Here is a 108,027-nt window from a genome sequence, read left to right as displayed (position 1 = left end):
TCTGCTGCAATGGCAGGGCTGAAGTTCGGGAACACAGGCAACAGAACCCAAATCTTGCACAGGGTGCTACAGTAAATCCAGGGCTAGTGCTTGCTGGTCTGAATGCTGCATTATGGATGGGAAGTGCAAGCAGGCTCACTTAAAGTTAGTGAGGAAAGGACATGAGAAAGCAAGATAAATGCAGTATTCGTTGCCAAGGTAAATTGAGTTCTTATAAATTTACTCGAATATCTCACTCTTAAGTTCACAGAATTCTTGGTCTATACTCACAGCTAGGATTTGGCACAGTAATGGTTGAAGAGTTAAATTTATTCTTCAATTTCACAAGGCCTGCATAAGTAACTATAGAGTTCACATGCATTGGTATGGAAGACTTGATCTGCATTTTCATTTGGAAAAGAAAGCACATTAAACAATGCTGATTCTTCAAATTTATGTAAATCTTAATTTGAACCCCAATCCAAACTTGAATCCTAACCCTAGCTTTCATGATACACAATATTATGTCACCAGCGTTTAAGAGTTAGGAGTGTTCCCATGGGTCTTATTCACAAATCCTAACTCTAACCTCAGCTCTGGCTGCTTCCTAGACACAATCCTGAAAGTCAATACCGAGGCACTTAGACAAACGCCCAGAAGTCATCCATTTATTCACATAGTCCTAGGAAAATCTAACAACTGCTCACTGCAGCTTTTATTCTCTGTAACACAAATGCTTAAATGCAAACGAACCACCTACTGCTAAACAAATTCCAGCATTATCTCTATCTTTTGCCTCTGCTGTCTGAAAATTCAAAATAACACTCGAATCAGCTGACATCCACTGCCAACCTACCTCTGTAGGAGATGCAGAATTCAGCATGCAGCTTTGCAGTCCTTATGCTTATGCCAGAATTAGCTACAGGCTGGTAAGGCTGTCCAAACAGATTAAGGAGCTCAAATTCAGCCAGTAACAAACCTCAGGCTTGAGATTTACAGGTCTGGCAAAATGCAACAATAAAACTGGTACCTTAGGAGTGTGAACACAGCATGCTAGAGCAGATGTCTGCTGCATAAAAGAAACAGCTGTGTGGACTGTGCATTGATGTTTCTAATCTGTTGTTACTTGAAATGCTGCTTCCCCGGAGAAGTTGTAACGGGCACCTCGTTACTCACTGGTGCTTCTGTTACTGGGGAGGAATCTTGCACTAGCTGTCATGATGCCAGTAATGAATGGCCCTGTGGAACAACCTCGGTTTATAATCTTTGCACCAGACAACCACCAGTTCAGCAGTAAGAAATATAAAGAAGTTTTTATCCATCCCAGAAAAAAGCCCTTTCTACTATAAAGTGAGGTCACTGGTTAAGAGCATATTCTATAGCAAAGTCCAAAACAAAACAAAACAAAACAAAACAAACAAAAAAAAAACTTACAATCACAGACAATTAAAATTATGTCTTCATATTAGTCCAATTTAAAATGCAGACATATGTTTTCTGCCTACTGTGTTTCTCACAATTCAGCTTTTTGTCTTATTTCCCAAAGTTCCTACATGCACTCTAATACCTTGAGTGCTATTTCTTCAAGGAGACTATTTGTTGGCTGCAGTCATAAGCAGATGATCAAGCTGACACATACTAGCTAGTCATCTCTTGGTATTTTCTGATTGTAAGGTTGTATATATACACACACACACACATATATAAACTTCCTGAAGATCTTCTACTACACATTTTAAAACAGTATCAGCCTCTAAAGCAACAATGTAATGTGCATGCATTTTGTGTATTGCAGTGAAGTTAAACGTAGGAGTTAAATGTAACTGCACTTCCCTGTTTCAACAAACCTAACTGTAGCTTGTTAGGACATGGTTTTCAGGGGGAATTCCGCCATATCTGTCAAAGATGGCCCTAGCCTGGAGTTGTATACATTAGAAGTTTTGGAGAACTCATATGTGTATCTACATTTCATGCCCAACTTTCTGCTCTCTAACAAAGTGAACTAAAATACCAAGAAAGAAAACTCTGCATTTGTAACAACCAAAGACCCAGATCTAGATACACACCTCAGGTTTTGACCTTTAAGTCCTCTGATTTTGGTTGCCTATATCCTGTCTGCTTTCCAAGACAATTTAGGGTTATAAATTAATCACATGCTTTTACAATTACTCCGTTCGGCCAGTTCTCGCTATTATTTTAGCATGTGCACTGGGAACAGCACCACACGATTCACTTCTTCCCTCCAAAATTCCTACGTCATGTAACACATCTCAGGCATAATAAGCGTGCATTTTGTCTGATCTGGCAAATACTTGATTGCCTTATTCCTTTTCTTATGTATCTTGTATGAATGTATGTATGTACTGTCATACCTGCCGCACACATTCACCACCACGGATGCAGACCAGGCCACTTCACAAATGACTCTTGTGAACAAGTTTCCTCGCGTACTTACAGTCAACAAAAAGACGGAAAGGATGCAACTCACAGTGAGACATCACCAATTAAAAACTAACCAAACGCAGTGGAAAAATGCCAGTGTGTATCACACTTGACTCCAGGCTCTTCTCTTTTGTACCAGACCGGGGAAGGCCCAATCTACCTTTACTTGGTACTGCAGACCTCTGACATGTCCTTTGGTATCTCAACGCTTATGCGGTATCATTTCCTCGGTTGCCTGAAGCTCTAAAATGTAAAATTGTTGTAATAGTCTCGTCTACCAAACTGACAAGAGAAATCCTATTCTTTTACGCCCTTACTGACATACTGCCCATAAGCTCTTCACATGGGATTAAAGAAGAATGAAAGCAGGGGACAAAGAGAGGACAGAATGCAGCAGAGCCACAGAATCTGGTAATTTGTGTAAAGGTAGAACTACTGAATATTTTAAGCTCATTTTCACTTTCCTGTGTTTCTGGTGTTTTTACTTTAGGCAACAGCAATAACCTTAAATGAATGTAGATATTCCGTTTTCAAAGGTAATTAATGATGGCAAAGTATCAGGGTGAAACAACAAGTATAAAACGCAAAATACGTAACACAGCAAGCCGAAGGGATTGCTCAAACTGTTCAACTGTTGTATCGGCCTTACACGACAAGACTCAGCTCTAGTCACAAAATCAAGCCTGAAGAAGGCACACGGTGCCCAAACTAGAACTCAAACAACTGAATTGGCTGAGTTGGAAAAAAGCAAAGCTGCTGAAGTGCTAAACAACGACAGAGCACACGCAACACGGAAAGGAGGAAAGTACAAGGGGAAGGAGGCTACAAGCCTTCATCGGAAAGGCCCCAAAGTGCGACCCCCAGAGGGCACTGCGCAGGCGAAAGGAGGAGGGACACTACAATAGTTGGGTGTCAGAAACCAGTAACATAAATCCTGCCCTGTCTTGGAAAAACGCGTGAATATGTTTATCACCGTACCACAAATAAGTCCTCGTTGTCTTGCTTAGATGTACGCATTGGGTGGAATTATCCCTCGCTTACCCAGCGCTGTTAATAAAGAATACCTGCTTCCTAATTCTCCAAAACGAGTCCTGGAAAGTTGCATCGCTTTTTGCATTTCAAGGGTTTCTGCTGTACCTGAATTACGTGTTAGCGAATACCTCTGAGCTGCACGCGAAGCCGGCTACAAAAATTAACAAAGAAACTCGAAAAGGCCAAACTCATAATAAAAGCAGCGAACGGGACGCGGCCCAGCGCGGCGGCAGGGTGAGTAAGCCAGAGGCAGTGCCACCCACCTGCGCCCGGGAGCCGCAGGAGCCCCCGCAGCCGCAGGCAGAGCACGGCGCTGCGCACGGCGAGCGGGGCGCGGTGCCAGCCGCCAACTGCTGCCAACCGCCGCCGGGCCGCGCTGACGCATCGCCGGGGCGACGCCGTGGCGCTGGGCGGGACCTGCCACCTCCGGGGAGGGAAGGGGAGGGGAGGGCAGGGGACGGGAGGAAGACCGGGAGCGCGCGTGCGCGGCTGCGAGGGCGTACAGTCGCAGGGTCGATAGTGCTGGGAGAGTTCTCCAAGATCATCTGGTCCAAGCATTCCCCTACCGCCACCATCACCCACTAAAACATGTCCCTAAGTACCAGGCCCAGCCTTTCCTTGAACACCCCCAGGGAGAGTGATGCCACCTCCTCCCTGGGCAACCTGACTACTCTTTCTGAGAAGAAATGTCTCCTCATTTGCAACCTGAACCTCCCCTGGTGCAACTTGAGGCCATTCCCTCTAGTCCTATCACTAGTTACCTGTGAGAAGAGGCCGACCCCCAGCTCCACGCACCTTCCTTTCAGGTGGCTGTAGAGAGCAATAAGGTCTCACCTGAGCCTCCTCTTCTCCAGACTGAACAACCCCAGTTCCCTCAGCCGCTCCTCACAGTACTTGCATTCCAGGCCCTTCACCAGCTTCATAGCCCTTCTCTGGACACTCTCCAGGGCCTTGATGTCCTTCTTGTAGTGAGGGGCACAAAACTGAACACAGTGCTCGAGGTGTGGCCTCACCAGAGCAGAATACAAGGGGACGATCACCTCCCTGGTCCTGCTGGCTACACTATTCCTGATACAAGCCAGGACGTTGTGGATTTCACTCCGTTCACCACCACGCTCTGGGCCCGGCTGTCCAGCCAGCTTTTAAGCCAGCAGAGTGTACCTGTCCAAACCATGGGCCTCCAGCTTCTCCAGAATACTATGAGAGACTGTGACTGTATCAAAGGCTTTGTTGAAGTCTAAGTAGACTACATCAACAGCCTTTCCCTCATCCACCAGGCAGGTCACCCAGTCGTAGAAGATGAGGTTGGTCAGGCAGGACTTGCCTTTCATGAACCCATGCTGGCTGGGCCTGATCCCCCGGTGGTCCTGTATACATTGCGTGATTGCATTCAAGACGACCTGTTCCATCCCTTTTCTTGGCACCGAGGTCAGGCTGACAGGCCTGTAGTTGCCCGGTTCCTTCTTACGACCCTTCTTAGAGATGGGCATCGTATTAGCAAGTCTCCAGTCATCCAGGACCGTTCTGCTGATAGCTGATGGAAAGCGGCCCAGCAATCACATCTGCCAGCTCCCTCAGCACCCTCAGGTGCATCCCATCTGGGCCCATAGACCTGTGGGTGTCTAGCTTGCCTAAATAACCTCTAACCCAGTCCTCTTCAACCAGGGGAAAGTCTTCCTCTCTCCACATTTTCTCTCTTGTTTCCGGGCTCGGTAGTGCGTGAGGGCTAGCCTTAGCAGTGAAGAATGAAGCTAAGAAGGCATTCGGTAACTCTGTCTTCTCTGTATCTGCCGTAACCAAGGCACCCACCTCATTTAGCAGCACACCCACATTTTCCTAAGATTTCATTTTGCTGCTGATGTATTTGAAGAAGCCCTTCTTGTTGTCCTTGATGTCTCTTGCTAAATTTCATTCTAACCAGGCCTTGGCCTTCCTCATTGCACGATTGAGTGCACCCTCAGTAAGTTTGCAGACAACACCAAGTTAGGTGCATGTGTTGATCTGCTCAAGGGTAGGAAGGCTCTGCAGGAAGATCTGGATAGGCTGGAACGATGGGCTGAGGCCAACTGTATGAAGCTCAACAAGGCCAAGTGCCGGGTCCTGCACCTGGGGCGCAACAACCCCAAGCAGCACTACAGGCTGGGAGATGAGTGGTTGGAAAGCTGCCTGGCAGAGAAGGACCTGGGAGTACTGGTTGACAGTCAGCTGAATATGAGCCATCAGTGTGCTCAGGTGGCCAAGAAGGCCAACAGCATCCTGGCTTGTATAAGAAGCAGTGTGGCCAGCAGGTCTAGGGAAGTGATAGTCCCCCTGTACTCGGCTCTGGTGAGGCCACACCTCGAGTACTGTGTTCAGCTTTGGGCCCCTCGCTACAAGAAGGACATCGAGGTGCTCGAGCATGTCCAGTGAGGGGTCTGGAGAACAAGTCTTATGAGGAGCGGCTGAGGGAGCTGGGGTTGTTCAGCCTGGAGAAGAGGAGGCTCAGGGGCGACCTTATCGCTCTCTACAGGTACCTTAAAGGAGGCTGTAGTGAGGTGGGGGTTTGTCTATTCTCCCACGTGCCTGGTGACAGGACAAAGGGGAATGGGCTAAAGTTGTGCCAGGGGAGGTTTAGGTTGGATATTAGGAAGAACTTCTTTAGTGAAAGGGTTGTTAGGCATTGGAATGGGCTGTCCAGGGAAGCGGTTGAGTCACCATCCCTGGAGGTCTTTAAAAGACATTTAGATGTAGAGCTTAGTGATATGGTTTAGTTGGTTTAGTTGAGGACTTGTTAGTGTTAGGTCAGAGGTTGGACTAGGTGATCTTGGAGGTCTCTTCCAACCTAGATGATTCTGTGATTCTGTGATCCACAGCTTCTCTGAGCAACGTGTTTCAGTGCCTCACTAACCTTACAGTGAAGAATTTCCTCCTAATGTCTAATCTAAATCTATCCTCTTATAGTTTAAGACCATTTCACCTTGTCCTATCATTTACCCAAGTAAAGAGTCTTTCTCTATGCAGTTTCTTAGTAGTCCTTTGTAACCAAAATTTCCCCAGTGTGTACAGAAGACACGATTAAAAAAAATGTGTATTTAGTGTCTGAGCCAAAGGGTAGTTTTGAGAGTGAGGTCTCACCTGAAGCTTTAAAGCTCAAAGCTTCCTATTCTTTAAATGCTTTTTGAGGTCAAGAAGAAGAGACAACATGGTAACTACAGGGGATACTGTGGAGGGAGAGGCAGAGAAATAGTGTAGAAGTTCAGATTTGCTCAGCTTCACCAGGCTGTCAGCAGAAAAGGGAAGCTGTCCCAGTTACACCTTTTATCTCCTGTTTGTCACTGGCCAGGGTGGTGACAAGGTGCTGGGTCAAGCACCGCTGACAGATGAATTGCTTCTGCCTTTAGTCAGCTGTGCGGAACAGGAGGCTGTGGGAAGCAGCACTTTGGAGCCCAGAGGACTCAGCAACTCGAACAGTTTGTTGAAATGACAGCACAAGGATTAATATATATATATATATTTTTTTTTTTTTCCCTGAAACAGAATATGTCCATTTCCTTTACCGAAGTAAAAACATCAGAGGTGCCTCCTGGGTACAACGAAGCGCAAAGATGAGACCTGGACATGAGAAGCGTTAAAGCAGCATCACCCCATGGGCAGAACTTGGGCCATGGTTCAGTGACATCAGCTGTGTTTTGCAAAGCATTCTCACTTCTCTGCGGGGACATAAGCGCGTGGGCATAGCTAATTTTCTGAGTTTGATCTCATACCAGGGATTACCTGCTGTTTCACAAAGCTGCTCTTCTGCTTGCTTCTGCATTGTGGGGAAAAAAAAAAAAAAAAAGAAAGGAGAAAAAAAAAAGCTCTCAAAATAAGAAACATGAGTGTGTTTTTTTCTTCTACTTGAAATAAACTCCAAATAGTGGGACATAGAGGATGGGAGTGGTGAGGCAGTACTGGGAAGCAACCAAAAGGCAAGGCTGATATTTAAATAATTTCAATACTACTTCTGCAGAGGCGCAGCAATTGAGTAAATTCTGTTAGTGGTGCCCTGCACCTGCTGATTGCCAGTGCTTTCTGTAACGCTCCCTGATACACAGAGGCAGGAAGGCTGCACTGTAGTTATGACAAACTGCAACATGCTTCAGAGCTATATGGCAAGTACTGCAGCCCAGTCAGTTAACCCCTCATTTTGTCACAAAGGCATTAAGAGAGGTGCTGGGCTTTGCTCTTTCTGTGAAGCAGGAAAACGAACGAAAGCCATCAGGCTGGAATGGCAGGGGTGTTTGCGAGTCCTGCAGAAGAACCTCTGAGAAGATCCTGGTGCACCTGCTTGCCTGCTCATTTTACACAACAAGATTAGCAGACCCGCTACTAATTTTCTGTTGAAAGAACCCTCTTTGGCTGCGGCCCATAAAGGTATCAATGCTTTGCTGAAATGCCAGCATAAGCACCTGAAACCAGCTTCTCACAACTGGCAGTACAACAAGTGACAGCAGGTATGTAGAAGTTAGTAGGGATTGTGTGAACTTTATTTGGTTGCTATTGCTTTGAATGAGTTTGATCCAAACGAGCAACATTTCTTTGTGATGTTTATTCACACCTGTATCATCCCACTGATCTCTGTCTTGCATGTGGGCTCTTGCAAGCTCATGGAGCTGTCATGTTGAAATGTGCTCTCCATTTTGCACAATCCTAACCATAGCACTACATAAACAGCGACTGATCTGCCCTTCCTTTGTTCAAGAGCGATAGCCAGATACTTACTTTATGCGGCTAGAAGACCTCAGGCAGTTGTCCAGACACGGGACAACACCATACACTGCTTTTGTTAGTTCTCAGGCAGATGGGTTTTAACACACCTGGACTAACTTTTCACCCTGTGTCTTGGGAGGAACAACCCAATGCTGAAGGTCTCAGTTGTCCGCTTTTTCTGCATGACCGACACTGAGAACAATAGGAGTGGCACAAAACGTGTAATTCATCTCTTTGGAAGGCCTCCTGCACCTCCAGAAGTGCACTGTGTCTCCTGCTAAATGGTCTGTCTCAAGAGGTGTGATCCACCTTTGTGAATGGGAGTAGCTCAGGTGGATTAGATAACTCAAAAAGACTAAAAAACAAAGCAAAACAAGCAAACAACATGAAAAAAAATCCAGACACCTCCCTCCACTCCCCCCCCCCCCCAAAAAAAAAAAAGTAAAAAGTAGGCTTAGAAATCATATTCTGCTCTGCTGCATCATCACTGTCTCCAGAGAAGCCCTGGTTCCCACCTGTAGAGCTCAGAGGAACACTTGCATCTGTCCGCAGAGATCATGAAGACCTCCCCATTGGGTGTCCCAGAGGAGGAGAGACACCAGTGAGCTCAGCAGACCCAAGATGCTGGGCTGCCAGGCTCTGTCTCCCTGGCAGGACCTGCTGCTGAGGGCAGGGGCTAGCAGCAGAGGGGACCAGGTGGCAATGCCCACATACAGGTGCCCACATCAGGTCCATGACACATGGCCACGCCTGGCAGGTACACGTGTTGAGAAACATCATCGAGAAGCCTCTTGTCTCTGGAAGGGATCCATTCAACACACTTGTGCTTTTAAACCTTGCCATTAAAAGGCTGCTTTTTTGAGTAAAAAGGGCATCCTCAGCCTGGGGACAGCTGGTGCTCCGCCTCAGTAGGGCACTTGTTGTCCATACAAAGCCGGAGCCACAGGTGGCTGAGCTCTGAAAGCACATTTTTTCCACTCCTCAGCTTTGCTGTGACAACTGGAATTTGTTAGGTGAGGATGCCTGCCGTGGCACAGGATGCGGGTGGCCCATACACTCCTCTCTTGTGCTCGAGGAAGGGCCAGAAACCCCATCTGAATGGTACGATGAATGGAAAAGCAGCTACTCAAGGACCGAAGGGAGCACATCTTTCTTCAAGGATGCTGCTTTGCTTGGGAAGCAGACTTTTAAAGATAATTCTGCAGCTATATAAAACAGCAAAGAGGCGTTTGATTTCAGCTTTTTTTGTTTGTGTACGGAAGCTAACATTGCTTTCAAATTGCTATATTTTGGAGAGAAAACTATGTGCTGCACTAGATTGTATCCATCTGATCTTTTAACCACAAAGGGTATTGAACAGACAGGTTGTTGCAGATGCTTGTGCACAAAAGGCAGTGGTGTCGGTGTAGAGAAAGGCTGCAATAACCTTCAGGGATTTTTTATTTGCTCAAGTGGATGTGATGAGGTAATTGCTACCCTGTCTTTGTACCGTGTTAAACAGTTGTTGTGTTTACTAGACAGGAATCCACATCCAAAAAGTAGCATCCTAACACAGGTGGTACATCAGTTGAGAAAATGCAGCCAAGTGCTGCTTAAAAGGAAGCATTTCAAGAGCATAGCATAACAATTTAAGCATATAGGTACAGCAACAAACTTTATACCAGTATATTAACAGCACAAAATCCCCACAGCCTATCCTAGCATTTTAACACATTCAAAGCATAAGTTGCAGTGGTCTAATTTCTCCAAAATCAATACAAAATGGAGCAGCTTACATCTTTGTTTAAGATTTTCATGAAGTTTGGGATCTGCTGTGAATATTATCTCATCTTTTTTAGTCAATTTGCTTCACTTTATTTTTTTTCTCCTTCTAAGTTTAGAAGGCTTTATATCTTAATTTTTATTCTACAGCCCAAATGACTCAATATATTTTGGAGTACAGAAGAAAAATCTCAGTTCTGTGTACAGGGATAGCATTATATACTTATAAACTCAAACTTTGGCTCAGCCTTTCTGGGTGGTAACTTGTTATTTTCTTAGCTTAGTATGTGGGCTAATTACCAAACTGATGTTGCTCACATGAATCTGTTCTTTTTCTGTAATCTGAAGCACCTGGAAGAACTGCCATAAAATTTTAAAAGAGCCCAGTGAGGTAGACAGCAAATACATTAGAAATCAATGCAAATTTGACACAGATACATTAATTTAGTCTTTTGATAAATTCTAGTTGCAAGAGGCTTGAATTTTCAAAATGCTGAACAACCACCCACTACTGAAACAGGATGCTGTTCACTGAATTCCTGTGGGAATCAATTTCAAGTGTCAGACTGCATATATTGTTTTCATAAAAATACAAAGTTAAAGAAAGAAATACTTATTATGTGTGACTTTTTTAAAAACCCAAGAGTTTGTACACCATGCTTTACAAATAAGATTTGGTTACTGGTTTATGACAGCACTACAAGGTTCTGCATGTCGAAGCCAACTAGCCAGTTGCTTATGTTAGTTTATGTTATCTTGTTTTTAAATGCGTATTTATTAAAAGCACACAGTAGCAGGCTGTTACTTAAAACATAGCCAACGCATAATAAAAACATATTTTTCCAAAATATATGAGCATCCAAAAAGTTAAAATACTTGGTAACTAATATTAATAATAAATGCTGTCACCCTGACTAAACCCCAGTCTACATAGCTTTCTTGCTAGGCATACATTGTTTAGGTATGGTTTTCGTTACACAGTACTAGACAGCTTCCAAAATGCATAATATTTAAACAAGCAGTATTTATTTTGGGCCTATTGGAGAATGAATTCAATTATCTGAGAATCTGGGGATGCAACTTTTTTTGTTTAGCTCAGGGTCTCTGGAAATTGTTTTTTGGCCTCTCATTTTGTCAGTTGCTTCATTCCCAGTAGACCGCCACTGTCATGGGAGGTTGATTGCAGAGAGGAAAAAAAATGCTAGGAGAAATCCCTTGGAGGAAAGAAAGACCTAATGGTGAGGCAGAGAGAAGAAAGGTAACCAGGAAGGTGCATTCACATTAGCCTGCTGCTGTCAAACAAAAAAGCAGCTTCCATGAAGTTTTATCATTTCTTTTTTTCAGAAAAAGACAATTAGTCCTTCTATTCATCAGGAATGTGGCAGGTGAATGGATCATTCAGGTGGATTATCCTGCAAGTTGTCTTACCATCTCTTCTTTCCATTGACCGCAATCTACACCACCTCCATCATCATCTTTTCCTATCCCCTGGGGAGCGTTTTCTTTTTACAGCTGGAGCACCGCACCCCTCCAAGCCCGCAGCCTCAGGCAGGAGTGGTGGCTGTAAGCAAATCGCAGCCTCCAGCAGAGGCCATTTGCTTCCACAGGTGCCGTGCCTCCGCACAACCTTCACCTGTTTGGGGCTGGACATCTCATACCATTTTAATGGTAGACATATTGAAATTTTGTGGGCAGTATGCTTCACTCAGTGCCAGAAAGGCAATTCTGGGGGATAAGTTGTTGCAACACACTGCTTCCTCACTTCTCCTCAATTCCCAAGCCATGCATACGGTCAGTGCAGTCACGCATTTATTTCCCAGTTTGAGTTAATCATTCTGATGTCATTTAGGCAGTGTTTAGCCAATATTCAGCACTTTCCAACCTTAAGTCCTGTCCTTCATGCTCAGCATAGCTGTTCCCCAGTGGTAGCCCATACCGATAGGTCTCCACGCTCTCAGCTGGTTCAGCCTTTGCAGGGATTGCATCATGCTGGTAGAGCAACGCTGACTTGATCATCCCAAAATCTTCCTGATTCTTCATCCCTGAATAGATAGCACCCGAAACGTTTTCAGCCACGTGGGTATAGCTCTGAAGATTGTTCATATCGCAGAGGTTGTTGCTGCATTTCAGCGCAGATGGCTTGTAGGCCCGGTAGGACACTTTTGTGGTAGTCGTGATGACGGTTTGTAATGGTGGGGCTATGGGAGAGGGGCTGGTACCATACCTGCTGGGGTACTCACCACAATAATAAGGGTGGTTAGCCCTTGTTTGCATCTGACCATAGTCGCTCCTTTCTCTGTCGGCAGTTTTCCCCCGAACTGGTTTCAATCCATAAAGCCTACCAGTACTATCAAAGATCTTGTCATTGCTGGCCAAAGAACTATAGTGAGATCCATTCAAATTGATGGGGTCAGCATCAGTGGGAGGATTTGTTGGATCTTTGTAAAATGATGGGTAAGGACTGGAGCTTATAAAAGTAGGAACTCCAAACTCATAGCTGCACGGTCTGGACACATAGATCCTTGGATTGGGGCACTTCTGGTATGGCGATAGCTGGTCCTCTTGGAAGCTGGCTGAGTCATAAGGTGCTTTGTAGAGGTCAGCGTTTTGTGGCCAGGGGTAAGACTGAGTTGGAATTGAAAAACTGGTGTCTGTGATGATGCTGACTCTTTCTGGGCCATCCATGCAGGGCAGATTCTGCATGTTATTGACGTAACCACTGCTATCATGGTATCTTCCCACCTGGAAAGGACGAGATCTTTGAGATTTGGGAATGGATACTGCCCACATACACATCCTGACACTTGAACTATTACTCATTTCAGTCCCAAGCAAACAGCTGTAGCATGGTATAAAGCTTTGTTTTGCCTTGGGCTTCCCAGTATTCACCTCTGACACCTCTCTAATTGACTGAAAACCTTGACTTACCTCTGAGTTTAGAGGTCTCTTTTTCTGGGACTGGTGAGAAGAGGATATTTGCTTCTTAATTGCACTTCGCCTTGCCTCTGCCTCCAATTTACTCTCTGGCCTAGGGTGGTCATGGACTCCTTTAGCCTAAATAAGGATAATCAAAGAACTAGATGCAAACTGGAAGGAGGCAAGAGAAAAGAAAATGCAGTAGAAGAATGAGAGAGAGAGACACAGCATAACCTGTGGCCTGGCACAAGAGAGCACAGAGAAGAATCTAAAGAACAAGGGGGGATTAAATTTTAAAAATAAAGCCCAGTTGTGACCTGCAGGTAGACAGAAGTAAGAAGTGAGGGAGGAGAAGTCAGTGATGACTGCAGAGCTGCAAGGCTTGGTGATGAAAAAGCAAAGCTGCTACCCACATCTATGACATTCAGGAACAGCTGATCAGAACCAAGGGGGTGGGGGATGCACTACAAATTTAGTTTAGTTGGTTGACTGAACTCCATGATCCTAGTTCTGCATTATAACACCTGCCACTAAAATGGCAACAGGCTTTAAAGAGGTTTCACACTAACGGATGACAAATATTATTTACTTTGAAAATGATAACCACATTTTGGAAATCTATACCCAGGAAAGCCATCCAGAGATTGTCTGCTATTGAAGCTGCTGTGGATACACAAACTTATGTATGCAAAACTATATTCACATATGACAAAACAACATATGCTACATGTACTTACCCATTACACTTTCCAGTGTGGACTTTCAGGCAGTCCCTAATACAAACTGGAAAACTTAAAACTATTTTAAAATGATATACTCTATCAAATGCAAATTCCAAGTGAGAATTTATCAACAATTTTTAATCAAAATCTTTTCAGGTTTTGCATTTTTATGATGCAATGTCTGAATAATAACAATTATAAATAACACATGAGAATTAGGGAATGTGGCCAATTTGCTTCCATTTACTGATAGGAAAAACAGAGTTCACTGGAGTCTGGGTAGGAAAAAAAGTGCCAAATCCAGCAGAGAATGTAAGCTCAAAACAGAAGGGTTTGGTGAAATTTTTGTCCTAGAACTGCTAAAAAACAAACAAAAAAAAGAACATAGAAACATCATCACAAAGTTTCAAAACCACCTTCTAAATACCCTTTTTCTGGTGAGCTTTAAAACCTTTTAGAATTCAAAGGGTTTTTTTTCATATGTAGTGGAATTTTTGTTTGAAATTATGTAGTTTAAATGATGCTTTCATTTCCCCATTTATTTATCTTAGTAGGAAATAAATCTTACGTCCTTGGTGAGATTCAGTCAGCAGACATGTGCTAAGGTGCAGGACAAGCTTTGTTCATATCTGTTTACTATAAACAAGAGAACTTTAGACCTCTATAATGATGTTACAGCTAAGATGGAAAAAAGTTACCCCTCAAGTACTGCTTTTTTAAAAGACAGGCAAGCGTTACTGCTTTATGTGTTATGGCCAGGTTTGTAATACAGAGGAATCCAGGCACAGCGCCGAACTCCTCTGTACTCACCATGCTCAATGGTACACACACACACAAAGAGGAAAAAAAAAGAGAGAAAAAAGGAAATCTTTCTGGATATGGATATCATTTATGTGCTTGTCTGTGCACATGCATATGCGTGCTTTATACCTGGAAAAATATTGCTTTGCCATCCAGCCTCCAGAAGTTAGTGACCGGATAGCCACTGTGCCCTCGGCAAGGAATGAGCTCAAGGGCCGCGTTGCAGTTTGGACAGGCTTTCTCTGCAAAAACAGATCGAGAAACTTCTGAAAAACACTTGTTCAAGGCGAGGGTGCGATCAGAGAGTGAATGGAGCACAAGAGCAATAGGACAAGTCCTTCACTGAAATTCAGATTGAGATATGATATTCCAGTAAATGGGACGCAGACTACCGAGCAGAATTGAATAGTGCAGACTAGAGCTGCATGGGTGATATAAGCTAATGACTGAAAGGACGGTAGGTCCATTTGCCTGTAGCTATTTGCAGGCAGATGTTGACAGAATTTGGAACTAATTTGCTCACACTTCTTGCAACACCACCTTAGTCTGCATGCCAGAAAACAACCTGGCCTCTGTTTAGAAGTCAGCCAGCCCCAGCTGACAGAAGGGGGGTCCCCAGGCACCCTGTCCCACCCCGAGCCCCCCTCACTTTGCTGCTTCTGTCGAGCCTTGTCACATATGGCGGGGCGCAACTGCAGCCTGGCACCGCCGGGCAGGGCGCAGCTCCTGGCGCACACCACCACCCCCAGACAGGATTTCTTGAGGATCTGGCAGTTGTGGTTGTTGGTGTTGCGCATGGCCCAGCCACTGAGGTGCCTCTGTGCGTTCTTCTCCTCGCTGGAGTAGATGAGGCGCACGTAGCCATCCGGCCAATCCTGGAAGGCATCAAAGTGCTTGGGCTCCTGCAGCAGGGAGAGCAAAAGGACGGGGTATCGCAACACGAGGTTGTCATCCCATTGTAAAACGCACAGCAGGAGAGGGAAGGCTCTTTCTGTGACCTCTCATGCAGCAAAAGCCAGAAGCAGCAGAAAATGTTTTTGGAAGAACAGCGTATTCAGAAACAGTCTGTGAAAGGGGAAAGGCAGCCTGGGCTTCTGTGTCATGAAGGAAAGTCAGGCCTCCTTCCCCTTTGGAATCACCATTGGTAATAAGAAGGTCTGTTAACACCAATGCCTCTTTGCTGTAAGGTGGCCCAGATGTAGGACATCAGCCTCGCTACGAGCACCTGTGGGCTGCCCCACCACACCTGTGCCCACACAGAACAGGAGCTGCCCTGCTTCTGCTTGCTATTAAGTTCTCACCATGGGGCCATACACCCGCAGGCTGGAAACTAGAAGTTTTAGCTAAGCAACAGTTGCTTGCAGTGCATCTAATGCAAGATGAACAGGACTCTTGCAAAACAAACAAAAAAACCATTGCAAAAACATGCAACTCTGTACATTGCAGTAGATGCGTGGTGGTCCAGAGAAAGACCGTTTCCATTTGGGATGTCACTGGCTTTCCAGCATTCCTTACCAAAATGTGATTAACGAACAATGAAAGAATGACTGAGATTTTAAACTCCAAATATTTTACAGTGCAAATAGAATTCCCACAATGCCCATTTAACATATATATACACTACTTGCGAGCAATCCCAGTGAATTCAGGGATTTACAGAGCATTTACATCCAGTATTTACAGAGTTAATCATTTCTGTAATTGCATGAGATGTGCAAAATTAAATACATTGCGAGATGAAAATTGCTTGGGTTAAAAATACATTTGGAACTCACAAACCGAGGAAAAAAAGTGAATGTTCATTGACAAATCTATTTAATCAGACACATCAGCAGACAGATGCAATATTCAGATGGTTTAAATTATAGTGGAAAAAGATCGATCTGAGCTTCCTTTGGCATGCCTTTAAATGGGGAACGAGGGAGAAGGAAGCTAGTCTAACAGCAAGGACTGCTTTAGGAGTTCATACACAGCTGCCTGAGGTTTTGCATTAAATCCCTGCCTTTATTTCAGGCCATCAGCAGAACCCCTCAAGAACCCTATAACTGCCCTGGGAGAGATTTTGCAAGGCAAGAGCTGAGCTTGGTAGGAAGCAGTATTGAGGAGTTAAAGGGACTGTAAAACATAACTCACTGGGAGGGTAGAGCCATCCCGAGGGCTTCAGGCCCTGGGGGAAAACCCCAACAGCATCCTGACCCCATCACAGGGGGGTTCCCCAGTTTCCTGCTGACTTCCTGTGCCAGTGACCCCCCCGCATCCCCCTCTACCCGGTACCTGTGGCAGTTTGGGGTCGTTGATGTCCCAGGTAAGCTTCATGCTGGAGGAGGGGACAGCGGTAGGTGGCAGCTCCCGTTTTTATGCTCCCGGGGCGTCCCTGCCTGGCCCTGCTCGAGCGGCAGGGGGCTGGCCCTGGAGGGGACTCCTGTGGGGAGGGGGGGCTCCCAGCTTCTGCACCAGGTGAGGGCCGCTTGCTCTGCATCCCCCCGTATGTTCAGACTGGTTCGGGGTTGTGCTGCACCTGCTGAAGGTGTTTTTTTTTTTTTTTTTTTTTTTTGGGGGGGTGGGGAGCAGTAGTTGATATGCCTTCTGGTTTTGGGGATTTTCCCAAAAAGTTTGTTTTCAGCTCCCAGGATTAGAAAAGAGTTTGTGACATAATGCTATAGGGACTTGGAGTGCTCTGTGTACCCGCAATCCTTTAAACACTCCTACCTGGCCTCAAGGGTTTTCTCCTTCCCTTCCATCCCACTGATGCCAGGCAGCCTATGTGTGGGTAGGTGGGGGGCACCACGGAGCCCGTTGCACCAGGGCTGGGGGACACCACTGCTTCGGAAGCATGGGGTGTTCATGAAACTTTGTTTGGGGGATGAGGGAGGGTAGGTAGAACATCCTCAATTTTTGAGCAGAAAAAGTGTTAGTTTTTTTCTTATTACATTTTCTCCTTTCCTTTTAAAGGAAGAAGAAAGTGAAAAATGGGGTAAAGAAATGGATGACATGGCAGCTAGAGCAGAAGACTATGTAAATACCTTTTAAATACATCCCTGCTTCTGTTTTACAAATTCCAGAGAATATCCAAGTTGGAAGGGACCCAAATGTATATACCTATATATATATATATATTTATTTAAAGGTGCATTCTTGAATGTATGTAGCAGGATCTAGGATTTTTAGTCGTTTAACGTAACGTTGCAAGTGAAGCCAAGACCACTGCCTTTTCCTTAGCAAACATGTAAAAATTTTTGCGGGAGCAGTGGGATGGGGTAAGAGTGACTTACTGCTACCTGTGCCAAAGGAGTTGCTCGTTCCCTTCCTCAGAATCCTTTAAAATAACTCAGTAGTGAAGCTCCTGCAATCCCCTGTCTCTTTTGGAGATTAAGATAAATGTTTCACCTTCAGGTGTAACAGTGAAATGAAAGTAGGGAAACAAGCCAAGTAAGTATAGATGAAGCCATCAACCCCCCCTCAGCTTTTAGAGTAGCATGGTGAGTGTTTTCTTGTAATCAGCATTGCAATGATTCAAACGCCTGTCTGTTTTAGCCTCTGTGGTGTTTGCTTCCCCTCCCTCCACAGCTTGAATCGCTTCTCACTGATGCTTTCAAGGGGAAGGGATTTCAGAAAATAAGTGATCTGCTTCAAGAGAGAGGAATGGAGCCTTTCCAGAAATACAGCGAGTCTGTCTTTGTCCAGCTGGACAAAGCACTGCGAAAGGTGAGTACCTTAACTGACCTTAAATGTCCTGGTGCCTGCCTTTGTCACCCATGGCATCAGGCCAGCCAAGCGTGGCACTATGTCTTTCTTCAGGAGCTGGACAAGAATGAATTCCACAATGTCTCCCTGCTGCTGAAGTGTGTGCAGCTCTACTTGAAAAGCGATCTTCAACAGGGGATGAGTTTGTTCATCGAGCAAGGACTGGTAGACAAGATGAGTATAATGCCTATATAAATTACTAAGGTGACTTAGGGTTGCTTGCATCAGGAAAAGACCCTGAAGGAAGTGAGTACTAGAGTATGGCTTGTAAAGGTAAATTTTTCTCTTTTTAAATAAATATATTTCTTGAGCTGAGCAGGGGTGGGAGGGTGAGTTCACGTTCTTTGCGCTGCTTTCAGTGCAGAAGCTAACATCATTGTTGCACCTATGTTTTTAAGCTGATGAGGGAGGCAGAGGATGAGGAGTTTAGATGAGTGGTTTTTGTCAAATAATATAAATACAGTCTAAATTCATTTTAAGTAGCAAAATGTTTATAGTAATAGAATTGATGAGCAATTTCAGCTTTTAAAATTATAAAAGCTAACATACACTTTAAGTAGGTCCCCTTTCAGATATAGTGCAACAGGCTCATTTAACCTGCAATTGTATTTCATCTTCTAACCAGCACAACACTGAGTTCAGCTGGCATTAGTTGTAGTAATGCACTTGTGTCTAAGCTGAATAATGCCTGTATCTGATGTGGTTTGGAGACAAGAGTTTGCACTTGCTCTCTGTGTGTCAAGGAGTCCTCAGCCCAATGCGTCTTAATGATGCTTTTCAGGGATATAGGTGATCAAAATTCTTTTCTGGAGACATTATTAACAAAGTCTTGCCTGTCTAAGCTCTGCACCTCAGGTATAGATCTGTAGGTAGCCATAGGTGTGTGATGCTGTGTAGTATGTTGAATAGTGTGCATTCATATAATAACGCTGCAAAAGTTTGGGAAATGTTTTAAGCATTAATTCACCTTGGAAACTTCAGGAGGAGGTCAGTTCATAGTAGCTACAATGTATCATGACAAGGAGGTCCTGGGCACCAAGGATGGGTGCCTTGAGACCAGAAAGAGGGAAAAAAAATGGGACTGGGGAGGGAAGGGGGGAGGATTAGTGCTGCAAGGGCAGCAGCTGGTGTAGCCTGCTAGCAAAATTTAAGCTCCTTCGTGCAATGTGGCTTTTAACACAGTATGGGGCCTGTGAAGTGCAGAGATTGAAAACATTCCTGTGTGTGAGGTTTGCTGCGAATGTGTCTAGTTTAAGTATTATTACCTCTTCTTGCAAGATTTTAACTGATTTTTTTTTTTCCTTTTACCTGGTATCCTGGTTTGAAAGAACAAGAGGGTTTGTGATCCTCATTGATCCAAATGAAAATCATTTTTTGATGGCACTTCTTGAAGACTTCTTTGACTCTGCATTGGTATGTACATGTATGGGGGGAGTATCAGGACTGCTGTTGTTATATAAGGTAGCCATCATTCACAAAGAGCTTTCTATTTAAAAAATAATTACGTAGGTCTTGCATTCTAGGATTCAGCCAACTGCTTGTTTTTGCAGGAAAAGGGGGGAAGAAATTCAGATGCATTTCTCAAACAAAACTTGAGAATTGAAGCCCTTCTTTAAAAGCATGAGTTACTGGCACTGAGCTCCACCTCAGGTGCAAATGCTTTTACGAGATGGCCCTGGTTATTTGTGCCTGCAGTGTTTGAAAGACTGACTTTATTTTAAAGGCTAATCAGAGCTACTTGCTGTTATCACTTATCTATTTATTGTCAATGTTTTTAACTTGAAAGGTATCAGAGGCCTAGGGATGTGAATGCTGTGATTGGAAGAATGCTTTTAGCATCTTCCCACAAGCTGTTCCCCAGTTTTTGCTGTCTATAGTGCTATAAAGTTTTCTGGGGGTATGTGCAATCATATGTCCAACTGGATGTGTGTGCTTACTGGAACTGTGTGTACTTTGAGCGTAAGAACTTGAGTGCTTATGACACATTAACAGTTCATGATTGCAGTCCACTTTTTAGGACACTCTATAGAAGATTTTGAGCAAAATCAGGTTTTCTTGTTCCTCTACTAACTGCATTGAAATTACCAGAATGACAAATAATTTATGGAGTCTGAGTTTGATTCCTTTGTCCTACTAACAACTTCTTTAAGCTTTCACTGTGGATGATGAGGTGGTTGTTGTATTATTTTCCTCCAAGGGACTTTACTGCTCTCCAAATATCTCCTGTTACAACACTTTTACTGTAGCATGTAAACACAAATTGTTTGCACAGGCCCATGTATGCACCAAAAGCAGCAGGCGGGTGCCTGGGTGTGGGTTTTGCAGGAAATCTGAGGGTGCTGCTGAAATGCCTGGAGGAAGCGGGTGCCTCTCCTTTGTGCTCCCTGTGCAGTGCCAGCATGTACGATGCGGGGTGACAGTGTGTGACACCTGTCTCAGGTGCTGCTGCTTTTCTGGATGTGTGTGCTGTAATGTTTGGGGTTATTTTAGTTAGCCCCTGAATGCTGTGGCAGTAGGGGCATAAACACCTAAGCACTTTGCTGCTGTTCTTGGGTCGTTGTGTGTTAACAAAGACATCCTTTTTCCATTAGGTGATATGTAAATGCAGTAATGAAGGTCAGTATTATTATTTTGTTTTTTCCATTCCTAGACCTCCTGAATTTCAGTCTTGGGAGCACACTTCTTAATTCTGCCTGAACTCTATCCCCTCTCTTCTCTCCTCCCTGCAATATTTTCTTTAAAGCCTACTGATAAATTTTTCCTTCAGTTCATTTTCCTTAACAACATTTGCATTATGGAACAAAACATCTTACTATTTCTCTTTATTTTTGATAGGCTTTAAAAAAAAAAAAGCTAGCTGTGGTATCTTGTTTAAATATACTTGTTAGCATCAAGTATTACAATTGGTCAGAATAAGCAGTGCTACTGAAAGGATGTCAGCCTGGTCAAGCAGCTCCTGCACGTCTCCTCGTAGTGCCTTCAGGCACCATTCCGTTGCCAAAGGTGACCACCTCCACAGGCCAGCATGGTAGCTGGGCACCCTGAAGTCCACCCAAGAGCAGAGGACTTCAGCCCATTGCCTCCCTAGAGGTGTGCAGTACAGGGTCTGCAGGCATGTGCTGAAGCAAGCTGCTGCTGCCGTTGTTCGGGGTGCTGCTGCCTTGCAGCTGAGAAATGGGCTAAGTGCTGCTACAGTCCTATGTGCTCTTTGCTGCTGAGATGGTAGCTCCTTTGTTAGAGGGGACACCTCTCCTGCCTTCATTTTGGAGCCAAGATGTTATGGCCATAGCTGCTTTTCCCTTAGGCTAGGGAAGCAGTCACTGCCAGAGAGCAAGATCTGTGTGCCCAGTGACCTGGCTTCACAAGTCAGGTGAGAATGAAGCTTTGCACTGTGCACCAGGTAGCTCGAGCTTATTCATCCCTGCCCCATGTTTGAGTGGAAGTAGAACGGGCACCGGATTGTTCTGGCTAACACAATTGCAGTTTGCTCTGTTGGCTTCTCAAAAATCTGTGTATTGCTTGTTTTATTTGTTGTCGTTAGTTAAGTAGCTTCTCCTTTCTATGTCTATTTAAATAGCTACCCAAGTCTGCAGTTAAAGTACCTGGAGTTATTTTTGCAGAGAAGTCACCAGGACCCTTCTCTGTCTGGGACTAGGTGATTGCAAGTTTTGGTTACAGCTGAGTGCACAGCTGGGATGTTTTTACTCCTTCAAGACCACAAAGCCTAGTTGTTTCACCTATCTTTTATCCAGAGATAAGCTCACTGCTAGTAGTAACCTTGCAAGCTCTTTTCATAGGGAAGAAACAACTGGTGAATTTATTTCTGCCTGAGCTAGGGCATCTTGTGACAGAAGCAAGCATTTGCTGCGCTCTGCGGCTGGAGGTAAGGCTCATGCTCAGGTAAGAAAATGTAGATGCGCCCACACACAAGGGTGTGTGAGTAAATAAGGTGAAGTATATTAAGTTGGCTTCTTTCCTCCCTGTTCTGCTGTCTTCCTTTTCTGGGGGGAAAGGCTTTGAGGACTCTCAACTCTATACTAGACAGCGTCCCACGTGAGGAGAGGAAGAAATTCCCCTTGTCTGAAGAGATGTGCTCCCTTACGTAAGTGTTTTCTCCAACAATCCCTGTCTCAGGGAAAGAAGTGTTTATTTGCTGGGGGCAATTGGCTTCCCAGCTCTGGGGCTGTAGCACTCGTTCAGTTGAGCAGCTTTCGCTGCTTGCATGGGCACAGATGGAGTTACAGGTCTCTCCCTTGTATTTTACATGCGATTGTTGGTATCAGTTGATAATGTATTAAGAAGTGTTATGTTAAGCTTACGTTAGGGTTTTATTTCCACTTTAACATATTGAATTATGTTGTTTCAGGAATGACCTTGCACAAACGATACTGGAGGTTGGTGGTAAGGACTACTGAGTGGATATTCTTATGAAGCTAGGGTTTGTTTGGCTTTACTTCATCTGCTTATTTAATACAGATGAATTATAATTTAATTTACTTCCTTGTAGGTAGTTGATTCTTGGGGGTGAACAATCAGATGGTACTTTAAGAAAATCTTCATCAAAAGTTGTTAGATGCAACAATGTATTAGATCTTTCTAGTTAACAATTCTTATTAGCTTTTTTTATTAGTTAAACTTATGTGCCTAAGAAGGTAATTATGTTTGCGTTACAAAGTATGTTTGCAGTTAGTCTTAAAATTCCACACTGAGCTGTGATGTGGACAAACTGCATCTAGCAAGGTTTTACTACCTCTTGAGTGTGATCTTCCTAGCCATTCCTAGCCTAGTGTGATTTCTCCTAGCCTTAATGCTTTCTGGGGAGCTAGTGTGGGGCACGCAATGTGACTTAATCATAGTGCTTTAGCGAGGAGGCTTCACTCTCATCCCCTCCCTGATGCCCAAGGGCCCCTCCTGATGTGGCTGTGTGCAGTGCCCTGTGCACCCTGAGCACAGGCAGCAGGTGATGCCCACGGCTGGCACTTGGCTGCTGTCCTCTGCTGCCTGGGAGTGCTCTTCCCTGGCTCCCTTTGGGTTCACCCTGGGGAACAAGGCTGCAAAATATGCTAGTGTTAAGAGTAGTGATGCTAACCCTCTGTTTTGCCAGGGGGGTGTTTATCCTGTGCTTATGTTTGCCATGTAGATTATGACCTTCAGGTTACGCTTTCAGAAGCACTTTGTAGGCTAATGACAAAAAAATGGAGAGATGACCTTGTTCACCACTGGTTTGAAGATAACTATCTTGCTGAAGCTTTCAAAGAGATCAAGGATAGAGAATTTGAGACGGTGAGGGTCTTTATTTTGAAAACAACATGTTTGGCAAGTCTGTACAGGGGCTGGTTTTGTTCTAGTTCATTCAGGATGTCCTTGTACTAAGTTTTTACAGAACTGATTTTTGTAGATACGCCAAGTTATTTATTTATTTGTGAATGTGTTTCTCTTTAACCTGGCAAGTACAAAATCACCTATCATTAGAAAAGCTCTTATTTCTGAGTTGCTCTTTATGAATATGTTCACTTGTATGGTTTATGTTTGAAGGCTTGCTGGTTATAAGTTGAGTTGAACCATTTGTAGAAACTCGGGTGTTTATTCTTGGCCTTTGGTGTCTCACTGAGTTAAAAAACTTATAACTGGAGTAAAGGTTATACATCTCCAATAATGTAATGCTTTGTAAAGGAAGCATAGCTGGATTCTTTTTTTTTTTAATAAGATGTTATTTGTCTTGAAGGACTGCAGGAAATTTCTTAACCAGCTAAATGAAAGACTTGGGGATGACAGAAGGTAATCTGTGAACTGAGAAACTAAACTGATGTCATTTCTTCAATCCATTTAAAATCAGAGGTGGGGGGGAAGTAGGATTGTACGCTGACTTGTGTTACATTTTGTAAAAAAAAAAAAAAAGTACATCACATCCATGGTTAATGAAGTTCTTAAGAAAAAGATTCTATTCTAATAGTGGTCCTTTTGAAAGTTAAAACTACTGAAGACAATGTATTGTTTTTTCTAGCTTAACTTACTACTTGGAAGTTACAAGTCATTTTGAACAATGAGTCGTGAAGATGGGCAGCCCATCTTTAGCTTTCAGAAAGTCAGATTCTGACTGATGTTGAATGTATCATATGAAGTCTGCTTTTCTTCCAGAGTCTATTCGTTTCCTTGCATATCTGCCTTTGCTGACATGAACCAGGTAAAAGACCTTAATGCTAGGTCACATTATCTACAGTGCTACCACAGTTAAAATAGGTACTTGGTGCAGTATATGTCATCTTTCTGCCCTCCTCATGTTTTTCATTAAATATCTTAATTTTCTAGAACTTAGAGTGTAACTTTCCATTCTAGCTCAAACGTTTGCTTGTTTGTTGCCCAGCTCCTAATTTACTGCTGCTGACTATGCTTGTATGTCTGCCAAATGGCAGAGGCAGCACTTCTCTTCATGGTGATGACTGAAAGAGAGACCTTCTGAAAAGAAGCAGGAGGACTCTGATTCCTCTGGCAGAGCTGCTCCCAGACTGCCAGAAAACAAGATCAGATTGATGTCCATGTAGGAGAGGTCATAGTCATAGTTATAAATTGTGCAGATTGCTTTCCAGGTCTCTAAATGTATTTGTGGCAGTGTTCCTGACAGTTGTACCAAATCAAAACCAAGTCAATGAAGAGGTTTATTTGAAGCTGGTCCCACTGTCTGCTTATCTCAAGTGCTCAGATATACAGAAAGCTTCAGTGTTCCCTGATGCAAACATGCAGGCATTTGCCTGAGGTATTTCCTTTCCCTTAGCTGATGTACAGCCTCATTTTGACTTGGTGGGCATGGCTGGGTGAACTACTAGCTATCATGAACTGGTCAGCAGCTTACATGTTGATCACAACTTTAATTTCTGGAAGGTGTACTTATGTGTATAAGTGGAGCAACTTTCTCCAGTTTCATTGTGGTAAAGAAAACTGAGAATGATGTAGTAGAAGAAACAGCAATACAGCTCTCATGCTTTCTCAGGTGAAGAAGCCATCAGATGAGAAGCTGGAGGAGTTCTGGATTGACTTCAACACCGGCAGCCAGAGTGTGACTTTTTACATAGATGGTACTGAGGTAATAGTAAAGTCCAGGTGGCCTTGGGCTAGCCTAATGTACCAGGTGGATGCTCCTTCAGCCCTGCTGATGTGGTGGTTGTGGTTTCAAAGGGTGCTCTCTGGGACTCCGTGAGGCTGTCGAAAGACGCAGTCAGCAGTTACAGTCTGAAGGGTAAGATTTTGCAACTGGCATTACCCCTTGCTTGGCTGTAGGCTCACAAGACATAGGGAGCCAATGTAAAATCTCAGCATCACCAAAGAGTTCCCATGCCTTCCCTTCTCTATGCCATGTACTCTGATTGTCACCTTGCACCAGCTCTGCTTGTTGGACCATCTGCGGGCCCATTTAGCACAATAACCTGACCTTGCTGCCCCCCCCCCCCCCCCCCAAAAAAAAAAAAAAAAAGAGTTGGAGCATCTCAGTCAGGGTCTGGCAGCAACTACAGTGGAAGAGGAAGGCAGGAGAGGGACTTACGCACTTATGCCCCTGGGAGCAGAGGAGGGAAGTGGAAGGAGAAGGGGAGGAGGGGAGACCCCCTTGGCTAGGCTGGCTCAGCCTGTGAGGCTAGTTGTAAGGGAAGATCTATGCTAGCTGCTCCAGGCCCTACAGAAGCTTATTTTCTGGATGGTGCCTGGGAAACGGCTACACTGCCATTAAGAGCAGGACCAAAACAGTGATTGAATGTACCTGGGGCAGGGGAAAACATAAGAGCTTCTCCAAGCGTCACCAGGATGCTGTGCACATAAATGACTCTTCTATTGTGTGTCCTGTAATGGCGGTAGGTAGAAACACGAAGAGGAAAGGTTTGTATGCCTTGTGGAAAGGACAAGTGATCTGCTTGGCACAGACAGCAGCAAAGCTGTACTGGTGGCTCTGTAACTCGCCAAGGTGGCGGGGGAGCAGGTTGCAGCCCTAATGCCTCTTCTCCTGGTCAGACATGTTGGGGGCGGGGGGTGGTGCTTATAGAGGTATGAGGCTAATGGATGCATAAACCTCTAGACCCAACGAGAAAGAAATGTGTCAACAGTGTAACTGGAAATGCATGGAGAAGGTGTGAAAGAAGTTGCCTTAAAACTGAAGAACGAGAACACTTACTCAAATGTTTTTGGAGTAATAGAGTGAATGCATTGCTCTAAAACAGATGTAGCTGTTCTTTTTTTTACACAGAGGGTGGTGGAGAAAAGATTGTTAAAATTTACATGAAGACTCCTGCTACTCTTAACAAGACAGAGGCAACAAAAATCAAAATATGTTTCAGTGCTGAGCATGACATTTTAAATATACTTAAAAAAGTCCTTGGAGAAGAAAAAATGATGGTAAGCTCTTAGTATGGTTTGCCTTTTCTTTTTTCTTTCCTAAATTGTTTTGTTGATATACACTTGGCAAAAACATTGTGCTGCTTTTTTCCCCCCATCTGTTCATTATATATTTTTCTTCCCCTTGAGGATTTGTGACCCTCCATGTGGACACTTACAGTTGGCCTGAAAGAGGTGTCAGACACTTCAGGGGGAAAAAAGGTTTCAAAGGACTCATTTGTGGTTTAGAAGCTGGAAGTGTTAAACTGTTTTGTTAATTAATTCAGTCAATGTGATGTGATAAACTTTTGTGGAATTCTTGAAGTATATAATAAAGCTTATTGCATTTAGTTGCCTAGCTTGAAATGTAAACACTTTCTTGCATTAACTCAAACTATAACGTTGCACAGGTTAAGCTAATTGTGACATAAGAACCTGGAGAAGAGAAAAGGAGTACTACAAGACAAATCTTAGATTGTCTTTGTACATACTAATTTTTAGAGTAAAAGCAGAGTACTTCCAAAAAGCAAAAATCCTCCCATTTTTTGTAATGGGGAGAACATGGGAGTGATTTCCTTTTTTGTTAATTTAAATATACATACATGCAATACATATATTTAATCATTGTGATTCAACCACAGACCACGGAATTAGCAGGAAAAAAGCTACATGAGAGTAAATAGTCATAGTACAGTGGCTGTCATTCCTCCTTGTAGGAGACAAGTTTCCAAATGGTTAACTCAGCTAGCATCCAATGACTTCTTGCTGGTTATTAGTTGTGTTATTAAGTAGCTGACTTCCTTAGATAAAGGAGTCTGCTTCTTTAAGGTCATTTGACAGAAGATTCATTCACCCTAACAGACAAATGTTGCTGAAGAGGACACTATCCATAGTGGGAAGAAAGCTGGTCAGACTGAAGCAGGTGATTTTTTTCATTTTTAGTTTATGGGATTTAAATTGTTCAATTTTAAAATGAGTACCTTCTCTCACAGTCCACAGCTTCCAATTAGGCACATTGGAGGGGGGGAAAAAAAAAGAAAAGAAAAAAGCAGCCTTCACAGTAACTTCTTTAGTAGTCCTTCTCCGGTTACAACCCAAAATGAACTCTAATGGAAGTCCTCCAGATTTGGGAGGCATATCAGAGGGGAGAGAAGGTCTTTCATCAATGTACACTGTGAGGACACAGGTGCATGGTGGGCAGTGCTACTCAGAATGATCTAGGAATGCAAAGGGTAGCACGTGGTTTATCTGTAGTGAAACAAGTTTGCAGCACTTGGTGGAGGTTCAGCACAGGGGAACAGATGGTGGGAGATTTGGTCTGATGCTTTAGTCAGACAAAAAGTGTTGTGCCATGTCTTGCAGAGCTAAGAGTCGAGGTAGCAATAGGATGATAAACCTATTCATCTGCGTATGCTCTGTGCAGTAGGCTCGAGAGGATCTTTAGCATTCTGGTTCCACAGTGGGTGATTTGGAGGTGTTTGGTTTTGTTTTAGTAAACATGATCTTGAGAGGTTTGTGCCTAATAATTGGTACTGTTATGCCTTTCTGCATGTGTGTAGAAGTGAGAGGGGTATGTGTATGCACACACATCTGTATTTAAGTACTGGGAAGATAATCTCATCCTGATTGTTGTTCTGCAGTGACACCTCAATCCAGTGATCCACAGAAGAGGAAAGATCCTTCAGTCTCTGAAAATGCGGGCTCCCTGTCAGAAGACTTATTTTCTCAACACAACCAGTCATTAGCAGGCAGTGTAGCAGTAAGTGTTTGGTGTATGATGAAACAGTCCTTGTGCCCCCTTTATCACCTCTTCTAGTCTGCTTTTTCATAGGTGTGGTTAAAACATTCTTTTAAAGAAAACCTGCTGGTACCTGATGTTTTTAAACTCGCTCTTTTTCATATCAGTGGGAAGTCAGCCTAAATGCTTGCCTGCAGAGCTGCCGTGTTGGTAAAACTGTTTTAAAAAGAAAAAAAATGTTTTGCTGCCTTGTAAGGGGATGGTGGGATGCTCTTAGTGAGTTGCTCATAGTATTACTTAACTATAACCAAAAATATTTTTGTGGTTAGCAAGGATTGGGTCATCCAGCTGCTGCCACAGGCTAGCACTGAAAATCTTTTCCTAAAAAAAAAAAAAATCCACTACCACCAAGCCACACACATGAACAAACAAAAGACCACCTGTTTTTCTTATTCTGTGCATGCTCTGTTCATGGTTTCAGGTCTCTAAACAGAAAATGGTTAACTCTGGTATCACCATGGTTTCAGTGGGCCAGCAGACTGACATGGACGATGCTTACCAAGGTTCAGGTCAGGCATGGCTCCCTTTAGTTCCTGAAGTCTCACCCACTGAAATATCACCTGGGTGACCTGGTAAGGTTCTGCTTTTGTGGGCCTTCCAGCAAAAGCAGGTAAACTGTTTACTTTTAGCTCCTGAGGGTGAAGCTGTGGTTTCCTTGCCTCCTTCAGCAAAAAAGTCTAAAACTCCATCTCCAAGGACAAAAGCTAAGCCTAGGTGAGTGCCTTGCAGATCAAAAGTTGCAAGGTGTTTATTTTTTTCTTTCATATCTTCCTAGGGCTTTTCTTTGGTGTTTTTTCCTTCCTCTGGGGCTTTAATGCATGAGATTTTTGAGATTTATATCAGTTATTAAATAAAAAAATAGAATCTGCTTAGCCACCTTGGCTATCAAGGTGGCTAGCCAATAGTTACAACACTTCAGAATAGTTACTGGTTAAAGGGTAGCATTTAGGTCCTGGCTTGGATGCTATCTTAGTTTCATCGTTAATTTAATCTAAATGCAGTATGCATACATCTGTATTACAGACAGTTCTTCTGCTGTTTATTCAGCTCATCAGATATATAGCTATACATAATAAAGACCATGATCTTTGTGAAAGATCATGTGAATTTGAGGCCACCTTGGCATTAGTGATACCTTTTCTTCAGAGCCACGAAGGACGGCATTTCTTATAGTTAAGTAGGCAGACTCTGTAGAGCTACTGGTTAGCTTTCTTCCCTTTTAAAGCACTGCTTTGAGGCTGGTAGACTTATTGATGCCAGTTTTTCTTAGTACTTCATAAACTGATGATCTGGGCTTTAAATGGGTGGTCCCCCAGCACCATGTTCCCTCATGTGTCCTCTTCTCCCCAGTGAGAAGCCCCTAGAAGAACCACCTATGGAGGAGTCAACACCAAAGGTACATTCGCCTTGGGGAACACGTCAGTGAAGACACGTGGGGTAAGGGAGGAGATGCTCTAGTGGCACAGCTGAAGCCGCCTAGGGTTGGCTGAGCCAGTCCTGAGCCCATGCAGTGTCACACTAGATGTAACATGCCTTTTGGTGCCAGGAGTGAGCTGAGAAGGCAATGCCTGTCAACCTTACTCTAGTGTGGCCCAAGCAAGCAATTTGGGCTCAGCTGAGCTTACTTAGTATATACTCCATGGCAGTGGTGTGCTGTGTGCAGGCCCAGGAGCAGGGCATATAGGCAACTAGCCTGGTCCTCCATGGGAGAAACTCACGTGTTGCAAACCTTACGCATGGTCTGCAAGAGCAAAGATTTGCTTCCTAAAGGGAAGATGTGTCTGGAGGTTTATGAAGATGCTTTGTATCTGAGCTCTAATGATGATCTCAGGACAGATCTGTCTCCGTATTCTTGGCATGGGAGCTTGCAAGCTAGGGAAAAACAGGTAACCGAGAGCTATCTGTGGCTGCATGTCTTTAGGCAACTTGAGAACTTCTGTTGAGGTATTAAATAATAAAACAAATCTGTGCCATACAGGAAAGAAATGAAATTACCAAAAGACTAATTTTGGTTTGAAGTTGGTACTGAGCTTATGTGAGAAATCAGATTTTAGATTTGTACTAGGGTTTACATTTCTATGAAATATACACACTTGTACTGACAACTCAAAGGTTTTCATAACAATTACCCTCTGTATAAGAATTCAGAGCTTTTAAACTACTTCTTTACCCTCAACTCACTGTCTCCCTGGCCTCAGCTCCAGGACTCCTACGCTTTTTCAGGTGAACCAACTACAGGAAATGGTTTGTAACCGGACTGTTACAATAGGCTTGCAGTGGTGCAAATGTTGATGTTTCCTGACATTCCTTGTCCCTGCTTCTAGCAGGCTCTAGGATGAGTAGGTGGCTGCATATTGTGGTTCTGCAACTCTTTTCCTTTTTAGAAGGACAATGCCTGGGAAAGGAGAAATGGAAAAAAAGGCTTGGCCAAACAGAAAACTGAAGGCAGGTATGACGCACAAGCACATGTGGGGTTTGGTGTCCCAGGTGGTTTTAAACCCATTCTAGCAGTAATGGGGTGGGGCAGAGGCAGTGCTGATGGGGTGGGCTGTCTGAGCAGAGGAGGCACCAAAACAAGCAGGAGATGACAAAGGGACCTTACTTGTCCCACTGGGAACCTATGTTACTGAAGGCTTGAGAAGCTAACTCCAGTCTGCCAAAAGTGCCCTTCCCTCTGTGACGCTATGCTGAGTTGGTGTTTCCATTTTTCTTTACCTAGCCATAATCCTCTTACCCTCTGGTGGGTTGTGTTATGAGTGGCAACCTTGTTCATAAGTACCCAAACTTTCCTGATATTACCCTAGTTCTTTGGTATCGCGTGCTCTGGAGTTTTAGGATGGGCTCTTTCTCCCTGCTATGAGTTTGGCTGTCCAAGTGTTTGGATCCAGTGTGTTCTTGTGTCCTCCTTTAGTTAGTCTAGGGATTCTTAGCTCGAAGACGTGTGTAAATGAATTTTTGGATTGATTGTAAGTAAGAATGAAAAATCTGATGCTGAATGCAAGTGTTTTAAGACTAACTTGATCAGTGTATGTACTGTTTAAAAAGCAGGAGTAGCATAATAGAAGGTAGGGATAGAGAAGTCTTAGTTTGGTCATTCTGCTCCCTGTAGTGCCTCATCTGAAAATGAGCATTGCTTCTTTCCACTAGAAACCTTTACCAAGAAGGGTGCAGTTCCTTATTCTTTCTATTCTTACGCTCATGAGAAAAGAAGGGCGTACTGTACATCGAGAACTAATTGTAGGATTTCTTAAATAGCTGCCATTTGGAGAAAGAATTATCTGACATGCATTTTTATTTAAAGGTATGAAAACAAAATTTAGATGCATGCAGAGAAGTGATTTAGGAAACAAATGTTAAGTTAGAACTTTCAAAAGGGAATTATGCTTTTTTCCTCTTAAATACTTCTGAAATTCTTTCATGTCATTCATGACTCTGTCCTACTATGTACTAGTATTAGTGACTTCTGGGAACAAGATATTGGTTACATAAACATGTACAGACTTGTTTTTATAAATGTTTGTTTTAAAATTAAAAACTTACAATTGGAAGAAATAGTGTGATAATTAGGTAAAACAATAATGGACTAGGTAGGAAAGGAACAAGCTACTTTTAAAAGCTGAGGAAATAGTGTTTTTAGGCATATGAACTATTTGCTATTAATAGAGCTCAAAATTAAATGTTATTTCCCCCTCCCTCAGTGCAGTTGGGTAACTGTTCATGGTTGTGTATCGCTGCCACGCATATGTTGCCTTGCCTTGCAGGAACGATTCCTATGACTTTGAAAGCTCAGACTCTGCAAGCCATGAAAAGGTAAAGCTGGGGGCAGAAGTTGTCAGGGGCTGAGCTTTGCTCAGCGGCTACCAGGGAGCAGTGACTTTGGGTCAGGGGATACCTCTTACTGCAGGCGTGCAGCAAGGGTGGACATGCTGTTAGAGCAACACAGGCAACTGGGAATCTGAGGTTCTTGCGCTTCTATGTGGTGTCATGCATAACATATGTATTTGGGTGGGGAGAATGCTTCAGTAGCTTCATGAGTTCTGGGGTGGAAACTGTGATGTTAAAACTGTTTGCGATAGGAATCTGAGCTGGTGCTTGAATGAGGCTGGGGGATATCTTTGCGATCAAAGGCTGGCCTCTGTTCTTGTTTTATTGAGCCATGCTTTGCACATTTGGAATCCCAGGTTAAACGCAGTCCTTGTGAAGCTTTGGTTGGACGTTCTGCTTGGTTTACATCTGCAGGCTGTTAGAAAATCCAGCAAAAATGAGTCACTCTGCCTGCTTTGCATCTGACCAGAGCAGGTCTTCCCAGGAAGCCAAAAAACTTGCTCCTAATAGTTTCCATCAAGGTAGCTCTCCAATACAAAAGCCCTTTGGCTCTCAGCCTCTTCGCATGTGCTGTCACCGCTTCCTGTTAATTCAGGGGTGCTGAACAAGACACCCCAAACTTCTGCTAAAACTGGACACCGTCCACTTCTCACTACTGCCACTGGGTGTCAGCATGAAACCCTGCTTTGTGGTATGCTGTCCGGTGTCCTGACAGCCCCATCCAAAATCTGCCTGGGTAGATATAGTTTAATTTCGGAGATTTATTTCACATGGTAACTGAACTTTAAGACACGTGACTTTTACTGTTTTTCCCCTCTCTTTCTAGGTTGCTGAAGCCAAAGGAAAGCTTTTTGGCCAGAAAACTTCTTCACAGAATTTGAGGTACAGGATCATACATGCACAGTCCATAAATCTCTTGCTCAGTGAAAAAGTTTTACCTTAGTTAAAGCAGTTTAAGTTAGGATCAGGAAGGCTGTGTGATGGTCCCAATGAAATGGTTCCTTGCCTGGCTGTCACAGCCTCTATGGATGTCACTGATACTAACATTTAAACAGGATCTGAGAATATCAGAGTTACTAGAGAGAAGAATGACTTCTGCCTAATTTAACAATATTATGACCTGAGCTCTTAAACAGTCCCCTTCCCCAGTCATGCACCTAAACAACTGGTTTACCTCTTGAAAAATATTTAAACACTCTGCTTTTTCTTGGCCACCTCCAGTTACAGCAAGCTGCCAGGGGTTAGATGCCTTGAAGAACATAGCCTAATTTTGTTGAAAGGTCCAAAAGTTCTGGTATTCCCAAATTGTTAGTTTCAGAAGCCAGCCAAAGAAGGGAAACTTCTTTGGCAATAATAATGCCAGAGTCTAATTATTAATATATTTAATTTATGATTTTTGTAATTTAATTTGATAAATTAACTAATAGTGGCTGTGCATGAATAATCTGGCCCTCCTGCTGGCCTGTTAGGTAGTACTGTTTTGGCTGTGCCCCTTCTGCACTGCTGTGTTACGCTGTCACAGCACCTAATTGTTTGACTTGTCTGTGTGGGTTACTTGGCAGGAGTGATGAAATGAGGATATGAGCAAGCTTGAGAGAAGGCCAGTAGGTCATCCGTACTTTCTAATTTGGGGGTTTTCCTCTCCCAAGAGCTGCTCTCTTCTCTAGACACAGGAGGGGAAGGGTTGATGAGGCATGAGGAAAAGGGCAAGTACTGGAAAAGGGCAAGTGTTTGCTTCTCGGTGTTTTTATGCAGCTTAAAATGCTTCGGGTATTGCACTGTGGGGAGCAAGAAATGGGACAACTTGCTGGTGGAGACGAAGGGGAATGGCTATGCAGCTTCCTGGGTGGGCAGAGGGAGCTGGCTGAGCAGAACTGACTCCTGATAGTGTCTTTACTCTGGTTACAGGAAGCATCTTTTTTCTGGAAGCAACCATGAAAAAACAAGTAACAGTCAGAGTGAAAAAAGCTGGATCCTTAACTCTCAGAAACAGCCGTTGCCAAAATCTCTTGACTATACTCGAAAAAGGCGTAGAGTGAGGAGCAAATTAAAAGGTAAGCTTGGTCTGCGTCATGCACAGTGAATGTATAAAACTGCAGGTGAGGAAGTGGCTAGTGATGGTTTGTGAAGGAGGAATCTCCCTCCTTTGGGTGCCCTTGTGGGAACAAGTTACGGCTCCCCACTATGTTGTTGGTACCCAGGTAAACCTTTCTCTTTGCAGTACTTCCAGTGTCTTCTGCAAGTAGTGGCAGTGACTACCAGATACAGGAGGTGAGGAGCTGTCATGCTCACGTGTCTCAGATTTAAAAAACAGTATGTATGCAAAACACACAAATGCTGGGAATTGAATAAGTTGGTGCCATCTTCTCAAGTGTTCTAATGGACTAATTTGCTGACTAAATGTTGCTGGTATTGTGTTGGTCACCAGAGACTGGTGAAAAAAGGAGGTTGTAGGAAGACATGGGAAACTTCATAAAAACAGCTGTGCATGATCCCTAGGCAAATTGCTCTGAATCCATTAGGCTCTACTGGCTAAATGCAAAACTTTGGCATGCAGCTGACTTCAGGATACAGATCTCCTTCAGCATTGGAGAGAGCTGTCAATATGTGTTAGACATAACTTAGTTTCTGCTCTTAGTGTAGAAACAAACAAACAACTCCATGACAAAAAAATCAAACCACACCAAAATAAATTTAAATTATTTGTATTGTTTAAGGGAAATATATGTTAAGACTCGTCTTTCTGCTCTCAGCTAAAAGAAATCCGAAGAGATCAAAAGGAAATGCCAAAGAAAAAAAGCACATCCACCTCCAAGGGAGATGAGTTACCTACAGTGGATCTTGCTGGTATTTCTGTTTCTAATATATTACGAACGTAGGGCATGAGGGCTGTGTGATCTGGCATCTAAATCATGTGGTTTCTGGAGGAAGAACGCACTGCATTTGTGCTACTTTACCCTGTCCAGGCTAATTTGTTACCTCTACTTAAATGTCCAGGTTTTGTTTCCCAGAAGCAAACAAAAAATGTTCTGCTCAAGCATTATCTTTTAAGGTCTGAAGTAAATAAATAAAAAATCTGTAGATATTAACATATAGCGTGCCTATGAACTGGTATTTTCTTCACTTATGTTGTAAAGCAACTACTGAGTGCAGATACAGACTGTGGCTTATACGTCAGCTCTGCACAAACTTGGTTGGAAGAGCTCTCCTCTCTGTTCTGCAGTGCTGATAGTCACTTTTTGTATGGTAGGTCTGAGGCTTCATTGGGAATAAAGACATGTACAGTGTTTACACCAGTATTCGTTTCTGTGGCCAGTCTGGAGATACAGAAATCCCTTGGGTGGTGTTACCCAGTGCAGTGTGTACCTGATAGTACATCAGCCACTGGGTTGAATTTAGACTGCTTCATAAAGTGGTTATGGAAAACTAGTGATGCCCAGAACTTTTTCTACTGAAAAGTTAAGCAGCCTATCTTCATGCTCTAACGTGCGGGTTTTGATTCTGTGGGATTTTGCTCTTTAATATTTTTTTTTTTGCTTTGGACTTCCTGGATATCATACTACTGACATTACACCAGCCCCCTTTCCCTGCCTCGGTTTTTCTCCTGCCAACTGTCCTGGTTTTGGCTAGGATGGAGTTAATTTTCCTCCTAGTAGCTGGTATGGTGCTGTGTTTGGGATTTATGATGAGAGTAACATTGATAACAGTTTTAGTTGTTGCAGAGAAGTGCTTACACTAAGCCAAGGACTTCTCAGCTTCTCCCACTGTACTGCCAGTGGGCAGGCTGGGGGTACAGCTGGAGCTGGGAGGGGGCAGAGCCAGGACAGCTGACCCAAACTGGCCAAAGGGGTATTCCGTACTCTATGGTGTCATGCTGAACAACATACAGGGGTGGCTAGCCAGGGTGAGGGGACCATCTGCTCAGGGACAGAGGGGCTATCGGGGCAGGTGGTGAGCAATTGCATTGTGCATCACTTGTTTGGGTGCAGTAGTAGTAGTAGTACTATTATCATTATTATTTTCATTTTTTTCCTGTCCTATTAAACTGTCTTTATCTCAACCCACAGGTTTTCATTTCTAATTCTCTCCTCCCATCCGGGAGGGGGAGGGGGGAGGGTGAGCGAACAGCTGTGTGGTGCTGAGCTGCTGGCCAGGTTAAACTATAACGCCAATGCTCCTGCTGGACTGGGCATCAGCGTTAGGTGTTGCTCTGTAAACCTGAACAACCCAGCAGCAACATGAGGTGAAGGAAGGAAATGTGATGGCAGCCTTTGGACCAAGTTTGAGATGCTGCTCCCTGTGCATGTGTGGATAGGCAGAAGAGAGGGTGGCTGTTTTTTTCCTATATTTGTTGTTAAATTCAGGTGTCTAGCCAACACAGGGCTCAACCTCTCCTGCCTCTGTTGCTTGGCTGCCCTCTTGCACAGGTGACGTGCTCTCAGAGGAGCTTGAAGTGGCACCACTGTCCCTGGATACATCTGCTGAGGGCCTCTCCAACGTGGAGGAGAAAGCAACACAGGTGCCGTACGCAGTGCTTGAGCTCTTCCTGATCTGCTCTTGACCTACTTCTGGCCTGTAGGCGGTGTATTGCTTCACTTTGCTTCCTCTGCAAACCCGACTGCTTGCCTGCAGCACTGGGCACCTTCTGATTATCTTCTTCTCTTCTTAGAAGTTTCACAATGCATCTGACAAACTTTCAAAAGAAGAAAGTTTTAAGCGGAAGGACTCAGGTATGTTAGTCTCAGTAACATAGAAGAACTGGTTAAAAAGTAGAAGGGGTGCTGATGGTTCTTTTCTTTCAAAGATGTGAAAGCACTGAAATTTTAGGTGTCTGAGGAGGGATGCTTTGTGCACAAGAAACACCTTCCATTTCTGTTGTCCATATTGTGATATGGACTATGGTGGGATGCTTTTGTGTAAATTCCTGAGCCAATTGCTAACTCTTAAATCCTGCCTTTGCTCACAGGAGAACTACTAGCACAGCTGGTAAGAGCATGGGGATTTACAAACTAGTTGCCTGAGAGTAAATATGTGAAATAAGCGGAAGAATAAATCCCAAATCTATTTTTAATGATTTGGAGATGCAGTACAACCTCAATTTGAAAAATAATGATAACAAAAAAAAATATCCCAGGAGGTTATAGACTTTCTTTACAATAATGGTCTGTCTATATTCTTAGGTATGAAGCCCTTGGTAAATGGTGATTTGTACTGATGCTTATGACAGCTGTAGGTTTTTTTAGGTAATGTTGATACTTAAGAATTCTTTTAGTGAGACTGAACTTGCACAGCCTAGCTCAAAACTGCAGCAGAGTGTCTTTGTGTTTGGAACTACTGAACTTCATGAAAGTTGAGCAGCAACAGACTGTCATCCTATTATTTGTGAGGCTGATGTAGCTCTGAGAGGCTGTAGACTTTACAGTCAATGTTGGGATGACAAACCGAGTCACTGAAACCTCCATTTTGGACAAAGGCATTCTTTCTCATAGGTTGGCTGTGTTCACTTTCCCAATATGTGCCCAACTTGTCCAGCACTTGCAGAATATACCCTCACCCCATCAATACCTCTGCTTAATTTGGGGGAAGATAAGTGCTGGAGATTTGGTTTTTACCACTGTTTACTGCACAGTCTTATAGTTGGGGAAGAGTGGATGCTATGCAAAAGTAAGAAGTAGGGATATGTTCAGAAATGTCAGGTGTGATCTGTGATTGCACACGAACACTTACTTCACGTACCCTAAACTTACCTGCTGCTGCTGTAGCATGCTCCTCATGGCCTCACTGTCCCCTTGTCCTGGGCTCCACCACCTTCCTGTCTTCTGCCCAGTGGAGCCTCCGGAGAGGTGCTTGTTTAACCATAGGCACCTAACTGAGCTCAGAGAAATGGACAGTCAGACTAAGGGGGGATATTCTGTTGTTGCAAGTTTTACTTAAAATACAGGCTGCCACCTCCAGCTCTGTGGTCCCAAGGTTTTTCCTGGGCTACAAGCCATTGTGTGGAAAGGCTTTGAAGATCTGGAATTCCACTGTAATGGGTGTGATTAGTTCATCTCCCTCCATATTTATGCGTTTCCTTTTTTAAAAGCAACAGGTAGAACTAGCTTAAGAACAAATGGGTATAAACAGATTGTGGGCTTGGGCTGGAAGAGAGAAGGGGGAGAAGATGGATAAGAGGTTTTTTGTTGTTTTTCTGGCTAGAATAGTGGGACAAGAAATTAAATTGTCCTTGAGATGGACATGTATTAGTTTTCCAGTTGCCTGCATGGCACTAGATGATCTGGCTGACTGCTTTTGCAAGGGGAAAAGACTTGCTGGTGAAGTCCTGTGTTTTGTCCCATGTAAGTCTGATGCCAGACCCTAAAATAAAATTGCTCGTTCTTCTGCAGCATTGGTAATACCAGTGGTGGCTTTTGCTTATGTAGCTGGTAGATACTGCTACATATCTTCTGCAAAAGACCAGGTCTGTTCTGAAACCTTTTCTCTCTTTAGATGTATTAAGTGGCACTGTTGGGAAGAAGCCCAAGTTTTACAGTCAGGAAACAAAACGCTTGTTCTCTGGTGCTCCCTGTACACCAAAGAAACTATTTGATTCAGTCGAGAAGAAAGAAGAGATGCAAACAGGTAAAGCAAGGTTGTCTTCCAAGGTCAAGTGTCTAAGTGTTTCCAGCTTTTCTTATTTGGTGGTAGAAATCAGTCATGTGGAAGCTTGCAGAGAGGTATATGGAGGGAGGGTATCCTCTCCAAAAGGCAAAATGCAGCAGAAGGCACATCTTGTGATGCACTCATTTGATGCCACACATTTAGAGGAGTGAATACTGAAACTTGGTGTTCCTAACCACCATGCACTCAGGAAGCTGCTTGGTGGTGGTAGTGCTTTCTAGTATGCTTTCTAGTATTTTTGACTATTGATTGACCAGAGCTATTTAAAAATATAGAAAGCACACAGATAACGGACAAACTAACTTCAGTTATTGGATAACTGACCTCTATTGGCATCATCATCTTGCATTGTTATTTGTAAATATGCTGTTCTTTGCAGTAGGTTAGTATCACACCTCTTCTTCCACGCTGCTTACTAACAAGTCTTTCCCACTTTCCAACTGTTTTAAGCTGTTTTCCTTCCTGTTTCTGTGAGCTCCAGAGGAGCAATCCTCAAGTTTCCACTCTAATGAATGTTTTTTATACCTCCCTGCAGTAGCATGTAGGTTTGTTTTCCACTAAGATCCCCAGCAAAGTACTTACCAAGCATACACTTTATTGTAGGTCAGGAAATGGGTGATGAGGATGATGTATTTTATTCTGAGATACGTCATGAAGATATTGTTGCCTCAGGGGTGATTACTGCATTTGAAAGCTTCATCAGCCAACGAAAGAAACTGTTCTGGGTAATGTGCACTCTCTTAACATGTACACCATGGGTGAAATTTTCTCGTAGTAAACACAACTGCCTTTCAACAATTGGTGCAAATATCTAATCTATATTTTATGCCCAAGAGTTTTGGCTGCAGTGTCTGTTAGCCTGGAGCTCTAAGTGTTTTGCACAGCCCCTGTGCTCTCAGAAGCCCTAGAGGAAGGGCAAGGAGTGACTCTTAAGGGAAGTTTTAATTAGGTTCTTCCTTTTTTCTCATTTTTGTGTTGGAACGTAAGACTTGTTTAGGCGTTTAAAATACTTTCATCAGAAGGAATGGATTTTTTTGAAGAATAACCCAGCATAGTGGCAGCACACATAAATTGTAGCCATTGGTATTTGTTCTCTTGGGGCAAATATCAGGCATAGGAAAACTTAATTTTGGATCACAGAGTTTATTAGCTCAGCATAAAAACTAGAGGTTTTTTATAATGGAAAACAGAAAGCAATGCAGGCTGCACCAATTGACTATAACATGTGGATCCATAAGGGCATGCTGGTTCCCTCCAGAGTAGTGGTTTGCTGGTGGTGGTTTCACAGTCAGTAGTATTGGTGATTATTGTTGGTTTGCTCCACAGTCTAGACATACCTGACATGCAGCGTGTGTAACTAATTGTTACTGTTGATTGAGCTGTAACATGTCAGCATTAAACCAAGCTTAATATGAGAGGACAATATCTGGCCCATCATGAATCTTGTATATTTTAAAAGCTTTAAACAAACCAGATGTGTCAGAGCACACCTTATACTGGGCTGACACTCTGGATCATGCAACAGTGATTTTTTTTGAGTTTGCATTAGGTTCTAACGCTTAATTTCTGGTACTAGCTGTTGAGTCGAGGCTGAAGGTGGCTACGCTTACAAGTCAGTCATGATGAAAATACACATAATTTGTATTCATGCTGATCTGAAGTGGTGCTAACAAAGACCTGACTTTGTGCAGCTGCTAAGTGTGTCAGAGTTTAGTGAAGTTCACTTTTTTGCTGGCTGGCTAGCAGGATCCTGACCTGAAATCACATGGGTTACACAGATCTGTTGGTGTGAGTAGTGTGGCTGAACAAAACCAGTTCACGCTCACAGCATTTTGCCTGTGTTGCTATCTCCCTTTAAAGTGCTGCTTGCTATCTCCCTCTAGTTTAAATCTGACTTAGGATGGTTTCAGCTGAGCGCGCCCCACAGGGCAGTGTGTGCTCCAGGGAAATGCTTTGCAAACTGGATTTTTAGGTTTGGGGTTGGGCTGTTGCCTGTCCCTGATGGTGCATCCTGTGGTTAGTCCAGGTACAAAAGGATGGAGATGCATGCCCAGAACGCACTGAGGACTTCTGAGGAGACCATGTCTATGCTGCTGAACCAGATACATGAGCGCAGGTGAGCTGTCTGCTGCTGGCTGAAAACAGCTTTGGCTCGATGTGAATTCTGATTGGTATGAAATAGAAATGCCTCTTTGTAGCAGAGCCTGACCTTCACAGCTTTTAAAGCAGAAAAGGTTGTTTGTGCCTCTAGCTGTTCTGTAAGTGGAGTTTCAGATGTGTAGCTCTGGTGTTTTGTCCCGCTTCTCTTGTAAGAGCAGAGAGGATGGATTAGTCAATACAAAGAAGGCTTGAGTTAGGAGTGGCTGATTTAGACAGCCTAAAGAGTGCTTCTTGCTGTCATCATTGTTCGCAAATCTGTTAAAAATCCTCTTGGTACACTTAGTAGCTTCTGTTGCTGTGTTTCTAAGAGAGTGAACAAACAAGCCAGGCTGACTTTATTAGTGAACTGGGTGAGAATAAAAGTAAGGGGTCATTTATTCCATTTTTTGTTATAGACCCATTTCAGTAGATGGTCTCTGTGCATGAAACAAACGTCAGCCAATGGACTTTACGGGTATTCACCTGATGGGGCTTTCAATGGGTCCTTTTGCTTCATGGCTTGTCAGACTTCTCAGATGGGAGATGCATTCAAAATCAGGTGCAACTGTTATGGATTTGTTATTGGCAAAATACAAGCACAACTTGACACGTGCAAGTCTGTCTGGCCTCCATATCTGCTACACATTGTTTGCAGGATTTAGATTAAGTAGGGTATGAAATTATAGTAGTCTTTATTTAATAATTGCATGGGGAAACTTATTGTATGCTCTGTGCTGAGCCTCAGAGCATACAGCCTCTGTGCTGCTACCTGAAGAAGGCTGTTTGGCCAACCTACACCTTTGATTTGGCGTGGTAAAGCTATTTGCGTGCTTTGAGAACAAGACTTCCCTGTCAAGCCCAGCAAGGACACATGACTCTGCATAGAGGCAGGTCTGATGTTGAAAGCAGAGCATGGGGATGTCGGTCACCTAGTGCTGCTGATCCCTGAGAACTTGTCTCTGTTTTCTGTTGTTAGACTGAATAAGCTGGATGCCTTCCAGAAGACTGTTGTTGAGGAGCTCGCCAGCCTTGAGAGGGAAACCCAAATCTTGGCGAACATGGAGAAGGATGCTATGGTGTGTATGACTCCTCTTGTGCCAGACTGCAGGGGTGCCCCTTCCAAAGTAATTTGGGGTTTCTTTGGGGCTCTTCTTAGGACTTCTGGAACGCCCAGTTACTCAAACTGAATTCTCTCTTCAACCAGCGGAATCAAAGGTACGCATCTGCTGTCTGTTGTGCCTGCTCACAAGTCCTGTGATGGCTTCAAGTTAAAGAAGCAGCTACTTAAAAGGAGTAGCCTGAAGCTGGTATGGCACCTCTGCTCTGTGTTTTTTGATGGAGCCTTTGCAGTCTTGTGAGGTCCGTGAACTGGGACTAGGGCTCAGTAGGGGACTCTCTGCATGGGAAGCTGTGTAGGGTGGGCACACACCTCGAGAGACCTGTACCAGGGTCTGGAAAGGGATGAACCCTCAGGTCATGTCTGTGTATAGGGGTCAGAGGAGGTGATCCTTTCCTCTATTTAAAAAAAAAAAAAAATAAATAAAATGCTATTGGTACAAGTGCTGGGCAAGAAGCTGCAAAAGGGGGAATCCCAAGGTTCATCCTTATTGGTAAATATCACTAAGTTTCATCACAGACCAACTATACAAGCTTACTTTTCCTTCCAGAATTCAGTCTGTTGACTCAGCCCTGGGTGAGGAAGCCTGGAGCTTTTCCAGTATGATCCAGGATCCAGAACACCACAGTAGGTGCTGTGCCCAAACCACTCCAGGCGTGTGACTGTGACAGGAACCATCACGTAGTAATACTTCTCCTGGGTTCTTATCTGAGGGATTCCATCATCTGTGGGCTGGCTTTGGTGTAATCAGTGGCCTGTGTAGCTCATTAAGGATAAGTTTCTATTACAAGCCCTAAGCTGCTCAGGGTGCAGGCATTTCCTTACCACAACTGCTCCTGGTGACGGGTCCCTCAAAGAGCAGCAGGGCTGAGAAAGGAGTAGTCACATCATGGGAGCTGCTCATCCTGCAGTGCCATGTTCCACATTAGGTATTTGGGAGTTAAAAGCTGAAGTTAAACATTCTCTTCACCTCTCTGCATTTTCATGTCTAATGCAACATAAAAGCTTATTCAAACTTCTTGATGTTTTTCATTGCCTATTTTTTCTTTACAGTATGAACGCCCAATGAAGAAAGCAGCAGAAAACAATGTTCGTTGTTCCTTCTGACTAGCAACCCCTGAATTCACAAGAGCTCTTAATGTCTGAGCATCTTACGCCACATAGAAAAGATGGTCATATGAAGGATATGTTAATCTACTTTAAATGAAAAGAAAAATGGGGGGGGGGGGGGCGCAAATAACATTTTTTTCACACACAAAAAAAATCTCAGTATCAATGTAGACTGCTTGAAGGTTCCGGTTTTGACTCCTGTGTCGGTAACATCAAGATTTTCTCCAAAATGCAAGACAGGTCCAATAAATACCAAAGAAATAAAAAAAGAACTAAATAATATCGTGGTTTATCCAACAGCCTGATATGCATTGGCTGTCTCTGAGTACTCTGTTAATACCCTTATCAAATGTAAAAGTACTTTGATTCTAAGTAAAACACTCCTTGCATAAGAGAACAAACTCCTCATTCCTGAATCGATGCACTATGCATGCCTGTTGAAAGGCACTTTCTAGAGTCCTGTGTAACCTGTGTGGAATGTTTGAAGGGTAGCCTTTCTCACCTGCATGCAGCACTGTGGGAGCTACTGGCTTGAAACCAGAGCCACTTGATTCTTGTTTGCAGAGATGAAAGCCCACAGGGATCACTAGATGTTGGCCAGATGCCTGATGGCACACTGGGGACTGTGGAGGGTAAGAAACTTGGAGCATTGCAGAGAAAAAGCCATGTGAAGCTGAAGAACTCTTTTTAAAGCCAGTGACTATTGGCTTCTAGGAGAGTGCAAAGTACAGTGAACAATGTTAGGATTAGGTTAGCATCAAAGGTCTCTTGACAACAAGCAGGAGCTAAGCTGTGCTATTTAACATCATCCTCTATTTCAACTGAATTTCCTAAATTACGGTTGCTTTTCACAAGCTGCATTTAATGCTGTGGCAAACTTCACATGTGCTTGTGCATCTCAATGAATGTGTGGGAACGTGGCATGTTTCCAAGCTCTGTGCCTCTACCTACTTATCTTGTAAAACAGACTTCAGGTTACTGGGTGGGTCAGAGTTGAAGGAATCTTCCCTGCACACAGCATACCTTCACAGCAAAAGCCCAGCTTTGTCAGGGTTCGTTTCACTGCTGAATACCTTTTGGGGAGCTGAACCTGTTGTCTTCTGAAGATTGTGCGGGGTAGTGCCTGAGTGGAGAACAGTGAGCATCTGTAGCTGCTGTCGCGGCATTGCTTGCTGGAGATACTTGCTGGAGATCAGGCTCGCGCCTTTAGCTTAAGTATTCCTGGCTGGGGTTGGTGTGAGTCAGGACCTTCTGAATTCTGCAAGGTCACTGAATCTTCACTTGTAACCTGCGTCCTTGGGGCATGTGTCATTTCCTTTGCGACAGATGTTGCCTTGGCTGGGCTGGTTTAGGCTTGCTTGCCTGGGTCTACAACATGCTTATTGCCCGAAGGAAGTTTTGGAACAGGATGAAACGTGATGGCTCTTTCTGCTGTGCGTCCTGTTGTGCTACATTTCCCCACTGTGTGTGATGGTAGAATGCTCTTTTTGCACCTCCTATGACTTTAAGGAATACATAGAGATGTTTTTCATGTATTTTTACTAGGGCATTTAGAGGAACAAAACTGAAGCATAGTGTGTCTCATTATTGAATCCTTGTCTAATCTGTCAGTAACAAGCTTGGAAGATGTGTTGAACACTTCAGAGGGCTTGGGTAAAGGAGAAATCAGGATCTCTCCCTTATTAAAAGTTATAGTTGTTGTATGCATTCACACCTGCTTTTAACAGATTTATTGGAAAAGTCTCAACCCTAAAAGGCTGGTTTTACTGTTAGGGTGGGATAAGAGAAGAGGAAGAGCTGCCGCGCAGCTCAGATGTCTGTTCACCCTGCGCTTTTTTGTATTCCTGTGTATGAAATGCTTTATCTATTGAGAAGCTCAGCAACCTGTAAACTGTCCCAGCTAGAAGGACATGCTGGAAGCTTTGTTTTTTCCTAATGGTCTTTATGTCTGTGGTGAGCAACAGATGTGCACAGAGACAACCTCTGGAGCAGGACTTAGTTTTTCTGTTCTTGGACAGCCCATCTCATACAATTTCCCATGCTGTTTGGCGGGTTTGAGGTGAAATCCCCTGAAGTCTTAAGTCCACTCAGTTTCTGCAGATAATGTGTTGGCAAAATGGCTTTGTGTGAGTTATCCTAACGCTTGCTTTTGGAGATCAGTTTGCTGTCCTTGTCTTTTTTCCCAAGCAGGTCTCCTTACACCCTGATGCTTTTCATCGTTTAACTGACATTCTTTTAAATATTACTTAGCCAGTTGCTTCTTTTAATTTCTTCTTTTTTTGGGTAAGTAGACAGAGCTCAGTTTTCATTCTATTGTCTGAGCATCACCAACAAACTTGATGTGGGTGCTGTGAAGACACATGAAGGCATCAGTACCCAGAAAAAGAAGTGGGAAATAGGAAGTGCATGTTGAGGACAACTGCTTCATGCTTTTTTAGCTCTTAACCACTTTAATTAACCTGTTTAATAATAAACCCTGTTATAGGGCCTGCTATCTCTATACCATATCTCTTTCGGGGTATGATGCTCTGCCAAGAACTTGTTTACCTGCATGTATCAATGCAGTGGTCTGTCCAAGGTCTCCTGTCGCCCAGTGGCAAGGCTGCATGAAAACCACAAGACACCAGCAAAGGGGGTGTTCTCTGGGGCTGGAAGAAGGCCGAGTGACTGGGGAGCTGTGTATTTCTGCTTGTCCTGGCCTGGGGTCAGCCTGCCCTGCCCTCAGTGAGGTGTGCTGCTGGGGCTGGCTGTGTGCTGGGACACGTCCTGCTCCTGGAAGTGGCATGACTGTTTCTATGGGAGTGGTGTGCTGCAAAAAGGATGTTCTTCCAGCAACAGCTGAGAGTTAGTGTATATTGAAACTAAATGCAGCAATAGAGCCTTTCTTGGTCATATATTATACAGTGGTTTTTGTTTATCATGAGCAATTGCTGAGAAGAAAGTGCTACTTAAAGCCAGATGGTGAGAGGAGCCCAGCAAAGCTGAGCCTTGGCATACATCAGCAGCCTGATTTCTCTCCTGTAATTCCGGTTCCTAAAAGGACCTTCCTAAAGCTCGTTCCTTCCTCTTCATTTCCTGGGAGGCTACTAATACCCTAAAGCAGCAAATCAAACTTGATAGCTTTCTCTGCTCTACTTAGCTTCCCTTTCCTTCTGCACATACACATACCCTGCAGTGAGCCTGAAACAGTAGGCCAAGTGTTTGTCTATCTCCTGTCTGTTCTTTCAGTCTGAAATAAATATTTTTTGAAATTGAGTTCAGCTGGGACCTAATGGAGGAAAACTGAGATGAGAGGCAATGAAGGTACAAATCTGAGAATCAAAGGATGACCTAGTGGGCAAGTATGAGCTTTGAAAAAACAAGTTATTCAAACATTAGCTTTGTTTAAAAGATAAGTTTCTGTGGGTGCTGGAGACCTGTGTATGGAGATCTAGGAGGTTCCCAGCTACAGTACCATGTGGGTTAGAAAAAATGTGCTAACTGTGTCAATAGGTCAGTTTAAAATTACGTCAGAAGAGACAGTGTGTGTGGCATTTCCATGGGCATCGAATCTCAGCATGGAAGTGTACGTTGGCCAGAAGGAGGCAAGCTAGATGAACATAAGTCCCCAAAACTGTGGTGTCTTTTTGGAGAACAGGTCCGGTTTGTAATCAGCAGGACTCCTTGCAGTGGAGTCTACTCCACTGTGGGCAGCCACCCTTTTGCCTTGGTTTCTGATATTGTAGTCCCTACAAAACTGCTAGCTGCCTACCTGGCCTGAAGCAGCAATCATAGCATGTGGCTAACTTCACTGGCAGAAATATTTTATGATAAGCATCTTATCTCACAATAAATAACTTAGAAGCATTTTCAAGTCATGTCCTAGTGCATATTTGGCTGCTTCAGCCTTCACTGGAGCATCACCAACCTTTAGGAAAACACTAGCAGCAATCTGCTATGGAGATCACAAGCAACTCATGAGAAGTGCTGTAGGGAACCTTGGTGCAATATCTAGTCCTTTACACCAGTCCTTGATGTCTGTGTGGTTAGTGCCTGACCAAGTGACTCGTGTATCCAAGTCTTTAGGCCTGCAGTAAGAACACCTTTCCTGGTTATAGGAGAGGAGCTGCCAGCACCACGAAGTTCTTGCTCTATCCACCCAGAGGAACGGTGATGCACTGGAAGGATGTTAGAAAAGGTGATTGGTACTGCCCTTGCAGTTGTGGTATTGCTAGAAGAGGAGCTTGGTAAAACACAGTGCTTTTGTTCATTTTTTTCTGTTACAGAATCACAGAATCATCTAGGTTGGAAGAGACCTCTAAGATCACCTAGTCCAACCTCTGACCTAACACTAACAAGTCCTCCACGAAACCATATCTAAGCTCTACATCTAAATGTCTTTTAAAGACCTCCAGGGATGGTGACTCAACCGCTTCCCTGGACAGCCCATTCCAATGCCTAACAACCCTTTCAGTAAAGAAGTTCTTCCTAATATCCAACCTAAACCTCCCCTGGTGCAACTTTAGCCCATTCCCCCTCGTCCTGTCACCAGGCACATGGGAGAACAGACCAACCCCCACCTCTCTACAGCCTCCTTTAAGGTACCTATAGAGAGCGATAAGGTCGCCCCTGAGCTTCCTCTTCTCCAGGCTGAACAAGCCCAGCTCCCTCAGCCGCTCCTCATAAGACTTGTTCTCCAGACCCCTCACCAGCTTAGTTGCCCTTCTCTGGACTCACTTGAGCACCTCCATGTCCTTCTTGTAGCGAGGGGCCCAAAGCTGAACACAGTACTCGAGGTGCGGCCTCACCAGAGCCGAGTACAGGGGGACAATCACTTCCCTAGACCTGCTGGCCACACTGTTTCTTATGCAAGCCAGGATGCTGTTGGCCTTCTTGGCCACCTGAGCACACTGCTGGCTCATATTCAGCTGACTGTCAACCAGTATTCTCAGGTCCTTCTCTGCCAGGCAGCTTTCCAACCACTCATCTCCCAGCCTGTAGCGCTGCTTGGGGTTGTTGTGCCCCAGGTGCAGGACCCGGCACTTGGCCTTGTTGAGCTTCATACAGTTGGCCTCAGCCCATCGTTCCAGCCTATCCAGATCCTCTTGCAGAGCCTTCCTTCCCTCGAGCAGATCGACACATGCACCTAACTTGGTGTTGTCTGCAAACTTACTGAGGGTGCACTCGATCCCCTCATCCAGATCATTGATAAAGATATTAAAGAGGACTGGCCCCAGTACTGAGCCCTGGGGGACTCCACTAGTGACCTCCAACTGGACTTAACTCCATTCACCATGACTCTTTGGGCCCGGCTACCCAGCCAGTTTCTAACCCAACGAAGCGTACGCCAGTCCAATCCACCAGCAGCCAGTTTCTTGAGGAGAATGTTGTGGGAAACGGTGTCAAAAGCCTTACTGAAGTCAAGGCAGACCACATCCACAGCCTTTTCCTCATCCACTAAGCGCATCACTTTGTCATAGAAGGAGATCAGGTTCGTCAAGCAGGACCTGCCTTTCATAAACCCATGCTGACTGGGCCTGATCGCCTGCTTGCCCTGCAAGTGCCACGTGATGACACTCAAAATAATCTGCTCCATGAGCTTCCCTGGCACTGAGGTCAAACTAACAGGCCTATAGTTCCCCGGGTCTACCCTCCAGCCCTTCTTGTAGATGGGCGTTACATTTGCTAGCCGCCAGTCCACTGGGACCTCCCCTGATAGCCAGGACTGCCGATAAATGATGGAAAGCAGCTTGGCCAGTTCTTGAATTTCATGAAAGATATTCTTCTTAGTGAATGCGGGAAGGCGCATGGCTTGCCTGTTGGGCTGTACGAAGTGCTGCTACTCTGCCATTCCCCTGTGGTGGTCCAAACTTGCTACTGGGTGAGAGTGTGCCCGGCAAGCTTTGTCTTCAGCTGGTAAGGTGTGGTTTGGAAACTGCATCTAAACATAGCACAAGAAGAGAAGAGAGTCTGTGCATTGGAGGAGTAAAAGATCTGTGTAAGGGCTGCAAAGAGATCAAATGCAAAAAGACTGCGTTCTGGCAATATAGCTTGAAGCACTGCATGAATATGTAACTGCCTGAAGCCCTACTCAGCCTATGTGTTGGTAGGAGCAGCTTTTAGGCTGGATCCTCTTTGCCACCATCAGCACCAGCTGAGAGCTCAGACTTTCTTTCATCCTGCTCCTATGGTTTTATTGAACCTGCTCTAAGGAGAAATGAAATGCATCTTTCAGAAATACACAAATGTTTTCTCAAACCTGAAGGGGGAAAAAGAAGTGATGGTTTTATGAGGATAAAATCCTAGCACTTTCACATAAAAAGAGGATAATCTGTTTCCTTTTACTGCCCTAACTGGAATTCAGAGGCTGATCTGGGCCAGGCTCCCACTTCTTGTTCGTTTGAAATAATTTTCTAGGAACTGAGTGTCGGTTAAAAGCCTCTTGTAGTTGCGAAGTCTCCGCAAGAGTCACTGGAAATCCACGTGCTTCTTTCTAGGCAGTGTAGACTGTTTAATTTACTTATTTTTTCTTTGGTAGAACTCCGAAGAGGATGTCTTGAAGCCTTTATATAGCAGAAACAGCGGGCACAAGAATAGTGATGCATTTGGTAAGGCAGCCTATACTGACTGACAGCATTCCCCATCTTGGCACAGAACGGTTAAACCAGGCCCTTCCCCACCACGCTGGTATGTTTGGGTGAAGAGGTGATATTTTTAAAATCACAGCATGTCTCAACGATGATGTTCCGAGTATGCCTTCATGCCGTCATACGCAGCAAAATCTAGAGATGTTTTTCACTGTTGTGTGTGGGGCACCACAGAGTACATGAAATTAAGTGTGAACAAAACAAACTGAGAGTCAAACTTGCTTGAACGAGCAAGTGGGATGCAATAGCCTTCCTCCTGTGCGGTGTTTAGAAACTTCTATCTGTCCAAGATTGCTCTTCTGATGCACTTATAAGGGATGAATCAAAAGGATCTCTCCAGCCTAAATGTGCAAGGTGAGAGAGAGAGAGAGGCCTGGGAACACGGAGGCAGCAAAGCTACACAGTTTAATTTTTGACAGTCTGTTTGGATTTAATTTGGGGCTGTAAGTGTTTTCTCTCTGCTGGGACAGGCAAACTCAGTGTGAGGTATTTGCATCATCTACTTCATGCATCTGAGCCAGGAACGAGCTGAGGAATGAAGCTGGGAGCCTACATTGCCCGTGGAGCCACTGTTAAGAAGTAGGACTGTCTGCAAGGGACAGGGATGTTTACTCTACCAAAGAAAGGTACCTCAGGTAGGAAGTGTAGAAATCCCATGTCTGCACATTGTAGGAAACTTTGTCCTATCAACCCAACTATTGTGCGTGTAGGTATGAACGTGGGATGCAGAAATACCACCTGCCCAGTCAACTGTGGGCAGAGCACAGCCAACAGTTCCATGAAAACCAAAGAGAACCTTAACACCAGTGTGAGTGCAGGTGGTGTGTAGTTGTGGGAGATGTCTCTTGGTCTGAGTGGAATTGCCTAATAGCTTTCTGAAAAATTTCAGAAAAAAAGTGATCTCTAATTACCAGTTCCCAGCAATTCATGCCGTAAACAAAGGGGAGGGGAGACAACCCGATAGTAAAATCTGTTTATTTACAGTGTTATGTATTACAGGAAAATCAGTTTAAAAAGTCAATGCTTTTTCTTCACAGTTGCAGCATTTTGAAGATGTTAAGACAGATCTGAAGAATTTAAACCATACCTGATTCGATTCTAGCCTGCCTACCTGGTCTGGATCTGAAAGGTGAGACCATCTTGTTTTTTTCTTTTTTTCACCAGCCCTTTGAGCTTCAAGTAAGGCATTTATTTATTTTTTAATGAGGTTTCAACAAAACACAATCAATATCTGTGGGTTTGGTTGCCATAGTAAACTTTAACACTTAGCATGCTGACATGGTCTGCACTTGTAGTCAAACACATGCTTTGCCACCAAAAAGTTAGGGACTCCACTCAGCCTAAAATCCATGCTTGAGCGCACAACCATTTTGTTGTCTGTCTCAGCCAAATGGTTCAGCTGGTTGCCTTGCATACTATCTTATTGCTTCTTCTGATTCCCTCTACATTTACCTCTTCTAGAGGTGTTTCTTGGATGGAGCTGACATCTGCACAGCTTTGAAGCTCTCCCTTCACTTAGGGCCACATACAACACCCTCAGTCAAACCCAGTAATTTCTTACAGCTTGTGAGTTTTCCTGTATTGACCAGAAAGATCTGCAAAGTTTCTGGAAGGGCTAGTGAGAATTTGTGTATACACAGAGTCTGGGCTTTGTGTCTATTTTTTTGGTTGCTGCCTTCCCTCCTTATTAAATGTTGAAGTGAAACACTGACCTTCGCCGTGGTCAGCTTAAGGAAGAGAGAGCAAATGTGACTATGCAGCAGCTAGATGTATGTCTGTGGTGGTGTAAAAGTGTTTGGGTATTGCAGTAATTTTGGTTGCCCAGTTCACAATGTAGTTTAACAGCCAGGTAGCTCAAGCATACTGCCTATGCTGCAGCATGGTAAGGGCTTCAGTTTTCTGCTGGTGACGAAGGGTTTTGTTCATGCTGTTACGGAGTAGGAACTACAACTGGCTTGAGATGGGTCATCCAATGGGCCTTTCAAGTGCAAATTCAAATTGCACTCTGACCTGCGCCAATTTTCTCTGTGCCACTTCCTCCTCTTGCTTTTGCGGTCCAGAAACTTCTCTTCTCCCCCCATCCTGTACCTTTTCTTCTCTCCCTCTCCTGACTCTCTTTGCAGCCTCTCAGGCTGTTCCCAGCGAGGCTGGCTGCCCTGCCTCTTGTCCCAGGATAAATCCCCCTGCCTTTGTGCCTGCTGTCTCCAAGAGCCCCTGATGAAAGATCAGTGTGAGGGGGGAAAAAACTGACTTGGGAGGTGGAGAAGGATTAGAGGAGCAGGATCTGGGGCAGCTTCCTCTCCTCAGGGGTCCCCTGCTGCTGCTTGCCCTCTGCTGGCTGTGTGCATGCAGTTCTTCCTCCGTGGGACCCTGCAGGGCAAGGGGAGGGGAAGGACACGGTCCCTTTACAGAGCTGCGTTGGTCTCTCAGGCTGGCTGGGTTGGGATGACTCCAAAGGTGGTTTCGTTGAGATAATGCAAGACTGGAAGAGTCCAAAACTACTTCATGGTGAAAAAGGGAGAGGAAAAAGGCTGTGTTTGCTTTTAGCAGAGACTTTGAAGGGGGCTAAGTGAGAAAAGGGAATGGAGCAGATTCCCAAAGCTAACCTAGGGGATTCTTAATTTCTACTCTTGTAAGTGGGAAGTAGAAGCTAACTGAAGCAGCAGAGATAATGACTGACTTTTGCATGAGATGCACCATTACAACTGCAGGCAGGAAATATCTCTTTGCTTTCCCTATAGAAGACTGTGCCCCAGTCCCAGTCTCTCCTGTCAGAGAGCAGTCTGAATAAGGCCCACCTAGTGCAGAAATCCCTGTATCATGTACTTGGCTCGTTGCAATGTTCACTTTCAAGACTTTCAGCATCTTCCTGTCTATTAATATTTGGCATGCCAGTTTCCTTCAGGTTAACAGTGTTTGCATAGGGTTAACTTTTTGCACATTTACACTCAAAGGATTTATGCTCATTAAGTTGCTGAGCTCCTGTTTCTTCTAAAATCCATTTAGTTACATCTCTTTTAATTTAGGACATCCAAAGAAACTTGCTTTGCTCTGACTGGAGCTCAAAACCTCATATCACTGTGCAATGTCATGTATTCTAAATCCCATATCAGACAGCCTCCAGGTGCTACCTGTCCCAGCCCCTGACGCAGCGAACTCCTGCCAACCTTTGTGGTGTTTGAGCCAGTTTGCCCATACATAAAGCGAGCAAGCATGGTACCTGTTTGTCTACAACCCTTGGGATTGTGCACCTGGTCTCTGCCTTCTGCTACATCCTTCCTCAGGGCTCCTGCAGGAACAGAGAGACCTCACTGGTGTCTATGGGAGGGAACGTGCTTGGGGAGAACGGCCGGGAAGCGGCGGAGAGGGGTATGGTAATGGAAACAGTATCGTTCTCATCTCTCTTCTTCTGACCTTAACCACAGTTTAGCTGAATGTGCAGGATGCACTGCAAAGACTTGCCTCGAGATGTCTCACATGCATAGAAAGCGCTCAGGGTGTTAAGTTTAAAGAGAGCCCTAACCTTTTGAAGGCTTTGAGGGATTTATCCATCAACCATTTTATAAGAGGTTTTTGTGTCAGCATTACTAATCAGAAAGATTTTCTTTTTCATGTGAGAAAGATGTTGGCCTTATTGTTCTGGTGGTGATCTTTGATAGGACAAATAAATCTACTGCTTTTGTTAAAACTTAAATAGCAGTACATTAAGAAGTGTCTGGTACAAAGAACTGATAAATGTAACCAAATAGGTTTTCAGCTAAAGCCTGTAGTTCAGTCTCTTATTCTTTTTAGAAAAAAATCATGGGAAATACTATACTTATTGTGCTTTCTTATTCAGGAATCCATTGGCAGCAGCAAAGTAGTCCTTATGGAAACCATTCTTTATTTCTGTTGTGACAGGGGTCTCCTTTACAGCTGTTCTTGAAGGTGCTTTCTGGTATGTCTACAAAAGCAAAATGCAAAGTAACTACTTGGATTTATTTAGTGTTCCCCAAATGCTATTTACGGTTAACTGTAAAATGGTGACGTCTGGTGTTTGTTGATGCAGGTATACATTTGCTTTAGACTTTGTTCAGGGATTTGTATTATTTTTGCTGCTGTGGATGATATTGCCTCACTAGTATTACTGTAATACTTCTTTGTGTCTAAAGGGGTTTTAAGCCCTTTTCGCTAGAAGCTGTATGTATGCAGGCAGGCTGGAGCATTCCTTGCTAAAAAAAAAAAAAAAGGTTGAATAATGCAAAAACAGAGCTGCTTGTTTTTTGCTCTTCCAAGAAGGGAGGAAAACTCAAAGTTGCTAAGCAGAGCAAATTCAGACCTCCTAGGTCCTGGATGCAGTACCGGACATGCTACGTGAATGCAGAATTGAGCCCTGGCACAAGACTGCACTTCAGTGCAGTATAGAAGAGCTCAGCTGCAATGTCACTACTGACTGTATCTTGGAGACACTACTGCATCTATTAGTCTTAACTGACACGTCTATGTGAATACAAACATATTTTAGGTACTGAGGTTTGTTGTATATGTTTTGTACGTGGTCTGTGTCAAGACCACTATGCAAAAAGCTTGTTTTCCCCCATCACCCACCCTTTTGGATCACCAACCCTTTTGGATAGAGGGAGCGACTCCTTACCTTAATGTAAAAGTTTGCAAAGAGAATGACCAGTGTGGCCATGTAGGAAGACTGGAACATGAGGCAGCCAAATGGAAATCCACATGGCTTCACAGCCGCACTGAGTGTGTGCACAATAGTGAGCAGAAACTGGATCTGAAGAAGACAGATCACGTGTGAATATTTACTGAGAAAGGGTTGGTACTAGCTAAATCAAATATAACAATGCTACCTAGTTCTGCCCTTTGAAATTTTGAGTATCCTTGAACACTCTCCCCTTCTGAACAAGTGAATGTATTGTGAGGGTTAGGTTAAAACGGTGCTCCTGTGACATCTTAAAAAAAACATGAAGGGGTGGGATATTCCTAAAAATAAGAGGTTTTAGGCCAAATGGTTGGCAAAATGAAAGCTGTTTTAACAGGGGTTGTTATATCTTCCAGGCTGTGTCATGCCAGGTACAGTGTTGTCTCTGTTATTGGGCAGAAACCTGAGAAACTCTGAAGACTCGAGGCAATGGCTTTGCAAGTTTGAACAGAAAAATGGAAATGCCAGGTGTGAGGAGAAGTTTAGGTAGGTGGGCACTAGCACTGACAGAGCTAAGATGGGGACAAATGAAGCAAAAAAATGGGGTGGAAAAAGAGGGTTGCTGATATTTTGGACTGCAATGCCAGCCAATTCTGCTGTATCTGTCTCTCCCCCACCAACTGAGGGTGCCCTCAGTCCAGCAAGCTGGGGTGCACTTAAACAGGGCTGTTCTAGCTGCAGGGGTGATCCCAGCTCAGATAAGAGGCATTACCTAAAAAACAATTCTACACAGGCATTTTTAAGCTCACTGCAAACTCCCAAATGAGATGAACAGGTTGTAAGATTAAAAAAGTGAAGAGAACACCTTTTTTTTTTTGTATATCAAGCCTTGCATCTTGTTGATAGCATTTGACGTGACTCTGTTCTTTGTATACGGAAGCTGCTGGAACAGACTTTTAGAAGTCTGCTCTGTCTTGTTGTCTAAGAGCTGTTTACATCATCTTGTGTTTTGTAGTTGTACCACAGTTACCTTCTTGTTTGAAGGAATCTGATTTTCTTCACTGAATGAGTTTTTCAAACTGTAAAGCCATTATAAGACATTTAAGTGTGCAGTGTATCTTTTTAACGTTTTACATAGTTGATAGTTTTCACAGCTTTTTAATCAGTACTCCAAAAGAGATCAAAACTAATGGAGTTTTATGGACTGTAGAGTTTCTACTGCACTGTAGAAAATAGTTTCAAGCATCATTTCAGTTATTAAATTTTACTGGGCTGTACTAGTGAATTACTGTGCATGATAGCTTTGTCGTAACTGGATTCTAACTGGCTTAATTCTACAAATGACTGTTTGTCCATCGTTTGTTTTGCCCTCTGTGACGTTTCTGAAGGACTTCTGTCCGTTAAAAATGGGAGTAATGTAGATACGTACCAATTGTGCCTGAGTGAGGTATTTCTTCCACCACAGATACTTGCGCATAGAAGGGATAACTGACAGTCCATAATAAGAATACATGAGCACGTGGATAAAGCTATTCAAAGTCGGTCCAAAGAAACCTATGAACATCCAACACAGAAAACATTTTATATCACCAACTGCTAAAAAATGAGAAGACATTGCTATTAACAGTGCCTCCTGCATACAGTAAGTTTTTACTCTGTACCGTGGATGACTGCTGCTGCACCCTAGGTGGCACCTGGTCTCCTCTGATGTAGTAGTAAGGGCTTTAGTCAGTCTCTGAATGAAACTTGCCTGGTGTGACTTTATTTGAGCATTGCTCTCGCTTTCTTCAGGGGCTCTTCTGCTAGATGCAGATTTCCACAATGATTTCCAGAATGTTGTCACACCTTGCCACTCTCATTAGCTGCACTTAGTAAATACTGGATTGAGAGCGAAAGAATTGCCCTCTGTACCTTATGGACTACTGAGAAGCACCAGCACTAGTCTACCTGATGTATGACCATGTGTTTGATAGCAGTGCTTGACAACTATGAGACGGTCTCACGAATGGTTTTGATTTTTCCACTGATTAATTACTGAATAATTATTGATTAATTACTGGACTACTGTTTTTCCACTCTGTTAATCATAATAGCGAAAAATGAGTGCAAAGTGTGGGAATTATTTTCAGACACACAGGCTTGTGTGCTTTCTATTAACTTTGCTCCATTGAGTTTATCCCTCTGCAGAAACAGCTTGTAGCTACTATGAAATCATTGATCTCTGCTTCTACCTAGAACAGTAATTTACTCAGACTTTGTGCTGGCCAAAACAAGTACGAACAAATGGCAATCCTGCTTTCTGATACTGAAAAAATCCCTGCAACAAATTGCCTTACAAAATATTTCTGGGGACTGAGGTGATTCCCTTTAACAGCTTAAAGTTAGGAAAACCAATTTTCTTCTCAACTCCGATAACAAGGCTGCAGAAAGCCTCCAGTTGTATGAAGGCCTGGAAAAGTGTGTGTTATGAGATACTTGAAATAGTTCTCTGCTCTTTGTTAGTATGCAGATATCACAGGAGCAGCCTGTGGCACTTCCCCACCTCAACGGGGAAGATGATGGCTATTTCAATAGCTTCTTAGAACCCAAGACACTTAGAGATTACTGTTGTGAAACATTTGGGACCCAAAGGGAGATGAGCCAAGGAAGGCTAATGCTTCTACTACTTCAGTGTGAAAAATAAGACAGTACCCATAAGTTTTGGCTGTCCTGTTCAGAATTCAAGAAATAGTTTTGCTTTTTGCCATGTTTGCTTGAAGGAATGTTGATTTAGTTTGGCCTGCTGTGGGCCCTTAGGTTGATTCTATCACAAGCACAAATTTATGTAAGTTTTAAAGATTAAAGTAACTTTGTAACATAGATAACTTAAAATGTTGTTTTGCTACGTAATTATATGAACTAGTAATTGTTAAAAACAATCCCTGATGTGGGAGAAAACCCTTTTTGTTTACAACAGCTTACAACAGCTGTCTAATGGTACAGCAATCTCATTGGAAAAACAAAACAAACAAAATCAAAATAAAACAACCCCAAAACAAAACTACTTGTATTTTAATTCATGGTTGTGTAAGTGAAGTATCTTGCCAAAGCAGAATATCACAGATTGATGCATATAGGAGTGGAATTTCCTGCTCCAGCAGGGGGATTGGATTAGATTATCTTTCAAGGTCCCTTCCACTCCCTAACATTCTGTGATTCTGTGTGAAATCTGTAAAAATGCTGCTCTGATTGACTTTACTAGGGTCATGATTTCATTCTACCTCTGCTTTTGAAGTAGATTTTATATATGATCACTCTTCTGTACCACTCAGTAGCGTTACCCTGTCTAAAAGTGGTTTGAAGAAATGTAAAGATGAGAGGTTGTGGCAGCTAAGTGGAAAATCCAGGGCCTAACGCTCAGGACTTTTTTCTGCCCTGCGCTTTTAACTGTGCTTTTAATTTCACTGAGATCTGCAACTGTCCTGCAATTCTGAAAGAGGCTATGAACCTTAATGGTGCTGTGCTACAGCAGCACAGTGAAGCACTTGCTTTGCATGGTGGTGCAACTCCCCCCCAGCAGCAGGTGATTCACACCCCAGGTGATGAAGTGAAGAGACTTACTTTGCCCACAGGGTATCCAGTTCAGGACACACCACCAGATGTTAAACATGGTGGCATGGTGATAAACATGGAGAAAGGTGATCTGACTACTTTTCTTCCTCAGTACGAAGAAGATAGTGTCCATGAATTCAATTACTTTGGAAAAATAATACCACCACAGCACCTTGGCTACCTGTGTGAGCAAGAACAAAACAGCAGGAGATCAATACCTGTCCATAACAGGGCTTAACTACTGTTGTACTTCATTAGTCCTTAGGCACACAATTTCCCCAAAGGCATCAGTGTCCCACTGAAGGAGGAATACAAGCTCTGGCTTCAATTTTATTTCCTCTTTGAAGAGGCAGTGTATAGAAAATTCATCATGTTTTAAAATGGGATTGTCTAAATATATAATTAAATACAATTTAAGAAATATAAACTTGAGGATAGGTCTTCTAATTGTTCTGCTTTTTTGAATCAGAGATACGGTTTATTTTAAGGATGATACCATTTGTAGCTTCTTAACACTGAATAGATTACACAGGCAGCTTCTGTTTTTAAATAATCCAAGTTTGACACTCAGCTCAATGGAATGTACCTCTTCTAAGGCTGAAATGGTTTATCAGAGCTCAGGATATGTCCCATGGCAGTTAAAGATAGTTATTTAAAATGGGGGGGGGGGGGAACGGGGGGGGGACACCTTTTGTTGATGGGAAAAGGCACTTAAGTGACCTCTTCCTTGCTAAAACACAGACAGAATTTGAGGGTTGGGGAAAATGATGTGTTATCCAGTCTTTCAGCCCTTGAGCTCTATTGTTATCTGGAAAACAAGCCTGAAAGGGGGAACGATAAAGGGTTACTACATGGAATTGCTGTGATGCAATAAGGGTTGAAACTAGAGATGAGCCAAGGCAGCAGAATGGCTCTGAAGTTTTCCAAAGTTTAGAGTTGACCTCAAATATATTTCCAGCTAGAGCCCGACATTGCAGGTAATGGATTTTTCTCCTGAGTTCTTAATGGATCCATATTGTCTGTTTTAATAGTCAGGCACCACTCTTTTGACCACAGACCTTGAAATATGTATTTTTAAAATGCTCCCTGTCACGCTTTCAATGATCAGGATGCCTCTGTACTAAATAGAAAACCTAACTCTGCTTGTTTGCTACCAGCTATCAGGCCACTCTGATAAAACCCTCATGCTAAAGCTGTCCCTGATGGCATCTGTGCACCCGCCATGCACGCAGAAGTGCTGCACCACAGCACAGGGAAGGAAGGCTGGCTGCAGGTGCTGGGGCTGAGCTGCTGCTGTGCCTCACCCGGATGTCGGCCGCCCCTGCACTGTGGAGGTTCTGGCACTGCAAGTTGTAGCCTCCTTCCCATGTGGCAAGGATGAGCTGGAACAAAAAACACAGCAGTTATGTTCATAAACAAAGTAGTTCTCCTTTAGCTCTGCAGCTGTTCTGATTTTTTTTTAAATAGCATGAGAACATTGTAGGTTCCCATTTGTTCTATGAACTGATGCTCTTAGACCAGACAACTTGCTAATATCTTCTCCTTTGCAATGGAAAAGGTTTCACGTTCTATTGGAAATACACACTGAAATGCTGCACCTTTTACATTTCTCTCACTTTAGAGCCTTCAAGGCATCCACAAATATTTCTTGTTACTTAGTGCAGTGATCCAGCAGCAGTATGAACAGAGCTTCACAGCCCTACTAGTGCAAAACCCTTCCTATCCCTGAGTAAAAATTCTCTGTACCAACCAAGCAAAAAAAACGTAAATCTAAAGGAGTTCAAGAGGAGAAATATTTCTTTATGCCACATACATACCACTTTATCCTTTATTGGTAAATGCAGGAGGAAAGAGAAGAGAGCATGCGTGGTGGTGAGTGGAGAAACAGACACAAAAGCAGTTTCTGAGACTTTGTCCATGTCATACTGGGAAGCAGACAAAGCAATGAAACGTCAATCTACCATGCTGTGATGAAGCAGAAGGTATCTGGAAAGCCATATGGGGGCCTTTTGATGTGGAATGTTTTTATAGTAATGATTACCTAAAGCAACTGGCAGCTCTTTTGGGCAGCAGAGTATTTTGTCAATCAACAACACTACGAAGTAGAGTTGAGTGATTTTAAAAGTGACTTCCTTACTTAAATATGTGAAAAGTACTTCTTGTGGCCAAGTGGCAGTTCATGTTCTGGGGTCTGCAGAGGGTACAGCGAGTTATGGTGGGAGAAGTACACTGCAGGGTTATGCTGTAAGCAGCATTGCAAGATGCTGTGAGGCATGTGTTGTTTTTGACTCTGGCACTACATTCAGGGGAAGGCGTGTATTGGTGTCTGTACAGACCTTCCCCTCCACTTGAGACTGAAAAAGTCTCCTGTGCTTAACTAAGTGTGACAGCCTATATAAAGCAAAGCAGATTTATTCTCAGTGATCATATTGAATTAATTCCTAGAGTAAATACATATTAAGAGCAATAATTTCTTTGGATCTACAGAATTAGCAAATAAGTCAGAATGTGTATTATAAATTCAAATTAAAATAACAACAAACAAACAAACAAAACCAAAGACCTAGAAAGCCAAAGTTTTCTACTACTTTTTCTCTGAATCACATGCAGTTGTCCCTGTATTTCCAACATATTTGGTGTATGTCTGCAGCCAAAATAATCAGTGGAGTATCTTTTAGATTGTGTGTGTATATATAGAGAGAGAGATGAAGAGACAATAAGTGGGTGGTTTAGATGGCTACTATCGGACAACTGAAACAAAACCACTCCTCCTCTGGAGCAGCCCCTGTTCGGTGGATTCATCTACAGCGTGTGCCAGAGGTCACAAAACTAAACAGGATGGGATTGCAGTCTGAAAACAGGGAAAATCCAACAGCAAAACCTGTGTGGAGGTCCCCAAGCAAATGCTCAGTGCAGCTGAGATCACAATGTGTTTGGCCAAGCGGCCCCTGCGTGGGTGCTGTGCTTGCAAGCATGCAGGGCTGGAGCTTGCGGGCTCCTCTCCTCTCCCTGCTTAACCTGAGGAGATGCTGAGGAGAAGGGGGTTAAAGCTCCTAGGTATGGCACTTTGTTTCCCTCCCATCTTTCAAAAATCAGCTGAGTGGGAAAGGGTAGTTTCCAGTCCCAAATGCATGGGCTGTTTCTGTCCTCTGAGTGGAAGGAAGGGGGCGTGCAGATCTGTACCTGTGCTGCAGCTGGCAATATGCAGCAGCTTCAGGAGTGATGTTCAGGGAGATGTTACTGCACAGTTGCTTTTACAGATGGTTCCTCTCAGTGCCTTTCCTGTGTGCTCTCCTGCTTTGGATTTTCCCTCCAATCAGAAGTGACTAAGAGATCCCCAGATTGGGACTTCTGGAATAGGCAGGTACAGCATCGTTGATGGGCCGTTGTTGAAGATTTGCTCTCGATTCTGCCTTGTTGCTTGAGAAATGCTGAAGAAAATGGAGTTGTCATCTTGCCCTTGGCTGGGAGCAGGATGGTCGAGCAGGGCGGGGGTATCAGGAGCTCATTTGGAGGCAGCATCCTGAACTCCATCTGGAAGCTTTGGTAAGGTATGGTCTCAAACACAAGCATTAACAGCTCTGCCAGAAACCTCTGCGGCCAGTTCTGCAGAGTAAATGATATTGCCTCTTGCTGTTTTGTTTTCCTACAGCAACTATGATAGCCTCACAGCTTTATTGGTGGGAAGTGGTAGTAGTGGTACCATCTCTAGCCCTTGTGATTGTAGGGACTTGAAGCTGTGCCCTCTAAAAACTCAAAATCCTGAAAACAAATAAAGGAGAAAAGATGACTGCCTTTCCCTTCTTGTAAAAAGCACGTCATGGACTAGGAAGGAACTCTTTCCCTGCTTTTACTGAGGAACTGTAAATTGCTATCATAAATGGAGTCTACTGCTTTGTTAAAGTAAGAAAGTCCACATTTTGTTGTATTCATATCTGACACAATCTTTTGTAATTTACATTTATGATATGATGTGCCTACAATTTTTATCTGAGGCTTTTAAACAATTCTACCTTGTGAGAGGTATGTAAGTTTAAACAGTATTTTCAGTATCTCAGTTTCACTTGGTTCATTCTGTTGCATTCTGTAACTGTAAATTTATACCCTTATGCTTAAATTGGTAGAATTTGTTCATTTTTCCTTTTCATGCATCTTTGGAGGTCTGTTATTGTGGGGGTTTTTGTTGTTGTTTTTTCAGGTTCCAATTGTGGAAACTTTTTTTTCCCTTTTTTCAATCTTTTTTTTTGTCATTCCTTAGTAGCTAACTCATTTTCTTCTTTTGAAAATATCAAACCTCACAAAGCCCTCTGGTACAGTAACTGAAACATTAAATCACAGAAATTTAATAGAAAAAAATGCCATTTGAAATCTTTTGATTTGTCTGCTTTACAGATTTTCTGACTCGTATATGATTACAATAGACTGATTTTTCAAAAATCTTTTTTTTATTGTTGTTACAGGTTTGGAAACTCTCCTGCTGGTGCTATATTGAACTGGTTTGCTCAGTGTGATCACAAGACTGTTTCAAGAATTCCACTCATAGCTCTCAAAATGAGATGAGAACTCTTAAAGGCTCAGAAACTTAAACAATATATATAATTTCATTTCAGTATCACAGATTTTTAACTTGGCATTTCAAAAATCTGTAATTCATCACACTGGTCACCATGCAAACAGGGAGAAAAATCTGGAGTAAGAATATCACAACCTGGCTGCATTTTTTTTCTTTAATTTATTCTTCTGTTTGTTCTTCCATGGTCCTGTATAAATGCCAGATTTGCAGATCATACTGTGCGCCTATCCCCCAGTCATTTCACTTGGCAGAAAAATTCCCTTTGATTTGTATCTGTGTTTCAACAGCCAGCAGCTTAGTGCGAAAATCTATTTTGAGTGTCTTAACCTTGTTCTTTCATGTTGGCTTTTCTAACATGTCAGCTTTCCGTGGTAGATGACTCGTATGCTGTTCATCTCCTTTAGGGAAAAGAGGAGAATCCACTTTGAGTTTTGACTACTCTGCTTTGCAAGATAATTTTTAAGATTTCTGGCTAACTCCGTAATAAAAAGTTGGTGGTGAAACTTGGAAGGCAGAGAGTGCTTTTTGGCATCTTGGTGATCCCAGGCTGCGACTTTCATGTTGGCTATCTGTGATGTGGAATGAAAGCAGGTTACCTAATGGTATCAAATGAGCCAGCTGCGTATCTGGAACAGAAACTGGTAACCTGACACAAGACATCCAGTTAGTAGTGCTGTATTTCTATGATACCAAACTCATACATTACTTTTACTGGTTCAGTTATGTTCCCTTCCACATGCTGAGCACTCTCATGATGCTACAGAACTTGTGGCATTTTTTATCACGCAGAGATTGTGTAAGTGCAGTATACAATAAAGAGATGAGAAATCCTCTTTCTCTCCCTTAAAAATACAATTTATCTCCCTAGAAAACATTCCTTTGGATGTTTTACATTCTTGGCAACCTATCGTGAAACTAATATTAACACATGCATTGTCTGATGCTATTCGGAAAGAAGAAAATGCTTCCCTGTGAAAAAATTCTGCTAAGTAGCAACATCCTGTTCCTTAGTAGAGGTTTCATATTTTGCTGTTGCTCTAGTGTTCTCAATAGATTCCAATTGTACACCAATAAATGACCTTTGTTTATCTACTCAAGTATAAAGAGAATGAAGATTCACAATGGTTACTTCACTGCAGCAGTCTAATGCATTTTTTTTTATTTTTATTTTTTTTTAGTTTTTCTTTTTTCTTCTTCATGGGGAATCGCATCATCCGGGAATGAGAGCTGGCTCCTCTAAGAAATTCCAGGGCCAGCAGGTTCCAGAAGATGGTGCCAAAGCTTCTCACCTTGCTCAGCAGCAAGCTAAGCACCAAGAGCCTGGACTTAGGGGCTTGTGTCCTGCTCATCTCAGGCTTTCAGCCTCAGAACCTCGCAGTTGCAACCTGTTCCTTCTGTTGTCCTCTAGGCCAGTTAGGCCAGAAAGGAAAGCAGTGTGATTTTCTGAATGGACATTTACATTTCTACTGACTGCAATTTCTTTGTGGTCTTTGAGTTGTGGAAAAAGCACTGTGCATGTTGGGTTCTTTCATAGAGAAAATGCCTAGAACAACATGTTGCCCTTGTCCCAGGGGCACGAGAAAGACAGAGGATGAGGCACCAGCACCTCAGAGATGAGCAAGCCTTGTAAAACATTCAGAATATTTTGAGTGTACCCAGAGAGAGGGTTGGTGTTTGTAGACCTCCAGAAAGATCCCCTTTGATTTCTGGTTCATGACTGTAATCTGTAGCTTGATCTGCCTTGATTTTTTCCATATCAGAGCTATCCTAAATGGGCACCTGAAACACCTCAATATCAGCGAAACAGTTCAGAAGGGGAAGATAAAACAAATACTGCAATTAGTAGTCAAATACTTCGAATTCCTCTCAAAAGTTCAGAGCAGGAGGATGAGCACTGGTGTCCTTCTTGTGACAAAATGGAGCAGGTTGGCATTATTACTTATACGGTATTTTATTGCGTTCTCGCTTGCACGCCAACTCTCAGACCAATAGAGGTCTTGCTAAACTAACTAAGGAGACAAATGTAATGGAGAGAAAGGTCTAACTTGCAGTGCCATGAATCACATATTTTCCTTGACTGTAGGAGATTTTTGTTAGCCCTTGTAAATGGCATCTCCTCCCTAGTTTTTTCTACTTCAGCGAAAACAGTCCTAGAAGCAGTTACCTGCAGGTCAGATCCCAATGAAGAGGAGTCTGAGCAAAGGCTCAGGTCAGTGACTCAGAAAGGAGGTAGGAATTATATTGTTTCTTTGCCATTTTTAGAAATTTTTTTTCTTTGTGAATTCACCTCAGAAAATTATTAGTGTCTAGAAAGAGAAGCACCTCTCTTTTTAGATCCTGGTTTTGCCTTACTTTCCTTTTTCAGGTTTTAAAGAGAGAATTGAGCTCCCTGACTGTAGCATGGCTCAGTTCCAAACAATTGCAAAATCTGATTTGTTATCCCCAAGAGATGGAGGATGAAGGCATGCTGCAATGCTACTGGGGCAATCGCGCTTTTATACAATAAGCAAATAGTAGAAGACACTATTAATCATTCTTGGTTTATCATTAACTCAATTGTAAAATCATTTATGAACAGTATTCATTGCAGAATATCTGTCTGTGTAGGTTGCCCATTTTTAGACAAGCGTCCTAGAATTGTGGTATAATCCCAGATCTTAGATGGATAGCTGAGATGCAGAATAGCCTGTGTTTCCAAATAACTGCTGTTGCATCCTGAAGATCTCAAACTGTAGTCTGGCAACACTATAAACCCTACTGGGAAGCGTCTTGAATTAGACTGTTCAGTTTAGGACTGAGGGATTCAAGGAGCCTGGTTGCAACCCTGCCCCTTGGTCAATGCCTCTGTTTTCCCAAATGCAGTGTTAGCTCATAATGTCATCCTGCCAAACAAGAAATGCATGCTGAATGGGAAATAAGCCCACAAGATTTTTCACAATTAAATTTTTTTGCTGTCCCTCTTTATGATGCAGCTGAGATTTTTCATAGGGACAGAAATGTAAAGGGCGTGCTTTGGGCTACTCCTTGGTAAGGCTCTCTACTGGTCTAGTTAGAGGTCCAATAATTAAATGTGTCATGGCCCAGAGAAAAGATTGGCTAACTCTGTAATACAATGACGGGGTATGATATCCTGACCTGCAGTGTGTACAGCTGGACTCCATGCAGGGGGTCACCTGGGGATGTAACTCTACCCAGACTGAGTTCTTACTCAAATAAACTTCTACTTTTGTCCTTACATTTCACTGCTTTGCACTACATTCTCAGTGACCTTTTGCTGTCCAGTTTTTCTTTTTCTCACTTCTCCCTTTCTTCAAATGACTGAAAAGTCTACCTGATTTCTTCGGTTTTCTCACTTTGTTCCTTTCTTCTTACTCCCCAAGTTTGAGGTTGTACTGCTGTCCTAATTAAAGAAATACTTCAAAGGAAACCTTTGAAGCCACCAGTCCCTATGGATCCAGAATCATTCCTTGCTTCTCTGGTAAATTTACTTAACTTCTAAACAACCATTTACTACAATCCTTAAAAACAAACAAACAAACAACAACAACAACAAAACTCATGTTGAAGTTAATCTATGGATTTTGCTAGCAAAATTCCAGGACAGGGCAAAACTAGGATCTTTTTTTTCACTTGCACTTTTAAAACCTTACTTGGACCTGCTGCTACTCAAGCTCTATCTGCTCTATCCTTTGCACAGTTAGGAATTAAATCTTTCTCATTTCAGCCATTATAATAAACAGAATCAAACAGAATTTAAGTATCACAGAATCACAGAATCGTCTAGGTTGGAAGAGACCTCCAAAATCACCTAGTCCAACCTCTGACCTAACACTAACAAGTCCTCCACAAAACCATATCACTAAGCTCTACATCTAAATGTCTTTTAAATACCTCCAGGGATGGTGACTCAACCGCTTCCCTGGACAGCCCATTCCAATGCCTAACAACCCTTTCAGTAAAGAAGTTCTTCCTAATATCCAAACTAAACCTCCCCTGGCGAAACTTTAGCCCATTCCCCCTCATCCTGTCACCAGGCACATGGGAGAATAGACCAACCCCCACCTCTCTACAGCCTCCTTTAAGGTACCTATAGAGAGCGACAAGGTCGCCCCTGAGCCTCCTCTTCTCCAGGCTGAACAAGCCCAGCTCCCTCAGCCGCTCCTCATAAGACTTGTTCTCCAGACCCCTCACCAGCTTAGTTGCCCTTCTCTGGACTCTCTCGAGCACCTCCATGTCCTTCTTGTAGCGAGGGGCCCAAAACTGAACACAGTACTCGAGGTGCGGCCTCACCAGAGCCGAGTACAGGGGGACATCACCTCCCTAGACCTGCTGGCCACACTGTTTCTTATACAAGCCACGATGCTGTTGGCCTTCTTGGCCACCTGAGCACACTGCTGGCTCATATTCAGCTGACTATCAACCAGTATTCCCAGGTGCTTCTCTGCCAGGCAGCTTTCCAACCACTCATCTCCCAGCCTGTAGCGCTGCTTGGGGTTGTTGTGCCCCAGGTGCAGGACCCGGCACTTGGCCTTGTTGAACTTCATACAGTTGACCTCAGCCCATCGGTCCAGCCTATCCAGATCCTCCTGCAGAGCCTCCTTCCCTCGAGCAGATCGACACACGCGCCTAACTTGGTGTCCTCTGCAAACTTACTGAGGGTGCACTCGATCCCCTCGTCCAGGTCATCAATAAAGATATTAAAGAGGACCGGCCCCAGCACTGAGCCCTGGGGGACTCCACTAGTAACCGGCCTCAACTGGATTTGACTCCATTCACCACAACTCTTTGGGCCCGGCCATCCAGCCAGTTTTTTAACCAACGAAGCGTACGCCAGTCCAAGCCCCGAGCAGCCAGTTTCTTGAGGAGAATGTTGTGGGAAACGGTGTCAAAAGCCTACTGAAGTCAAGGTAGATCATGTCCACAGCCTTCCCCTCATCCACCAGGCGCGTCACTTGGTCATAGAAGGAGATCCGGTTCATCAAGCAGGACCTACCTTCATAAACCCATGCTGACTGGGCCTGATCGCCTGCTTGCCCTGCAAGTGCCGCGTGACAACATTCAAGATAATCTGCTCCATGAGCTTCCCTGGCACTGAGGTCAAACTAACAGGCCTATAGTTCCCCGGGTCTACCCTCCAGCCCTTCTTGTAGATGGGCGTTACATTTGCTAGCCGCCAGTCGACTGGGACCTCTCCTGATAGCCAGGACTGCCGATAAATGATGGAAAGCGGCTTGGCCAGCTCCTCCGCCAGTTCTCTCAGTACCCTCGGGTGGATCCCACCTGGCCCCATCGACTTGCGTACATCCAAGTGCTGTAGCAGGTCGCCAGCCATTTCCTCGTGGATAGCAAGGGCCACATCCTGCTCCCCCTCCCCTTCCACCAGCTCAGGGTACCGGGTATCCAGAGAACAACTGGTCTTGCCGCTAAAGACTGAGGCAAAGAAGGCATTGAGTACCTCAGCCTTTTCCTCATCTTTTATAACTAAGTTTCCCCCTGCATCCAGTAAAGGATGGAGATTCTCCTTAGTCCTCCTTTTTGTGTTGATGTACTTGTAAAAACTTTTTTTGTTATCTTTAACGGCAGTAAGTGCTCCTTCTATTTTTGTTTTGTTTCAGTTTGCCCACTGTTATCCTAAATCCTGGCATCATATTGATCTTTCTTTGCCTAAATCCTGGCATCATATTGACCTTTCTAGTCATTTGTGAGATGTCATCTCAGTTGTATCATATAGAGAGCTAAAAATGGTGCCTGGTGACTCTGATTGTGCTAGCATTGTGCTTTTGCCCTTCCTTGCTCTATCAGAGGATACAGAGAAGGCAATCCTGGCACGCTTGGGAATCCTCACATCATGTTGGCACCTATGGATCTACTTCCAAGTCATTACTGTAATTGAGAAACTTCAGACTTACTGTGGGTTTAAATTTTAGCTCCTAGAAACAGGAAAATTGGAGGTAAACTTGATGCTTTTTTTTTTTTTTCTTAACACCGTGCAAAGTATAAGAATTATCTTCTGACTTCAGTAAAAAGCTTAATGCACTGGGCTTGCAATACTTGTACAGTTCTGCTCTTTCCCTTTGGCACCCAGCGGGAACCTCTGACTTTTGCTCTGGATTGATGGGTCACGCATGCAAGTCCTGCTTCCCCACATGGATATGGTTTCTTGTTTACAGTTCTCAAGTCCTATGGATTTGTGAAGCTACCTGGGGATACAAGCACTTGAGATATCATGCCACCTGTGTGCTAAGGACACACATCTCTAGATCTCCTTTTTAATATGATCGTTGGTGCCATTGTCCTGTTTTTTCTTAGTGCCTGATCAACACAAGGACTTGGATGAGAGCTTGATGACTAGCTGAGATTTAATTTAAATAGGGCAGAGGTGATACTTACTGCTGGGGAAAGCAACCTAAGACCCTGGTAGAGATTATGTCTTTTTCTGTTAATGACAAAGAGTAGTATCACATGAGTAATTTCTTAATTCAGAGATCAGCATTGGTCTGCTTCGTTTCAAAGTTTAATTTAGTATGAAAGTTATGAGGATCTCATCCTGTGGTGAACTTCAATACCTTATCTGGGCCTCTGGTGCCTCACATTGGGTCTCTGGAGTGTGGTCTGAGCGTTGACTTGCTCATGAATTCATTTTAAAATATGCAAATACCTGATTGCTTTTCACATTAAGCTGGTTTTCTGTGCATAGTTGGTACTTTCACAATATTAAGCACAGATTTGTGTAGAAGAAAGGCATATTTCTTTTCAGTGAAATTGAAAAAAGTTTTGATTTTTATTAAAACAAAATGGTAGTGGTTGTTTTGTGCACGGTTTTTGGCAACGTTTCTGGAAACTCTTGGATCTGTTTGACCTGAGTCTATTAACACTTAATGGTACAGAAGAGTACACATCCAATAACAAATGTCTGGTGCAGCCTTCTCTTATAGTGACAAAATGGGAGGGAATTTGGCCTTCTGACCCTCCTGCAGTGCACCTGCAGCCTGCCTAATTTAAGCACAGGAAATGTGTCTAAGTTTCAGGTACTTGGAAAAAGCTGCATTCCAAAAACAAGTGTTCCACTTCTCCATTACAATCAACAGGAAGAGGTAAGTGTCTTTGGTGGCGTCAGGAAAATCTGTTTGCCAAGCACAGGTTTCTAGATTAAGGTCTAATAAACTGTTCTTCAAGGAGGCCTTCAAAGACAGCTAACTCTTGACACATGAGTTTTGAGACCCTGCTTTTTAGGAATCATAGGGATATCTGACCTTATGTTAATGCCACATCTTAAGTACTTGAGAGATTGGTTGGACTCAAAGCTAATGGAGCTACAGTTGGATCCCAGATATTTCATGTCCATGGAGCAATGCACAGAGCTCTGGCTCAAAAGGGGAATCTGCCTTTGGATGCATAAAAAACTAGCCATTTTGTTATGAGTCCTTGCTATAACCTTTGCCTTTCTAGTTAATTTCTATAATAGAAATTAGTTAATTTCTATAATAGAGCTTATTATTTTGTGTTTATCTCTATTACAGAGACCAGAGCATTGGCGGTGCAGTGGGAAGATGAAGGAATAAGGCCATTGTTATAGATCTCTCTAATTAGGAATTAATCTTGAATCATAATCCCTGGAGAGATCAGCTGTGTTTACATAAGAAACCACTGTGTTTACATAAACCACTACGGAGAATGCTCTAAATATAGGTAACTCTTGCCTTAAAGAGCTTACCTTCCATTAAAGACAGAGGGAGTAGGGGCGAGAGACAGGCTTCAGAAATAAGACAATGTTTAGTCACTGTAACCTTATTCACTGCTGAAGAAGATTTCTGCCTTCCTCATTGCCTTTTTCCCTTCAGCAGAGATATGCAAGCTCCTCAGGAAGGTCTGCAAGTCTCAACACACACTCTGCTTCTTCACAGGAAAAATTGTGAACAGGAACCACACAAATAGGCTATGAAAAAGTACAGAACCACTATTATGGAATAGCGACTTGTGCAATGTACAACCAGCCTGGCTGACAGTCCAGAGCTGTGCCATCTGCAATAAACCAGCTGTGATGTCCGATGGGTTCCTGACAAATGCAGAAAGGGGAGCATGGAGGCGCTGCCAGCCATGCCTGGCTGTGGTCTGGGAGGTGTAAGTCAGCAGCCTCCAGCTACAGAGTCAAGGCCTGGAGGGACTTAGTGAGGACTCGTGCAACTCCACGATCGTCTGCACAAAGTTAGCCTTGGGAAAGAAAGGGCAGTGAGGCAGCTGAATGGGAGCTGGCTCAACACAGTTCCTACAAGGATATGAAGGTGGCAAAAAAAAAACTCAATTCATATAAAACTTGTTAAAATTCTGTTTGCTTATTCATTTGCTTGTGGCAGGCCAAATCAAACTGCAAGGGAAAGGGAGTGGTATTTTTGTTTTCTATACAATTAATCATTTCCGTTGAGTCTTACTACCAAAGACAGCTATCCATATACCTTCAAGCAGAATGGAGATTTAAACACTGAAGTGCTGATTTAAATTCTGGAGGAAAATCAGTACAGAGTCATCAAACCTTCCAGCAATTGTGCTTGTTTCTCCTTTGCTCTGAGCCTCATCCCGCACTCTGAGACACCCAGAGCAACTGTGGAAGCCAGCTGGAGCTTTGACCAGGACAAAGCACTGTGTAGCACAATTGGTCCTTTGCACAAACTGCTGTTTGGCCTTCTGACCTGGCCACTCACCTGGTGTTTAGCTCAAATTAATTTAAAACTTGAAATCTTTGGGGTCCTGTTTGGCTTCTGGACAAAACAAAGTTTCTTGTCCAGTTGATAGAACAGTCAGTCCTTGTTTTTCTCACAGAAACTGCTGCTGTGGCTGAGAGCCCAGGAAGCAAGAAATGCTGTGAGGGCTGCGCAAGCAAAGCAGCACTGTCAGCAGTTGGAGATGCTACAGTTTTGGCAGGGGGGAGAAAATGATACTGGAATAATGGAAGGGCCTCATTGGGAATTAGGATTATTCCACAAAAGCCTTCCTTGTAATGGAGAGCTGAATAAACCAGTACCAGAATTCAGTCAGGCAAATGTCGAAAGTCGGGAATGGAGCTGAAACGCAGTAATAAATGCATCCTCTTACAGAAGAAGAGAGTGAATTGTGCTTGTGTTCCCTTCCTCAGCACACCAGGTCTTTGCCCTGTTATCAGTCAAGGCCTGTAAGTGTTGGGTGCTGGAGGGATGAATCTCACCCTTAAAAGTCTTAAAGTGACTCTCAGGCCAGCTCTGTTCCTACAGGAAGGTGAAAACACATATCTTTGCAGAGGAATGCTGCTCAAATCCTTTGCTATTACAGAACTTGTCAGATGCATTCAAACCTCCCTTCTGGTTATGAATGGAACCTGATTTCTGTAAGCATGTTCCTTCTTGATAAGCGCTCAGAAAATAATCTGTGAGACCATATTCAGCCTCCAAGTCCCCAAAGGACTTGCTCTTGGCTAAAGTGGCAGGTTTTTATCATGCCTGCTACTTAATGTTTCTACTGTCTGACTATATGATGGAAGCTTTGTACTCAGGAGAGCAGAAAAATAACATTGAATAGCCAACACCATAAATAAATCTGTACTTACTCTCGTATATGAATCTATTCACATTTAAATATGGGTATTTGTACAAAGAACAATCACTTCATAGGTAGTCATACAAATAAAAAACAATTCTTGGGAATTTTTACGCATGCTGAATAACGAGGTGTAGGCATGTTTGAACTCAGCAACTGCTGCAGATTCATCTTCAAGCTTGTAAACACTGTCATAGTAGCAGCCAACTGTCTTCAGGGGTGAACTGTAGCTCAGGAAGGACAGCTGAAACATGCTGAGACCTAAGCAGGGAAGGTACTCTACAAGTCATTGCCCAATTGCAAAGTGCTTTTAGGGACTGTTCTTGATGTTAAATTTACTTAAATTTACCGTTCATGTCAAATTTCCTAGCAAAACTATCTAAGATATTTCTGCTAAAAAGTGTACGTTGCTCACCTTTCTCAGCTGCGCTGCATTGAAGAACACTTACCTCTATGAGCATGTACAAGGAGAGCAGTGTAATCCCAAGGTTATATACAATGAGGTGAGCCCTGAGGGAGAACGGAGGCCTGTTCTTCATGAACTTGTTGCCTAGCCATATGCACAGTAGGTATGCACAAGTAAGGAAAAATGTAGGAAGGTAAGAATCCAAAAGTAGCCATCCTCTAACCCTGGAATCTGAAAAGAAATGCATGCAGCAAGCAATTAAGAATGTTATAGTAAAGTACTGCTAAAATAAGGCAGGTTGTACAGTGAAAAACATCTGCAAAAAGTGCTAAAGGGAATCTGCTGTGTTCTGCTCACATTAAGAGCTATTCATTACTATTACCTCCCAAAAATGGCATACTAATTCACAGAATGTGTGGTGAAAACTGCATAAAATTCCCTAATAATTTAAAGTCACTTACATCTCCTCACTTTAACAGGAAAGAGAAAATGAAAAGAGGAAAAAAAAATCCTGTATGTCTTTTCATTAATGTTTTAACTTAATTAAACTATATCTTGACTTGCTTAAGGGACAGACAGCTTGAAGATAGTATTATACTATTTTGATTCTGCATTTGTTACGTATGTATGAAGGCACGTGATATTTGCTAGAAAACATTTATACAAGGAGAGGATTTTTCAAAAACATTAAATATGAAAAACAAATAGCAAATAGCAAATGTTTACTTTGATGGTTATCAAAGATATTTGCTAACATAAGGGCTTGCTTTCTCATAGTTTTTCTTCTATTTGCTTGATCCTGAAATGCAATATTAAGGTCAAATCCTGCTTGCCTTATTCACACAAGTAATCTCATTGGCGGTAATCAGATAGTTCAGTGTATATGAGCAAATCCTAATTCTGCATGCCAATCTGGAGGCACCATTTCATTGTCCTATGAGCAACTCTGTGTCACGACCAAATGTTTTTTTTCCCTCTTTTTTTTTTTCCACGATAGAAGAAGATTTAGAGTTAATTTTTTATAACAATAATCTTTGGACATTTATCTAAGAGAAACACAAGTGGCAACATGGCTAGTTTTTCAGAAAGACAAATCTGTCAAGAGTTATGGAGTATATGAAGAAATAAGTCAATGAGAAGCTATTGTGCAGGTCACAGTAGTTCTTTCTGCTCTAAGAAACTGTTTTAAATTATTTAATTATTATTTTTTAAAGACCAACATTAGGCTAAAAACTGTAACAGAAGAGAAGGTGTTCACAGTGGATGAAAAAACATTTTACTACTTTTTCAACCTGGGACTGGGCAATGGATATTTCACACATCAAATGTGCCTTAGTGTTTAAAAAACTGTTGCTTGTGACAATTTTACGTTATCATATTCTTTCCAACTATTCTTTCCACAGAAATATATAGAGAGATATAAGTAAAGTGAGATTTTAAGTGAGTTAGAATAATCTGCTAATGGAACTTTCTTTCTCACTAGCATTTCCCTCCACTTCCCACCTTGCTTCCATTGCAGTAACTGTAACACTCATCATGGATTTGGGCTCCACATGGGATGTAAGCTCTTTTGCAGGAAAGACTTTCAATGAGACCTGAGTTATTGTGGAAGTCCAGTGCTCTCCTGGCTTTGACCCTCCCTTCTGGACTCCTAAACACCAGTTCCTCTCTCCAAAAGATGAGAGGCATAGGATTAAAAGAGTTGTGAAAGCATGACTACCTACTGCAAAGCACAGCCCTTCCTTCAGGGCGGCTTTGCCTTGGTGTGCATTACCATGCCAGAGTGCCTGTTTTCTGTCTTCATATCTCAGTGCCTAATTAAGATCACTTCAGTGTGAGAGTAAATGCTTCCAACAACCCTCTCAAAGGTCACGAGACATTTAGGAAGCTGTGGAATGGGTGTTTTTGAGGTGATTCTGTTCCCATATGGGCTATAAACAGGACACACGAGTCAGAGGACAGGTAAAGCTTGTGTGCACAAATGTTGATCTAGCATATGTTTTAGGAGCATTAGGGTTTGATTATTTAATTGGTATTCTAAATGAAGATGAAGAAAGCAATTGTTTCAGCAAGACTGCTCTCTAAAAAGGATCCACCCATCCGAGGACTGCAATATTTCATGCATAAAGGTTATTTGCACAAAGGCCAACTGGCATCAGATAACTAAATGGTATATTTGCTTAAAGAGGAAAAATAATTGGAAGAGATAAGAATACAAAATAAACTAAACAGCATTAAATGCTGCCCTAGTATGCCCTCAGAAAGCTGTTTTTCACTCATGCTGTGAATGGCCACAAGCATGTGGCCTGATCCACACAAAAGCAGAGCTCCTTGTGCTTGTTCAGGTCAGCACGTCAAATATTTTTAAGATCTGTACAATTTCATTTTCAAGTGTCTAGAGAAATTTTAAAACTTGTTCCCGTACTGATTATTTTCCAACCTGACCTTGGTACCTTGAAGGGTAGGACAGTTATTAGCAGAAAATGATTTATCAAAAGCAGCCAGAGGATCTTGACTGTTCTGTTTCCATGTTCCCTTTTCCATGAATGACAAGAAGAGGGAGGTTTTTATGTGTTGGAAAGGCAGATGAAGGGGAGTGTATTTTTAAAAAAACAGGTTATCAGAAGAAGAAAAGAGACCAACAGTTACTCTATGTTAGGTTACTCTGTGTTCTTGTAATATAAAGGTACAGTGTCAATGGAAGAAAGCATTATTTTTACACTGCTGAACCCACACAGCATCTAAATTTGAGACCAGGGCAGTGAATAAAGGCAGAGTGTGGAAGTGCTGGACAACAACCACAGAAAGGAGCAGGCGCACCCAAGCTCTGGTTGCTCTGTGAATAAGCTCATTCACAGTCACTGGCCACGATGTGCTAGACCCTTGGGGTGAAATCTTGGCACCTTTGAAATGAGTGGCAAGCCTCATAAGCTCTTTAAACGTATCAGGCTTTTATCAGTGAGGTTTAGAAACATTTTGATTCAGGTTGCTGTATAGCTTTGGCTGAGTGGTGTCGGAGAAAATTCAAATGGTGTCTGAGTAGATTCATACCTTTTCAGGTGCTGAGGGTAGATGGCTTTGTACCAATGCTTTATTACTGTTTATATTCAATTGACTACAGAAAGAGTGATTATTACTTTAACATAACTTTGTTAAAATGTATCTATTCTCAACCACTTCTGCTTCTTTGGCACATTAAAAAAAAAGCAACCCATTAACTAGATTTAGCTCCTGTAATTCAGTATTCCTTAATTTTGCATAATCATATAATATCCTGACTTGGATGGGACTCACAAGGATCATCGAGTCCAACTCCTGGGTCCACACATGACCAGTCAAAAATCAAACCATATGTCTGAGAGCATTGTCCAAGTGCTTCTTAAACTCCAACAGGCCTGGTGCTGTCATCACTGTCCCGGGGAGCCTCTCCCGGGGCCCGATCACCCTCTCCGTGAAGAACCTTTTCCTAATATCCAGCCTGACCCTCCCTTGATAATACTCCAACCAATACTCCAACCAATACTCTGTAGAACGTGAAGGCCCTGGAAAAATGTTCTTTTTCAGAACAATATAGCTATTTCACTCTTTCTCATTTTGTCCTGAACCTAGATAAACTCCTCTCCAGAATAATATGTACCAACACCACTTTGTAAGACCACTTCTTATTAAGAGATGCAACCAATGGGCATGTATGTGGCTTCTGTTCCCTGAACCAAGGGACTTGGTCTGTTAGGTCAAAAGCAAATTTTAGGTAAATTCATGTACAAAGTCTGTCTGGCAGCAGAGAACAAAGACACAAAAGAGGCCTTTATCTAAATCAAATTCATATCTTTGATAGCACACCCCTTATTCTAGTAGTGTAGTACTGCAGTTGTGTTAGCTACTAATGTGAGCAGAGAGAACCTCCAGGAATTAGTGCCTGGCTTTCTGTCTCCTGCTGTGGCCTCAGCCACACCAGGTAATGATAACTACAACCAGTATAATAGCACCATTATTTCAAGGGTTGCTCAAATACAAAATACCTCAAATACAAACCACAGATGTGGGACTGATTTTGAAAGAATGGAGCATTGGCATCTCTCTTTTTAAGCCACCTTGCTGCTGAATTAAGTGGGTATTGTGGATGAAAGTTGGGGGAGAGAAAGAAGAGGAATGTTTTGTCGGTTTTATACAATTGGGGAAGCTCTCAAGAATTCATTAGATTATCATTTGTGGTGTCATTCTATCCAATTTAAAACTGCTTGCAGTCTACCGTGAATTATTTATGTATATAAACATACTGGAGGGAGCTTTGCTACTTATGAAATGTATGATACTGCATCACTATACCACCAGTTCCAAAGAAAAAAGCATGGCGAAGAGGCATGGACAAATGCTATCTTCAGCATTGATGTCTGGAGAGGGATGGTAATGTACTTGGCAAGTATTATAAATAATACTTAACTAAAGTGCTTTCTAAAAGTCCACAGGGATCTGTGTGGGATTCTGCATTGGATTAATTACAGCTGGTCCTTTCAAACAATTTGGCCAGGACCAAGGAGGAAGGAGGAATGAAGGAGAACATCATGTTGATTTAAAAATAAAATAGTAGTACTTATACGCTTGTCATCACAGTTCTTTGTTAATAAAATGCATTGGTGTAGAAACCATTAATTAGATGAACCTACTCTATCTGTTTTAATCACTTCTGCTGCAGTTCCCAAGCTATTCACTGTCTTTTCACTAGAAAGCTTTCTTTCAAGCTTCACATCTGCTGCAGAAATGATAGGAAATATTTTGTACTCAGCCAGACAGCTACGAAAAATGAAAATTTCTTCGTTTTAAGAATGCTACTTATACTTTTCCTTGTCATCCTAATGAAGCATGAACTGTTTGTGGGACCAAGAGGATATTACCGCAACAAAATGAGAATACATAACCATGTTTCCACAGGTAGCAATATTGGCTTTAAACACAGAGCAAAGTTTGCAGGGCTATTCCTGAAGTTGGACATGCTGAATAATGTTTAAACACAGGCTTACCAGCAACAAGATGGCCACACAAGGTCCTTCCCTGAAGACTGGGTCTGCTCTCTAAGCTCCTCTCTTACTTTTTACTTTAGTTGCTTGGCCCTATCCCTCCTTGCCATAGCCCTTCCTCTTTTTTATGCGGTCCTACCTCATTTTTTTTTTGCCGCTGGCTCTAACTATTGGCACAACTATTACCCCTTCCAGGCCTAACAGATCATGAGGCACGTCCAAGCTCTGCTAAACCAGCACTATAACTATTCAAGTTATTCTCATCCAAACTGTTTCAGAAAGCAAGAATAGGCAGTAGAAGGGTGTACTTGTTCTCTCACACTATCGGTTTACTGAAATTTTGGATGTCATCCTGCAGGGTGCTGAGAGCCCTTTCTTGCTATTGTGCTGAGCATGCTTCTGAATTAGGCTATTTGCTACATAGCAGGACCAAACAAGGACTAGATTATTAATGAACATCAATCCCAAAACAGAACTTCCAAACTTCCACTTTCAGAAAAATCAAAGATTTTTTTTTTTAATTTCTCTAAGGACAAAGTTGAAATCCTATGATATTTTAAGAATCAAAGGACTCTATAATACAGTGATTTTTGTATCTTTTTAAAAATCACCTTCATTTCTTCTTTCACCTTCAGTATAACTTGTGACTAGTTTTAATTTATATTATAGATAATATGTCAAACAGTCAAAACAAAAAAATATTGTTTTTCTAAAAGCCCGGTGCTTTGACAAATTCCTTACAATAACAGTGTGTTCCTGCAAATATCATTATTCTGCCTAGTTCATAGTTTTCAATGAGAAATTATTCAGAAAGAAAATTTTGACTGCTTCTAATTACCAGAATATTTTTGAGTGGTAATGTGGATAGTCATTGTTTCCTAAAAGGGCTATAGGTGGAGCAACTTACCCCGAGGTCCAAACATATAGTCCACAAACTTATTTACTTCCTGGTCAAGAGCTTTCAGATGTTCCTAAAAAAAAAAAAATATAACAACGACATTATCTCATGGCTCACATAGAAAATACAAAAATAAGAAAAGAGTAATTTGGCAAAGAGCATGTCGTGATGCTTAAGTATTTCCAGGGCATGACACACCAGGTCTTCTGAAAAAAAAAAAATCTTTAAAAATGAATTTAATGAATAGAGGCCTCACCACTGGAAACAGTGCCAAAACTCTAGAACTCTTTAGAAAGTGAACCATGTCTGAAATGAGGTTTTACTAATGAAGTAAAAGCCATACAACAGTGTGGAAGTAAACAGTGAAGTAAAATCCGCACAGCAAATCTGTCTGCGATGAATGTCATTTTCTCTCTAGTAAAGATGTTCTTTTTGTTTGTTTTTGTTCTGCTTCTTCAACTAAAATCACTTTTTGTAGAGAGGATCTGACAATTGCTTTGGTAAGCTTCACAAAGCTGCATGGCTATCACCGGGCTAGTGACAGCACATGAGCTGAATATATTGACACTTTGCTCTTAAAGAGGGAAACCTTTGGGGTGAGCCAACTAAGATTTTGCTAAATGAGGCACTGAGTTCTAAGAACAAGTTGGCAGGAGATTCCAGGCCTCCAGTAATGACGTTCAGGCCATGCAGGGAGGCAGGAAAAGGAGGAATTTTACAGAGACTTTGTGTTTTGAGGTCTAAGCCAATGAAGCTGCTAAGCTGGCAGGCTCAGCGCTTTTGTGATGATTGGTGACTGAGTTGGGAGCTAAGCCCTGACCGATGCAGGCCTTCCCTCAGTCAGATGTGGTGGCCTCTCCAAAATAACCTCCTCCCAGACTCTGGTTCTGGGCAGCGGCTTCCTGCACACTGGTGCCTGAACAGCTCTTTGCCCCAAGTCTGGCTTCAGCCAGGTTCTTCCTCTGTGCTTTCCAACAATTCCTTCCTGTGCTTGATGAATCAATTTCAGCACTTAGCAAATGCAGCCAAACTGAGGAGAAAGACAGAGACAACGAGCATCTCCATGAGGCAAGAGCTGCCAAGGGCTGCGTGTGCCTTCAAATGCCAGATATCTTCATGGCAGCTTGGGCTGCAGCCTCCATTAGCAGATTTGCCTTTTGAAGAGCCACATTTGCACCCTGACAAGTCCAGGGGCTGGGTTGTGGTGTGGGCAGGGAGAAGCTGCTGGCCCTCCCAAGCCCCATGTGTTTCTTCCCCTCTGAAGTTTTGGTCATCAGGATGTTCAAAATGAACAGCTTTTATGTGAATACATAGGTACAGCTGAGACCTCCTAGGGAGCAAGAGGTTTTGTAGCATCCAAGGCTGCAAAACTGCTTCTCCAAAATGCTGCTGTGTTCACATTATCTTAGAAAAATACACCACCATCACAAAAAAAAAAAAAAGTATTTTTCTTTTATTCTTCTTTAAACAAAAAAAAAAAAGAAAAAAGCAAACACTCAAAAAGCATAACAACAACAGAAAGGAATCGACAAACACTAGAAAGGAATTGCTCTGAAAAAGGAGAGAAGGAAACTGATGATTCGTGATACTTCATACTTCACAGCACTGAAGAAACTGAACCAGACTTTAGGAAGTTGTCCTGACTGCTGGCTCTGGGGAAGGGTGTTTTCTTGGCTGCAGACAACCCCCTTGGCATCCAAAGGATGCCTTCTGTTGTAGGATGCCACTTTGCTTCCAGGATGTGCAAAAGATCTGCTTCCATTTTTACACCTTCAGCTATGCAGCTCGTCAGCTAACATTTCATGGTGTAGGTATTGCCATTTGGGCAATGACACCTTTTACTGGTCCTCTGTGACTTGCCCACTTCCTGCATTAATATGAAACTGAGCTACTCATGTATTTGGTGTTTTTTTGGTGTGTGTTTAGACTTAGGAGACTGCTTTGGAAAAAATACTTTAATAGATTCAAATGTCTTGTAGTAATGAGCATGCAAAGCTACGTGCTTTCATGGTTACTTTATATAAGCACATCTTACATGTCAGGAATAAAGTAATAAACCATGTATATTCCTTTTATATTTAAATTCTGTAGACAAATCTATTCTAGGCTGCATTTAAATGGAAATTCTAGGCTGACTTCTTCTACCAGTTAGATGGAGGAATAAGAATTGTGGAATAATCACTAAGAAGGAAGAGCAGAATGAAGATTAAAAAAAAAAAAAAAAAAGATTACCAGGATGGCTTTTTGCAGAGGTTACTGTTTTCATTGATCTGACTTGTGACTTTTGCCCTCTTATACCTGGCTAGTATGAACCAACAACACACTGAGTAGATGACGCAGTCTAAAGCTAAATCTACCTCCTTAAGTGTGTGCTTAAATGACCCAGTAGAGACTTGTACCAGCTCCCAACTCTGCTCCACTCTACCTTAATTAGCAATTGATTGATTCAATGTCTGGTTTGCTTTTCATATGTCATTTGAGAGTAGAAATTTTTCTAAGAGGCACAGCAAAATAAATAAATGTACTTTAAAATGACCCAACATTTGCCTCCCCTTTAACTCTCCTGCAACTTATTTTACCTTACAGGAAGAAAAAAAAAGTTGTTTGGCTGTCTTACAGATTTACAGTGTTGTTAAAGATGATATATTTGTTTATATTCTAAACACTAGTACTGATATTTTGGAAAAAAATATTCTTAGTTTAAAAAAGATCGTTTTGTATGACTGGTCTGTCACCTTTCTTTGGTGCTTATTAAGAAAGCTCTATGGAGCTTTCTCTATGTCTTCGAAAGACTAGACTTTATTTCTGGACTTTAGAACATGTCCTTAATAGTTCCTGCCTCTGGACAGATTAGATGAAAACGTCTTGCTCAACATGATCAGTTGTATTTGTAAAGAAAAGCAAATAAAACCAGTCTGAACAAAAATACATGCTCTGAGAACTCAATGCTCTCTGGAAAATCACTGTAATAGCCTTTATCAGTGAAAGTATTTCAGCTACAAGGCTAAAGATTAATGTGTGTTTCTTGATTTTCCTTCTGTTGTACAGGACATTGCTCTTGTCATTGGGAATGCTAGCAGTTTGGAAGGACTAGGACAAATTAGTGGTAGATCTATTTACCTACACTTACAAAAAACACATTAGGTTATTCAAACAGATCAAAGCACCCAAGAGGAAAGATGGGGAGGGAGAATAAAGCCAGTGATGATAAAGCAACATGGAGATTTCTTATGAATTTCAATATTTTTAGAACAGAAATGGGAATAAGTGACTAACTTGTTTGATCTTTTGGGAGAGACTGAAGAGGAACAACCACCAACAGGCCAGGAAACCCACCCAAAGTGGATCCTCTTGGCTGCTGTCACAAACCCTTTGGAAAGAGAATTTGCTCCCAGGTATGGAGTCTCTGTAACCAGGAGAAGTCTAAAGACTGATATTCTAAAATTAAAGGCTCCTTGAAATTTAGAGACAGCGATACTGGATTTGCTGAGATGGGATGAGGAACTTACATTCAAAACATTCTTTGTGTGCATAAAGTACTATTACAGAGAATAACTTTGACTGAAATACAAATAAAAGGTAATTCTTAAGTATACGCATACATGCTGATGTAGGTTTGTGAGGCTTTTTGTTTGATTATGTGGATTTTAAATCACTTTCTGAAATAAAGGTCCTACAGATGAGTAAACTGCATTTAATCTTTCTTACACTGTGTGGAAATCTTTTTTATGCAAATGCTTGGAATATCAGTTAGTATCTCAAAAATCCAAGACAATTTGTTGCTTGTTCTTGCACATCTATGCAGAAACTAATGCACTCTATACGCAAAGAGATCTCATTTCAGGCTTCAAACAAAAAACAGAAGTAGGTGTCAGCTTCTGCTTGCCCATACAGCTTTTGGAAGTAAATGTGATATTTGAAACAACCATGATCAAAAATATATATATTAAGTGTATGGTGATTTCTTTATTATTATTTAGATGACATCTTTTCCTTAATTCCCTGAAGACTTCTGTTCCATAAATAGTCAGCTACTGAGCACTAATGGAATTAATCAGAATTTATCAGCATGTTTAAAGAAAACAATTTTAGATGCCTGCCCATATTTGAATGGCCAAGTATTAAACAAGCAGTGGAAAACTATAGTGTTGGCTCCAGAATGGCTGCAATATGGGCTGAAATGAAGCAAAGAAAAGGCTAAGGTAAATCTCAGGACTGTGGTGTAACTGCTCACAAAATGAATTATCTTTTTTATTGCTTGGAGGATTTAAAATTAATCTGGAACAAAGATGTGTAATGCAGGACAATTCTTCATCAAAAGATTGTTTCAGACCACCTTTTAGGTTTTTGTCTTCATCTTTTATGATCTGTGTTGTATCTGTAGGGGAAAGCAACAGACAGATGAAGCTGAAGGCAGAAAGATGAGTCAGAGGCTGCTATGGGCTGTGTCACTAGAACAAGGGGGAAGTTAAATGAAATTTGGTGACAAGACATCCAGAAGCTGACTGTTGCTACAAGCAATTTATAATTAGCATATGGAACTGACTGCTAGATAATTTCACTGAAAGTAAGAACAAGCCGGAGTGAGTTCAAGAGAGAAACAGGCAGCAGTCTGGGGGACGACTGCCACTTCTCCCAATGGATAGACAAGAAGGGAGGCAGGGAGGGAAGGAACAAAATAGCTAGAAAGGAACTTATCTTAGATCTTCTTTAGCACTTCAGATGAATTGTTTAAAGAAGTAGAAACTGTACTCTTTATTTGATATGGTAATTTCGGAGCTCCATGTTCTGGGACATTCAGTCAACTCTGATGACTGACTAAGATTAAGGGCTAGCTAGCATCACAGAAACTTAATCAGCCCAGAAATACTGCCATAGCTCCTAGGAGGAGCACAGCCCTCTGACTGTGATAAACTGTGCTGGCTGAAGGACTATTTTGTCAACGCAAGATGCATCCATGCAGGGTGTGTTTGCTAGCGCAGCAATCTTGCTGTTTGATTCCTTCCTAACAATTGACTTTGCAAAGCCAGCAGAATTTTGTAACTGTATTGTCCTAAGAAGGAATGTACTTCAGTGCAACAGCAGTGACCCAAGACAAGCAGTACTGCAGGAAGGAAAGTTCTGCTAGTGATCCAGGTCCAGAGTGGTGCCCATGTAATACATGAACAATGTTTGGTAACACTCGCGTTTTGCAGAAGATAATCAAAAATGATTAATAGAGAGAACTATTGGTGACTTCATCTAAAGATATAGTTATTTTAGAGCTACAAGAAAAGAGAGATCTGTGCCTTTGCTTCAGAAATGGAAGTTGTGTAATGCATTTTAATTTAATGCAAAAATCTCTTTGAAAAAATACAATATGGTAGAGAAAAATAAACAAACAAAAGAAGGCTGTTCCAGCTTAGCACAGAAAATAAAAAACAGTCTTCACGTGTTTCTTTTCTCTTTCTATCACCTTTCTTCTAAAAGCTTTTACAATAAATGGTAATTGCTCCAGGAAATAAAGATGCTGTTTTTTTCTGGACAATAAATTATTTAAAGAATTTCAAGAGCATCTTAAACGTTACAACAAATAACACTGCTTGAGAAATATAAAGTATTTCTAAAGGATTCCTGTAAGGTACACATTTTGTTTGAAAGCAGTTTATCTGAATTTCAATATCCTCCAACCAGATTATATTTTATTCCTATTATTTTCTCACACTTTACTTTATATGCTCCATTCTACTGGTAAAGCTCGCATGCCTACATGCAAATGCCTGGGCATTTTCCAGTTACTATTAACCAAGTTCGGCACTTTTTGTGACAAAGAGGGCAACACCTTTGCATCTGAGGGTCATTTTTTGCAAGTATTTGGAAATGGTTGAATGCACGTTAGCATCCTGTGTGAACCTGGTAACTTTCAGACATGCCGGTTATCAGAGAGAATAAGTTAGTGGGGGAGCTGAGTCATCAAATAGGCTGGCTTCTACCTTTTCTCTAGAGGAGATGGAGAACAGCTGTTTGAAAAGTGATTACAGCCAAAAGTGCTGAGCTCCTGGGCTGATTTAGACACCACAGAGAAAGCTGAGCTAATGGTGGTGTTCCTGAGGGTACAAAGATAACAGGAAGGTGAGGCTTGCAGATTTTTGCCTTGGTAGTTGCTTGGGTTATGCTGCCTGCAAGAAAATGCTGTGTATTCAGTGGCTTCCTCAGTAAGTAGATCAGTTAATGATTTGTTATGTGAAAAATAAGTGTAATAATGCAAAGATTAGTAAGTGTGGAAAGACACAGCTGAATGTGTGGTTATAGGTACAGAGCTGTGCAGTTTTAGCTGATTGTAGACAGAGGCTTTTATTTTCAGCACTTACTGCAATTGGGCTGCCCAGATAGCTAGATTTGGAATTACAGATTTTTTTTTCTGAAATATTTTACTTATTTTCTCCTCTCTTCTCAAAACTTTCAAGTGAGGGCACTTGTGTCTAACAGTTCTCTTATTTTATTGCTCCTTGCTGGCATTTACCACTTGGTTTAGCAGTGTCTTCAGGAAAGGAGTAGGCTACCAGCATCACCTGTGCCAAGCCCAAAGCAAAACATTTGGCTTACCAAAGTTTCCAGGAGCATGCTAAAAGATGCTACTTACACAGCAAAATGAATTTCTTCATTACCACCTTGACTTCTAGTTCTGCATTTTTCTACTTGAAATCATCTTGCAAGGGAAGGTTAAATCTTCAAAGGAGTCTTGGGTGTAGTCTGTTCACTAATTACCTTTATTGTAAACTGTCTTCATTATGAGTGGGCTTGTAAAAAAAAAAAAAAAAAAAAAGCTTAAAATGAAAGGGAATCTCTCCATAAGACCAACGAAGAGGATTCAGAAAGTATGTTCCTTTCTCCAGTCTGGATTGAGGGCTGCAGTATTTGTGCCTGTTGGTGTTTGGGAATAAGGATGGTAAGATGTGGTCTTGTATTGCAAAATTACATCCCCAGCATACCTGTGCTCTGTAGCAAACTGCGAGGAGTGGAGTTGGAGATCCAGAGAACCCTTCCTACCCCTCCTTTCTTTTCTCCAGCTGTTTTTTGGGGTATTGCTGGTTCTAAAGCACCTTGGACAGTGCCTATAATGGCACTGTGTCAGCAGGTGGTTTTGTGGCTTGAAGGTGGAGAAACTTCCACATCCACTTCTGTGGAGCATGTGTTTGGGTGCCCTACATAAGAAACTGAGGACACAGCTCTTCTAACAAGCTCTTGCTTAGACATCTTACAGGGAATTACTCCCAGAGCATTAACAGAAAGTGGCCTACTAATGGTGGAGCTTTGCCATGCTGCTCATGAGGCGCTGCACTGAGCATGCCTTGCTCGTTGTCCCCCCAAAACACATGCTGTGTGAGGGGCTCCTGCCAGGCACTGAGGGCAATGGTTAATCATGGAGAGGAGTGCTGCCATCCAAATCATATTTCTCAGTCCTCCCTTTCTTCACGTGGACAAAAATCTGTACCTAATAAGGTCTGTAGCTGGAAGCAAGGTACCTTCATCACTGCATTTGAAAAATATGGTGTTGCCTAACAAGAATAGATGGGGGTGTTAGGTGAGGAAGGGGGCTTGATGATGGGGAACGCAGCATGCTTCCCCATCTCCCTTGTTTGTCTAAGCATAGTGTCCAGTAGCAGGAAGGAAAACACCTGTTGGGCTTGGCTTTTCCTGCAGGCAGCAGGCTGTGCTGGAGCAAAAAGGGACAGCCACCTGCTTAAGGAGGTTTCTGTGCTTCAGACAAGACTTCAGCTTTCAGCTCAGGGTAGGAGATCTACCCAAGTAGGTAAGTTATGCTGGATATTTCATGCAGCACACCTGTGCTCCATCATGTTTGAAATGCAATGAGAGGGGGGAAAAATAATTTACTTTTGGGCTTTCCCAACATTCACCTTCCTTTTAAAAAAAAAAAAAAAGTCACACAAAATGAAGATCAAATGCTAAACGTTTGTGTGCTTTCATTCTCACTTCCTAATGAACAAAAAATACTCTGCTTTATTTTTTCCCTCTTCCAAAAGGTTTAATACTTGTTTTAAGTACAACAAGTAACACTTGCTTAGCACTGAATTTTAGCACTTGTACTGTAAGTCTTCACAAACCATCATAGTTCTTTTGTCTTTCTGAAAATGCTAAATTCTATCTGCAATGAAGTAGAATACTAAGTTCTACCTTGTACCGCTAAATTTATAACAATACAGGAAGAAAAAACAAGACCAGCATGTACCACTTTAATGGGGTTATATTTGTGGAGTTGTGCTGCGTTGTACTTAGCATAAAGTTCCTGAAACTAGATTCCCTGACTTTGGGGTTGCCATCACAAGTAGTCACTTTGTGAGCCCCGTGAGTCTGTGTGAACGGCCTTTACAGCCAGGAGGCTCTAGAAAAAGAAGTGTGTTTTCTCTTGGGAGTCTGAGCTGTTTCCAGATGAGAAGCAAACATATTCCAGGCTTTTTTGCTTCTGGAGAAACAGCACTAATTCTTAGGCTCATTCTGCTTTGGGATTTTTATTTTTGTTTTAACAAGAAGTCTCTTCAGCAGGGTTTTGCAGTCCTGCTCAGTGCCACAGCTGCTCAGCCCACATCTGGGAATAAGGACCCAGGTGGAGAAACATTTGCTTTATGGCTTCTGCCAGGACTCAGATCAGGTCCAAGCACCATCATTGCCAAAGGTGAGTAAGCCCTAAGAGGCAGAACAATTTATCGTGAAAATCCTGTAAGCAAGTAATAAGCTATTTCAGACATCAGTCTTTGCTTCTAGACTATTCAACCTGCTAGCAGTCATAAACAATACTGTATTAATTTATCACACAGAGAAAGGTAAGCCTGGCTTATTGACTGTATTAGCCATGCTACTGTCAGATTGTAATGTCATTGTGAGACAATTTTTTAAATAAAAATAATCATCTGTTTAGTTACTTTAAGTAATATTTATTGCTTAAAAATATTATTTTAAGGAAAAGGAACTTAGAATTTTTTTTTTTCCACCACACTTTCTTGGGATAGCATCAAAGTGTTTTAACAACCAATTAATAATTACTCGGTTTCCCAACATCAATTTATAATTTAATTACTTGAAAGTGTGCAGCCTATCATGCACTTTTCACTGCTATATCTTTTAAAATGCTGAGCAGTTGTACTCTCTCCAGGATGGGAAATCCCCTTTCTAGAATCACTGCTTGCAGGATATCCCTTCTACAACTTTCAAACTTTTTTTTTCTCAATTCATTTTAATCACGTTAAGTAATGATTAAAATAAAATACAGCAATCACAGTACTCAAAATAGAGTGTATCTTCTTTTAAAAGAAGAGTGGAAAGAAAAGGTGACTTCTGTGGCCCACTTTGCAACATGTCAGTCATACACACTCCCCAAAACTACATCCATAAAATCCATCCACTTGCTTGTTATCAGAGTATCAAAATGAAACTGTCACCAGAGCAGATAAGTATGATCCTTTTAAAAGTAATCCTACACAATTCTACCTGCTACACAGGGGAACATCAGCTTAACTTGTAATTAAAGATTTCTCTAGGGAGACTTCAGATGTGGCCTGTCAGTTACTCAGAAAACAGTAGCAATTATTGACCTCATTTTTCCTTTGCTCTAACAACCAGATTTAAAAATGACAGCATGACCTGAGATGGAGCATGATTCCTGACAGTGGCAAGGCTGGATGACTGTGAGGGAATAAACTAAAAGGAAATGAGTCAAAAACGAAAGCATAAAATAAATTCCGCCTCCCCCTTTATGCCTGAGTGAATAAGTCGCTTTCTTAGGCAAAGTACTAGCACTTTGGAACTGATTCTGGCTTGAATAAGAGAAAATTTCCCTTGGAGCGGGAAGGTCCTTAAGTTACAAGCAAAGAGACAAAGTTTTTTTTACAGAGAGGATAATTCTGTTACAGTTGTTTCCCTATTACTCTCTTTAGCTCTTGTTGGCTTTACAAGGGACTGAAGACAGATCAGTATTGGAATTCACTTTACATCAGCAATATGAAAGCCTGCGCAGTCCAGTGTATCTGCTTCCAAACAGCTAGACTTAACAAATGATGCCTAACCAAGCTACTTAATGAAGAGGTAGCGTGTCACTTTGTGTTGTATAAGAGCAATCTAGACTGTTGCAATTTAAGAAGCACAGGAAAATAACTTAATTCTACCGGAGCAAGGAGGGCTTTGGATTAACCAGGTTGATTTTTTTTTTTTTTTTTTTTTTAGAACAGAGTATTCCCCAAAGCTTTGCAAGCATATACAGCTTCTGCTCCACATACGCCACATACCTTATTATAAAGATTTGGCAGTGAAAAGCCAGCACCCCAAATTTTGAGCCATACAATGAATAAACACGATGGGGACAGGTAGTAAGTGGAATGGTAGGGAAAAATTATGGTAAAAAGCTTACAAGGCAGCTCACTTTCTTGGGGCATGCCATACCATGACAACTTTGTCCTCCTCACTAACTTCAGATTTTGTCACTACTGAAAAGATTATTTTGTACGTTAGTATAATGCATGCAGGGCTTTTATTTTTTTGTACTTGGCATGTGTTTGGACCCTTTTCTGGAGAAAGCAAAAGTGACAGACAGACAACATGTCCTTGCTAGCACTGTGAATATCTTTTTCACAGTTTTCCACTGTAACAAACTGTAAGATTGAGGATGAATAGCAGATCCTAAGCCTCTCTGCAGGATCTCATGGCTAGCTGGACAAGAAACCTTATTTTAAAAAAAAAAAAAAGCCAAAGCTTCAGTTTTCCCACAGTCCTGGCAGCACAGTGAGACAAAGGGTACTCTATGCCTGAGAAGTAGGTTTCTTGGTTGCTGTCCGAGATGTCTGAAATGTAACCCTGTGTCCCCACAACAGGCATTAATGTGCAAGGGACTGCCTGCCCCTCCTGTTGCAGGCAGGGAGGATCAAAAAAAGATTTTCTAAAATGTGTTCCCTGAGCAGGGTTCTCCAGTACTGAAGGGTTTTGCCTGGCTTCCTTCAGCAGCTCATTCCAGTGCTGCAGGGCATCTGCCTAGCAGAGATGGGGGGGGGGAACACATCAGGAGTACTTGAATTCCCCTGTGGTTTGAAATTCTCATTCCTCAGTACAAGCTTAAAAGACGGCCTGTGGGGTTTTCTTTTTAAAATAATTAAAATGAAAAAAACTTAAGATTTTTTTCTATATATCTTCAATTCCTTGACAGACAATTGTCATTAGCCCTTTAGAAAACCGCAAGTCAGAAACTCAACTGGTAAAATGTTAACTATTAATTAATTGCTTAATTAAGACTTTTTTTTCCTGCAATACTAACTCCCTTTATAGGCACACTTTTGGTATGGACAGCAGCGGCAGAAGACTGAATACAGCCTGTGAAGCACATAACAAAAATGAAAGTCTGAGAGCTGTTAGAAAAACTGACAGCTATATGCATATATGTAAGTAATACCTGTTTCAACCCAAATCAGCAAGGAATTCACCTTGTCAGGATATAGAGGGTAAAACATACTTCTAATATATGTAATGCTAAAGATACTGTACATAAGAAAATGAATGAAAGGAAGTACATTTTGTTTACAACATTTAATTTCGTACAGTATATACAGTCAATGTATTATGAATTTCTGGAGTTCACAACTATTTTTTCATGCTATTTGAGTAATTTAAAGCTTTTATTGCTACTGAATGTGTACAGAATACTATTTTAAGTATATAAACTTCTATGAGCAAATAGTCAATTAAAGCATAGGATGCTTCAGACTTCTTGGCAGTGCTGGCTGTACAACTGCTATGTGTCTCAGTTAAAGTGCAGCCATTTAATTAAAACTGTCCAAATAGGAGCTCTTTGGTAACTGGGCTCATCCTTAGTTAAATAAACTAAGCAAAACTCATGTGTGCAACCACACAGGACAGACCTGCAGCAAAGGGGCTGAGGGCAGTAATCTTGTCTACTGGCACATTTGGAATTGGATCAGACGTTCATATATTTGGTTGGCCTTCATAGTAACTACTCTAGTTACTATAGATCTCCCAAACTAAAGCCCCTCTGAGCTAATATGCTAAGTTCCTAAAGTTACATATTCTAGAGATTAAAGTTAGGCTTTCAAACTTTTTACTGCCACAGTAAAACTAGAATTATATTTTTAAAAATACCTGTAAATCAAGATTATCACTGACCTCTGTAAGTCAGAAAACCCACAAGAACACGTCTACAGTAATGCCTGTACACTTGCTTTGTTTCTCAAACCCCTTAATAGCTTTATTGTGAGGATTAAATTAGACACAGAGATGAAATCTACTCAGTTTTATTTCCTTTGTGGAAAACTGTATGTATCAGCATACAGTCAGACCGGGCTAACTTCCCAAAGGCAAAATACATCAAAATTATTGAATTATACATTGTATTCACCAGGAGACACTCGCATTTTCTTGCTATACAGGAGCAGACCTGAAAGAAGCAGGAGATCTAAGAGGGGGATGGCACATTGCATAACTATAACCCATCACTTTGGGGCTAAATGCTGTGCTAGCCACTGAGTGCCACCAAGACTGTCAGAGCTCCACGTGGGTGTATTGGTCCCGTTGGCCAGACTCACCAGGCCCACTGCCAGGAGTGCAGCCTTCATACTTTAATTACTCTTCAAAACTTGTGATGAAGGAATCTGGCAGAATAGCTTAGTGCTTCAGGGTATCTTGTAGCAGTGTCTTTAGCTACAGGTGCTTTAATTGCTGGCCTTGGAGAAATGGCAGAGCTGCGCCAGCTGTAAGAAATCAGCCACTTTTCTTCCTTACTCAGAGCTTGGTTTTAAGAAGGGAAAGGTACTGAAAAATGCTGGAGTGTGGGAGGCTAAGAATAAAAGAGATTTGTTCTGTATGGGAATAAAAATGCCACAATGTGTTCTTTCCATTATTCTCAGAGGCTGGTAAGACAGGCCTTGTTGTAGCCTGTTTTAACCACATCCTTAGCAGTGACAACACTCAACTCACAGATTTGTTCTTACTTTGGGTGAAGAAAATTTGATTTAGTTTATCTGCCCACTAGAGAAACGGGTTGTTCTTGTTCAGCAGTCATTTGCTAAGCTACTTCGTGACAAGTTGCTGCCCAATAGCACAGACCCTCTCCTGAATGATTTATAGGGATGTAAGTGGAAGAAAGAGAAGGGAAAGAGTGGAGGGAGGAGGAGGTGTTTGTACTGTGCTGCCATGGATTAGAGTCCAGATCCAAGCTTCTACAGTTTCAGCCCTAATCTTCCAACATGCACAAAGCCTTTCAATTTCACTTCTAGGTCATTACCCAAGTACAAAACCATCTAACTGCCACGTAAGGAATCCAGGTACATAACCGAGTACTGGAAACTTTACAGTTAGTTGTAAGTATAACTCACTCTGGAAGAGAAACCTGAGGTTTTAGGTCAAAGTGCCTGCTTATAAAACTAAAATCTATACGTTAAACTTAAAATCATACGGATTTTAAGCTTATGAGTTTAACAAACATCATCTAATTTTGATCTTCTAATTGTTCCTTGTAACCTGGGGTCCCTTAACTGTTAAGTACAGATGAGGTTCAGTGCTGCCCTGTTGTGGCAGCTAGCTGTCCAGAGGAAAAGGAGTTGCTGGCAAGGTCAGCCCAAATGAGACCTGATATACATCACAGGCACCAATCAAGCCTCTGGTACTAGTTTCCAGAAAATGAATATCCTCATGAGCTCAACTTTCCAACACGAAGTAGATGCTCCAAACCTTTCTAGTTTTACTGTTACTTCAAAGGAGGAGAAGCATCGCTCCTTATTTTGCATTAAATGTGGGTTGTTGGGAATAACTTTTCCAAGGAATTACATGTTCTTGGAAGTAAATGTAATAAATGTATTCACTTTAGGTGACAAGTTAGAAGTAGCATTGATGTTATCTAGAGCTGTTGCAGATGATTTAAGTATCACTAAATCTATCCTTAAAGATGGAGAAAATGGGAAGTTGTCTACCCCAGAAGAAAAGGAGGTGGGGTGTGGGAATGCAAACTAAACACAGAAAAATTAGTTGTCAGAAAAACATGTCTGACAGAAGTGGACAAGATAATGATGATAAATCTAGTTAAATATCACAGTATCAAGGGGTTACAGGAAAAAAAAAAAAAGGAAACAGAAGACTTGCATTTCACCTAGAAACAGACTAGAAAGAAACATACACCTCTGTTGAAGTGTGTGGAATTTGTATGTGCAGTGGGGTAGCAAAAGTACAATAACAGAATTAAGTAAGCAAGTAAAAAGGAATGCAAGTATTCCTAGTCTTTAAGATAATCCATCTGCCTGAAACAACTTATTTTAGCAAGATGTAAAGAAATAAGCAAAGAAATTATGTCTGAAGGCTTCCTTCAGTACTTTTCCAGCTAGGTCTAAGCACTGTGTCATCGGAGGCTCTAACGGAATTTAACACTTCTTCCATCCTGGCTATATACATTTCTCCTTCATAATTAAGATTCAGTTATCTGCTACAATAACCTGAAGGTCTGAACAACTGAATGTTGACCATAATATCCCAAACTGGCTTATCAAGACAAGTGCAAGATAATTACAGGTAATTAATTCTCAAGCCTCTTCTAATTCTGGATTGATAAATGAATTACTCATGTGTGTTTAATGATCTCACTTTGCTTTTTGGAACACAGAGGGTCATGTTGCAGTGAGTACCTTGTTATTTAGCTCAGTATTAATTTGCATGACCTCCTTACTTCCACAATGTTGTCGTCTTCATTTAAATAACCATCTTATTGCATTCAGTGAGAACTGCTGAGAATCATGTTTGCATCAATGTCTATCAATGCCATTTGTATCTGGAGGAGGACTTGTGAGTGGCAAGGGATGGGGACATCATAAAAGAAACTAGTACAAGCCCCCAGATTTGCTGAAGACTAGGAGAACGGTATGGGTTTCTTTGTTTTTTGCTTCTCAAGATATTCCAATTACTGAGCGTTCAGGACTTGAGTATTTTTGAGTGCATGCTAAGTTTCAGCAAAGCCTAAGGTTTAATGAGCCAACATACTGAAATACTAACCTTCCTTTCAACACATGAAAACACACATGGAGGCAAAAATGGTATAGTGCTGTGTTGTTTCTTCCTTTTATACCCGTCTTACTGAAGTTGTTCTCTGGCTTGGGCTTCAGCTTCGCACTTCTCAAGCAAAACATTTTCTGATCTGAACTCTGCCATCTTTCAAGGGTGTCACAGAAGGAGATGACTTCCTCTCACCCACACTAAGTGAAAAGGCTAATATTTTAAACCTTATTCTTAGAGAAAAATATTATTAAGTTATTATTCTTAGAGCTTGGACACATCACAATACTACCATGGATCGCTGGTTATGCTTGATGAAAAATAAATTATTTCATGAAAAAGAAGTTTTATATGCAGTTTTATTATATCCTGAGGAGAAATTTCAATGATATCTGATTTGAAATAATGTGCTGGTAGTTCAGTAAATGTAAAGGGGAAAAAACTTAGTGCTTTACCCACAAAATAACTATAATTTAGTGCTTTATCTTTCAAGGTTTTTTTTTTTTGCTGATACTATTAAAATGCAGGCTTACAAGATCTCCAGCAGTAAGGAAGAAATAGCTGCATTAAACCCAAAAAGTCAACTATTGCTTTTCAACGAAATGGAGAGCTACTGGTGTTTTTTCAGAGCAATAAAACTAAATACTACCTTTTCTATTCTCTGCACAAGTTGCTTATTTTTGAGACAAGCTTCAAATGTGTTTAAGCACCAAGGAATCACAAGCTGTGTCTCAGCTTTCAAGGGGAGCGTGAACATCCCATGATGCTTTTGACATGTGCCAGAGAAACAACAACGAAAATCTTAGGATATATAATAACCAGCCTACTGCCAGAAAAGAGAGGTTCAGAAATTTCAGAGAATAACATAAAACTAGGAAAATGATATACTTTGTCTTGTGTGGTTTTTGGCATAGACAGATTCATGATTCTTGATCATTAAGCTTCTGGATAGAGACACTTGCTCCAGAATTTGGAGTTTACCATTTGGAAGAGTGAAGATAACTACTGAAATCAAACACACCTGCACACTGGCAGGTTAGAAGGCAACTTTCATCTCTGCTTTCTAAAGCAGAAGGTGGGAAGAAGAAAGGAACTTATAGACACTTTGCCAATCTGAACTGGTTTTGGATAGGCTTTGCTTCTTATGTCTTTTTCATCCAAGTACTTGAAATCATGAGGTTTTTGTCTTGCTTCATGCACAGCTTCCTGTCAGTAGTAAGAGAGACATCTCAGAAAGACCATAGGCCAAGTCTTAGTTAGGTTCCAGCAGGATTCAGTACACACAACCTAGTTAAGACTCCTAGGTAAGATGGGCTGCTGCATTTTAAGACACAATGTTGTCTCCTACGTACAGCAGAGTGACTCTGGGATGCTACCCTAGGAGGCCCCACAATCCTGATGGCTGAGAGGGAAGATGCAGATGTTCCTACAAACATTGTACAAGGATGTTTTTTTCAGACTAAAAAAACTTTTGCATTTGGAAAGAAATTTTGAGCAGACAGACAGTAATGCAAATTGATTAAACTATTTTGTCCATAAGGAGATGTGAATAACAAATAAGCCTGTAGATATGAAAATGGACTTCATGGCTTTCTCCTCAAAATTGCATGGACTGTTGACAAACACTAAAAAAATTAAGCCATGTATGTACTGAAACACTGTTCTGCAGCAAATACCAACTTTTTGCAGATACAGAGCTCACACGACCTCACGTGACCTTTTACACTGCAATAGAAGTAATGTGGGTTGCTCTAGCCAGCAGAGAGAAAATGGGTGTGGATGGTATTATTCAGAGCAGCCTTACTAAAAGATGTGCCAATTCCTGAACATGGAAATCACCCTTCACAACTTTGCCAACCATTTATTCCCCGCCAATTTGAAGGCACATTGCTTTCTGGATTGGTTTTATCCATGCTCAGAGTGAAATGCAAGAAACAAAGTATTTTTTACTTCATGCTGGCTGTGAAAATTCATGCCTAATATAGGGAAATGAAGAAACAGCATCTGATGAATGTTTTCTGAAGTGTTACATAAGAACAAAAACCAACAATCAAAGAGGAAAATATCTTCTTGTTCTGTTAATCGGTCCTTACTTATGTTTTTCCTCCCTTTCTCCCTTAGATCCTACAGGGTAATAACTTGGATTTCAAATGCTAATTCATGATTTTTACTTTATTCATAATTAAAGAAGATTGGGTGAGGAGAGGAAAGGAAATGACGTTTGGTTTTCCAGTTTAATAAAGAAGCCAAGAACAGTGTGGAAGTCCTTCCCACACTATTCCCTCAAAAAGGTTCTAAATTTACCTCTTTTAAAGCCTTAAATCAGGCTAATGAACTCCAAGAAAAAGTTTTTAAAGGGTACAGAACCCCAATAACAGAGCACAGTCTGCTGGCATGGGATAAAAGGGTGCATATGCTATCTCCCTTCCTGCATTAACTCCAACAGTAGTTATCCTAGAGTTTAATCCACATATAATGAGAATGTTAAGTCCTAAACTTTTAAACCACTTACACCGTGGAAACATCCAGACTGCTGCATCTCTCAAAACAAAATAAAAATGCTAACGACTGTGCTGCATGGTAAGGTCCTAGCACCATGTGTCTGTAACTGCTTGAGTTATTGGCTCAGGGGAGATAAAAGCAACTGGGGACTTCTCTTCATGTCTATAGGTTAGTCTTACCGTTATATTGCAATAGCACATTGACTTCACTAGCTGCAAAGTGTCTTGAATGATAACTAGGGACTGGCATGTTGCAGGGAGCCTTTAAAAAACTGAGAAAATAATGGTTTTGTTGAGCTTCCTTATGCTTGGTATTATGCTATTTCCTTGAAACTTGGCCACCGTACTTCCAGCTTCCATTTCTTGCTGTGATTGGCTTTCAAATAATGACAGAATATGAAGAACTTCTTTCATGTCCTTACCTGTCCTCCTGAGGGAAGGGGGGGGAGGAGGAGGAGGCATGTAAATGTCTCCCAGCAGTGACGAAAACAATTTTAATTTTTTGTCCCTTAATTACACATGTTCATGTAGCCATTTATGCCATGTGGGGTTTTATCTCCTTCAGTTTACAACATCTGACCTTGACCATTTTATTATGGTCAGTGTGGACTGAGGAAGACAAATTGCAATGAAGTTTAAACGTCATTAGCTGGATGAACTTAATGTTAAGAAAAAACACAGTTGTTGTTAGATTGACATCTAATCAGAGTACCTTCAGTATTAATGCCAATATAATGCAAGATGTAAAGACATCCCTCCTATTCTCCAAGATCTGAGCATAACTAGCCCCCCAAAATTAGATTTTTTTTGCTGTGTTACTTAGGTAGATAAGAAGCCCCGTAGAAGACAAATATTCACTTAATTTCACATTGAACTCTACCTGTCAGCTGTGCAGCAGTCCAATGGGTAAGGATGCAGTCCGAGGTCCATGTATTTATCACATGATAAGACATGGCATGTGGGCTGCATGCAGATAATAGATTTATAAGCTCAGCTGTTTCCAGGCTCTTATAAATTGGCAAATTAATTGATACGTTTGAAGTCTGAAGTGTGTCATTTATAATGCAGCAGAGTTGCAGGCCCCTGTCTCACCAGGTGTTTCTTCTCTGCTGTAGCAAGGGAATGTTTCTTGTGCCCTTCCACAACTGTCACAAGGCAGACGCATCCCAAAAGCTTTCTGGCTCTGAACAACCAGGGGTACACTTAGTTTCAAACTCCTAATTTCCCTCCTTTCTTTAATTACAAGTCAGTCTGCACTTGGGACATACTACCTTATCACTAAATATGTACTTCAACTCAAATTGTATGAGATTTATTTCTAAATGCCTTGGTGTCTAAATCAGTCTTACAGGCAGTGATTATATAGCACGGAATGAAAACATCAGGCAAAATTCCTACCTGATGTGACTTACACTTGAAGCTGGCATAAACCACAGAATAAACCAGCCCCACATATTGACATTATTCTTGAGTTTATTACTACCTAAAGAATTTACTACTGCTTTTCCTTTTTTTTTTTCCTATTTTTGAGTCAGAGGTTCATTTTTAAAGTGTTTGGATCTGATTAACTATTTTCTTTAATAAAATTGAGAGACACTATTGAACTAAATGAATGTGAAATGAAGTACCTGATGAACAGGTATCTGTTTCTTTTCACAGATCAGAGTACTTGTAATGAAGATTCAACAACCAGAATTAAAAAAAAAAAAAATCAGAAGATATTCTTTGAGAAGAAAGGAATCAACACCAAGGGCAATATGCAAGTTTGTGTAAGTGGGTATCTGTAAGTAACTTTGCAAATTAAACATTGGACTCAAGCTTAAGGACGTAGAGGACTTTTTAATTAATCCCTTGTCACTGCATCATGTGCTAAAGGCTTCAGCATATCCCATTCACTTTCTGCGCAAGTACTTATGTCCCTTTGTCTGTTCTATATGTAGTTTCTGAACATAGTTTCTCCAGCTTCATTAATTCTGTATCACCTAGCACAACCCTGGCTTGCTGCCTTGGTTCTGGATGTCAGGGGTACTGAAGTCTGTTACCTTTTCACTCTGATGGAGCTGGAGAGATCGTTTTGGCAGTGGATGGTGTAGCCCCCATGTCAGCCATGAATTTGTGCTGGATTGATCACTATTCACAGAAAATTTTCTCCTCCAGTTTCTGTTTTCCTGTTGGAGTTCAGGGACTCCAGAAGAAAGGGCTGGAACATTGTCTTTGCTTTTCAGAAAAGTAACTCTTTCAACTTTTTCAACTCTGTCAACTCTTTTTCAGAAGGTGCTCAGGGCATTTAACAAATACCAATGGACAATGAGGCAGGGTTTTCGTTTGGCTGTTGCCAACAAGAGAGTTGCTTCTGTCTAGGGACCTTTTCTGTATGTCCTATAATGACCATATGCCCTTATCAGGCATCATACCCTGACATGGTGGCCACGGTACTTGGAAGAGTTAAGTGTCTTTCTTCATTGATTTCAAATTACATGGTTATCTATGTTTCTTAGGGAATTACAAAAAAAAAAAAAAATCTAGCTCCTGCCTGTATAACTTCTCTGCAACTGGATTATTGTAGAAGTTCAAGATACTTGAACCTATTAAATACAGCTTCGTACAGTCCTCGTGTTTATGCTTACCTTAGTGTTACCTAGACTCTTTGTAAGCATTAGTTGGCATGCATTGTGCAAGGTTATGTACTCTCTTATTCTGTAAAAGTGGGATTTGACCCCATGGAAAATATACTGACAAATCAAAACTTATAATCGGTTTAAAGTTCAAGGGTGCAGCCAAATCCTGAGCCAGTGTAATTTGACCTAGATCCACACAAGTAAGTAGAGCTGTAATGAACCACATAAACAAAACTGTCCCACTGTGGTTACCTTCATACTGTGGGAATGATATGGAAACACTCAAAGCCTCATGAAGACTGTGGTTTGCTGCATTCTACAAACAATAGTGATTTAACACCCATGATGGTGATAAACTCTCTCCTTTGAGTTGAAGTAACATACACCTGATTACTCCTATGCCACTATAGAAGGGAATGCTAAAATACTGTTCCTACTACTTGTCCTAAAATCTAAGTTCATCATTCATTTACTCCTGGTACCATCAGTAGCATCCTTCCCTCTTCCCTCCAGTCAGCTCCAGGTCCATTTAGGCATCTATGTGTTGCAACTTCTAACCCTGCATTAGTATCATTACAGCAGTTTTCAGAAAAAGTTCAGGTTTCATCTTAGGTAGCTAATGCTCCAAGGTCATTCTTTCAAACTTTTAGAACCAAAGCAACCTTCAGCTTCTACATCTCTTAAAGGATTTCCCCAAACTGGCCATTCTCTCCCCAGGATGCCTCTATTTATGAGTAACAAGGCTTATGAAATCTAAGCAACTTTTCAACTCTCACAGATTACTGGAGATACAGAAGAGCAAAAACTTGCTAAAAGAAAACTGTGTGTAGCTCTGAATAGCCATTTTTGGATATTGCAACCGGTCGTTCCAAGAATAATTCCAAGGTTAATGAAACAGCTCTAAGACCCAGAAATAACAGATTAAGGAAAAGTCTCCACTATCGCTTTCATTAGCAGAAATACAAAGTTGTCAATGCATATGTTACCAATATTATTTTTTTTTTTTTGATTTGCACCTATGTGACTGATCTCATATGTGTCCTATAAGGAGTCCAAATGAAATATTTTAACTATTATTCTAACTTTCTTTCAAGTTGACTCTGCAATTCTGAGCACCTGATTGTTATCTGTACCAGTTATTGATAATAATGCAAGTTACCTTCTGGTTTCTTTGTAGCTGCCATCACTGTATCATAAGAAAGACATTACCAATTTAGGCTTTGTGCAGTAATAGTAACTTAGTCATGTATTTTGTTTTTATATCTTACCCAGCCCTATAAGAAATAGCTGATCATTTATGCAGTGGAAAGTCATTCTGGAGCTACAAGGCAGCATCAACTAGGGCACCATTCCTGGTCTTTTTCAAGAGGGTCTTTTCCCATCTATCATCCTATGCCTGAATTGATTGCAAGCACACCGGAGAGCAGAAATAGATTCAGAGTTACAGCAACCGACTGTTAGGAAGACTCCAGTTAATTCGTGTAAAGGCTATCTGAATATTATTCATGTCTCAGTCACTTGATCTCAAATTGATTTTTATGCATGAAAGGCAGAAATTACAGCATATGTTGCAAAGACATTTGGAAAAAGTGTTTTTGCTGTTAAAGAAGAATTAGTTTCCATTCTTAATCATGTCACAACTTCTGATATAACAAGCTTGGAAGATACAGCATTCAGCCCCATCTTAGCTCAGACTTCAAGGCAAAAATATTGGCATGATCCTCTCCTTTACAAGGCCAGTGTTACACTTAATACATTACTGTTCATAAACAGCATGAGATCCTTTGGGGGGAAGTCACCATGACTGCAAAGACACAATATGCTTTGGGGAAACGGTCCTCCTTGCTAAACAGATGATGGCATTGTTCCACCGTAACTTTCTTAAATGATAAACCAGAGTTTAAAACTCTGTTGTTCACTCATTACAAGGGAAAAAGGAAAAAAAAAAAAAAAAAAAGGAAAGCGTTGCAGTATGGCTTGTACGCTTAGCACAAGAAGAGCTTCTATTAACATACCAATAACCTGTTTGTGTAACGTGCTTGGAGCAGAGCAAAATGCACCTGCGAGGAGCAAGGGACTGGGCTGCATCTTGTGGGAGTCGGCTCCCGCCCGCTGCCGAGTGCCAACGGGGGAACCGCACCACGGCATCCGTGCACCCCGCTTAGTCCCCGGCTCCTCTCAGTCCCCGGCTCCGCTCCCCCGGCCTCCCGCTCCCCGCCGGGCCTCCCTCCATTCATCCCTCCCTCTCCCTGCCGCCGCCAGGGGTTCGCCATTTTGGGGGCCGCCGGGTCAGGGGTCCGCCATGTTGCGGGCCGCCGGGCCGGGGGGCAGCCATAACGGGGTGCCACGCACTCACCATGGCGCTGTCCAGGGTAGCAGCCCGGCTCTGCCAGCCCGGCCGCCGCCGCGACCCCACTATAAGGTACCGCCTCCGGCTCCGCCGTGCCCGCCTCCCCTCCCGAGGCCCTGGGCCTGCCCCGGGGAAGGAGGGAACGGGAGGGCAAGGCCAGCCGCTGAGGGGGAAGGGGACGAAGGCGGCAGGGAGCCCTCGGCCAGCTGCGGGTTTTGTTCTGAGTACAAACAAAGCATTACATCTCCTATAAAAAACATTTATTCAGACTATCGAAGCTTACCGAAAATGCCCTTCTTCTTTCCCCCTGTGTTTAATAAAGCAGACTTTGGTGTGTGAAATAAAAACAATCTTTCTTAAAATAATAGCATTCTCCATTTTGCTTTTAAAGTGAAAATTTGTCAAAAATTACATGCCAAAAGTGGCAAAGCTGTCCCAGTGCTGCCCTCTCAGTTCTGGCTGCTCAGGGTTTGCTCGACCAGAGCTCAGAGAACAGACTGTCCCCGTGCTGGCGGCAGGAGCAGTGGAAATGAGCGAAGGGGACCAAGTGCGGCACAGAACAGGTAAAGCCTTGAGTTGGCAGTGTGCCCAGGTGGCCAAGAAGGCCAACGGCATCCTGGCTTGTATCAGGAATAGTGTAGCCAGCAGGACCAGGGAGGTGATTGTCCACTTGTATTGTGCTCTGGTGAGGCCACACCTCAAGTACTGTGTTCAATTTTGGGCCCCTCAGTACAGGAAGGACATCAAGGCCCTGGAGAGTGTCCAGAGAAGGGCTACGAAGCTGGTGAAGGGCCTGGAATGCAAGTCCTGTGAGGAGCGGCTGAGGGAACTGGGGGTTGTTCAGTCTGGAGAAGAGGAGGCTCAGGTGAGAACTTATTGCTCTCTACAGCTACCTGAAAGGAAGGTGTGGGGAGCTGGGGGTCGGCCTCTTCTCACAGGTAACTAGTGATAGGACTAGAGGGAATGGCCTCAAGTTGCACCAGGGGAGGTTTAGGTTGCAAATGAGGAGACATTTCTTCTCAGAAAGAGTGGTCAGGCATTGGAATGGGTTGCCAGGGAAGTGGTAGAGTCACCATCCCTGGGGGGGTTTAAGGAAAGTTTGGACGTGGTGCTTAGGGACATGGTTTAGTGGGTGATGGTGGCCATAGGGTGATGGTTGGACCAGATGATCTTGAAGGTCTTTTCCAACCTTAATGATTCTCTAATTCTAAACTGAAGTGTACTTGATGTATATAGACTATATTTGTGCAAAAGGTAGCACTGATGTTGTAAACCTCAGGTTTTTACTGGTGGCTTCCTTGTTCATGTACTACTTTACATCTTGCATTTTCTTGGATCTAGACACAGAGATGCTCCGAATGTGTTGAGGAAGTCTGCTATCCCAATGCTGCTTGCCTGCCTAGCAATGATGTGCCAGAAGCCTCACATGAAAGCATGTCCTCGTATAACTTCTAGCCCATTTTTTGCAGACACAAGTTTGTTTGCTTGTGCTTCCAAATTCCAGTGTGTTAGTCTGTACTGAACTGCTACAATTCCTGAGGTTGATCTGCTGGCCTTTCCTCTCATTAGTGTTCTTGATCAGTTATTCATTTGATTTTTTCAATGTTACTATAGAACATCTTGAAATACTGAGAAGAAGTGTTTTTTGATATCAATTCTGTCCCCCAGAGAAGTTGCTATCTAAGCAGAAAGTTGTCCTCTTTGAAATTAGTATTTAGGTGCTGTAGAGCAATGAGCAGTTCAGAAGATGACTGGCAGAGAATCATGGTAATGACTCAATAAATTTGAATACTTCTTTATTGACCAAACAGGCTGGATTCAGTGTGTCAAGCCAAATCCAGCCCTAAGGATGGTAATACAAAACATTTTTTCTTTCTTCCCACTTTTCTTTGTCTAAAACAGAAAGGAAATGGATGTTCAGGTTTGGTAAAGATGAGCCATTCCTAATCTCTTGAGCTTCTTGTAACTGAAACATCATAATAATATCAATATAATTTATTTCTATAATAGCAACCTGTTTTGTTTGTTTGTTTGTTTGTTTTAAATCACAACAATTATTTCTCCAATGAAGTCACAAATAGGGAGCAAACAGGATTTTGATGGCATTTAGAAGAATGTGTAATAGTACTATGGATATTTTAATACCTATCTAATGTGTGTGCTGAATTTGGAGACTTAAGGGCTGTGTCAGGATTTGGACTCATCTGTTTAGTATGGAGGGTGATGCTGCACATTTTGTTGGATCCCAGGCACTGAGCACAGCAGACTTCTGCCAGGCATGTTAGCTTTGAGTGGTTGCTGAACATCATGTTCTGCTGAGAGGAAAGGCAGAAAAATAAGTCAACATGTGGAGAACCAGAATTGCTTAGTTCCAGCTGAAAGTCCTCAGAAACAGGGAGAATAAGTAGAAGCAATTTAAACAGCACTTCACTCTGGGACAATGCACACAACAGATGGTGAAATACCACACGGCATTAGCTTGAGTCCTGCTGGTGCATAGATTGCTGCAGATTTGACCTTATCACAAGCTACCTAAGAATGGTTGAGGTGGGAAGGGGCCTTGGAAGATCATCTGGTCCAACTCCTCTGCTCAAGCAGAGTCACCTAGAGCCAGTTACCCAGGACTGTGTCCAGCCAGGCTCTGAATTTGTCTGGGAAAGAAAAGTGAACTCAGACATGAGTCCCATTGCTGATCACTGCTCTTGCTCACGATCTCCTCCAAAAATTGGAATTTAAATTCAGGACTTGCCTATTTCACAAAATTGTCTTCTCAGTAGTATCTGTACAACTCACTGGCTAAATATGTCTTCTTTTCCTGAGAAGCTAACTGGAATGAAAGAGGTTCACTTCCTTATATTGTCAGTTTGTTGTTGTTGTTGTTATATTTTTTAAAATTATTTTATTATTTTTTCTAATTTTATTAACACGGGGCAATGGTTACATACCTAAAGATCTCAATTCTGCTACTGATGTTATGGGGAGTTACAAGGTTAATGTGATAGACTTTTGTTAACTCTCAGTGAATGCTTAAGATCTGTTGGTAATAAAGCTGCATTGAATCAAATCTGAGTAATCACTCTAAAGCTAACATTTTGTAATTTCTTTGTATAATGTCATTTTCTGTGCTTTTAATTTTGAAACTATAGCTGTTGTAATATGACTGTAAATATAAAACTAAATGTTGTATTAAATTTCCAGCTTTGGGCATGTAAAATAAAAAAACTAAGCCACAGTAAACTTGTGGCTGCAGAAAATATTAATTTGAGCAATTGTGTAGCAGTGCTGATTTTGTAGTATTATGTTTTATCACCCCCTTTCGGCACAAAGGGATACTTGCAGGTATTTGCTCAAACGCTTTGCTAAAGCTGAAATGCAATTGCAACGCATCCACGAAAAGTCCTTGGCTGCACTCATAGTTTACATAGTTTAGTTATGTAGTCTGGCATTTTATAAATTTCTGTAAATAGAATATTCTCATCCCTCTTATCATATTCATATTAATAGTCCATTTTGATCATTTAAATCAGCCAAGAACTGGGTGAAGATTGATGGACCTGAACCAAAACTGAGGCTAAATACAAAAGACCATATTTAGATGCTCTGTCCATTGTCTACGTGTCTCCTGTGAGGAGTCTGATGGTGGTAACTTTCTGTGAGTTGTGACTGGAACTGAATTATTTCTCCTGCACGTGCTAGCATTTAGCATTATGGTAGCGTATAGAGTTCCCAGTTTGGGATTGTGGTCTTGCTGTGTTGAGACGTACTCCAGAAGGCAGGTCCTTCCTCAAAGAGCTTACAATATAAAGCATCATGTTATCAAGGATAATCACCACCAGGGAAAGGAGTGGGTGAAAGCTCTTGTCTGTACTCCTTCCCTGGGAAATAGTAATGCATTAATTCCAAAAGAGAGGCAGCGGGGGAAAGGTTGTCAAGTGTAGTCTGAATAGAAGAAAAGGATACATTTTGTACCTTCTGCATGAACTATCATTACTTGGCCAGCTTCTTGGGTATTAGCAGTTGGCAGTCAAGCTTGTTTTGGCGACAGTACTTGGCATGGTTGCCAGTTACTTTCAAAGATATTGTATGTGACAAGACAAGGATTAAAAAATTAGGACATGGCTGAACAAAAACTGCCTCAATTACTTTAATTTGCTCTTCTCGTGCACACTCATTTTAATAAGTCTTATTTACATTTATAGCCTTTGGCAAGACTCCCGCTTCATCAATGCACTGTGTATGATAACAAACAAAAAGGAGGCCATGGATGATGCAAGGGTGTTAAAAACAAGAAAAGATAATCTTGTTAAAGTGGTTGAAATTCCTTTGGAGGACTAGAATACACTGCTTATATAACACAATTTCCATGTGATTATGGGTAGATCGTTTAAATATTTTTTTCTACAGCTAGTCAAAGATTTTATTCTCCTCCTTCTGCTGTTGCCTTAGGGTAATTGAATGTAGATTTGTCAAAGTGCTGAGCTCTTGCAGCAGCAACTGACATCAGTGAAAGTTCTGCTGTGCTACATAGTTATGAATCTGTGCTACAAATGCATTAAATACAAGAGAAGCATTACATTTTCCCCATGCACCAGCTGGAAAGGAAACCAAAAGTGGCAGGTCCAAAAGCAGTTGATAGTTCGAACACCTGTTTCAGCCTCAGTCCTCTCCCTGGCTCATGGAGGATTAAAACATCCCTCCCCTGTTTTGCTACACAAACATGACCACCAGTTAACTGACTGCTGTGAAACAACTGGTTAGTCTAGATGCATCAGCTCTCACACCCTTTAAATAAGGCTCGTGCCTTCAGAATCTGGATTACTCTTCACTGCTACCGGTCTTTAGCTCTCTTATTTGCAACATTGCATTTCCTTGCTGCTCTGTGAAATCACGTCAAATACTCCTGCTTTGGCCTGCCCCATGGTCTGGTGTACTAATTAGCAGAAGCCCTCTAAGAGGCCTGCTCATCAGTCTTGTGCTACAGTCCCTTTGCTGCATGATGATCTTGACCAACCTTATTTTTCTAACCCACAAAACATACATCAATGCATACATGGTCATGTACACTGACAGAAAAGATATAAGTTTGATCAGTGTTGAGCATCATAGGAAAAAGTATTGAATATAGAATATTGATAGTGCGCAGTGACCAAATGTTGCAAGGTGATGGATAAAAGACGATAATGACTTTAATAAGTCATAAAACTCATTATCAATGATTTTTTTCCATCCTCTTCAGGGAACAGATGAGCCACATTCAATTCTGCAACTCCATATTGCACATACACAGGTAAGAAACTAGGTAGATCAAGCTTAGGTTTGCATAAACAACCTTATTTCTCAAACTTCAGAAATTAGAAACTTCAGTGGTTAGAAAAACTCATTGGTCCAACACTTTCTTTCAATATACTTTCTTGCATTTGATTTCACAGACTTCTGAAACAAACAAACAATATCCATATTGTAGCTCACTTATCCCAAATGCATCATCATTGGTATTGATACAAATTTCCTTCACATTAACATATGAACTGTTATAGAATCATAGAATCATTTAGGTTGGAAAAGAGCTCTAAAATAATCTAGTGCAACCTTTAACCTAGTACAGACAAGTCCACCATTAAACCATGTTACTACGTTCCATATCTACACATTTCTTGAAGACCTCCAGGTATGGTGACTCAACCACTTCCCTGGGCAGCCAATTCCAATTCCGCACAACCCTTTTAGTAAAGAAATTTCTCCTAATATCCAACCTAAACTTCCCCTGGCACAACTTGAGGCTATTTCCCCTCATCTTATCATTTGCTGCTTGAGATAAGAGCCCAAGCCTCACCTTGCTACAACCTCCTTTAAGGTAATTGTACAGTGTGACAAGGTCTCCCTTGAGCCTTCTTTTCTCAAAGCTAAACAACCTCATCTCATAAGATGTAGCAGCGAAGATGTGTGCTTATTTAATTTAATTTTGTTCTGAAGAAAAGTCTAAGATAAAATACATATAATGTTTCCTTTTTTTTTTTTTTTATTCAGATGGAATCTGCATATATGTTTCATTTTACACAATGTGTTCCACATGATCCACATGAAAGGCTTTATTTCATTTATTAGGAAACACAGGATAACAAAGACTGTATTCACCAAATGGTTAGGGGAGGAAGTGTTTCTCCTATTATCTCACAACTTGGTTAAAGTATAACATCCACAGTGTTACCCCTTGACTGTGCCTGTGGGGATTTGAACTTGAATTTAACTGCTTCAACAATTATGCTACGGAGTCTTTTTAATGTGCTTGTTGTCTGTGCTGATGGCAATTTCGGTACTGCATCCATACTGGTCTCCAGCAATCCCAGGCCACTGAGACCAGAGGGAGTATGGAACATGGAAGACTTGCCGTCAGTAAAGGAGGACCATATTAGGGAGCACTTCAACAAACTGGATATACGTAGGTCTGTGGGGCCTGATAGGTTGTACCCATGAGTGCTGAGAGAGCTGGATGATGTCATTGTGAGGCAATTCTTAGTTACCTTTGAAATGTACTGGTGACTGGGAGTGATTCCTGAAGACTGGAAGAGAGCATATGTCACTCCTATCTTCAGGAAGGAAGACCTGGAGAAGTATAGGCCAGGCAGTCTTATCTCAAACCTTGGGAAGGCGATGGAGAAAATCTTTGTGGAAGTGTCTCCACATACATAAAGGACAAGATGATCGTGAGTAGTTAGCATGGATTTAAGAACAGAGAATCATGCCTAATCGACCTGATAGCCTTCTACAATGAGGTGGTTAGCCCAGTGGATGAGAGGAGAGTGGTATCCTGGGCTGCATTAGGTAGAACATTGCTGGTAGGTCAGGGGAGGTAATCCTGCTCAGCTAACCCTGTAGTTAGGACATCTGTGTACGGGGTGAGAAACCTTGTTGAAGTTAAGCAGAAGGTGAAATGCTTCAGCTTCAATCATGATATTCTGAAAATTTTTGGATTGTATGTTTGCCTCAGATTTAAGCCAGTTATGATTCATGAAGCTCATTTGTTCTATTTACTTCATTTGCTTTGTGGGATAAAAAAAGTTTTTAAGTACTTAAATTA

General features: G+C 42.2%; 3 protein-coding genes and 2 long non-coding RNA genes across 17 annotated transcripts; 3 read left to right on the top strand and 2 right to left on the bottom strand.

Annotated features, from left to right (window-relative positions):
- Window positions 1-8,689: 8,689 nt before the first annotated feature.
- GCM2 (glial cells missing transcription factor 2) lies at window positions 8,690-18,083 on the bottom strand. 3 transcript variants are annotated; one of them, XM_040548744.1, is made up of 7 exons: window positions 17,949-18,083; window positions 17,335-17,396; window positions 16,656-16,687; window positions 15,031-15,283; window positions 14,511-14,623; window positions 12,871-12,996; window positions 8,690-12,684 (listed from the first exon to the last, which is right to left on the bottom strand). In XM_040548744.1, the coding sequence occupies exons 2-7, from the start codon at window positions 17,372-17,374 to the stop codon at window positions 11,788-11,790; spliced, it is 1,461 nt and encodes a 486-aa protein (XP_040404678.1). In that variant the 5' UTR covers window positions 17,375-17,396; window positions 17,949-18,083; the 3' UTR covers window positions 8,690-11,787. The 3 variants fall into 3 exon arrangements, with proteins under 3 accessions (XP_040404678.1, XP_040404679.1, XP_040404680.1); XM_040548745.1 differs by lacking the exons at window positions 17,335-17,396; window positions 17,949-18,083 and having other exon boundaries at window positions 16,656-16,697; XM_040548746.1 differs by lacking the exons at window positions 16,656-16,687; window positions 17,335-17,396; window positions 17,949-18,083 and adding an exon at window positions 15,380-15,952.
- Window positions 15,031-43,611, top strand: SYCP2L (synaptonemal complex protein 2 like). 11 transcript variants are annotated; one of them, XM_040548733.1, is made up of 36 exons: window positions 15,031-15,287; window positions 16,660-16,686; window positions 17,334-17,396; window positions 17,949-18,086; window positions 18,180-18,299; window positions 19,434-19,538; window positions 20,717-20,741; window positions 21,923-22,008; window positions 22,139-22,227; window positions 22,492-22,526; window positions 23,266-23,408; window positions 23,851-23,903; window positions 24,264-24,309; window positions 25,114-25,206; window positions 25,299-25,359; window positions 26,356-26,504; window positions 27,345-27,405; window positions 28,124-28,242; window positions 28,703-28,790; window positions 28,911-28,995; window positions 29,632-29,677; window positions 30,666-30,730; window positions 32,043-32,091; window positions 32,933-32,988; window positions 34,015-34,160; window positions 34,328-34,377; window positions 34,860-34,953; window positions 36,534-36,625; window positions 36,776-36,836; window positions 38,596-38,727; window positions 39,370-39,491; window positions 40,788-40,882; window positions 41,882-41,981; window positions 42,062-42,120; window positions 42,573-42,703; window positions 43,076-43,611. In XM_040548733.1, exons 2-35 carry the CDS (start codon window positions 16,678-16,680, stop codon window positions 42,682-42,684), a joined length of 2,847 nt encoding a protein of 948 aa, XP_040404667.1. In that variant the 5' UTR covers window positions 15,031-15,287; window positions 16,660-16,677; the 3' UTR covers window positions 42,685-42,703; window positions 43,076-43,611. The 11 variants fall into 11 exon arrangements, with proteins under 11 accessions (XP_040404667.1, XP_040404671.1, XP_040404675.1 ...); XM_040548737.1 differs by lacking the exon at window positions 15,031-15,287 and having other exon boundaries at window positions 16,285-16,686; window positions 42,110-42,120; XM_040548741.1 differs by lacking the exon at window positions 15,031-15,287 and having other exon boundaries at window positions 16,286-16,686; window positions 42,110-42,120; window positions 42,573-42,649.
- A 5,320-nt stretch (window positions 43,612-48,931) lies between these two features.
- Window positions 48,932-51,997, top strand: LOC121065739. The gene is made up of 2 exons (XR_005817286.1): window positions 48,932-50,393; window positions 50,796-51,997. It is a non-coding gene; the product is annotated as an uncharacterized LOC121065739 (long non-coding RNA).
- On the bottom strand, window positions 50,715-101,207 carry ELOVL2 (ELOVL fatty acid elongase 2). The gene is made up of 8 exons (XM_040548730.1): window positions 100,956-101,207; window positions 78,457-78,520; window positions 72,575-72,762; window positions 59,290-59,367; window positions 57,995-58,166; window positions 55,824-55,948; window positions 54,392-54,526; window positions 50,715-53,701 (listed from the first exon to the last, which is right to left on the bottom strand). Exons 1-8 carry the CDS (start codon window positions 100,956-100,958, stop codon window positions 53,576-53,578), a joined length of 891 nt encoding a protein of 296 aa, XP_040404664.1. The 5' UTR covers window positions 100,959-101,207; the 3' UTR covers window positions 50,715-53,575.
- On the top strand, window positions 86,863-91,743 carry LOC121065738. Its single transcript, XR_005817285.1, has 3 exons — window positions 86,863-87,121; window positions 89,758-89,870; window positions 91,719-91,743. It is a non-coding gene; the product is annotated as an uncharacterized LOC121065738 (long non-coding RNA).
- Window positions 101,208-108,027: the final 6,820 nt, after the last annotated feature.

Source organism: Cygnus olor, chromosome 2 (assembly GCF_009769625.2).
Source record: "Cygnus olor isolate bCygOlo1 chromosome 2, bCygOlo1.pri.v2, whole genome shotgun sequence".
NCBI lineage: Eukaryota > Metazoa > Chordata > Aves > Anseriformes > Anatidae > Cygnus > Cygnus olor.
The sequence above is the reverse complement of the archived record's forward strand: the minus strand, read 5'-3'. Positions and strand labels throughout refer to the sequence as shown.

Coding starts and splice junctions, on each gene's coding strand:
- ELOVL2 (XM_040548730.1), bottom strand. Junction 59,368..72,574: donor CCTTGTACATGCTCATAGAG/GTAAGTGTTCTT, acceptor TTTTTGTTCCAG/CTCATCCTTGCCACATGGGA. Junction 55,949..57,994: donor CTGGATACCCTGTGGGCAAA/GTAAGTCTCTTC, acceptor GGATGTTCATAG/GTTTCTTTGGACCGACTTTG.
- GCM2 (XM_040548744.1), bottom strand. CDS start 17,374: ATGTCATCCATTTCTTTACCCCATTTTTCACTTTCTTCTT. Junction 15,284..16,655: donor ACGACCCCAAACTGCCACAG/GTACCGGGTAGA, acceptor TCCCTGCTGCAG/GAGCCCAAGCACTTTGATGC. Junction 12,685..12,870: donor AGAGACCTCTAAACTCAGAG/GTAAGTCAAGGT, acceptor CGTCCTTTCCAG/GTGGGAAGATACCATGATAG.
- SYCP2L (XM_040548733.1), top strand. Junction 17,397..17,948: donor CAGCTAGAGCAGAAGACTAT/GTAAATACCTTT, acceptor CTCCCTCCACAG/CTTGAATCGCTTCTCACTGA. Junction 20,742..21,922: donor ATGTAAATGCAGTAATGAAG/GTCAGTATTATT, acceptor CTCTTTTCATAG/GGAAGAAACAACTGGTGAAT.